Genomic DNA, 144,179 nt, shown 5'->3' with positions numbered 1-144,179 from the left:
GAGTCTTCTGCAGATCCATCAAAAGTAGTGTCTTGGAGCTGGATGGCAAAACTGGCCATGAGAGAGCAGATCTGTTATCACTGGCAGAGGCAGTGGTGACTCAATGCTCAACTGTAGGCAAGACAGACACTAGAGCCTCCTCAGCCAAAATGGTATAATTGCAATTATCAATACTGCAAGTTCCACTGACAGCCTAAAAATTCTACTCTTCCACTATTGTCTGGGCACAGTACAACTTTTGTTCCTTTTATTCTCGTGGCTGTAATGAATTACATAGATAGTTACATAGTAGGTGAGGTTGAAAAAAGACACAAGTCCATCAAGTCCAACCTATGTGTGTGATTATATGTCAGTATTACATTGTATATTCCTATATGTTGTGGTCGTTCAGGTGCTTATCTAATAGTTTCTTGAAACTATCAATGCCCCCCTCGCTGAGACCACCCCTTGTTGAAGGGAATTCCACATCCTTGCAGCTCTTACAGTAAAGAACCCTCTACGTAGTTTAAGGTTAAACCTCTTTTCTTCTAATTTTAATGAGTGGCCACAAGTCTTGTTAAACTCCCTTCTGCAAAAAAGTTTTATCCCTATTGTGGGGTCACCAGTATGGTATTTGTATATTGAAATCATATTCCCTCTCAAGCGTCTCTTCTCCAGAGAGAATAAATACAGTGCTCGCAACCTTTCCTCATAACTAATATCCTCCAGACCCTTTCTTAGCTTTGTTGCCCTTCTTTGTATTTGCTCCATTTCCAGTACATCCTTCCTGAGGACTGGTGCCCAGAACTGGACAGCATACTCTAGGTACGGCCAGACCAGAGTCTTGTAGAGTGGGAGAATTATTGTTTTATCTCTGGAGTTGATCCCCTTTTTAATGCATGCCATTGTTGAGCCTATCATCTACTAGGACCCCCAGGTCCTTTTCCATCCTAAATTCCCCCAGAGATTCTCCCCCCAGTGTATAGATTGCATTCATATTTTTGCCACCCAAATGCATTATTTTGCATTTTTCTACATCATTTGCCATGTAGATGCCCACTCCATTAATTTGTTCAGATCTTTTTGCAAGGTTTCCACATCCTGCGGAGAAGTTATTGCCCTGCTTAACTTAGTATCGTCCGAAAATACAGAGATTGAACTGTTTACCCCATCCTCCAGGTCGTTTATGAACAAATTAAATAGGATTGGTCCCAGCACAGAACCCTGGGGGACCCCACTACCCACCCCTGACCATTCCGAGTACTCCCCATTTATCACCACCCTCTGAACTCGCCCTTGTAGCCAGTTTTCAATCCATGTACTCACCCTGTGGTCCATGCCAACGGACCTTATTTTGTACAGTAAACGTTTATGGGGAACTGTGTCAAATGCTTTTGCAAAATCCAGATACACCATGTCTACGGGCCTTCCTTTATCTAGATGGCAACTCACCTCCTCATAGAAGGTTAATAGATTGGTTTGGCAAGAACGATTCTTCATGAATCCATGCTGATTACTGCTAATGATGCCGTTCTCATTACTAAAATCTTGTATATAGTCCCTTATCATCCCCTCCAAGAGTTTACATACTATTGATATTAGGCTAACTGGTCTGTAATTCCCAGGGATGTATTTTGGGCCCTTTTTACATTTTCCTCCAATCAGTTGGTACCATTCGAGTCAGTAGACTGTCAGTAAAAATTAGGAACAATGGTCTGCAATTACTTGACTTCGCCATCTCCCCATCCTTTGTAACCAGATGTCCTTCCTCATTCTTTTTGGAGCCAATATGGCCTGTCCTCCCTTTTTTACTGTTTACATACTTAAAGAATTTCTTGGGATGGTTTTTGCTCTCCTCCGCTATGTGTCTTTCATGTTCTATCTTAGCCGTCCTTATTGCACCCTTACATTTCTTGTTGCATTCTTTATAAAGTCTGAATGCTGATGATGATCCCTCAACCTTGTATTTTTTGACGGCCTTCTCCTTTGCTTTTATATGCATTTTTACATTGGAGTTAAGCCATCCAGGACTTTTGTTCAATCTATTAAATTTATTACCCAATGGGATGCATTGGCTAATGCCCTTATTTAATATGCTCTTAAAGCAAACCCATCTCTCCTCCGTGTTCTTTGTTCCTAAGATTTTATCCCAATCTATGCCTTCTAGCAAGGTTCGTAGTTTAGGGAAGTTGGCTCTTTTGAAATTCAGTGTCTTTGTATTCCCCTTATGTTTCCTATTTGTGTGATTTATACTGAAGCCAATTGACCTGTGATTGCTGTTACCTAAATTGCCCCGTATTTCCACATCCAGGATCAGGTCTGTATTGTTGGTAATCAGTAGTTCCAGTAACGCTTTATTTCTAGTTGGTGTGTCTACCATCTGACCCATAAAATTGTCCTGCAAGACATTTAGGAACTGGCGAGCCTTAGATGAATGCGTGGTTCCCTCCGCCCAGTTTATGTCTGAATAGTTAAAATCCCCCATCATGATAACACTTCCCATCCTTACTGCTAATCCAAATTGTGATAGGAGATCTGTCTCCCCTTCCTCCATCAGGTTAGGGGGCCTATAGCATACTCCCAGTATTATTTTCCCCTTAGCTTCATCCCTTTGGTGCTCTACCCATAAGGATTCCACCTCCTCCCTAGCTCCCTTAGTGATGTCATCTCTCACATTCACTTATATATTATTCTTGATATATAGGCATACCCCTCCCCCTTTTTTACCCTCTCTATCCTTGCAATAAAGGGTATACCCTTGAATGTTTGCCAGCCAATCATGAGAGCTGTTGAACCAGGTCTCTGAAGTTCCCACAAAATCCAAATCCTCCTCATACAACAGTATCTCTAGTTCACCCATCTTGTCCGCCAGGCTCCTGGCATTGGTGAACATGCCACGTAGATTAGACCGGTCGCATATTATCCTCTTATTGGGTGTTCTGAGATTTCATCTAGGACTTGCTTTTATACTTACCTTGGGTTTATGTGCTTTGGTCAACCTACCACTAATGCCCCCAATACTACCCTCTGGAATATGTTCCGCGCTGACTATCTCTACCTCTGAACCCTCCCCCTCATCGCCTAGTTTAAAAACCCCTCTAACTTTTTGGCCATCTTCATTCCCGGCTGATCTGCACCCTCCTCATTTAGGTGCAGTTCGTCCCTTCTATAGTACCGGTTATCGGCTGACAAGTCGGCCCAGTCCTCCAGGAACCCAAACCCCTCCTTACTACACCAGCTCTTCAGCCACTTGTTTACTTCCCTAATCTCCCTCTGCCTTTCTGGTGTGGCTTGATGTACCAGTAGTATTCCTGAGAATACTACCTTGGAGGTCCTTTTCCTCAATTTAGCTTCTAAGTCCCTAAAATAGTTCTTTTGTCGGATACTGGCTAATCTAGATAAAAATCATTGAAAAAAATGGCATGGGTCCCCCCCAGTCCATTACTAGGCCCTTTGGGTCTGGTATGGATAGTAAGGGGAACCCTGAGCCATTTTTTTTTAAATAGCGTAGGGGTCCCCCCAAAATCCATATCAGGCCTTTCAGGTCTAGTATGGATTTTAAGGGGAACCCTGCACCAAAATGTAAAAAAAATGGCGTAGGGGTCCCCCCTTAAAATTCATACCAGACCTTTATCTGAGCACTGGCAGGCCGCAGGAAAAGGGGAGGGCGAGAGAGAGTGCCCCCCCTCCTAAACCATACCAGGCCACATACCGTCAACATGGGGAGGATGCTTTGGGGTCCCCCCAAAGCACCTTGTCCCCATATTGATGGGGACAAGGGCCTCGTCCCCACAACCCTTGCCCAGTGGTTGTGGGGGTCTGCGGGCGGGGGGCTTATCGGAATCTGGAAGCCCCCTTTAACAAGGGAACCCCAAGATCCCGCCCCCCCATGTGAATGGTTATCGAGTACATTGTACCCCTACACATTCACCAAAAAAAGTGTCAAAATGGTAAAAATTACAGTAGACAATTTGGGACAAGTCCTTTATAGAAAAATAAAAAATAAAAACTGTCCCACGATGTCCATTCATCTTCAATCACAGTGTCCGACGACCCGAGAAAAAAAAAGCAACAACTCCGCCTCCATTGGAGGCTCCCGCTGGCTGAAGCCTCTTTGCGATTACAGCAGTTATATACCTGAGGGAGGGGCCACCCGTGATGTAAACGGGTGACCCCGCCCCCTCTGACGCCACATGATGTTAGAGCAAGGCGGGGCCACCTGGTGACATAAACGGATGACTCTGCCTTCCTCTCAGTCAGCGGGAGCCTCCCATGGCTTTTAAGGAGGCGGAATTGTTGCAGTTTTTTTTTCTCGGGTTGTCGGACGCTGTGATCGAAGATGAATGGACATCTTGGGACAGTTTTTATTTTTTAATAAAGCCCCAAATTGTCTACTGTCATTTCTACCATTTTGATACTTTTTTCAGTGAATGTGTAGGAGTACAATGTAGCTGATACCCATTCACATGGGGGGGGATCTGGGGGTCCCATTGTTAAAGGGGGCTTCCAGATACTGTCAAGCCTCCTGCCCGCAGACCCCCACAACCACCGGGCAAGGGTTGTGGGGATGAGGCCCTTGTTCCTATCAACATGGGGAGAAGGTGCTTTGGGGGGATCCCAAAGCATCCTCCCCATGTTGAGGGCATGTGGCCTGGTACTGTTCAGAAGGAGGGGTGCCCCCCTTTTCCTGCGACCTGCCAGGTTGCGGTGCTCGGATAAGGGTCTGGTATGGATTTTTGAGGGACCCCCTACGCCATTTTTTAAAATATTATGGCACAGGGTTCCCCTTAAAATCCATACCAGACCTGAAGGGCCTGGCATGGATTTTGGGGGGACCCCCACGTATTTTTTTTTTAAATTTTGGTGCGGGGTTCCCCTTAATATTCATACCAGACCCAAAGGGCCTGGTAATGGACTGGCGGGGTGGAACCCATGCCATTTTTTTCAATTATTTTTATCTATATTGGCCGGGATCCGACAATTCATTACAGCCGCAAGCAGTTTTGAATTACTTTTTTTTGGGCTGTTACTGATTAAAATTTTCGTGTTTGATTAATCGATTTTTTTAAAATCGATTAATCAACTGATTTAGATTAATTATAACACACATACAGATCCAACTACTTTTAGCTGATCTCCTTGCATTACAACTCTGCATTAGTCAGTGGTAAATGTGGTATACACTATATTCACTCACCCGACACTAGTTAGTTTCCACAATCCATGACTTAACTTCACAGTTCACACAAATACGTTTTAAAAAACTGTAGCACTGACGTAAGTCATTTTTTTTAATAAACTTTAAGAAAAACGTAGAAAGTTAGTTTAACTTTAATTGGGTAGAAAGAAAAGATGTAAGTGCTCACCGCTTAAGTAAAAGATTTAATTTTTGTGTTCAAACACAAACTACTCACATAAAGATGATAAAAACACAGCATGTAAAGCCGACAATCGTGTTAGTTCCCTAGGGCAGCAGCGGGTGACATCATGCGTAGCTCCTCCCCATACGCGTTACGTTCAATCAGAACTTCCTCAGAGCTTCCTCAGCAGGACGGGGCTATGGTGTCACCCTACAGTCTATTTAAATAGCACCGTTGTTATGGCAACGGCTGAAGCCAGACATAGCGGGGCATGGCTAGGACGTAACACGTCAGTCAAAAGGAAGCGCTGCCATCATGGCAACAGCAGAAGCTGAACCACACGGCAAAAATATCACAGCTTATCAGCCTCTAAGGATAACAATGTTAAAAACGGAGGTTATCAAATTTGCCTACACTTAGCTCACTGAATGATCCCAGTTAACCACATCCATATTTAACATCACTGTCCAGGCTGTCCGGTGACGTCAAGGACATCGACGTCACCTGACTCCTCCCCCCTTCCCTTTGTTAGCAGACGGAGGCACTTGGGGAAGGGGGGAGGAGTCCGGTGACGTCGATGTCCATGACGTCACCGGATCTCCGACGGAACTCCCTGAAGGCCTGGAAGTCGGCGGAGAGCTGAGTACCGATCAAAACAATTTTGATCAATCAAAAAAATTAACGATTAATCAAGGAATTAATCATTAATTTCCGCAACCCTACTTTTTTTTCCTTTAGAAATGTCATTTTTCTGTGGTATTGTTCTAAACATGGGAAAAATGAGCTACTTTACAGGCATACTAAGGACACCCCCCAGGCACGATATTTAAAGGAATATTTTATCTTTATTGTTTCACTTTAAGCATTATTAAAATCACTGCTCCTGAAAAAATGTCCGTTTTTAAAACTTTTTTTGCATTGATACATGTCCCCTGGGTATATGGAGAGTGATGGATGAAGGGCGCGTGATCAGTTGCTCACATCAAAACGTATAAAATGTATTCATATGAAAATAGAAGCAAATAAAAGCAAATAAAAACAATTAAATAATGCCAATACTACGTATCAATACAAACAGGTAACAAAATATAAAAAATATGGAAATTTGGAATTAAAAACCTGTTAAAAGTATCATGAGCCCATATTGAGGCGGGTGTTTAGAATTTTCTGACGCGTTTCGAGGATAACCTCTTCATCAGAGTCTTTTGAGAACCAGGGCGCAGTCTCTATGGGCCAGTAGGCCAAAATATGTACATCAACATAATGGCTAGTTGGAAAAGATGGCCTGAAATGGGAAATGCGATTTTCTGTGTTCCATACCAGTCCACGTACAAGCGTTCTATGTGATAGTTGATGGTGTGTGTGTTCTCCTTTAAATTTGTAGAGAAGGGATTGTAGGGTGGTGTGGACCTGTCACGGGCTGGATGAAAGAGAGATTTTTTTGGCCTGTCTGTGTCCTCCTGGGAGAGTGCTGTCCTGTATTGTAGAGGATGGAGGGGGGTGAAGATCTCTTGAGAGGTTACTGCAGCCAAGTATGTCCGCAGCTGTCTCTCTGCCTCAGATAGAGGAGGATAGGTCCACACCACCCTACAATCCCTTCTCTACAAATTTAAAGGAGAACACACAACCGATGTGTACAATACAACCATATCCATAGGTGTATGAAAACACCTTATTGGTAATATTGATTCACTGTATCCATGTCCAAAATTCTACATGTTTCGCCATATATCTTCTTCAGGAAAAAACATGGAGTTTCATCTACTAAAGCTATGGACATACACATCAATCAAACTTATCATGAAAGAAACAACAAAAATTAGCAATATATGTAAGAAGGCCAGTATGGTGGCCTGAATTTATGGGAGGAGCGCGGGGGGTATTTAACCAGGCCGTTCACCTGTGCTCTTCTTCGGTTTCCTGTGCGTGATACCACGTCACTAGGCCGACTCTTCGAAAACTCAGCGTCCGTGAGTTCCGGCGTTCAAAGTTTTTCGAGGCTCTCGTCTCCGTTCGCAGTCACGTACAACGCGTCTGGCTCGGCTGTCGCAGGTAGGGTTTTCGGTTGACTTTTCATTTCACGCATTGTTAGATATCTTGTCACTAAACCTCGATATCAAACTTACGAATCATTCATAAAACCCTACACATAGCCACAACGTCTGCCAATCACTCGCAACATTATCATACCAAACATTTCTCCATTTTTACGTACCTCACACCGACGCGAAGACACCGCTTCGTTTAGGCGTGTCTCACTGTTTTATGCTCCACAGACAAATCAATGTCACTCGTGAATTTTCTGTACACCGATCGATGCCATATCAAGGCTAAACTATTTCAAAACATTTCAAACCATTTCAAACCATTTCAATCATTTCAATCATTTCGCTCTCCTGTACCGCGCTCCGATTCGAATCCAGTCGCATCCACGATGCACTGATTAGTTCCGGGGTGCCCCAGTTGTTTATGGCCTCATTTCAGTACATGCTCCAGACTCACGTTCTTTGCCAGTTGCAGGTTGCGGCTCACCAATTTATGTCTCTGGCACATCATTTCACTGTCACGTATCACGTTCCGATACGAATCCGGTCGCATCCAAGATGCACCAATGCGTACCGGCGTGCCCCAGGTATTTTTCAGCCTCATTTCAGTACATTCTCCAGAGTCCGGTTCGTTGTCAGTCGCAACAGTGGCACTATTGATTCGTGCCTTTGTCATGGCAAACATTTTACTCATTTCACTGTCACGCATCACGTTTCGATAAGAATCCGATCGCATTCAAGATGCTTTGAAACCTAGGGGCATCCGACAGACATCCTTTCATCCCGGTAGCCTCATTTCATACCGTGCCTCACAGTTCGATTCAAAAGTTTGTTGCAGTCGCGGCACATCGATTCGTGCCTCCATCAAGGCATAAACATTTCACTCATTTTATTTCAAATTCATGCACCGGTCGCTTAAACACATTACAAATCACTTCACCAGGTAGTGGTGTGGGTATAGGACTGACAGATAGCGCCCTTATTTTGGTATACCGTCCATCAGACCAGGGCACACTTCAGGTCCATTTCATGTTGTAAGTCTTATGTTAAGTCTAAATGTTGTCCATATCCGTATCGGCCATAGGGCTTCAACCATAAGTAAGAAGGCCAGTATGGTGGCCTGAATTTGTGGGAGGAGCTCGGGGGGTATTTAACCAGGCCGTTCGCCTGTGCTCTTCGTCGGTTTTCTGTGCGCGATACCCACCCTCCCATCCCTTTTTCAGGGCATTTCTCAAATTAATTTCTCTTCACAACATCCATTTCTAAACCTTGGGTATGTCCCCTTATTTTGGTATACTGTCCATCAGACCAGGGCACACTTCAGGTCCATTTCTTGTTGTAAGTCTTATGTTAAGTTTAAATGTTGTTCATATCCGCAACGGCCATAGGGCTTCAACCATAAATATATTTATACAAAGGGATCATATATAAATTATAAGATATACACATATGGTTGCAATCAGACACATGGCGAGCATCCCCAAATGTTGGTTCCTACCTCACTGACTGAGCGTGGGAGCCATTTTGAAATAAAAAAATGAATAAGGAGTGGGCTCCAGTGATGTCATGCATCTGATCAGCCACAGACGCCCAAATATGGCGGGTCTCCCGTAGGGAGGGGTATGGGTGGATAAAGTCAAGTACAGCTAAGAGTATAACCTGTCAATTCTAACATAAGATATCCTTGTAAATTCTCTTTAACTCATCCCAATATGGATGGTAGAGACAAAGAAGAATAAAAAAAAATTATAAAATCATCGTCACAGATTAAATTTACTCAACCTGAGCTTTCCTTAGATTTAAATAAACTGGGAGCCTTAGAATCCATCAGACGACATCAGTGATCTAACTATATAGGAGACCACTTCGTAGTTCTAAAAATACAAACAAAAAGCCCTATCATTTGCCATTCATAGTAGAGCACAAACTGCCATTTTGCTGGAATTTCATACTAAATATACTTGCCTCCATTTTAAAATAGCACTCATCCATGGGTCAAAGTGACTCCAAAGAGAGTAAGGGAAAGATACCCTTTCAACCGTTTATAGGCTTAAAGGAAGCTATCTACAAGTGATAGAACAAAGATATACCACAATTGTATTTACTGTGAAGTCTATGTGGTTTCCAGAGTCACTGATGTAAGGAAATATACCTAATGCCCTGTCCTGATGGTTTGGGGCTCCCAGGGATCCCAACAACATGGCTGCCACCACGTGGGTCCTTATATGCCCCTCCCCGTTGCATCAGGTGCGATGTTAAACGTTGCGCCGTGATGATGCAATGCGGCCATAAAGGGGAGGGCCCGCGGGACGAGGGGGGCGTCCAAGATCCCAAGCTGTGCCATGGATCTGCGGCAAGCGCCATTGAGCAAAGTGGGAGTCAACAGCAGCCACACCCCTAGGGGCGGGATCCACAGAATAAAACCCCCAAAGAGCAAACTGCTACAGAACACAACACGGCAGGAAGCCGGAACCCCCAAGCCAAATGGGGCCCCTTAAGGCGAGCGTGCATGGGTGCCCCCCATGATTCAGGAGGGCCTGTGTAGCTATCCCCACAAAGTGGGGATGGCCCCATGGACGCCCTTGGGCGTCCTGGGCGTCCGTACGGGGACCCACAAAGTGAATGGGCAAAAGGGCCAAGCGGAGCAGGGCTCCACAGGTGTCACTCCAAATGAGAAGAAAAAAAGGTCACATCTTGAAAATCAGTTATGGTTTTGGGCACTGCACAGTAAAAAGCCAAAAATGTTTAAAAATAATTCAGATGACAGTTCATGGGTAAATATACTTTCATCTTAAAGCAATATTAAACCCAAAAGTAAACATTTATTATATTGCAGCTTACCAATTCTTTGGCTGCATTAGGTTTATATTTTAGGTTTTCTTTCTTCTATTTTCACCTGCTGATCTAGGCAGTAAGTTTGATGTTTTTCAACAGAACAAGCTTAAAATCTTTAGCTTTTATTTATGTAAAAACTTTATACCAAAAGCAACAGAACTGTTGCTGTAACTGCTTATAAAATGTTAGCTGGAGTTTGGCTTTACTTTGTTAGTGTATCTAAATCTGCTAGTACAAATAGAGTAAGTTTCCTTTATTTGAAGTATACAGTACTTACAGCAATGGATATTTGTCAAAACAACACTGTCTTTTTTTCTTCAAATAGTGCAACTGGTAGTGCACTGAGTTTGGAAACTGAATGGGAATTACAGGGAACTGAACTACAAGGTATTTTGCCAAAATAAGGGTGCATTCATCATCTGTCCCTAACTGCAGGTAATTGCTGGCTGTGTGAACAGTCATGGATAGCTGTCATTGCTTTGTATAGGATGAGCAGCAACAGTTCTTTGGTTATCTTTGGCTTGCCATGAGGAGAGGGGTCTGCCAGGTCTTTGGGCTTGATGGACCACAGATGAGCCTTACCCCTGTCAGGAGCCTTGAGCTTAGAGAGGTCAGGGAAGGGTCCTACCTCTTCAGAAGGTGAACTAGAGACAAACCCCTAAGTGCACTTTTTTGTGTGTTTCATATGCACTTTTCTTTTCATTTACAGGTGTTTTGTTTTTGCGCACCACCTCAAGTTCTGGCATTCCAGCTGTAGGAATGCACAGATTCTTGCCCCTGGAATTTGCAGGGTGTGTGTTAATTGCCCACTCTGTACTATCACTTGTACCTACAGGTAAGCCTATAATAAGGCTTACCTGTAGGTACTGTGAACCCAGAAGACGGGGGAACATGTCAGCCCTCTCAGCGGTGACTTTACAGTGCTGGAGGGCTTCGTTCCAAGGTGAGTATTTTTAATAATGCCATTGCCTTGCAGTTTTTTTTTTAAATCAGCGGTCTACAACCGCTTTAATTAAAGTTGTATTAAACCTAAAAGCAAACCTTTATTGAATTGCAGCTTATCAATTCTTAGATGTGGTGGCTGCATTAGTTTTATTTTTTGGCTTTCTTTCTTTTATTTTTATCAGGTGATCTGGTCAGTAAGCCCATTGTTTTTTTCAAAAGAACAAGCTCTCTTCCAGATCTATCAATTACAGAAATGAGACAAACCATTTAACACATGCCTGAATGCCTGCAATAATCAGCTTTTATTTATTTATTTTAAAACGTTATCCCAAAAGGAAAAAGACTTTGTTGTAACTGTTTATAAAGTATTAGCTGAAGTTTGGCATCAATTTGTTAGTGCATTTAAACTTGCTAGTACATCTAAAGCCGCGTACACACAAGCGGAATGTCCGACAGAAAAAGTCCGGAACTGAAGCTTTTCATTGTCTATTCCGATCGTGTGTATGCCCCATCTGACTTTTTTTTTTGAAAATACTGACGGACCTAGAAATGGAACATGTTCTAAATATTTCCGACGGAACCAATTCCTATCGGGAAAACCGCTTGTCTGTATGCTGTTCCGACGGACCAAAAACTATGCATGCTCTGAAGCAAGTATGAGACGGAAGCTATTGGCTACTGGCTATTAAACTTTCTTTTTCTAGTCCCGTCGTACGTGCTGTACGTCACCACGTTCTGGACGGTCGGACTTTGGTTGGACTTTGGGTTGACCGTGTGTAGGCAAGACCGCTGGAATGGAATTCCGTCGGAGAAACCTTCAGAGTTTATTCTGACGGCAAAACCGGTCGTGTGTATGCGGCATAACACTCCCCTCCACGCAGGCTGACAATGCTGCTGTCCAAAGGCGCCCTCTGTTCCCCTTCATCCAAAGTGGGGGCATTCTAATACAAAAGGTGTGTTACTGGCCAGATCACCAGTCGAAAAAAGGGGAAAAAGCCCCCCAAAAAAGAAAACTAATGCAGCCACCACATCTAATGATTAGTAAGCTGCAATATATTACATTTTTGGCTTTGCATTTAATATTTAGCACAGTGGTGTAGTGGTTAGCACTCTCACCTAGCAGTAAGAAGGGTCGCTGGTTCAAATCCCAACCACGGCACTACCTGCCTGGAGTATGCATGTTCTCCCTGTGCCTGCGTGGGTTTCCTCCGGGTACTCCGGTTTCCTCCCACACTCCAAAGACATGCTGGTAGGTTAATTGGATCCTGTTTAAATTGTCCCTAGTATGTATGAATGTGAGTTTAGGGACCTTAGATTGTAAGCTCCTTGAGGGTGTAGGGACTGATGTGAATGTACAATGTATATGTAAAGCGCTGCGTAAATTGACGGCGCTATATAAGTACCTGAAATAAATAGATAAATAAATAAATACTGCTTTAAACAATACTGGACAATTTTTATCACCTGCTTGTGGAAATAGATTTTTATTAGATAAACAATAGTATTGAAAATGCTTTCAGAAATATAATAATATTATATTATAATATTTCAATTGAATATGGATAATTATGCTAATGTGCCTGCAAGCTGTGATTTTTATATTTTATAAGGACAGGATCACTTTAACATTGGAGCTAAAACGAGTGTATTGAGTCAATTAAAATACACAAAGAAGAAATTATGGAGCTTGTGTTAGAATTTTAACCACTTGCCTACTGGACACTTATACCTCCTTGCTGCTTAGGCCAATTTTCAGCCTTTAGTGCTGTCGCACTTTGAATGACAATTGCACGGTCATGCAACACTGTACCAATATGATATTTTTATAATTTTTTTTTAGACAGATACATCTTTCTTTTGGTGTTATTTATTTTAATTGTTGGGTTTTTTATTTTTTGCTAAACAAACTAAAAAAGATGGAACATTTTGAAAAATAAAACTTGTTCTTAGTTTCTGTTATACAATTCTGCAACTGAGTAATTTTTCTCTATCACTGATTTGCATTGATGAGACTGCACTGATTGGCAGCACTTTTGTGCACTGATGAGTCTGCACTAATGAGTCTGCACTGATAGGCATCACTTATAGGCGACACTTGTGGACACTGATAGGCGGCACTAATGGGCCTCAATGGGCACTGATAGGCGGCACTGATAGGCAGCACTGGTGGGCGCTGATAGGTGGCACTGATAGGTGGCACTGATAGGCAGCACTGATGGGCACTGATAGGCACCACTGATAGGCGGCACTACTGGGCACTGATAGGCAGCACTAATGGGCACTGATAGGTGGGACTGATGGGCGCTGATAGGCACTGATAGGTGGCACAAATGGGCACTGATAGGTAGCACTGTCAGGGGGCACTGATGAGGAGGCACTGATGGGCAGCACTGATAGGCGGCACTGATGGACACTGATAGGTGGCACTAATAGGAACTACTATGCACTGATAGGTGGCACTAACGGGCACTGATAGGCAGCACTGATAGGCACCGATAGGCACTGATAGGTGGCACAGATGGGCGCTGATAGGTAGCACTGATAGGGGGCATTGATGAGGAGGCACTGATAGGCAGCACTGATGAGCACTGATGGGTAGCATTGATGGTTCTGATTGTCTCTGATGGGGTTGCCCTGATGTCCTGATTATCTGTGTGCATGTCCCCTGTCAGGACTGCGTGTTACCGGCTCTCCTCTCCTCTACATGAAAGTACTACCGATATCCGGCAACTCTGTTTACATTGTGATTTTTTGTACATTTGATGACTGGACAAATATTGTTCAAAAATGTAATGCACTTTCGATAATCAATTTTAGGATGAATGTAATTCCCAAACAAAAACCGCATACACTGTTTAAAATGTGTTAGTTTGAGAACAATTTTTCATCCTGCTCTTTCGGATTTTCTTGTCACTGTGGTCAAAAATGAACAACTATTTGACTCCACTAACAATTAAAAAATGTAACAAGTGTTCTTAAAACAAAATTTTTTGAATGAAAATCTATAGGTGAATGGTCAGCATTAGTTACTAAACATTATGCATTATTATTGATTGTGCCAGGACAACCAAAATGTACTCTCACATTATTTACTAAAAGCCTGTGATGTGCTTTAGTACGTGTGCACAGACAACAGCATAGATATGATGGATACGCTGGGAAGCCTGTTATGCTTTGTAGTGTATACTGCAGCCCATGAATATGTGCCACATATGTGGTGGCATGCCTAATAAACTTGTGTATTAGCTATTTAAAATTTGCAATTGGAGTCACACCACCTCTGTGTGCAAAACATACTGATCTCTTCTATAGAATGTGGTGTTCAGTACTCCAAGCAAGGGGGAGGGGGGGGGTACATATATAGCATTGGGGTATTGTTTTTTTACTCATTTTATGGGTTAGAGTTTTCATGTTTTGTGGTATTATTAGGTCCCCTACTGTGAATATATATATATATATATATATATATATATATATATATATATATATATATATATATATATATATATATATATACAGTGGGGACGGGCAGTATTCAGACCCCCTTAAATTTTTCACTCTGTTATATTGCATTTGCTAAAATCATTTAAGTTAATTTCTTTTCCTCATTAATGTACACACAGCACCCCATATTGACAGCAAAACAAAGAATTGTTGACATTTTTGCAGATTTATTAAAAAAGAAAAACTAAAATATCACATGGTCCTAAGTATTCAGACCCTTTGCTCAGTATTTAGTAGAAGCACCCTTTTGATCTAATACAGCCATGAGTCTTTTTGGGAAAGATGCAACAAGTTTTTCACACCTGGATTAGGGATCCTCTGCCATTCCTCCTTGCAGATCCTCTCCAGTTCTGTCAGGTTGGATGGTAAACATTGGTGGACAGACATTTTTAGGTCTCTCCAGAGATGCTTAATTGGGTTTAAGTCAGGGCTCTGGCTGGGCCATTCAAGAACAGTCACGGAGTTGTTGTGAAGCCACTCCTTTGTTATTTTAGCTGTGTGCTTAGGGTCATTGTCTTGTTGGAAGGTAAACCTTCGGCCCAGTCTGAGGTCCTGAGCACTCTGGAGAATGTTTTCGTCCAGAATATCCCTGTACTTGGCCGCATTCTTTCCCTCGATTGCAACCAGTCGTCCTGTCCCTGCAGCTGAAAAACACCCCGACAGCATGATGCTGCCACTACCATGCTTCACTGTTGGGACTATATTGGACAGGTGATGAGCAGTGCCTGGTTTTCTCCACACATACCGCTTAGAATTAAGGCCAAAAAGTTCTATCTTGGTCTCATCAGACCAGAGAATCTTATTTCTCACCATCTTGGAGTCCTTCAGGTGTTTTTTTAGCAAACTCCATGTGGGCTTTCATGTGTCTTGCACTGAGGAGAGGCTTCCGTCGGGCCACTCTGCCATAAAGCCCTGACTGGTGGAGGGCTGCAGTGATGGTTGACTTTCTACAACTTTCTCCCATCTCCCGACTGCATCTCTGAAGCTCAGCCACAGTGATCTTTGGGTTCTTCTTTACCTCTCTCACCAAGGCTCTTCTCCCACGATAGCTCAGTTTGTCCGAATGGCCAGCTCTAGGAAGGGTTCTGGTCATCCCAAACATCTTCCATTTAAGGATTATAGAGTGCTCTTAGGAACCTTGAGTGCAGCAGAAATTTTTTTGTAACTTTGGCCAAATCTGTGCCTTGCCACAGTTCTGTCTCTGAGCTCTTCGGGCAGTTCCATTGACCTCATGATTCTCATTTGCTCTGACATGCACCGTGAGCTGTAAGGTCTTATATAGACAGGTGTGTGGCTTTCCTAAGTCTAATCAGTATAATCAAAAACACAGCTGGACTCAAATGAAGGTGTAGAACCATCTCAAGGATGATCAGAAGAAATGGACAGCACCTGAGTTAAATATATGAGTGTCACAGCAAATGGTCTGAATACTTAGGACCATATGATATTTCAGTTTTTCTTTTTTAATAAATCTGCAAAAATGTCAACAATTCTGTGTTTTTCTGTCAATATGGGGGGCTGTGTGTACATTACGGAAGAAAAAAAATGAACTTAAATGATTTTAGCAAACGGCTGCAATATAACAAAGCGTGAAAAATTTAAGGGGGTCTGAATACTTTCCGTCCCCACTGTACACCCGTAATTAAATGGCAAACAAAAAATATCCAGTTCGGTTGCTATGGGCAGCGGCCAGCGGCTGACAGCAAAGGCAGATCTCAGTGGGAACCTCCAAAAGTAGCGGTACCCCCATGGAGGCTGCTGAGTTTGTTCATTACCTTTTGCCAGACTGCTCCGCTTCCGATCCCCCATGCAATTACATGACACCAAACAGTCAAGATTCCGGATTTATAATTCTTTATTTTAAGTATAAATCGATGGGATTATTCAGTAAGGTATATGAGATGCCCCATCCGATCCCATTTTTAGGTTGAAGGGTATTAATCTGTAGCCGTGGCTTTATTAATTAAGTCCCTTATAGCGATCCTTTCCTGGTTCCAGTTCTCTCTCTGACGTAGCACTCCCAATTTTGGACAGATAAGCATTACTCTGAATAACGCTGTGGGTGTTGAACTCAAAGTCACAGGCCGTGCTGCCTATTTCCTCCTCCTCCTCCCACGCTGCCCGGCACATCCCCGCATGGGACGTCCGGTATTCCTCCAGCGCTACATGTTGACTTCGTCTCCAGGGGCCAGACTTTTGGCCTCCCTGGAATCACCTCCAGCTACCCGGCTCCAGGATCTCTGAACTCCCGGCAGTGGCGTCACTAGGGTTGGTGTCACCCAGTGCGGTAAAACATGGTGTCACCCCCTCCACCAACTATAGTCGCCCCTCAGTACAGACCCCCCCTCCACTAAGTGCAGACCCCCCACTAAGTATAAACCCCTCTCTCAGTACAGACCTCCCATCAGTATAGACCCCCTCAGGACAAACCACCCCCCTCTATTAGTACAGACCCCCCAGAACAAACCACCCCCCCTCCATTAGTACAGACCCCCCATAACAAATCACCCCCCCTCTATTAGTACAGACCCCCCCAAACAAACCACCCCCCTCTATTAGTACAGACCCCCCCAGAACACTGCATTAGTACAGACCCCCCCAGAACAAACCACCCCGCCCTATTAGTAAGGATCCCCCGACAAACCACCCCCCTGCATTAGTACAGACCCCCCCAGCCAAACTACCTCCCCTACATTAGTACAGACCCCCCAGGACAAACCACCCCCCTACATTAGTATAGACCACCCCCAGAACAAACCACCCCTCCTTACATTAGTATAGACCCCCCCAGGACCAAACCACCCCCCTACATTAGTATAGACCACCCCCAGAACAAACCACCCCTCCTTACATTAGTATAGACCACCCTCAGAACAAACCACCCCTCCTTACATTAGTATAGACCCCCCAGGACGAAACCACCCCCCTACATTAGTATAGACCCCAGGACAAACCACCCCCCTACATTAGTATAGACCCCCCAAGACAAACCACCCCCCTACATTACTATAGACCCCCCAGGACAAACCCCTCCCCCTACATTAGTATAGACCCCCCCAGGACAAACCACCCCCCCTACATTAGTATAGACCCCCCCAGGACAAACCACCCCCCCTACATTAGTATAGACCCCCAGGACACACCACCCCCCTACATTAGTATAGACCCCCCCAGGACACACCACCCCCCCTACATTAGTATAGACCCCCCAGGACAAACCACCCCCCCTACATTACTATAGACCCCCCAGGACAAACCCCTCCCCCTACATTAGTATAGACCCCCCCAGGACAAACCACCCCCCTACATTACTATAGACCCCCCAGGACAAACCCCTCCCCCTACATTAGTATAGACCACCCCAGGACAAACCACCCCCCCTACATTACTATAGACCCCCCAGGACAAACCACCCCCCTACATTAGTATAGACCCCCCCAGGACAAACCGCCCCCCTACATTACTATAGACCCCCCCAGGACAAACCCCTCCCCCTACATTACTATAGACCCCCCAGGACAAACGCCTCCCCCTACATTACTATAGACCCCCAGGACAAACCACCCCCCCTACATTAGTATAGACCCCCCCAGGACAAACCACCCCCCTACATTACTATAGACCCCCCAGGACAAACCACCCCCCCTACATTACTATAGGCCCCCCAGGACAAACCCCTCCCCCTACATTAGTATAGACCCCCCCAGGACAAACCACCCCCCCTACATTACTATAGACCCCCCAGGACAACCCCCCCCCTACATTAGGTTAATTTAAAACACCCGGGCGGCAGCTGGAGAGGAGAGGACAGTATGCAGCCGCGCCGCCCGGGTGAAGTGTGTCAGGCTTGGGAAGCATGCGTCAGGGAGGTCGGAGGAGGAGAACTGTGGAAGTGGAACACGTTGGGCACGCCCCCCCCAGTGACGTCAGTCACGTCTTTGCGCGGCTGGTCTCTCACACAGAGACAGCCGCTCCGATCTAATTTCGCTCTCCTCCTCTGACAGGAGGAGGGAGGAGGGACGGGGGATGGGCTTCGACACTCGGCAGGTCGAGGCGGCGATCAGCAGAGAGCCGCCTACGGACAAGGAAGAGGAGAAGGGAGGGGAGCACTCTGGCGCTTCAGCGCCCCCACCTCTGTGGCGCCTGGGTGCACTGCACCCCGTCCAGGATCGTCCCAGCTCGGGATGGTGTCACCCCTCTAGTGGGTGGCACCCGGTGCGGACCGCACCCCCCGCCCCGTCTAGCAACGCCACTGACTCCCGGGTCTCTAGACTCCAAACACTCCGAACTCCCCACTCCAAACTCCCAGAGCATGTGACCCTCCCTTTTTATGAGGGACCTCCCCTTTGACCATATGAATTAACCATTGGTCAGTTCTCTCACATGGGGTTTCCTGCCACTCAGGTCTCAGCCCATCCTCTCTTTCCAGCACAATCCACTGTTAAGCAGAGAAGGTATCCCTGAGCTCAAGTGTAGGCGGCCACACCCCCTTCTACTCTGACACTCCCAACCCTGAATCCACATCCAGGCCTAGCAAAGGACATGGCCCTGGTTAAATTTGCCTGTCTCTATATTCTACACTATCAGAAAACACCACTAAGCACCTACCTAAAAGTAGAGGGCGCTATATATATATATATATATATATATATATATATATATATATATATATATATATATATATATATATATATATATATATATATATATAGTAACTGCCACCCCTATTCTTGCACAGCCAGGCAACACACTTTTTCCACTTGCATCTGGACACAAGAAATCAGTCTCTGGGCTTGTTTTTGTTGTTTTCATTAGGGGTAAAAACTTGGATGGGGTAGAGGGATTATGGGATGCCCAACTTGACTGAAACAACAGATGGGGACAACTTCCTTCCTATGTACAGAGAAAAGATTCTGGACTGTTCTCCATCCTGGACACAGTTAGTCTTTAAGGATCAGTGGCAAAAGATTTTTACGGACCAGAAGCTCTAATGCCACGTACACACGGTCGGACTTTTCGACCGGACTGGTCCGACGGACGCCGACGGACCAAATCCGGTGGACAATCCGATAGTGTGTGGGCTTCACCGGACCTTCAGCGGACTTTTCCAGTCGCAAATCTGACAGACTTTAGATTTGGAACATGCTTCAAATCTGTACGTCGTAACTCCGCCGGATCCAGAAATCCGCTCGTCTGTATGCTAGTCCGACGGACAAAAACCCATGCTAGGGCAGCTATTGGCTACTGGCTATCAACTTCCTCATTTTAGTCCGGTCGTACGTCATCACGTACGAATCCGTCAGACTTTTGTGTGATCATATGTACTTAAGTCCGTTCGTTATAAAGTCCGCCGCAAGTCCGCCAAAAGTCTGTCGAAAGTCTGTCGGACCTGCTGTCGGACTTTTATAGCCGAAAAGTCACACCGTGTGTATAATATGCAGATCAGGACCTCCTGGCCTCCTGGCCTCCACCCGCAAACTTACTCTGTCCTCCTTCTCAAACCAGATGCTGAAAGGATTCTTCCCAGCCAGTCTAAGCCCCTAGACATAGGGAACCCCTTCTAGGCCATCAACAGCCTCCTCCTCACTCCATCTTCTACCCGACTCCCCTGCTGGCTAGGCTCTGCCATATTTAAGGGCTGATCCATCCATCCTGCCGGGACATTTTGCCTGGGGATTGGTCAGACTCCCCTAAGAATGCAGATCAGGACCTACTGGCCTCCTGGCCTCCTGGCCTCCACCCACAATTTTTCAGAAGCTTATACAAGCTTCTAGATCCAAGGAAAGGTACCAGAGACCTGCATCTGTAGAGTTATCCAGCCTGACCTGTAGTAACCTGCAGCAACCTGACCTTATTACAGACTCACATACCTTACTATGAGCCATAAGCTTAAATATACCTACATTAAAACTAGTAGCACACTAGAGGGTGCTACATACAGTATATATATATACAGTATGGCGTGGCTACAGCGCCGACAACCACCCATGGTTTGCAACAATTTGTACTGCTATCACAGTTAAAAATGCAGATGGGGCTTGGTGATGTCGCGGTTGCCCTTGGAAACATGGACACAGGGGATGTCGCGGACGGGGACTACAGAGAAGTTGGTCCCTTACATTTGGGACATCACAAGGGGTCATTTTTTATGTGAAATCAGCGAATTGCTGCCAGTTAGCCTGCAATTCCACTGTGCCTGCCACCAGGTGTCGGTGTGGAGCACAGGGAAAATGTAGAGTTACAGTTCCTCGCACGCTGAGCCAACAAGTTGAGGGGTGGAGTCACGCCCCGGAGGAGAAGTTAACAACTTTCGTTGTGCAACGCCCCAAAACCACGAGGCGGAGGAAGATGGCTGATTGTATTCAGAGTGCATCAGTCATGCAGCAGCCCACTGAGATGCAAGATCGGGTGTTGGTGGATACTGGCATCCGCTTGGAGAGTACTGGAGGACTGGCTCTGAGAGTGATCGCTGGGGTGGAGAAGTTGTGCATGTTGTGTCCGGAATGTCACCGGCCCACTGTTGGAGTTCGTACCTCAGCCTGGTGCGGCCATTGTGGTAGTCCCCTGACTCGGCTGGCACCTGACCAACAACAGACACAGTATTACAATGTCCAACACACTACCGGACTGTGCATTCCACAGACACAGGTGACCTGGAAAAAGGGTCAAGTGTCGACCACCTCTGTGGTGAAGGATATGTCTTCTGGATCGTCCATTTCGCAGCTCTCAGAGTCAACGTCCCAAGGTAATGCTGGGGAAGCCTGCGGCCTGGCTGGAGACAGGGAGGGGGTCACTGTGTGTGGAAGAACCCTGGAAGATGTCCCGGAAAAGCCAGCTGACTCTAAGACCCTTGTTGTACCGGTCCAGAAGGAGCCACAATTATGGGAGAGGGATCTATCAGGTGAGTTGGATCGGGTGAGCAAGGGCCAGGCTGTGGACTGGGGGTCACCACAAGTGTTAGAGAACCATGGGTCCCTGGAGAACTTGTATGAGTGGTCATCCACTGAAGAGGCTGATGCTAGTGATGAGGAGGAATGGTTCATGGAGAGTTCTATTTCTGCTAGAATTTCCTCTGGAGCATCGGAGAAATCTTTAAATCAACCACAAACCCCAGTACCCTCCATTGGACTTTCCATATCTCCTTCCACTGGAGCATCAAGATTTAACAAAGGGGTGAACAGGTCACCAGACTCCTGTGTTCTGCCTGGGCAGGGAAGGCCCAAAGAACTAACGCAGCTCTCAAGATTTCAGTGTAATGTGCAGAAGAGAGTTGGGGACTGGACTACCCTTATGTTTCTGAAAGTGTCATGCTAGTGATAGAGGATTCCTGGGAGCAGTGGGAAGATGAACTGGTGTGGAATTACCTGCATGTTCCAAAACCACTACGGACACCGGAGAGTGAAGTTTGGGTCCAGTTCCAGGTTATCAAAAAATAGTGGAAACTCGGAAGAGCCATACATAAAGACAGGGTGCTTGTTGTGAAGGAAGGACAACACACCCGGTCTTAGTCTATCTCTGTTCGAAGAGAAGGGGACAGCAGAAGGAGATTGCCTGACCCAAGGTACTATTTGTAGTTGAATTTACCACAAGATGGGTTAGGGCGGGTTTTCCCCCTTCACATATCTGTTTAAGCAGGAAATTGCCACTCAGGGTGCCTGGTAAAGGACAATACCATGGATACTAGTGTGTGTCATTCCTGTCCAATTCCCTTTTGTCACTTTGAAAAAAAAAAAAAGGACTCCTGTTCAGGAGCCGAACAGAAATTATATTGGGCCCCGGGCATATGTGTGTTTCAATTGTTGGCGTGTCTGTTCAGGCTGCACTCTGCAGGAGGTCTTATAGACTCTTTTTTAGGGGGTGACAGCCTTGACAGGGAATTACATGCCATCTTTCATTTGTGATTCTGTCACCAGAGGGAGGATCATAACCCCCTACTTCTGGTGAAGTGTCAAATATAAGTTACTAGTTAGTTGTATATATTTTATGTCTTCTATTAGGTGGACCGGAGATGTGACGGCTGTCTATCTTACAGATGAAGGCCTGCAGTAAGCAGAGTATTCCTCTCAAGGGAGCAGTGCTCTGATTCTGCTTGTATGGAAGGTTAGTTGTAGGGACCTGCAGCTAGGTTGTGTTAAATGTACAGAATATATGTTTGTGTCATTTTTGTACTTTACTCGTTGATGTTATCCCTTTTCCCACTTTAAATCAGGTGATATGAGATGTTCTCCCTCTTTTAACGAAGAGGCATTTTTCAATTTGTTTTTTTCCACAACTGAGGACAGTTGTGATTTTTAGTGGGGGGTGGATGTAGCGCCCTCTACTTTTAGGTAGGTGCTTAGTGGTGTTTTCTGATATATAGAGACAGGCAAATTTAACCAGGGCTGTGTCCTTTGCTAGGCCTGGAAGTGGATTCAGGGTTGGGAGTGTCACAGTAGAAGGGGGTGTGGCCGCCTACACTTGGGCTCGGGGATACCTTCTCTGCTTAACAGTGGATTGTGCTGGAAAGAGAGGATGGGCTGAGACCTGAGTGGCAGGAAACCCCATGTGAGAGAACTGACCAATGGTTAATTCATATGGTCAAAGGGGAGGTCTCTCATAAAAAGGGGGGGGTCACATGCTCTGGGAGCTTGGAGTGGGGACTTTGGAGTGTTTGGAGGCTAGAGGCCCGGAAGTTCAGAGATCCCGGAGCCGGATAATCGGAGGTGATTCCAGGGAGGCCAAAAGTCCGGCCCCTGGAGACGAAGTCAACATGTAGCGCTGGAAGAATACCGGACGTCCCATGCGGGGATGTGCCGGGCAGCGTGGGAGGAGGAGGAGGAAATAGGCAGCATGTGACTTTGAGTTCAACACCCACAGCGTTATTCAGAGTAATGCTTATCTTTCCAAAATTGGGAGTGCTACGTCAGAGAGAGAACTGGAACCAGGAAAGGATCGCTATAAGGTTAACACATCAATAGATAATAACTATTCAAAATTTTAGTCAAAATATTATCTGTACTGAATAACAATGATTCCATAAAGAAGGAGTGTAGGAAAAGAGGTGATGTATCTCACTACCCATTGGGGTCACCACAGATGACAGCCGTGGTGTGGAGTAGTGGAATTCCAACGCGTTTCAACATACATATTTCACAAGTCTTCTTCAGGGAAATACATCACAGTCTAGGAAACCAAAAATCATAATGTTACAATCAATAATAATAAATGTGTATATCCTCCGCTAGAATGAGAATATGTGATATTCTCATTCTAGCGGAGGATATACACATTTATTATTATTGATTGTAACATTATGATTTTTGGTTTCCTAGACTGTGATGTATTTCCCTGAAGAAGACTTGTGAAATATGTATGTTGAAACGCGTTGGAATTCCACTACTCCACACCACGGCTGTCATCTGTGGTGACCCCAATGGGTAGTGAGATACATCACCTCTTTTCCTATATTCCTTCTTTATGGAATCATTGTTATTCAGTACAGATAATATTTTGACTAAAATTTTGAATTGTTATTATCTATCGATGTGTTACTATTGTAATGATTTTGTATCTTTTTAAATTCTGATTTGTATCAATAAATTGATTTTTTAATTTTCAATCTATATTTCATTGCCTTAAAAATCCCCTTAGAGGTTTCAAAAATTTCAAAAAATTCTTATATGGGATGACGGCAATGACACATCCATACCACCGAGGTCATATGTATATACATGATCGCTATAAGGGACTTAATTAATAAAGCCACAGCTACAGATTAATACCCTTCAACCTAAAAATGGGATCGGATGGGGTATCTCATATACCTTACTGAATAATCCCACCAATTTATACCTAAAGAATTATAAATCCGGAAGGTAATGAACAAACTCAGCAGCCCCCATGGGGGTACTGCTACATATATATATATCACTGCCCCCTTGTGGGTTGTTTAGAATTGCATGTTCATCTGCGCCACTTTGACCCTGTGAACTTTCCAGCCCTTCTGACACTCTGGGTTCAGACATGTTGTATGTACCTTTAAATAACACACAGACACAATGCACATTGATTAGCTCTCTCTGATTTTACTCATTCAAATAGGGAGTCAAGTAACAGGGTCTTAGTCAACTAAGTCCTGGGTAAACAGCCAAAACTCAGCTGAAAAGGTCCCACAAGATAATTAAATGAACAACTTGGAATCACAGATATAAAATAGCAATGCACATAGGAACAGATAATAAATGAATGAATAGCTAAAAAACATCACTAATTGCTGTATATACTATCACTGCAAAAAAAGGGAACCCCATGGTGGCCTATTTTACCTTTTATCTTAATGAGAGACTGGGTATTCTAGATCTTAGGGGTGTGTCCCTTTAAATGGCAACAGTATAACAATGTCTAGGATGCATGGCCTTGCAATGATTTTCACCGGCAAGTTGGAGCTCATAGAACAAGAATCCTGAATGTGGCACGGTGATATGTGGTCAAAGCAAAACAGCTGTGCCTGGCTAGTTGTAATCCTTAGACCAATACCAGGTGTAAGGTGTCAGTATACAGTGTTCTGTGACATAGGATAAGGCAATTCCAGGTGTGAGGTGTCTTTATACAGGGTTCTGTGAGATAGGGTAAGGCAAAGATTGTATTGATGGGCGGATGCCCTCTCACCAAACTGAAGAACAGCGTGGGAACCTCCTGATGAACGAGCAGAGATGCCCGACCGGCTGCTGGGACCGTGAGTCATCTGATCTATCAGGTTACAGTGACGCTGCGGTGATGTCCCCTTGTGTAGCAGGGGGACGGAGCTGGGATCGCGTGTCGCTGCGTGGTAGGCCGCAGCCCTCTCACACAGCATCGGAGGGGTGTTTACTTGATGGACCCCGGGAAGCAAGAGACTTGGGCCTAGTCTGCTGACCATTTTTAAGGCCTTTCCCAGAGTTCTTACTTTAGAGCAGATGGCATGCTGGGATGTGTAGTTCAGGGATAGTTCTGCAGAATCAGGATGTTTGTTCAGGAGACTACAGTCACCACACTGCTGGGCTCAGGAAGATGATGCAAGTAATTTCAAGCCCAGCACTAGTGGAATACAGGGACGGTCAAAGAAGGGAGAGAGTAAGTCTGCAGTGACAGATAACTGTAGTCCGCTGTCTGCTACATACATCTATATATCTTTATAATGAGAAAACATTTTGTTTTTATAATGAATCATTGTTTAATAAAATATATGTTGTTGTGCGGTTCAATAGATGTAAGAGAGAATTGGAGTCAATATATTGTATTTCAGATGCGCAGTTCATATAGAAACAGTACCACCAGAAGTCTGTACTGCTCTTAGAGGTGACTGTAAAAATAACTGTACAAGTAAAATAGCCATTGTGCACGCTGTCCAGTGGGTAACCTTGTTCTAAACCTGTTGTGACCATGCAGGTTTTCAGTGATAAATTACTATACATACACTGTCTTCTTTGCTCAAACAGCAGGTATTTTTGATCTTCTGCTTTGCTGGTCACATTTGCATGTAGTTGAGGTAGAATATTGACATACACATTCCTTAGTGCTCAACAGATTTAGAGATGTGTTTCCTATGCATGCAAACTTGTGCACTTGGCAATTCTGTAGTACAAGCCTATCATATTAATTTAGTTTTGTTCTTTTCCCTTTAGTAAATAAGGTTAGATAAATGTCATTGCTGACCACTACTTCTCAGAGTATCAGGTACTTGACTTTTATGCTGATCTAATGACTTTAATTTCTTCTGGATCACTGTCTTTATTGTCACCAAACCCTAGCAAAAAGCATAGTCTCTATAGTAAATGTGCATGACATTGTGTGTTTATTTTTTTTTAATACATTTATGTTTTTTTTTTACATTGAATATATTTGTAAAATGTCTTGATTGTTGTGCCCCTCCCCCAGCCTTACTGTCAATCCACAAACTTAAGCTGGCTATACATTATACAGTTTTCTTCTTCAATTGCCTTTAGGTTTAACTTTAACTATGTAGTGCAAGGGCCTGCCTGATTACATACAATTTGAAAGTGTTTAGGTTTGACCCCATATTATATGGCTTTAGTAAATCTAAAGGAAATTGTATAATGTATGGCCAGCCTTACTCTAGCTCCAAAGCACGCAACATATATTAGATCAAGGTCCAGCCTCACTCACCGGCCAAGGTTATACCTTTAAGCTGGGACAAGCAGTGTACTTTAGCAATATGCATAGGCATATTTCTACTCTTAGGGACTTAAGAACAGGGACCTAGAGGTAAAGACCAATCTAGCAGCACCTTGTCCTCAGTGCAAGCTTAGCTGTCCATGCATAGCTCAGTGTACATTTCCAGCATGCCTCTGTGTAGGGACGCATGAACTCCCCAGCACATGACTAAAGCACAGATGTCATCAGCCACTCACCATATGGACCGCTATACCCCCAAAACCCTTCTTGCTAACTTTATCTAAAATAATCAGACTGATGTCATTTTGGAGTGAAATTTTGGCCATAGTGGCCATTTATTAACAAAACAGACAAAAAAAATCCTTAAAACAAAAACATTAATGATAATAACAATAACGATAACTATAATGGTTGCCAGTTTTTGGAGGCACGAAAGAATTAACATTTGTTTTGTATCTGCGTAACCACTTAAAGGTCCCCAGCCACACCACACCAGCTCGGGGACAATCCCTACTCTCTGCAGATACCTCCATATACCAAATTCCCAGTTAACTCACAGTTACCTAGGATTCAACAGAAGACGCCACACCATAGATGGGTCCTTAATATGAGATAACACTGTAAATTTTAAATGCCTCCGAAAACACCAACCGCTTGTCCACTACGACCACTAATCCATAATGCAGGGCGGGAGGGTAGGAATTTTCTTCTTCATCGGCTGCTTTCCAACTGCTTGAAGATTTTTAAATCACTCCTTGACATCCCCTCAGCCTTTCCTCTACCCTCAGTCTAGCCAGTCTTGGTAGGTAACCTCATATCTCCTGATGTTTAGGGTTAACCCTATATTTTCTTGATTCCCTTGTTGTCCTAGTTATGCCTGTTGCGTTGATCTACTTGATTGAGTTGAATGATTAACAAATAGAGTGTTTCTCTGGAGGAGTAAATGGAGGATTAGGATTGACTAAGATTTGACTATAGGTTATCTGTAGTACCTTAACAGTGGGGTTGGTTTACTAAAACTGGAGAGTGCAAAATCTGGTGCAGCTCTGCATGATAGCCAATCACCTTCTAACTTCAGCTCGTTCATTTAAGATTCAACAAAAAAACTGGAAGCTGATTAATTTCTATGCAGAGCTGCATCAGATTTTGCACTCTCCACTTTTAGTAAACCAACCCCACTGTTAAGGTACTACAGATAACCTAAAGTAAAATCATTAAAGTCCATCCTAATCCTCCTTTTACTCCTCCAGAGAAATTTCTATTTTTTAATCATTCTAATAAATCAAAACCTGTGAATTTTGAAGTATGCCATCACAGGTTAGCCAGTCATGATGGTTGAGAATGTAGAACCCAGAAGAGTGGCAGAGAAAGATATGAGCACCAGGAAGGTAGTTCACAGACTTTGCATTGTTGGTGAGGTGAGTATTTGTGGAATTTAGCTTGGATGATGGAAATCAGCAGAGTTTTAGCTCAGTCATTAGGCTAAGCAAAATTTCCTTGCACAGTGAACAACCTATTTGCCTTCCTTCAGTAAATCAACCCTTTTAGGTTTAGACTTTTTTCTGAATCCACAAACTGTGTACTAGTTCTAGGCTAGTAATTGCAAAAGCATTGAAATCAGAGACAATCAGGTTCTAGGAACTGTACTGCTACTTTCTATGGTATCTTCTAAATTTTTGAGGATGACTTTGCTGTTATTTCACATTTTGTTGCACAGTATTTGTTTCCTGGTAGGCTAGTGGATGTTTTATATGGGTTCTTTAATAATTGAATCATTCGTTTTTAAAACTGTTTTGATATTGGCACTATATGTTGCACATTTCAATGTATGTTAAACTTTACATAAGGCAAACTTTCTTCTATCTCAGATTCTTAGTTGCTGTGCTTTTTAGATGTTAAAGTAGGAAGGCATTGGGGTGTGAAATGTAAACAGCCCAATGTTCAAGGTATACACTATCCAACACAGATTCCTCATATTATATATATAGCTCCTTGGTTGATTAAAGGCCACGGTATCCTTTTGTATTATTCTTCGTATGAGCAAAGAAAATATTATTGCAGCAACTTAGCCGAACACTGTTTATAAAATGATGTAACCAGGCCTTCAAAAGGAAGCTACAAATTAGCATTGCTCAAAAACATACATTGAAGTCCTTTATAATTCTGCAGGCTCAGTACGAGCAGCCAAAAATCTGCTTGTTTATGGCAAACTACTTTTGTCAGTTAACCCGCCATACATGGATTGAAATTTGGACGGTTCAGCAGGGACTGGCCTAATTTCCATTCATGTATGGGCAGGCTGGTTGTACCAAAGTCAATCTATTGATTAGCTTGCGTGCATCCAGCCTGTCAGTTTTTTCCTCAATGATTACTGTATTTTTCGGACCATAAGGCGAACTTAAAATCCTTTAATTTTCTCATAAATCGACAGTGCGCCTTAAAATGCGGTGGGTCTAATGTATGAATTAGTTCTGGTTGTGCTTTCTGACCTAGAACTGATTTTATGTGGTACACAGGAGCCTCGCTGAGTAATATGATCTGTGCTTCAACATTAAGGTGTGTGCAATCCCGCTGCCCCAAAATTGGCTCCTGTTAAGAGACATGCTTACGAAGCAGATTTCAAACTCAACGCTATCAGTCACGCAGGACAACATGGAAATAGAGCAGCTGCGAGAGAATTCAACATTAATGAATCAATGGTACGGAAGTGGAGGAAGCAAGAAGACGCCCTGCGCCAGGTAAAGAAGACCAAACTGAATTTCTGAGGGAACAAAGCGAGATGGCCACAGTTGGAGGACAAATTGAACAGTGGGTTATTGAACGGAGAACCGCAGGTAGAAGCGTCTCTACTGTCTCTATTCGACTCAAAGCAACAGTGATAGCACGCGACATAGAGATCAACGACTTTCAAGGAGGTCCTTCTTGGTGCTTCCGTTTTATGAAAAGGCGTAATCTCTCCATCCACACAAGAACTACCATCTCGCAGCAACTGCCAAAGGATTACGAAGAAAAGTTGGCCATTTTCCACGCCTACTGCACAAACAAGATCAATAAAAAGAAGATCCGGCCAGAACACATCACCAACATGGACGAGGTCCCCCTCACCTTTGATATCTCCGTAAACCGTACTGTCGAGAAAACAAGGACCAGTACGGTATCTATACGCACCACAGGAAACGAGAAGTCATCCTTCACTGTAGTTCTCGGTTGCCAGGCTAATGGCCAGAAACTACCACCCATGGTAATTTTCAAGAGGAAGACTTTGCCAAAAGAAAAGTTTCTAGTTGGTGTCATCATCAAGGCAAACCCAAAGGGCTGGATAGACAAGGAGAAGATGAGTGAGTGGCTGAGAGAGATTTACGTCAAGATACCAGATGGCTTTTTCCACAAATCTCCGTCCCTATTGATCTGTGACTCCATGCGCGCCCATCTGACCGATACTGGCAAAGCCCAAGTGAAGAAAATTAATTCGGAGCTTGCCATCATTCCGGGGGGATTAACCAAAGAACTCCAGCCGCTAGATATTGGTGTCAACAGGTCGTTTAAAGTTAAATTGCGAGCTGCGTGGGAGAATTGGATGACAGAAGGTGAACACACATTCACCAAGACAGGGAGGCAATGCCGGGCGAGTTACGCCACTATCTGCCAGTGGATCGTAGATGCCTGGGCGAAGGTATCAGTTTCCAGTGTCATCCGAGCTTTCAGGAAGGCCGGAATCATCACTGAACAGCTAAGTAACAGCAACGAGACTGACTCGGATAATGATGAGAGGGATCCGGGCATGCTTAATGCCGAAATCACCCAACTGTTAAACTCAGACACTGAAGATGAAGAATTTGATGGATTTGTGGTAGAGGAATAAACTGAAAAAGTGAGTGTATTGTTTTGTATTTTATGTGTTACAACTGAACAATGTTGAGAGTTATTGTGAAAGAGTTGAATAAAGTTTGACTTATTAGAGTTTTGTTTCATTTGTTTTATTTAATACGCCTTATAACCTGGTGCGCTTTATGTATGAAAATAAACCCGTTAGCAGTCGATCATTGATATTGCGCCTATTAACTCGGTGCACTTTATAGCCCGAAAATACGGTAATGTTACCGGCTATAATTATCAACATTGATCAGTATATTCTGATGGCGGAGAAGGCTCCCCGCTGTCAGAATACAATAGCTCAGTGGGGAGGATTCCCTCATCCACCTCAAATGTGTGAATGGGGGAATCTTTTTTTTTTCAATCTGCTGATTAAACAAAAAAGAATGAATCATGTATAGCCAGCTTTATAAACTTGAGAAGCATTCTCTGCATTTGTTACAACCTTAAAATATATCTAAAGCCAAATTTTTAGGTTTTTTTTGGATAGAGTGGGGGAAGGTTACAACCATAGTTAGATTTTTTGCCATCTGTGTCTCATTAGGAAGATGTCCCTTTACTTCCTGTCCTGTTGACCCAACAGGAAGTGAGAGGATAGCTTTTTAATATGAGGAAAATCTCCTCTTAGTTTTCTGCACACTGCTGTAACTAAACTGGGGATTTGGGCATTTTTTTGCTTAAGACCCTGACCACACCTCAATATAAGCCTATGGGGTTGATTTACTAAAACTGGAGAGTGCAAAATCTGGTGCAGCTGTGCATGGTAGCCAATCAGCTTCTAACTTCAGATTGTTTGATTAAGCTTTGAGAAAAAAAAAATGGAAGCTGATTGGTTTGGATTTTGCATTCTTTAAGTTTAGTAAATCAACCCCATAGTGTCTATGCACACATAGGGTTTTAGAGGCATTTAGGAGCAACAGTGCTCACAGGCAGTCAAAGCTCCCCTTCTGAAAGCAGAAGCATTGCATTCAGGAGAAGAGCTTTTGGACACAAAAAACTCCAAATGAGGCTAAACATGGCTAAACGTATCTAAATGCGCCTAAGCTTCCTTTCAATCAGCAGAATAGATTAAAATTCTGGCTAGTGAAATAAATAAACATCCAAATGCACATAAGAGCATCTAAACGCACCTAAAGGCATTTAAAATAACACGGCTTAGGTGAATTTTTAATGCTGATTTTCTCCAATCAGGAGAAACAGTGTTTACAATAAACCAGTATTTAAGGCCTTAGACAGTTGTCTCTTAAGCATTTTAGATTGTAAACTCCTTGAGGGCAGGGACTGATGTGAATGTGTAATATATATTATGTGCATATCATTTCATTCCGAATTATTAAAATTCGGCATATTCGTTCATTCGACAGCATCCGAATGAATGAAAGACTATTTGACAATTTTTTTCGAAATTTCGAAAAAAAATTTCTAAAGGAACCAAAATTCGAAAGAATGAAAATCCGAAAAATCAAAAATCACAAAGAACGAAAATCCGAAAATTCGAAAGAACGAAAAACATTTGGATAATTTCGTTTTTCAGATTTTCTACTGTAATTAAAATTTTAACCATTATTATAGTTTTTTTTTTATTATTTATTAATAGTAAATAATAATAATAAAAACTATAATAATAGTTATAAACTATTAAATTATAGGTATTGGAATTTCCTTTAAAATTTGTCTAACTGTTAGTGAACGTAACGAATACGAATTCATCCAAAGTTACGAATTATCCGAAATAATGAATGCCACATCTAATTGAATGGAGCGTAATGAATATGAATGCACCCAAAGTTACACATTTTTTGAAATAACGATATCTGCATCTATACGAATGGAACATAAAAAATTTGAATGCATCTGAAGTTACGAAATTATCGAAATAACGAAATGCCGATCATAACAAATGATTTGATAAATTAAAAACAAAAAATGAATGAAACGAAAACTAAAGAAGACAAATTTTTCGGCAGTGCACATGTCTAGTATATATGTAAACAGCTGTTTAAATTGAAAGCATTATATAAGTACCTGTAATAAATAAAATAAAAATTAAAATAAATAAATAAATAAATATCCCCATTGGAAAACGTCCACTCTATCTGTGTTCTGCTGGCAATTCAAAATTTTGGATTTACATTCACTTTTATTCCCTTTCACATTAGTGATTGGAACAATCAGAGAGAGTAAATCTTCCAAACATAGATAGACGGTAAAAAAATCCAGACGGTGATTCTAACCTCTTACCATTTCTATCCGAATCTACAAAAAAGTTTTGCCTTTAGTTATACTTTAGTCGCCATTCCAAAGTTTTTATAAGAGCGCAGTGTTAACTTTTTACATGTACTTTCCCAGTCAAAGCCGAGATGTCAGGCTGAGTGTAAGGTCATAAGGTTGACTTGCCTTTACTTGAGCTTAGGGCTGACAGTAGACACCCACAGACTGTCACGTAACAAATCTGCTGTCAGGAATACATGAAAGAAAACTGAAGAATTTACTAAATGACAGTTTTACCCTCTGCCAACAGTACAGAAATAACACCTATTAACAGCCCTACATTTAGGCAGCAAAAGGATAAGCCTCCATGACAACAACAACGGCCACTCTGATCAGTTTGAAACTAGCAAAAAGGGTGTAAGCTAGGGTTGCCACCTCATCGCTTTAAAAACTGAACACATATTAATTACACAGGTTCTGTCGCTAATTAAGGTGGTAATTAAACTCACTTGGTGCCTTATCTGCATTAAATTAGCCTCAGAACCTGTGTAATGATTATGTGTTCAGGTTTAAAGGGATGAGGTGACAACCCTAGTGTAAGCAGTTGCTTAATAGGGTGTTTTGTTGCCTGTGCTCATTAAAGTGCTTGTTAACCTAAAAAAATAGAGATCAATGTTCCCTTATAGCAGATTAAACAGCACAGTGCTTGTGCTGTGTAACCTGCCCCTCTCTAAACTGTAAAAAACCTGGCTGATCCTGCCACCTTGTGTGTCCCCCTCTCTGTGCTGACCACGATAATCAGGGCCACCACCGTAGTCAGCATACGTCCCTCCTTCATCCGCAGCTCTCCTCTCAGGTCTCCTCTCTCCCCCTCGCCCCCTCCTCCCTGCCTGCCAGCTCTGTGCCTGTGTTTCTGTCTCCGCCCCCCATTGCTATTTTTTGTATTAAAATTTTAGAAATGGTCACTGCCAGCCCCTCTTTTATAGTTAGGCATACCACATTGTATAGGTCGTTTATTAAAACGAGGCATGTAAATACTGTTTTAGAGCGATCTTCAGGCCAGTCACGTGACTCTCGGCCAGTCTCCAGGGCTACCGCAGGAGAGGCTCAGCGGCCATGTGACCTCCCTGGCTGACATCAGAGGGAGATCTCGGCCCCTCCTGCAGTAGTCATGTATCGGAGGTGTACAGCGGCCGTGAGTCACGTGACTGGCCTAAAGATCGCTCTAAAAAGGTTTTTATACAAATATTTTTATATTTCATATAAAAGGGAAACTGTATATAGGTAAAAGTTCTTTGCCCTCTGTAAGGGGAAGGGAAAAGTGCTGCTGAGGATATAATTGCCTTTTTGCCAATTTACCACACCCTGTGGGATCCCAGTCAGGGTTCGAAGGGATATAAACTTTGCTGCTAAATGGACTTTCTCCCCTGTTTAAGGTATGACTACCTCATGGGGCATAAAGAGGCAAGGGGGCACTAAGAGAACTTTGTACAGGAATGTGTATTGAAGATGTCTCTGAGATCTGTTTGTTTGTCACCTTTTAAAATAACTTTGTTGTTACTTAACCTCCCTGGTGGTAATCCCGAGTGTGGCTCGGGGTGAATTTTCATTACCAAAAACGGTAACCCTGAGCCACAGGGATTGCATTGCAGTATCCTGGGAAAGTTACTTACCTTGTCCCCAGGATCCTGCAATGTCTCCCGCTGTGTCCCCGTGCTGTGTACTCCACCCGATGTACTGTGTGCAGGGCTCCATTTCCTGCGAGCATGGCAACAGCAATAGTGAATAAGAATCAGTTGCAGAATCGAGCGACAGTGATTCGTGGGGAAATTTGTCATCAAACACTGAAAGTAACGACAGCAACAATTCTGCAACTGAGCAAATTTCAGTGTTTTTGATTTGATTAAATTATTGAATACATTTTATTATTATTTATAATATTATTTGTTATAATTATTTATACTTATATCATACCCGGGATGTCTACAGGCCCGTACACACGATCAGACTTTTTGACAACAAACATGCAAATGAGCTGTTTTGGAGCAACATCCGACCGTGTGTACGCTCCATCGGACAAACTTTTTCTGTTTCCATCGGACTTTTGTTGGCTGTGCGAACGGACAAACTTTCCGGCAACAAAAGTCCGATGGAGCAAAGTCCGATCGTGTGTACACAAAAGCATCAGACTTTTGTACAAACTACAGTACACAGCCACGAGAGAGCACAGAGACGACATCGGAGAGAGGGAGAAGAGGCCTGAGAGATCCCCGAAGTCGGAAGAAGGCCCCAAATGTCGGAAGAAGACCCCCGGAGCTGCCTAATAAATAACTTTTAAAACCTGTGTAGTGTGTTTTTTTTTATTGACACTTTTTTCCCTAGGTGAATGGGTAGGGGTACCATGTACCCCATACTCATTCACATTGGGTGGGGGGCTGGCATCTGGGGGCCCCCTTATTAAAGGGGGCTCCCGGATTCCAATAAGCCCCCCGCCCGCAGACCCCGACAACCAATGGCCAGGGTTGTCGGGAAGAGGCCCTTGTCCTCATCAACATGGGGACAAGGTGCTTTGGGGTGGGGGGCCGCAGGGTTCCCCCTCCCCCAAAGCACCCACCCCCCATGTTGAGGGCATGCGGCCTGGTACGGCTCAGGAGGGGGGGCGCTCGCTCGTCCCCACCCCCTTTCCTGACCGGCCAGGCTGCGTGCTTGGATAAGGGTCTGGTATGGATTTTGGGGGGACCCCCCACGCTTTTTTTTGGCGTAGGGGGTTCCCCTTAAAATCCATTCCAAATCTAAGGGCCTGGTATGCCCCTGGAGGGTAACCCATGCCGGTTTTTTATTTAAAATTTGGCATGGAGTTCCCCCTCAAGATTCATACCAAACACAGTGCCTGGCATTGGTCGGGGATCCAAGTCAGATCCCCGCACCAGTGTGAACCTGGCTTGCAAGGTGTCAATCTCGCCAATAAAAGTGGCGAGATTGACACAATATCAGACAACAATACAGATGTTGACCAAAGGGTGATGGTAAAGAGCTGAAAAACCATGCAATTTGATGAAAGTTGGCTGGAAAAGTCCTGTCGTCTGTATGCAAGACAAACTTCTGGCCAACGCCCTTTGTACAAAAATCCAAAGGAAAGTTTGTACAAAGTCCTATCGTGTGTATGGGGCTTACTAGGCTCTTGATTGGACAGATTTAAGTGAGTCATTCCTAATGCCCTGTACACACGAGTGGATTTCCGTCGGAAAAATCTTGGATGGTTTTTCCGACGGAATTCCGCTCAAGCTTGGCTTGCATACACACGGTCACACAAAACTTCTCTGAATTTTTGACCGTCAAGAACATGGTGACGTACAACACTACGACGAGCCGAGAAAATGAAGTTCAATGCTTCCGAACATGCGTCGAATTGTTTCCCAGCATGCGTGTTTTTTTGCGTGTCGGAATTGCATACAGACGAACGGAATTTCCGTCAAGAACTTTTTCCGTCGGGAAAATAGAGGACCAGCTCTCAATCTTTTGCTGGCGGAAATTCAGACAGAAAAAGTTAGATGGAGCATACACATGGTCGGAATATCCGACCAAAATCTCCCATCACACTTTTTTTGACAGAAATTCCGACCGTGTGTATGCAGCATAAGAATTACAGGTCTACAATATAAAACGGCAAATTTCCACGCGAAACAATGTAAAGATTTTAGACGCAAAAATCTGACATAATCATACCGCCAGGGAGGTTAAATTGCCTTGTCTGAAGTCACTAAAGGGGTGCATGCATGGTGTATCTGAAAAACACGACTTGACAAGGAAGAGAGATGAGTTAGTGAAGATACAGTACAGAGGTCTAACAAGCAGAGAAGCTATCCAGAGAAGGCTGTATTGCCATTTCTAAGGACTACCGTACTAGTGTCATTTGCATAAACAGCCAGCCAGTCATAAAGCAGGTGACATGGCAAGGGTGATATCTCTGGTAGGGAAAGAGCTTTGTGCTTAGGCTTCTCCCCTATCTTCTGCTTCCCCACATACTGGGACCAACCTCACGGCACATGGCACTCTAGTGACCCAGCCTGTAGTCACGGAGGAAGATGTAGTGAAGCCCCCGGGAGAAGAATACGCACAGTATATGTACAAGTGAGCTTCCTAGAATCCAAGTGAAACATACGGAACAATGTCACTGGGAAGTGGTGCATGGACCTGCCATTGTGAAGGTGTAGAAGAAAGTGACACAGGCTTTGCACGTATGTAGAGTGTGGGGCTCCAGAATATCAATCCTGAGCAGAGAAGGAACACTGTTATAGCCTGCATGTTTTCACATTCCCTGCACTTTTTGTATAGTAACTCTGGCTTTGTTCCTTATCTATGTGTGTTGATGCATTATATTTCCCACTGTTCGTACACCCCTGGCTTGTGCAACACTAATTACAGATTACAGGCTTTTTTCTTCTTTTTTCATTGGTGACCATTTAACCTGTACAAAATTATGGCAAAAATGCGTCAAAGTTGCAGCAAAAACGCGGTAAAACTCGCTGCAAATCGTGGTAAAAATATGCGACTTTCTGCCTGAAAACGAAATGCTCATGTGTGAATGCAGCCTAACAAGTTGACATGTTGTACCTTATCTAGGTCCCCTCTTCTCTGTGTTTTTTTCTCATTTTTCCTTCTCTCTCCCATTATGCTCACGGTCACCTCACCTGTTTTCATCTTAGGTTTTTACTTCTTTAAGTCTCTTGCTGTGTCCTGGACCTTTGTCTGCCCTCCTATCAGCGCGTGGAGAGAGTTTACCCCTTCTGGATTCTTTCCCATTCTGTGGTAATCTGTGACCTATTCACCTTGTTGGGACCTTTCTGTGCATTTGTTTTAAACACTTTTACTTATATGTAAGAATGTCCAGTTTGCAGGTGAATCATATACTAATTATGTAATTTTACTCAGCACACAGCCATTAATGTCTAAACCGCTGGCAACAAAAGTGAGTACACCCCTAAGTGAAAATGTCCAAATAGGGCCCAATTAGCCATTTTCCCTCCCCAGTGTCATGTGGCTCGTTAGTGTTACAAGGTCTCAGGTGTGAATGTGGAGCAGGTGTGTAAAATTTGGTGTTATCGCTCTCACTCTCTCATATTGGTCACTGGAAGTTCAACATGGCACCTCATGGCAAATAACTCTCTGAGGGTCTGAAAAAGAATTGTTGCTCTACATAAAGATGGCCTAGGCTATAAAAAGATTGCCAAGACCCTGAAACTGAGCTGCAGCACGGTGGCAAAGACCATACTGCGGTTTAACAGGAGAGGTTCCATTAAGAACAGGCCTCGCCTTTGTCGACCAAAGAAGATGTGTGCACATACTCAGCGTCATATCCAGAGGTTGTCTTTGGGAAATAGACATATGAGTGCTGCCAGAATTGCTGCAGAGGTTGAAGGGGTGGGGGGCAGCCTGTCAGTGCTCAGACCATACGCTGCCCACTGCATCAAATTGGTCTGCATGGCTGTCATCCCAGAAGGAAGCCTCTTCTAAATATGATGGACAAGAAAGCTCGCAAACAGTTTGCTGAAGACAAGCAGACTAAGGACATGGATTACTGGAACCATGTCCTGTGGTCTGATGAGACCAAGATAAACTTATTTGGTTCAGAGGGGGTCAAGCGTGTGTGCGGCATCCAGGTGAGGAGTACAAAGAAAAGTGTGTCTTGCCTACAGTCAAGCATGGTGGTGGAAGTGTCATGGTCTGGGGCTGCATGAGTGCTGCCGACACTGGGGAGCTACAGTTCATTGAGGGAACCATGAATGCCAACATGTACTGTGACATACTGAAGCAGAGCATGATCCTTACCCTTCAGAGACTGGGCCAAAGGGCAGTATTCCAACATGATAACGACCCCAGACACACCTCCAAGATGACCACTGCCTTGCTAAAGAAGCTGAGGGTAAAGGTGATGGACTGGCCAAGCATTTCTCCAGACCTAAACTCTATTGAGCATCTGTGGGGCATCCTCAAACAGAGGATGGAGTAGCGCAAGGTCTCTAACATCCACCAACTAAGTGATGTCGTCATGGAGGAGTGGAAGAGGACTCCAGTAGTAACCTGTGAAGCTCTGGGAACCATGAATGCCAACATGTACTATGACATACTGAAGCAGAGCATGATCCTTTTCCTTCGGAGACTGGGCCACAGGGCAGTATTCCAATATGATAACGACCCCAAACACACCTCCAAGATGACAACTGCCATGCTAAAGAAGCTGAGTGTAAAGGTGATGGAGTGGTCAAGCATTTATCCAGACCTAAACCCTATTGAGCATCTGTGGGGCATCCTCAAACAGAGGATGGAGTAGCGAAAGTTCTCTAACATCCACCAACTAAGTGATGTCGTCATGGAGGAGTGGAAGAGGACTCTAGTGGTAACCTGTGAATCTCTGGTGAACTCCATACCCAAGAGGGTTAAGGCAGTGCTGGAAAATGATGGTGGCCACAGAAAACATTGACACTTTGGGCCCAATTTGAACATTTTCACTTAGGGGTATACTCACTTTTGTTTCCAGCGGTTTAGACATTAATGACTGTGTGTTGAGTTATTTTGATGGGACAGCAAATTTACACTGTTATACAAGCTGTAAACTCACTACTTTACATTGTATCAATGTGTAATTTCTTCATTGTTGTCACATAAAAAGATATAATAAAAGATTTACAAAAATGTGAGGGGTGTACTTACTTTGTGAGATACTAATATATATATATATATATATATATATATATATATATATATATATATATATAGCTGCAGGATCGGCACACAGAGCAGCTGGTGGGATGGCCAGAGGGAGGGCTGGGGGGGAACGTCTGCCATGTCATCAGAACTGGCTCCCTGCACCCAGAAGAGGCAGCCAGCTGAAGAAGACCAAGATGGTGGTGCAGGACCCGCTGTATGGACCTGAACAGCAGATCCTAAGGGCACAAATCTGGGATCACTGTGCAGGTGAGTATGTGTTTTGAAGAGAATGAAGCACTACACTAAAGAACAAAACATGAGTGGGGTTGAAAGGAGCTGAGTACCATTTTAACCTCCCTGGCGGTATTCCCGAGTGTGGCTCGGGGTGAAATTTCAGTATCATTAGCGGTAACCCCGAGCCACACTCGGGATTGCATCGCAGGATCCTGGAAGAGGCTACTTTCCTTGCCCCCACGATTCCGCAATGTACTCCCGCTGTGTCCGGTGGCCGGATCTTCTGCCCACTGCTCTGTGTGTTCCGACTCCATTCCCTGCGAGCGCCGCGACGCAGGGGTGGAACTGGCGGCAAATTAAAAAAGTATAAAACATAACACACACACATAATACAATCTTATTGGATTACATTACTGTATCAAATCATTTGACCTTAGTTTGTCCCCAGTGCTTTGTCCAGTGCCCTGGATGCAGTTTTGCTGTTCTTTCGGCCTGGAAACTGGAGAACATTCATGGCATCCAAAAAACATGCCTCTACATCAAAAGCGGTTTATGACCTTCTTGAAAACAATAGCGATTCAGAATCACTTGCAGAATTGAGTGATAGTGATTAGTGGGGAAATTCATCATCAGACACAGAAAGTGATTTCAGTGACGATTCTGCGACTGAGTGATGTGCAGACTTGGTGCTCTTTTGACTGCGGTATGGATCATGCAGCGCCCCCAAGATTCCCATTTACTGGAGCACATTGTATGAAAGTGGATGTTGAAGATGACAACCCCTTGGCATACCTGCAACTATTTCCGACCGATGGGGTTAATGAAAAAATAGTTACCGAGACAAACCGGTACCAAGAGCAACAAGCTACTACACGTCGGAAGTTTTCAAGAAGTAGAAATTGAGAAAAAGTGAAATTTCTGGGCCTAATAATACTTCAGGGAGTGGTGGGGAAACCCCTGCAGAAGTGGTATTGGATAACTAACAAATTACTTGCCACTCCATTCCTTGGCACGATCATGTTAGAGTACAAATTTTCCCTGATAATGAAATATTTCCACTTTGAAAACAACAAAGAATTTGACAAAACTACTCATCTAGAACCAAAGAAAGTTTGGGAAGTATATCAAATGATTCTGAAGAGCTTCCAACAGAGCTATGTGCCAGATAGAGATATTAGCATAGATGAAAGTCTAATGGCCTACAAGAGAAGGCTCAGCTGGATACAATAAATGAGGAGAGCATGATTTGGCATAAAATCCTTCATGCTATGTGAATCGTCAACTGGCTAAATTTGGAATTCTGTCCTATACACTGGGAAAGAAACAAAATTCAACCCAAATACAGCAACTATGGAATGGCAACATCTTCCGTTCTTTCACTGATTGAGCTATTGCTAAATCAGGGCTATTGCGTAACTACCGACAACTTTTACACATCTCCTGAACTTTATGAGTTTCTTCTGCAGAACAAAACAGATGCCCATGGAACCATTAGGGCTAACCGGCGCGACATGCTGCCAATATTTGGCAGTAAGAAGCTGCAGACTGGAGAAATGGTTGCCTGGCAGAAAGGCAAAATGATGGCACTGCGATGGTGTGACAAAAAAGATGCGTGCCTAATGAGTACAGTCCATAATACCTCCACTGTTATGGTACACACAAAAGGTGGGAAAGAAATCATGAAGCCACAAGTAGTGATAAACTACAATAACACCATGGGAGGTGTGAACAGAGCCGACCAAGCAATGACATTCTATCCAGCAATGCGGAAACAAAAAAAGTACTACAAGAAGAACTTCAGGCATCTTCTTGAGCAATGCTTGTGGAATACCTACAATTCACTCAAAAAAAAAAAGAAGGAAGAAAGAGTGACAAGCCTATGATTCATTCTGACTTTATTTGGAAAGATGCCAAACTGATCATTCTGAACCACCAAACACCAATGGCTGTGAATAGAGCTGGATGTCATGCTGCTGGCATTGCTAACCCGGAATGTCTGACTGGTCGACACTTCATGGGCCACATCCCACCAACTGAGAAAAAGTCAGCACCTACAAGGATGTGCATGGTTTGTTGCTCAAAGCGAGATGACAGTGGAAAGAAAATCCAAAAGGAAACCAGGTCCCATTGTCCTGATTGTGATGTCAGACTTTGTGCAGTCCCATGTTTCCCAATTTTTCATACCGGGGATGTTTACTGAACAGTGCAGTGACTAGTAATATTGCACCCTTGTTTGGACAAATTTCAGTGTTTTTGATTTGATTATATTATTGAATAAAATGTATTATTATTATATTATTATTATTTGTTATTATTTATAGTTATTTATTATATTATAATTTATGATTTTGTGTTTCAAACTTTATCATACCCGGGGTGTCTACTAGACTCTTGTTTGGACAGATTTAAGTGAGTTATTCCTAAGAATTACAGGCCTACAATATAAAACGTTGAATTTCCATGCAAAACAACGTACAGCTTTCAGCATCAAAAATCAGATATAATCATACCGCCAGGGAGATTAAGGTGAATCTCCCCAGAGAAGACACTGGCAGCAATAAAAACATGACAGAGGTTGTAACTCTTCCACTTTCATTACTATGTAACAAAAGGCTTTGGTTTTACAAACGCTTTAAAGTAAAAACAAATACTGCACTCTTTATTTTTTCCCATTCTGCTAACTAAATAGGTTTGAATCAGAGAAAACCTTTGCTCCACAAAATGCAACAAGAGCTTTCCATAGTCTACTTGCTGAAAATAGTGCTGTCATCATTTAATGAATTGGGTTGTTAGACTTTGCTAGGTTTACATTACAAGGAGAATGCTAATTTATTAATATTTCATGTTTTACCTATACAATTTAAATTCCAAATGACCCTTTTTTGCTTCATTGTTACTCCTGTAAATGGTAAATAAATGCTTCACATTTCTAAATGTTCCTGGAATGGCTCAGACTTGTACCCTGAAGCACATACACAGCAGTACTGTCATATGATCTAGCCTCATTAAATACTTTAACGTATTTTCCCTCTGATTCTGCTAGCATTCATTGCTGTAACTATGTTCAATAAAAACTTACTTTACAACCAGGATATTTTTACCCAAGTTTATTATGGAAATGTTTTTTATGCATTCATTAGGCAAATGTGCACCTATAAGCTACATCATAAATGCTTACCATTTATTTTATTTTCCTTTTTGCAGTTATATATAAAATTATAAAATATTAAAAAGGAACGTTAAAGCGGGGTTCCACCCAAATTTTGAACAATATCTGTATGTATTCTCTTCCTTGCCTAGATGCTGACATGCCGTTTAAAAAAATTTTAATCGCCGTAATTACCTTTTATTTTTCTATTCTTCTTTGCACTTCCTGGTTCTCCTCCCGTGGGAGTAGGCGTGTTTCTAGCCTCTCCCAGACTCCTGGGAGCTAGTCTCAGGCTTCCCAGGATGCCACTGAGCATGTGCGGGAATGAGCAGTGAATGCTGGGAGCACAGCATTCACCACATCCAGGAAATAAATGCTTGTGGGCTTCAAATGCCCACAATGAAGATGGAAACCGCCTGCAGTGAATAATATAAGTTATTCTTTCTGACGAAATCTGACACAGGAGGACATATTACACACAATATGTGAGTATGTAATGCTGAGAAGAAAAGTTTGTGAATGAACTAAAAAAAAAAAACACGATAGATAGGTGGACCCCCGCTTTAAGTAAAATCATTTAAACATTTTCGAAGGCAGGACATTTAAGATTCTCTGTCAGGTTTTTATTACTCTCTGTGTCCCTGATCAAGTGTGGTCAATTTTATAATTTTCCTAAGACTCAAAATAAAGCAGAATGGAGAAAAGTTAGTAATGCTGGGGGGGGGGGGGGGATTCTCCTTCCTGTGGAGTCACTGACACAGGAGGTGGGTAGTATAAATCTCCTCAAAGGGGACATACATGGCAATAAAAAATAAATAAACATTCTAATCCTTCCTCACTGTAATTAAAAGTACAAAAAAAAGATTTTGCCTAAAGTTCCTCCTAAAAGAATGAAGTAAAAAAATGCATATTTTTTTTATTTCTGTTGCTTTATACCTATACGGTTTTACAGATTACTTGTTATCTTCGAATAGAGTAATTTAAAGGGGTTGTAAACCCTTGTGTTTTTTCACCTTAATGCATCGTATGCATTAAGGTGAAAAAACTTATGACACTGACCAGCCCCCCAGCCCCCCCCCCCCGTTTTACTCACCTGAGCCCATTCATTCCCATGGCGGAGACGCGCTCTACCTCTCTGCCTGTTGTCTCAGGTCTAGATTGGAAAGACTGATAGCAGCGCAGCCATTGGCTCCCACACTAGGGGGCGGGGCTGAGTCCTGCATTCTGTGTAAATGGACGCAAAAGCAGGACTCGGGAGCGCACCCGCGTGGGTGTCCATCTTAGCAGAGCCTTCTCCAATGTGGGCACTCGATGCAGGGAGGAGCTACCAGTGCCACCGGATGACCCCAGAAGAGGAGGACCAGGGCCACTCTGTGCAAAGCGAGCTGCACAGTGGAGGTAAGTATTACATGTTTGTTATTTTAAAAAAACAGGGTTTAAACTCCTTTAGGGGTAAGTTCACCTTTTGTACACCTTTTTTTCTAAATCCCAGCTCCCCTTTGCACCAATATAGCATTCATGTACTTTTTTTGCAAAAATATCAATGCTTTCCATTAAATCTACAGTCACTTACTTTACTTGTCTAAATCCACGTTTTCCAGACGTTTCCATTAGTAATGTCTTCTTCCTGATCAGACTTTAGGTCATGACACAGGAAGGAGTTGACCAGCTGATCTCATTAGCACACACCCTGCATTATCCACCCTCATATTCCCGGGTGCACGTTTTTTTAAATGAAATGCAATCAAACAGTGATCACCCTTCTCACTAAAGACACAATCAGATTGCATAGTGTATGGCCATCTTTATACAAGTACATAGGAAGGAGTGGACAGAAGCACTCAGCTGTCAAGCCCTGTTCACAACTCTGCATAGCGGGAGCTCGCATTCCTGGGGGGGGGGGCTTTTGACTCATCACACAGGGTAGTCCATCCACCTGAATGGGCTCCCTTCACACAGCAATTGCCCCAAAGAAGCTTCAGAACTTTTTTTTAGACTGGAGCTTGGTGCGTTTTTTATACTGCAATTTTTGGTGCAGTGCATTTCTGTGAAATGTGAATGGAGCCTTGTTGTTCTTGTGTTATCGCGCCAATTTCATTTTCATGCCCCCCTCACATCTAGCATAGAGGGGGCGCACATTTTGTGTCTCGCTTTTCCTGTGACACGCATAGGGCAGCCTGTTGATTTTGATTGGCTGCACTACAAGTGGTAATGGGATATTTTGGTGTTTTGTGGTTTGTGTGTTTTTTACTGTGCATTTTGCAGCATTTGGCCCTCGTTTTTTCACATGGCAAAATGTGTGTTTGCTTCTGTGTTTGGTGTCCCATTAACAATTAATGGCACTGAAAGCGTAACTAGTCATTTTAGGTGTATAAACATGGCCATACACTATACAATCTGATTGTATATTGTGTATTTAGTGAGAAGGGTGATCACTGATTGATTGCATTTCATTTAAAAAACGTACACCTGGGAATGGGTGGGAGGATGATGGTGTGTGCTAATGAGGTCAGCTGGTCAACTCCTTCCTGTGTCCTGACCTATAGTCTGATCAGGTAGAAAGACATTACTAATGGAAACGTGGATTTAGACAAGAAAAGTAAGTGACTATAGATTTAATGGAAAGCTTAGATATTTTTGCAAAAAAGTACATGAATGGTATATTGGTGCATAGGTGAGCTGGAATTTAGAAAAAAAAAAGTGTACAAAGGTGAACTTACCCTTTAAGTACCGTTGTTGGACTTTGTAAGGTTTATTTAACCTTACTGCAATGTGCTGTAACTGATTAGCAAGCAGCTCACATCATGTATTGCTCTGACCGAGCTTTATTTACTAAAGGTGAAATTGTATTAGTTTTTAGTTGCTGCTCCACTATTAGTATTGCTCTTTGCACTGCTTTATTATTAAAGCCTATCGTTGTTGTAATGCAACTATGTGCACATCAAAATTACCTTCCTATGTAGGGCACTAACAGCTTATAGTATACTTAATCAGCAGATTGTACTGCCAAAAAATAATTGTCCACAGCGAACGACAGGCAGGGCAGGTTGCAGCCAGTTAAAAAAAATAATTAAAAAAAAAAAGTCTGTTTCTGTAAAGGAGGGCAGGGCAAGAATGTTCTCAGAGCTTCCTGGGTGTGGATCAGATTGTGTAACCTTAGCTGCCTCATCTCTTCATCATATCTCCTTTGCTGTCATTCATCATCATCATTCATCAATAAGAATCTGGTTTCTTCACTGGAATAGGTCTGAGTCAGAGGTAGATTTTTATTACAGCACCTTTCTTGCTCAGTCTCAGATTTTAAAGTATCTCAGCAGAGTGACCAGCACTTAGAATTCTATAGTGTTAAGGAGAAATGGAAGATCAAGATACGAAAGCTACCAACGGCTCCCACATTGAAGAAAACGGCAGTCCTGTTAAACCGGATCCTGTAAACTCAAGTGTTAATGATGAGAACCAGCAGATACTTATCAATAGTCCTGGCCCAAAACAAGGAGGCGTGAATCCATCATTATTAAAAACCAGCCCTGCAATAGGGAGTGTTAAAATTAGCAGGGTGAGTCTTTTTAATTCACCAGATTCGCAGACACCCAGCAGTCCTGGTTCTGAGAATTCAGAAGCTCGGAGATCCATTCGTGGAAGTGTGGGATCTATGGATAACGATGATGTCCTCTGCGATTCATGCATCGACGACAAGAAAAAAGCTGTCAAGTCTTGCTTGGTCTGCCAGACATCTTTCTGTGAACCTCACCTGAAGCCCCATCTGGAGGGGGCTGCGTTTCGGGACCATAAGCTACTGGATCCCATCAGAGACTTTGAAGCTCGAAAATGCCAACTGCACAGCAAAACGATGGAGCTGTTTTGTCAAACAGACCAGACATGCATCTGTTATCTATGTATGTTCCAAGAACACAAGAATCATAACACAGTGACTGTTGAGGCTGAAAAATATGTCAAGGAGGTAAGGACTGTTTTCAAATTCTCATTTGGGGTATTATTTAGGCCCAATGACTAGGCAAAATCAAGTCATACTCAATCCTTATTAGTGCGGATGGCACAAAGTTCTTAATGCAGCTAAATAAAGTAAATGTTTGCATTATGTCAAGGGAAATTATTATATAAAATTATTTACACATAAACAGATGGATCATGTCCAGGGGGATAGAAGAATTGTAATATTTATTTATTTACACATATACTGTCAGTAACAGTCCAGACATAATATTGTATATGGCTTAGTTCTATTCTTTACAATAATTTTCTTACATTTGTATTGTTCAACTTTACCAGTAGGTCTCTGTTTCACTGAAGGCAAACCCATTAATCAGATAAAGGGGAGTAATGTAGAATCCCAGGCAACTTATCCACACATATTGCAGCTAAATTGGCACATCAGTGTTTGTTAATGTTTAAAGGCTATATACCGTATGACAACAATGGCAATAATTTTTGGACCCCTTTCATTCAGTTAATGATAAAGTACAAATTCATTTGAGCGTAGACAGTGTAGCATCTGTGATGCCCTGAATTCTTTCATGGTCCATAGTATGTGACAGGGGTCAGTTCTCGAATCGGAAGCAGGGTTGGGGTATTGTAAGAATGTCTCTCATTTATAACTGGTCCTAGAAGTGTACAATGTTTAAGTCTATGTGAAAGTTATAGAGCAGTGGTTGTCAACTTCTGAGCTAAAGGGGCCTCAAATGTGGCCCCTGACATCACCAAAGGCCCACACATAATGTTCAATGAATTTAATGCTTGAGAGGACTGTCAGAAACTGCAGACCTAATAGAAGAAATGAGGGTCAGAGGGCGTGGACATGCACATTTTTGGCTGGGGATATGCTGCAGAAGGCAATATGAAACCGGGAACATGTTACATGAGGCTAGTAGAGATCAATGCTATTACCCCAATCAATGTTCCCACTAGAAACTTCTGGGGTCCTAGGGTAGCAAATCATATACCAAAGGGCAGCATGCAGCCCTTGGGCTTCAGGTTAAGCAACCAGGGGTGATAGAGGAACCAGACCCACATCTCTGTAAAGGAGAGTGGGGGCCCATGCACAGCTTTACAGTCCTGTTAGGATGTTAGTTGTATTCTTTATAATGATGGTTTCTTAAAAAAACAAAAACAACAAAAAGGAAAAAAAAAACATGCGCGATAGGTTTTCATAGGATCAGCTTGTTTATGTGTCCTTTTATAAAAAAAAAGACCCCAGTAAAATTGAATGTGAGATATTGATCATGTTTCTGGGACAGGCTCAGCCTGTATATCCAGCTTTATTCATGAAGACTTGTCACACAGGTTAGCACTGTGCTTTGTTGTATTGAATAGAGCCACACAAAATGAAATCTAACTAGTTAAGCATGCTATACCCTTAGTTAATTGATTACAACCATTTTACTGTTTTTACTGTTTGCTTACATGCTTATTGATAGCCATGGCAATCCAAAGTACACGCACAATGTTGTTTTGTATTGTAAAGGTAGCTATGAAGACATTAGAGAACTATTAATCATGCATTCCAAATGTTACCACCTCAGAGGGGACATGAACGCTCAGGCCATCATGTGCAGATGAAGCTTGGTAGATCATGTCAATCTAATGTACAAATAAATTAGTAAATTAAAAATATTTTCTTATAAGCAAACCAAATTCCTAATGATATCTAGAATCCATTATCCAAGGAAAAACTATAAAAAAAAAAAAAAAATCTGAGTTAGCCAAGTTTTTCCAATGAATAAAACTTTCTGAACATGGCCATACATGTGGAAATTTGATTGGGGGATCAAAATTCTTATTCCAGTTTTTTTGTGGAGATCACAGAGCAATTAATCTAAGACATAAAATGGTGGTTTTGATTGACAGCAAGGACATGAAATTGAAATGAACTAGCTTGAACATGGTGGCAAACTTGAATCACTTTTGATGTCATTGCTGTGTTTTAGTTATTATTATTTTTTTGTAAAAAAAAAAAATAAAAAAAATACATTTGATAGAAAAAACATCTTGCTTCGATTTTATAATCGAGCACATACTGGTTTTTGATTGAACCTATGAGTGTAGTTTGTTTAATTTCTGATAATTACTTTCAACCATATTTGAAATTCTGGTTAGATCGAAAGTGGTTGAGATTGCTTGTAAATTGTCACGTGTATCGCGAGCTTAGGATCTTGTGCATTTAAATACAATAAAAAAATATATATACACTATAGTCATCCCTAATGCTGACTACACAATGGGCCCTATGTATCAAAGAGTTTAAAATAAAATCCAGCAATTGCCCTTGCAGCAATTACAATCAGATTCTACCTCTCCTGATCCAAAAACATGAAACAGGGAATCGAACTGGCTTCTTGTACAAGAAGTCTCCTCAATGATTGTAAATAATCACCTTGTAAAGCAACCCATTAAGTTTAAAATTAAAATGAAAGGCAAACTATTTGTGTATAGATATATATAAAAAACAAAAAAACATTATATATACTTTTTTCCCCTTTTTTTATAAATGATCACACTCCCTCTGTTCTCAGCTGAATAAGAGCTGGGGAGGATACGCAACCGCACACTGAGTTTCCCAGCGAAATGCTGTTCAGAAGGGGTGTGTCAGGACAAGTCTGATCATTGGAGGAGAGCAGGCTGAGGAGAGCACAGCTAGAGAACTGACCACACTGTCCTCTCATGCCTAGTGTGGTCAGCTTTTAATAGGAAAGCAGAGGGACTGTCAGGAACACACAAAGGAAGCAATACAAAGAGAACAGGATACATTTTCATACAAGTACATGGTACAGCAAATGACAGAGCCAATGCGTTTGGGGGTTCAAGACCCTCTTCATCAGGGCTTGGAAGCTGGCTGTAATAGAGTCCTATACTAGACACACAATTGTGAGGCAACATAAATTATAATGAACTTACTGTCACTTGGAGATTACACTGCTGTCCTTATGATGACTTTGTTGTCTTACAATTGTGAGTCCGTTATGGGCCTCTATTATAGCCATCTTCTAAGCCCTAATGGAGTGGGAGCCTACCCCCAAAACGTGTTGACTTTGTCCTCAGATTTTTTTACCATGATTGGTAAACTTTTACTGGACCTAAACTAATCTGTGGCCCTCATTCTTTTACACTTTGCTTCCACTTTGTACCCTGTATAACAGGGAGCTACCATTTGAATCCAGAACTCCTATCCCAACGTTTTCAATACCACTGCAAGAAAGGAAGGGAAGGGTTCCAATGAGGAAACTTGTTCAGGTGACAACTGTCCAAGTGGGGATTCCCTCACTTTGTAGAGATTTTCTCTGACTTCCTAATGTGTCTACAGGACAGGAAGTAAATGGCAATTACCCAATGGCGCACAGATGGAAAAAATAACCTTTGTCTTAAGATATACATTAAGGGGAAAACTGTTGATCGCAATGAGTTTTTGTTGATTGTTTTGAAAATGGTCAGCAGTTCTTAGCTTCTTGGTGGTATGACTATCTATCTATCTATCTATCTATCTATCTATCTATCTATCTATCTATCTATCTATTTCACTAACTTAACCTCAGAAACTCCAAAACTTAACTGGATTCAGAAGGTGAATGTGCTTTGCACTACTATGCTGTATAGTCCTTGCATAGCTACTTGATAGGCATTTTTAGGTAAGCTCAGGAAGAGCACAGTTTGGAAGCGGTTAAATGTATTGAGGCTTACATGCTCCTATGGTCCTGTCTCAACAGAACTCAGACTGAGGGCGTCTCCTTCATTACAACATTTCATAAATGCCTCTGTATAATAACTAAAATCTATGGCTGTGTAGCAGCCCCACCTTGGGTGTGCCTGAGCATTATGCAGACAAGGTACTTGCCTGCAGGCAAATTCTGCGTGTTACGCAGACTGACATCACTTCAACCCCACCTGAGAAATTGATAAGTGACAGCTTGCAGCCGTGGTCTATATTCAAAAGTAGTTTCTTAGGGCTCCAGGCTTTAAAACTGGATAAATCCAGATTTACTTGCTAAATCCTTAGGCAGCCAATCACAGATCACAGCAATTCTTTTGTTACCCAGCTCTCTTTTTGTTTGCCTTGGTCGGGATAGGAAGTAACAAATAAAATGTAAAATTGATTAATTTCTACTTTATGTGTTCTATGTTTTTCCTCATATTAAGTTATGCTATTGTAAGAAGCTGTTCGCTTATTTCAGTTATAGAAAGAAGCTGAACATTGACTCATGCTGAATACAGACATGCAACTGTTAAAGGAAAAAAACTGTTTCATATATCTATTTATATATTTTAGTGCAGACAATCATTTTTTGCTCTGTATATTTGTACTATTGGTTTCATAAAAGTTTCCTCCTGCCTGTCAGTGGTAATGTACACTGAGCTGCGCATGCACAGCTCAGAGTACAATATGGCACCCGTTCTGTGCCGTGGTGATGTGACTTCCGCGCATATGTACAGGAGTGATGTCAATGCGGCCTTGCCATTCAAGTGGCTGAACTGAGCGAAGCAGGAAAGAAGACTGACAGTGCAGAGATGGAAGGCTTCCTTTGACAAGTAAGTGTGTGATTATGTGCTAGTGTGTGGAGCATACTAGCACATTATGGCAAAAAAGCTGCAGAGGCCCAGATAAAAATAAAAATGGAGCTTACTACCACTTTTAACAGAAGGTATACCCAAAGCATGTTTCCATTTTGGGTGGCCTTTGGTAACTAGCATCCCCCTATGGATCCACCAAGAACTTAAATAAACGTGGACATACACCTATACGATAAACTGACATCTTCCTTCTCCATTTTAACTGCATGTGATTTGGAAATTCAGCATAGTCATTCCTGGTAGTTTGCATGCCAAATAGACATGGTATGTTAACAAGTTTTAAAAGCTTAACCAGCAACACTACTGTTACCATAGCAAAACAGGTTCTTCTACATTTGTCTAACTACAGTATGCATTATGGTGTCCTCTTTGTCCTGATATGGGTTTTCATCTGGGGATTAAACATAAATGAACTTTGTGAATAGATGCCAACATTTTAAAATCATTTTCAGGGACACATTGTTGTGAAGATGGTGTATATCAGCTTATCAAATACTATATAATCATACTACTACAAATAGTACAAATCCAATCATGACATGTTTGTTGCACAAGGGCTGATTTACTCAAGCTGGAGAGTGTTAACTCTGGTGCAACTCTGCATAGAAACCAGCTTTCAGGTGTTTTTTGTCAAATCTTAATTGAACAAGCTGAAGTTAGAAGCTGATTGGCTACCATGCACAGCTGCACTAGATTTTGCACTCTCCAGGTTTTATTAAATCAGTCCCACTGTACCTTAAATCATTGTTTTCAATAAATCAGAGGTGTAACTAGAACCTTCAGGGCCCTAGTGCCATGAAACCATAAAGGCCCCCCCTGACCTGAGCCAGGGGCCCTTCCCACTGATGCTGGTGCTCTTTATAGAATTTCCCCTAACATTAGAGTCCGCAGAGCTTCCCCTTACATCATAGTCCACAGAGTTACCCTTATATTATTGTCCCCCCTTACATCAGATTTCGCAGCGTTTCCAGAGCTCTCTTTACATCAGAGTTTCCCTTTACAGTACATCACATTTGCAGGGTTCCCCTTTACAGTTCAATGAGGAACACTGATGTAAAGGGGAACACTGTGAACCTTGATGTAAACGGGAATGCTGCGTGCTCTGGTGTAAAGGGAATGTCTCATATATGATGTTCTCTGGTCTACAGAGGCCCCTTACATCAGAGAACATGCTGGGAACACTGATGTGGGGGGGGGGGGGGTTGATACTCTGGCTACCAGGGACCCCCTTATATCAGATTTCCCCTTTAAACCAGAGTCTACAGGGTGAATACACTAAAGTAAAGGGGTTTACTGATGTAAGAGAGGAGTGAGGACCCTTATATCTGTGTTCTACCTTACCTAAGGGTCTCCATTCCCGCTTACATCAGTGACCCTCCACAGAGTGACTGACTTCCCCACAGACTCTGTGTGGCCTGGAGCTGTCACATACTGACCTCCTGTAAGTCTTTTTGTCCTCCTCTCCGCCCATGCCCCCCACTTGCTGTTGCTTTTAAATTCACCCAACCAGTGTTCTGAGCCCAATCCAGTCTAGCTGAGACTGGACCGATCTCGGCTTGGGTGGGGGAGGCGGTCCACTGATCAGGTGCGTGGTGACAGTATGTTGCTTGGTGCTTTTTGTGTAAATTTGAAAGCCACTGCAATGAGGAGGAGGGGGGAAGGAGGCCTCGCCCCCCCCCCCCCCAAGTGGCAGAACAACAGGGCCCAGTCACAGGTGCTCCTCTTGTGACCCTGGTAGTTCTTCCACTGCAATAAATGCATTTGTTTAGTTATTACTCTGTATCTTAAGACCCGTTTCACACTGGAGGCTCCTGTAAAGCGCCTGAAAAATGCCTCATCTGCAGTCCCAGTGTGAAAGCCAGAGTGCTTTCACACTGGGGCGCTGCTCTGGCAGGACGTTAAAAAAAGTCCTGCAAGCAGTATCTTTGGGGCGCTTTAGGAGCGGTGTATACACCGCTCCTAAAGCGCCCCTGCTCATTGAAATCGGTAGTGCCACCGAGATGCCTGCAAAGCGCCGCAGCTTTGCGGTGCTTCGCGCACGCTTTTAACCCTTTATTCGACTGCTAGCGGGGGTTAAAAGCGTCCTGCTAGTGGCCGAAAAGCGCCTCTGGAACTACGGTAAAGTAAAACTAGCGGCGCTTTACTGGTAACACGGCCGCACTGTCAGTGTGAAAGGGCTCTAAATCATACAAAGCTCAAATAAGAAATAAGAAAAAAGCTAAATTTTAATTGATTGATTATATAGTGCAGTTCCTGGGACAATAGTTCCCTTCTATCCATCCTTGAAACATGAGACTATTATAAAAATAAGTCCAGAAAAATATTCCCAATGCACATTTCTGGAAATGGCTGTAAAGTAAGTGGGTGCTGCAGCTACCACCGGCTGGTAGCACATGGTTGGGTAATCAAAGCGAACACATATTCACCTTATTTACTAAAATCCAGTTTGCAATTTGAACATTCACATTGGTTAAATAAGTAACTCCAACAGTAAAGAAGTAATCTTTAGGTCTTGTTCACATAGGGTGTACTACAGCGTACGCCCGTGTGATGGACATGTTTACCCAATGCTTCATGCATCCCTGTGTAGGCAGTCCCATTGATGTCAATTGGGATGCAGCAGCTACACGGACACAGCTGCTGCTCCCAATTAGATATCTGTGCGGGTGCATGGGTTCAGCGGTGTGCGTCCGGGGCCCTGCATCTGCACTAACATCAAATTGGGAGCAGTGGCTGTGTCTGTATAGATACTGCATCCCAATTGACATCAATGAGACTGCCTACATGGGAATGCATGGATTACCCATGCATCCTCATGCAGGTAAACACGGCCCTCACATGGGTGTACGCTGTGGTATGCCCCATGTGAATGAGACCTTACTCCTTAAGTAAATCTGCACTTAAAACAGAACTGCTAAACATTTTCTCCTCAGCTTCTTCTGGAAGCGGGGTCTTTGGCTGTCTTGATTGGTTGCATTCAATTATTGTGGCACCAAGAAGATTGTTAACAGACAGGAAAGTTTGTTTTCTTGCAGAAGAGGCATAGGGGTTGATTTACTAAAGGCAAAGAGACTGTGCACTTTGCAAAGTTCAGTTGCACTCTGCAAGAGCAATTGCTCAAGAGCTTAGTAAATGAGCAAAAGCTCTGCTAACTTCCATCATCCAATCATGTGCATGCAAAAATGTTGTTTTTTACATTTTCCTAGTAGATTACACTGCACTTTATTCCTGAATTAGATCAGTTGATATGGAAACACATATCAATGTCACAGCTGCAACAGGGAGAGGCACATACAGTAAAACCTTGATTTAAGAGTAACTTGGTTTGAGAGCATTTTGCAAGACAAGCAAATTTTTAAAATAAATTTTGACTTGATATACAAGCGATGTCTTGATATACAAGTAGCGTCTTGTCACAACTGAGTATAAAAGAGAAGAGAGGCGCCTCTAAGTGTAGCAATATGGTTACATTTAATGAAGGTACAACATTTAGCAACATATTGCTACATTTAGAGGCGCCTCTCTTCTCTTTTATACTCTGTAGCTCCTGCTGGATTTTGTTTCTAATCCCCTTGTGAAGGCTGCAATTTGTTAATGGACATTTTATGATTACACAACCTGGTCACATTGCTATAATCTTTTTATCTGGACTATAAACTGAAGTACTTATGAATAAATGGTTGTGGAACGAATTATTTGAGTTTCCATTATTTATTATGGGGAAATTCGCTTTGTATTCCCCAGGGGAATACAAGTGCTTTGGATTGCAAGCATGTTTCAGGAACAAATTATGCTCGCAATCCAAGGTTTTACTATATTTGCAATTTTGAACACTTTGCATGCACAGTTGGTGAGCGAGGAGGAGACACTCTTGTAATAGTATCAAAAGCCCCTCCCACCTCTGCAGAAGAAAATATGTATTACTTTTCAGTGTATAATCTACAATTGTGTTTATGGGGTTGATTTACTAAAGACAGAAACACTATGCACTTTGCAAAGTGCAGTCGCACTCTGCAAGCTTCGTAAATGAGGTAAGGCTTTACTTTGCAGAGAATAACCAACCACGTGCAAGGAAAATAGAAAAAACTGCATCTTTGCTTACATGCAATTGGATAATGAAAGTCAGCATAGCTTCTGCCCATTTACAAAGCTCTGGAGCAACTGCACTTGCATAGTGCAAATGCACTTTGCAAAGTACACAGGGGATTATTTACTAAAGGAAAATCTACTTTGCACTGAAAGTGCACTTGGAAGTAAAGTCGCTGTAGAGCTGAGGGGGACATGCAAGGAAAATAAAAAACAGTATTTTAGCTTGCACGTGATTGGATGATAACATCAGCAGAGCTTCCCCTCATTTCAGATCTACCCCTTAGATTTAGAGCGACTGCACTTTCAAGTGCACTTGCAGTGCAAAGTGGATTTGCCTTCCGTAAATAACCCCCACAGTCTATTTGCCTTTAGTAAATCAACCCCTATGAGTGTGTTAGGGCACACATTGATCGTTTCCCTATAACCTGCATCTATCACATGCATATTACTCCTTAGTATCTATACCAGCAGTAACATGGCCCCTGACGTGCATTTATACCTTAGCAGCCAGTCCCCAGTACATGTTTAAAAAAACCCTACATACAGAACATGTACATTACCTCCTCAACACCCTCTAGTTTATTTACAATAATCAGTCAGATATTTCTGTGCACTACACCAAAGTTCCATTTTAAATGACTCTGGTCTAGTAGGAATCTCAACTCCGTTGCCTTATTGCTGCTTCAATCGTTTGTTACCCCAACACTTCATATTCGTGATACAGTATGTACCTGCTGTACCATGTACTTGTAGGAGAAAGAATGATTCTGTTCTCTTTGTATTGCTTCCTTTATGTGAGATCCCTGGTGTTCCTGCTAGTCCTCTGCTTTCCTATTAAAAACTGACCACACTAAGCAGGAAAGCACACCATGATCAGTTCTCTAACTGTGCTGGGAACTCAGTGTACTCTCCTTCAATGATCAGACTTGTCCTGACACCGCCCCCCCCCCCACTGCACAGCATGTCACTGACAAGCTTAGTGTGCTGCTGCTTCTCCTCCCCAAGCTCTTATGCAGCTGAGAACTGAGGGTATGTGATCATATATAAAAAAAGGGTAAAAAAGTATTCAAAATGTTTTTTTTTTTACATCTATGCAAAAATGTTCTGCCTTTCACTTCTATTTTAAACCTTATGAGTTGTTTTACAAGGTGATTGTTTACAATCACTTTAAACAATCCTCAATAACAAAGTGCTGCTCCATATCCCATGTCCCCAGTACTGCTTCCATTATTCCTGGTTTCCCTTACACAGTCTCCTATAACAACTACATTTTGGTATTTCTTTTTCAACATTCATTGTACTTAATTCTACAGACACACACCCCTGTTTCAGTGTCCTCTCCATTTTCTGGACACTGATTTTGACCTCTATTCTTCCTCTGTAAAACCTAGAGGAGAGCTGAGATCTAATGCTGCTGCTCCATAGTTACCCAGTACTGCAATTGGGTACAACATGCATTGTGGGGCATACTTCTCCACCTTTGCTATTCACATTTGCAGTGATTGTTAACAATTATGGAAAGATCAGTAACCACACCATTTCGTCTACTACACATATTGCCCTCTGGCATAAATTCCATACTTCTCTTTTGGACATTCTTTCCTCTGACATACCCGTCACAGTCCTCACCCGCACATACTGCATTCTGACATACCTTCCACACTCCTCTCCTGCATATAATGTCCCTTGTCATAACCTCCACACTCCTCTTCTGCATATAATGTCCCTTGTTATACCCTCTGTACTCCTCTCCTGCACATACGTCCTCTGTCATACCCTCCACACTTCTCTCCTGCACATACTGCCCACTGTCATACCCTCCACACTCCTCTCCTGCACACATTGCCCGCTGTCATACCCTCCACACTCCTCTCCTGTACATAATGCCAGCTGTCATACCCTCCACACTCCTCCCTGCACATAATGTCCATTGTCATACCCTCTGTACTACTCTCCTGCACATACTGCCCACTGTCATACCCACCACACTCCTCTCCTGCACATACTGCCCGCTGTCATAACCTCCACACTCCTCTCCTGCACATTCTGCCCACTGTCATACCCTCCACATTCTTCTCCTGCACATACTGCCCTCTGTCATACCCTCCACACTCCTCTCTTGTACATAATGCCCTTGTCACACCCTCCACACTCCTCTCCTGCACATACTGCCCTCTGTCATACCCTCCACACTCCTCTCCTGCACATACTGCCCTTGTCATACTCTCCACACTTCTCTCCTGCACATACTGCCCTGTGTCATACCCTCCACACTCCTCTCCTGCACATACTGCCCTCTGTCATACCCTCTACACTCCTCTCCTGCACATACTGCCCTTGTCATACTCTCCACACTTCTCTCCTGCACATACTGCCCTGTGTCATACCCTCCACACTCCTCTCCTGCACATACTGCCCTCTGTCATATCTTCCACACTCCTCTCCTGCACATACTGCCCCTTGTCATACCCTCCACACACCTCTTCTGCATTTACTTCCCACTTTTTAGCATTCTGTGCTATATCACCCACCTTTCCCATTCTGGAATGGGCACACTATTGTTAGTTATTAATAAACATTAAAAAATGTATAAAGGGGGCTTGCTAGACGTATTGTAAGGGAAAAGTACAACACAGGTTTTTTCCAGAATATACCTGATTGTATAATGTGCTAGGAGTGATCTACAAATGTATTTTGAAAGATGACCTTATGAATGGAGATTTTATCGGCACTGAGGAATTATGAGTGGAATTACACATGCGAGCACATTTTTATAAATTTACTATTGGAATATTTTACAATGACATAAATATTAGTGAGAATGTAAGGAAAAGGGCTGCACATGTTGCATATAACTATAACTTTAAAACCCATGTGGATTATTTACCTTGTTAAGGTAAATTAAAATAAGGAAAGGACATTTAAAAATATAAATGTGGACGAATGCTTTCAACATTCGAGAGCTACAAAACATAAAGCAAGAAATGTAAATACTGTAGGAATGAGAGGGGCAGAAATTCAGAATGTAAGTAAGGTTGCTAAATAGAGTGAGATAGATCCCCAAAAAATGCTTTACCTATATCAATAGCAAAAACAATAGAATATCTGAGTATATAGGCCCCTAAAAAGCCACTGTTCATTATAAATGAGAAAGAGAAGACAGCTTTGGGTAAACAAAGCAAAATGGTGGTGCTGATATATAACATATATAATACTCGGACAGTATTTCACTGTTTTATATGTTTTACTTTGGCTTAACTTTGATACTGTTCAGAATTAATTAGACAAAATAAATATGAATAAAGCACCTGGCAAGACTACCCCCCCCCCCCACAAAGGGGCCTGCACAGCGGGTGGTGGTGCTAGTCTTGCCTAGGGCATGGGTGACTAAAACAGGGAATAGGATCAGAGCAGACTCACAAGGCAGAATAGTTTCACCTATGTCCAGAGACCTGATGGTGCCAGCCTCGTCCGGCTCCCTAGTGTCCCCTCCCCACTGTCTGCCTCCCCAGCTGTGCCCGCTTCGTCTGACTCCCCAGTGTCCCCTTCCTACTGTCCTCCTCCACCCCCCTAGCTGTGCCTGCCTTGTCCGGCTCCCCAGTATCCCCTCCCCACTGCCCTCTGCCTCCCTAGCTGTGCCTGCCAGACATTCTTCAGCCCCTTGTGTTCCCCAGCCATGCTAGAGGGGAAGTCAGCGGCCGTGGCTGCTCGCCCTAGGCGGCTGCCTAGTTCACCTAGCGAACCGGCCCTACCTGGGGCAAATGGCTTACGCCCATGAAACCTCAAAAAGATAAGCTCAGTTATTTCTAAGTCCTTGTTTCTAATCATTTTTAATATACAGTAATCTTTAATGGCTGACTAGGTACCAATGGTTACAGGGAATACAGCCTACCTGTTTAGTACTACAGTATTTAATCCTGATATTTCTGAACTGCAGTCCATCCCAATGTTTATTTATCAGTATGTGGTAATCTGGGAATTTCTGTATGTGTTAGAGACAATCTGTTACCCAACACACTCATGCTGTGTCCAGCATACAGAAAGCCTAATGTAAAAAATACCAGTGCAAAAATATTTCACACAGCAGCCGATCTGATTTAAGCCTGCCTATGATGTTTAATTGCGATAGATGATATATCAAGTAAAGACATGTAAAGTAACAAGCACTGATCTCAGGAAGTACACTCCCAGTGAACCTGTGAGATGATATTTGGATTGTACTGAAGCTGTAGTGGATAACAGGAAATTTAATGAATTCTGATATTAGCACAGATGCAGTCAAGCATTAAGACATTCACATCCTCCAGATGTGTTTAGTATTTTTCCAGCATTATGTAATACTTTCATATAAAACGTCCAATTTGCTTCAATATTTAACATAACCACCATGTACAGGGTTTTATATATACTGTTCCCGAAAACTAGACATCTTGCCAACATAATACAGATCTCCATTTGACTTTTTTGAATGACAGTACTGAGAAGCTTCCAACATATATTTTCATGCTTCTGTTCTAGTAATACCCTAACCGCTTACTTTGCCTTTCCTGTCCCAGTTATCCTTCAGCTTCTTTTGTCTGCAAAATCTATGAAAAATATCTCATACCTAGGGAAAGATCTGTAGGAGGAATAGAACTTGTTTACAATTTATTTTCTCCCGAAGTGAGATCTGCGTTGGATCACTCTTCAGAAGCAATTTGACAGGTGGTGGGAAGGCATTGTGAGGTTGATTTACTAAGGGCAAATAGACTGTGCACTTTGCAAGGGCAGTTGTTCCAGAGCTTAGTAAATGAGGGGGAACTCTGCTGACTTTTGTCATCCAATCATGTGCAAGCAAAAAGGCTGTTTTTTTTCATTTTCCTTGCACGTGATTGGGTACTTTTTGCAAAGTGAAGCTTTACCTCTTTTACTAAGCTCTGGAGCAACTGCAATTGCAGAGTGCACAGTCCATTTCCCTTTAGTAAATCAAGCCCTATATCGCCTTATCACCTGTTTTAACCTCTAAGATCTTGCACCAGCACACTGCAACCATGTGCATTGCTTGTGGTTGCGGGGCACTCCCATTCAGTTAAATTCAGCAGGCGGTACTGCCCACTGACAGAGGGGATAATTTTTTCTGCACTGCCATGCAAAGCATTGTGGTAGCAGCATGAATTCTCTCCCCTCTGCTGCCTTTGTAAATATAAACATGGCTCAACCAAGCATTTTTACCACCACCTACTGCAAGTGTAAAGTAGGCCTTAGTGTGAGTTATAAAATTTACAAAGGAAATTGGCAGGCTGATAAAAAGAAAACAAAAAGGAAAAAAAAAAAGTTTTGAGTGAACAATCTGGGCAGATCAAACACAAACTCAGTTCATATAGAGAAAAGTCAATCATATACAGTATGTAAACAACATTAACAAGCAGTAAAGGTATACAAGCCTTATGTTTTACCTTTTTATTGGTATACTGCTTGGCCTATTCATTTACAAATTGTCACAGATTTGTCATAGATTTCTACATTCTTTCTGAGTTTCATCATACCTTACTTTAAAAATGTCATCTTTATTATTTATTAATGTTTATAGAATAATATAGTGATACTTTATAAACTATGACATACAAGGAATGTGCTTTAGGATGGGCCACTAAATAAGTACGACTGAAAAGAAATCATTTTGAATTACTTATACTGTATACATGTTTTCAGTACTGTGTTATTTTGTGTATTTCTGGTATTTTGAAAAGTATGTCACTATATGAAGAAAGTGTTGGATTCTGTAATTAGCCCCATCAAACATGTCAAAGAACTTAACATTTGCGTTCTCTGTCAAACATGCTTACATGCTTTCAAAGAATGTGAATATTATTTGTGTGGAGCTACCAAATATATGTTTATATCGTATTCATTCAGCCTAACTGGCTACAAAGGATGACTCTTGGCCCTGGGTTTTGATTGGACAGGTCACCTGAAGCCTGATTCCTGTTTCACCAGCTGCCTTATCTCACGCTGTCTCCTGAACGTGAACTTTATCCGATCAGAAGGCTTGTAGATAAATTATCCACTTGACCTCCGGAAGATTTACCTCCCTTCATGACCAGGCCATTTTTTTGCGATACGGCACTGCGTTACTTTAACTGACATTTGCGTGATCATGCGACGCTGTACCCAAATAAAATTTACATTGTTTTTTCCTACAAATAGAGCTTACTTTTGGTGGTATTTGATCACCTCTGTGTTTTTTTTATAATTTTTGCGCTATAAACAAAAACAAACAAAAAAAAACCCCAATATTTTTTACTTTCTGCTTTAAAAAAATGAATAAATAATTTCTTCCTAAAGTTAGGTCTTTATGTACTCTACTCTGCTAAATATTTTTGGTAAAAAAATTCCCAAGAAGTGTATATTGATTGGTTTGCACAAAAGTTATCGCGCCTACAAACTATGGGTTATTTTTATTTATTTATTTTACTAGTAAAGGTGGTAAACGTGACTTTTAGCGGGACTGCGATATTGAGGTGGACTTTCTGACACTAAATTACACTTTTTGGGGACCAGTAACACTAATACAGTGATCAGTGCTGAAAAATATGCACTGTCACTGTACTAATGACACTGGTTGGGAAGGGGTTAACATCAGGGGCAATCAACGGGTTAACTGTGTGCCTAGCCTGTGTTTTACTAAACGGTGGGAGGTGCTTTTACTAGGGGAAGACATGGATCCTAGTCCCTGCTTTGCAGAGACACAGGATTCATGCCTTCGATCCTATCAGAACGATGATCTGCCTTGTTTACATAGGCAGACCACCATTCTGCCACTCCGCTCGTATATCGGCAGGTGCCCGTGGACATTGAGTCTGTGGTATCCACCGCTGGGCTTCCGCTGCATGTGATCACAGCAGAAGCAAGCTGCCGGTGGCACGCATGCGCGCCCCCTACCTGGAAGAGCCCGATAATCTATATATACTGTACGTGATCCAGTACACAGGTGCCACCCAGTAGTAGTAAAATAGGGCAGACCTGAACGGATCTGAAGTAGTTATACAGTATCTAAAACTCAAACTATTTTTTGTTGCTCATTTTGGCAAGAGTTGGGACCTTTTGCCAGCTGTGTCCCATTCAATAGATTTCCCTTCCTCTAGACAACAAGAAGGAAGAAGATATCTCTCCAAAGTAAGTTAAATCCCCCCCCAGGCTCACAGCTTGAGATTCTTCAAGGGTTTTGGGGAGTTTTTTTTTTATGCATGTTTGTACACACATTTTTTCGGCATTTCACCCATTTCACCCTAGATGTTTAACCCCTTCCCAGCCAGTGTCATTGTTACAGTGACAGTGCATATTTTTAGCACTGATCACTGTATTAGTGTCACTGGTTCCTGCAAAGTGTCAAAAGTGTCAGTTAGTGTTTGATAGTCCGCCACAATATTGCAGTCCCGCTATAAGTCGCTCATTGCCACCATTACTAGTATTAAAAAAAAAAAGAATTTCCGTAAGTATATCCCATAGTTTGTAAACATAGACACTATAACGTTTGCGTAAACCAATCAATATATGCTTATTGGGATTTATTTTACCAAAAACATGTAGCAAAATACATATTGGCCTACATTTATGAAGAAATTAGAATTTTTATTGAATATGTTTTATAGCAGAATGTAAAAAATGTTTTTGTTTTTTTCACAATTGTCAGCTTTTTTTGTTTATAGCACAAAAAAAAAAGAATAAAAAACCACAGAGGTGATCAAATAGGTTATCAAAAGAAAGCTCTATTTATGAGAAAAAATGTTTGGGTACAGTGCCGTACGACCGTGCAATTGTCAGTTAACCGCTTCCCGACCGGCGCACGCCGATATACGTCGGCAGAATGGCGCTGGTGGGCAAAAGGGCATACAGGTATGTCCCCTTTAAGAAGCGGCGCTGCGCCCACCGCGTTCTCCATGACCGTGACCGCAATGTCCACCGGGTGCCCGTGATCGTGTCGTGGAAAGGTAGAACGGGGAGATGCTTTTGTAAACAAAGCATTTCCCCGTTCTGCCTAGTGACAGGACAGAGATCACTGCTCTCTGTCATAGAGAGCAGTGATCGCTGTCATGTGAGTTGTAGCCCCTCCCCCCCAAGTGTGTCCTAGAGAGTGTCACTCACTAGGACACACGTAACCTCTTCATTGCCGTCTAGTGGTTAACCTCTTCCCTGCCAGTGTCGTTTACACAGTAATCAGTGCATTTTTATAGCACTGATCGCTGTATAAATGACAATGGTCCCAAAATAGTGTCAAAAATTTCAGATGTGTCCGCCATAATGTCGTAGTCCCGATAAAAATCGCAGATCGCCGTCATTACTAAAAAAAAAAAATAAAAAAATAAAAAATAAAAATGCCATAAAATGATCCCCTTTTTTGTAGACGCTATAACTTTTGCGCAAACCCATCAATATACGCTTATTGCTATTTTTTTTACCAAAAATATGTAGAAGAATACATATTGACCTAAACTGAGGAAAAAAAAATGTTTTTTTATATATTTTTGGGGGATATTTATTATAGCAAAAAGTAAAAAAAAAAAGTTTTTTTTTCAAAATTGATGCTCTCATTTTGTTTATAGCGAAAAAAATAAAAATCGCAGAGATGATCAAATACCACCAAAAGAAAGCTCTATTTGTGGGTTAAAAAAGGACATCAATTTTGTTTGTGTACAACATCGCACGACCGCGCAATTGTCAGTTAAAACGACGCAGTGCGGAATCGCAAAAAGTGCTGTGGTCAGGAAGGGGGTAAATCCTTCCGGGGCTGAAGTGGTTAAAGTAACGCAGTGCCGTAGAGCATAAAGTGGCCTTGTCACGAAAGGAAGGCAAAGCTTCCAGAGGGAAAGAGGTTTATCTGTCTGTACGTTCCCAGTTTTGGTGGACTGGTCCTTTAAATGTATTTGTTAAGATGAATGCTTTAATTATAACATTACATTGCCCAGATAACGCAAGGATACTTAGCTATATCACGGGAGGATGGTGTATAACCTTTTCCGCATCAGATTATGTTTTCAAAATCATCACATTTCACATATTCTTACCAATGGACTTAAACTCCATTAAAGATTTGCCGTCCAGAATATTTCAATTCTTGTTTAGTACATTGTATTACTTTGTGCCTCTATCAAGAAAAGTCTATTGTATCATTTGCTCACAAAGAAAAGTTTCCATTGATTTTTTTCCAAGGATGAATTCAATAAATGGCTTGTTTATGCAAAGCTAAGACACATAAGGAGAAGTGAGAATAAATCATTCTAGAATCTGGACCCTTTTGAAGCTTGTTCTCGACAGAAACAAAGAAAAAATTGCTACAATAGTTTGTGCTCCACTTACTGTCCTGACCTGTCCTTATAAATGGCTTGATATGCATTCTATTACCGTTTCAATCAGCATTGCTATTAAGAAGTAATAACTAACATTAAATAAATCCTTCACTGGATTTTGCACTTGGCAGGAGAAACGCTTATCCTTGTCATGTACTTCAGACCAATTAAACATGCAGATCGATACTTCAAGGCTAATATATGACAAAAATTAGGAGAGCTGGAATGCTTAGGACAGACTTGATGGACAGTAACTCATACTCTTTGCATAGTATGAAACGTGAAAAACCTTTGAAATATGTAGAATAAGAGTCAATGGTGGAGAAGGATCTGGGTGTTCTGGTAGATCATAGACTTAAGCTGGCCATACATTATACAATTTTCTCATTCAATTTCCTTTAGATTTAACTTCAACAATGTAGTGCAAGGGCCTGCCGGATTGCATACAAATTGAAAATGTTCAGGGTTGACCTCATATTATATGATTTTGGTAAATCTAAAGGAAAATTGTAGAAGAAAATTGTATAATGTATGGCTAGCCTTGTAAACAATCACCTTGTAAACCAACCCATTCAGTTTAAAATATAAATTTTGTATAGATATAAAAAGACATTATAAATACCTTTTTTCCCTGTTTTTATAAGTGATCACATTCCCTCTGTTCTCAGCTGCATAAGAGCTGGGGGAGGAGAAGCAGCAGTACACTGAGCTTCCCAGTAAATGGCTGTGCAGAGGACAAGTCTGATCATTGGAGGAGAGTACACTGACTTCCCAGCAGATCTAGAGAGCCGACCACAGTGCCCTCTCATACATAGTGTGGTCAGTTTTTAATAGGTAAGCACTGGTAGGAACACCCAGGATTTCTCACAAAGGAAGCAATACAAAGAGAACAGGATACATTCTCATACAAGTTCATGGTACAGCAGACACATATCAGGAATAAGGAGTTTTGGTGTAACAAACACTTTAAAGCATTTGTATTGTCCGCTTGGTCATTTTTACCTACAGGTAAACCTATAATAAGGCTTAAAAAAATGAATAAAAACCAAGCGCTGATGTAGATAGATATGTGTGATATAAATAAATTGTGCTTAAAAAAATATATATACCAATATAGTTAGTGCTATGAAAAAATCAGTAAATTAAAGCTGCTATCAATATAGGGTGATCAGATAACCAAACAAATAGTACTAAATATAAAATTGATGCGCTTTAAATAAATAGTGCACAATATGCTGCTGCGACTAAACTTAAATCCAGGAATAAAAAATGCATACATGTGAATAAAATAAATAAATAATTATGGTGCTAATACATGTGTTAAAATTGCCAAAATAAATCTTCAAATTGGTGATGTGACGGTGAATATAAATAAAATAATAATAATAACACTCTGAGTACAATGTCCAGGCAGAGATAAATAGTGGGGGAAAGTAAAAATAATTAAACAGTTCCTTCCCTTAATCCAGATTCATTGACTCACTGGGTTAGATCGTTTGTATCAGGATATTTAGTTTTTCTTGCATCCCACTTAAGCCATAATACTGCTGGTGATTCGGCTCTCAGGATAAAGATTTTATGCAAAGCAAGCAAAGAAAAAATAGATCATTGTGCAGTGAACTTATTAGATAGTACATAAGCAAAACAGGGACAAGAGATACACTCACAAACTCCCGGTCTACTAGAAGCATTCAAATGTGCAGATTGCAGTCAGCCGCTGTGGACGAGGTTTCCCATAGAGAAACAGCTGCTGTTAACCTTCAGGTGTATTGCAGCACTGAACATCCTAAGCTCCTCCCATGCATTACATCACTGAAACGTGACTTTTTCAAGGAACATCACCAATTTGAAGATTTATTTTGGCAATTTTAACACATGTATTAGCACTATAATAAGGCTTACCTGTAGGGAAAATGAATATCTCCTAAACCTGTACGGTTTAGGAGATATTCACCTTACATGCAGCCGCTAACATCAGCGGCACATGCGCAGTGAAGGTCCGGCGTATCGTGCCAGAACTTGCCAGAATGGAGGGCTCCCGCGTGCACGTGCAGGAGTGACCTCACAGCGCCGGAGCCGCAAACCCAGAAGAAACGCAGAGGAAACATGTCAGCTCCCTCAGCGGTGACCGGGCAGCCCTGTGGGAGCTTCGTTCTAAGGTAAGTATTTCATAATGAGCTAGTATGCAGTGCCTTACAGGTTTATTTTTTATTTTTTGGGCATAAAACCGCTTTAAAGAAATTGTCAATCGAGATTTTTGTATTCCTGATATGTGCCTGCTGTACCATGTACTTATATGAGGAAGTCTCCTGTTCTCTTTGCATTGCTTCCTTTGTGTGAAATACCTGGTGATCCTGCCAGCCCCTCTTCTTTTCTATTAAAACTGACCACACTAGGCAGGAGAGCACAGTGTGGTCCATTCCCTAGCTGTGCTAAGAACTCAGCCTGCTCTCCACCAATGATCAGACTTGTGCTGACATGCCTCTACTGTACAGCCATTCACTGGGAAGACCAGTGTGCTAATGCTTCTCCCCCAGCTCTCTAAGATCCTTATGCAGCTGAGAACAGAGGTTATGTGATCACTTATATAAAAGGGGAAGACTGTGTTTGTAATGTTTTTTCAATGTATACACAATGTTTTTTTCCTTGTATTCCTATTTTAAATTGAATGTGTTGTTTTAAGAAAGTGAGGGTTTACATATACTTTAATGATAGCATGCACGGCCAAGCTGCAGTTTATAAGGCTAACAAAATACTTTCTTGTATTGCAAGAGGTATAGACTCCAGGGATACAGATATCATTTTACCCCTTTACAAATCATTAGTAAGACATTATCTCATATGCAGTTCAGTTTTAGGCACTAGTTTAGAAAAAGGATATCGGGGGAACTGGAGAAAGTGCAGAGAAGAGCAACCAAACTGATAAGAGGCATGGAGGAGCTCAGCTATGAGGAAAGATTAGAGGAACTGAATTTATTCACTCTTGAGAAGAGATTAAGGGGGATATGATCAACATGTACAAATATATAAGGGGTCCATATAGTGAACTTAGTGTAGTGTTACTCACTTTCAGGTCATTACAGAGGATAAGGGGACATTTTTTATGTCTGGAGGAAAATAGATTTACCCTTCATATACGGAAAGGGTTTTTCATAGTAAGAGCTGTAAAAATGGGGAATAGATTTCCTCAACAACTACTTCTGGCCATCTCAGACCTAGGATAGTTGATCCAAGAAATATCCTATTGCCTCATGGGGGATCAGGAAGGATTTTTTTCCCCCATTGGAGTGAATTGGATCATATTTTATTGGGGTTATTTACCTTTCTCTGGATCAACTATGAGTATAGGATTGTGTATATGGAGGTTTTCTATTTGTGTGTTTTTTTATTGGCTGAACGAGATGGACTAATGTGTTTTTTCAACCTGGCTAACTATGTAACTATATATACTGGAAAGGTAAAGCTGAAATTGTCACTGCTGTAAGTATCACAGCAGAGCGGAGAGGTGGTCTAGATGACCGGGAGGCACAGCTGCTTTGAATGGAGGGTGGGTGCAGGAGCTGCCGGAGTTAACTTTTGAAGTTAACCAGCCAGTGATTTGTTGTTAGGATGCAGGGCGGTCCCAGCAACCAAATACCTGGTGGTTAACTTGAAAAGTTATGATTAAAAGTGTGGTGTTGCGCTAATCCTTAAAGCATATAAAAATATGTGGGAAATTCAATAAATAAATCGTGTAAGTGTATGACACTTATAATAATGGTTCTAGCGTATTAATAAACAAATCCGTGATTTACCAACATAGGCAACCTGGTGCAAAACTATTCAGAAATAAAATAAAAAAGGCAAATGCAATAAAATCAAATAACGATACCTGGCTGAAAAATGAATACTAATAGGTGTACACAGTGCGGCCAGGCATATTGCAAACAGAAAAAAATGAAAAGTGACTGGTGCTCATGAACACACTACAAGTGACAGTTTAACTGGAACCTTGTGATATTCAACAAATAAAGTCCACAAATCAACGTGCAAAAAAGGGTGATCCACTGAGGGTTAATAAAGTCCAAAAAGTGTGTATACACAGTGATCCACTTGGAATTAATTAAATACCCTGATGAAGTCACGTGGGTCGTGACGTCACACGTAGGGACGGGACAGGCACTCTATGGTGATTAGCGGTAAGAGCTCGCCGCTCGTCGGATCTTCGCGCATTGCTATTGTTTTTATGTGAGTACTTTGATAAGTTTTAATAAAACTTACTGTTTGCCAAACGATACTACACCATTGTGGGATTTTCTTTCTGATGTCTTTATCTTGGTGACCCCGGGATACTACTTGAGAGACAGATGTCCCCAGAGGAGATAAGCCAGGATAGGATCTAATTAGTATCGTTCCCACGACTGGTTGATGCTGTGGTCTTGCTAGCTAAGGGCCGCCATGCCCAATATTGGCTAAAGCGAGTACCCCATTACCTTCAGGTAAGGGGCCACTGCCCACCACTGCGTGCTGTGTTGCATGAAGAAAGGATACACATCATAATTGTTATCAGTCACTTTAATTAATTCCAAGTGGATCACTGTGTATATACACTTTTTGGACTTTATTAACCCCCAGTGGATCACCCTTTTTTGCACGTTGATTTGTGGACTTTATTTGTTGAATATCACAAGGTTCCAGTTAAAATGTCACTTGCAGTGTGTTCATGAGCACCAGTCACTTTTCATTTTTGTCTGTTTGCAATATGCCCAGCCGCACTGTGTACATCTATTAGTATTAATTTTTCAGCCAGGTATTGTTATTTGATTTTATTGCATTTGTCATTTTTTTTTATTTATGAATAGTTTTGCACCAGGTTGCCTATGTTGGTAAATCACGTATTTGTTTATTAATACGCTAGAACCATTATTATAAGTGTGATACACTTACACGATTTATTTATTGAATTTCCCACATATTTTTATATGCTTTAAGGATTAGCGCAACACCACACTTTTAATCATTTCTCTTATATATAGGGTCAGGTTGTAACCCACTTGGTGTAGGCGGCTTCTCCTAGTGTTTCATTCTCCCTCTCCTTTCCCCATATATAGTAGCGAAGGAATACTCTTTATTTGTATCTTGAAAAGTTAACTCCAGCAGCTGCTGATTATGCCCTCCGTCTAGAGCTGTCTTTGCTCTCGCTCTTTGCTCAATGCCCCACTAAGGTGGAGAGTGAAGGAACAGAGCTGCAGGGGCTGCATTGTGAATCAGGGGAGGGGACAGAGCTATAGGGGCTGTAATGTGAATGGTGGGGCCAAGCTACAGGGGTTGTAGGGAGGGACAGAGCTGCAGGGGCTGTAATGTGAATTGGGGGGACAGGGCTGCAGGGGCTGTAATGTGAATGGGGGGAGACAGAACTGCAGGGGCTCTAATGTGAATGGGGGGTGGGCAGAGCTGCAGGGGATGTAATGTGAATGGGGGGGCTGCAGGGGCTTTAATGTGAATGGGGGGGCAGCAATAAAGAGGCTGCAATGCAAATTGGGGAGCAGAGCTGTGGGGGCTTTAATGTGAATAGGGGGGCAGAGCTGCCGGAGCTGCAATGTAAATTGGGGGGACAGAGCTATGGGGGCGGTAATGTGAATGGAAGGCAGAGTTGCAGGGGCTGTAATGTAAATTATGAGGACAGAGCTGTGAGAGGACATTAATGGGGGTAGAGCTGCAGTGGGGTAACGTGAATGGGGGACAGAGCTGAAGGGGCTGCAATGTAAATTGGGGGGGCAGAGCTGTGGGGCTGTAATGTGAATGGGGGCAGAGCTTCAAGGGCTGCAATGTGAAGGGGGGCAGAACCACGGGGGGCTGTGCTGGAAAGGGGGACAGAGAACACTACTGTGGGAAGGGGATGCTATAAAGGAAGGCAGAGGACACCACTGTAGGGGGTGAAGTGAACGGGGCAGAGGATACTGACGTAAGAATGGAATTGTGATATAAAAAAGGGGGGCTGTGATGTGAAGGGACTGAGTCATTGCACAAACTTGCAATTAGGACCTCTGCTAGCAGAAAAATTTTCTGATCGGACCTCTATGAATTTTAATTCAATACCCCTGGTTTAGGAGATCTTGTTTACCATTTCAATGGCACCTGGGACTCAAGTTAAAGGGAATATAGTTTATTTAAAAGTTTGAAAATATACAGATTAATTGATATCTCTTGTGCCCACAAGTCCTCAGTATAATAAGCTGAGTTGTTGTTAAGCCATCGTTTCTAATTATTTTAACATAATCTTTGATAGTTGGCTAGGGGATAGTGAAAACCTAATTTAGTAGCTATATGTAAAAAAAAAAAAAAAAAAGGATCAAGTTCTTAACCAACAAACTATTGACCTGTAACTTTATCTTTATTGTAGGGATGTTATCTAAGGGACAAGTAACTATAGAATATAAAGTAAGGTGAGAGCCACACTGAGATTTATTGCAGACAGATGTAATAAAATAAAGGATGAGGACAATATTTCATTGTTTCATATGTTCTACATTAACTTGACTTTGATAGTGTTCAGAATTAATTAGACAAAATAAATGTGAATAAAGCACCTGGGGCAGTGGCTTACACCCATGAATTCTTAATTAGATAAGCTCAATTATTTCTAAGCCATTGTTTCTAATTAATTTTAACACACAGTAATCTTTAATGGTTGGATAGTTACCAATTGTTTGGTGTAAGAGCAATGTAAAATATTCAAAAAACATCAAGGTCTTCATCACCAACAAACATTTATCTTTATTTTGGTGCTTTAACTGGGGGTTGATAAGTAACTATCCAAACAAATATATGATAGAATAGAGAAGGAGATTTGATTTATGAAAGGAATATGTACTGAAATAAATCTAGAAAGTATGCAGACAGTGGAAAGTGGAGAGGGTGTGGTCAGAGCATATTTGTACTTTGTTAGTTAGCATTTATGTTTGTGTCAAACACTAGCAAAGTCCAGAAATATTACCTTTACTCTTCTGTCCAAGTTTCTGCATTCTTGGACTTGTTTGAAGACATCTCTATGTGTAAACTAGAGTCTGCCTTTAAAGAAAATTCAATGTGCAAATGGACTTAAACTGGCTTAAAATTTACATCCAAAAAGTGATCAATGATTCATACTCTGCATCATCTAAAGTTGCAATTGGCATTCTTCAAGTTTTAGTATTGAGACCTTTACTTGTTTTTAATAAACTCTATAGCATTTTTGATTAAAAATAATGTGTTCATGTTGCAGATGTTGCAAAACCTTGCAGTGGAATACATAACATTCTTATTTTGAGGGATTTTGTAAGGGCAGAAATGTGAAAAAGGTTCCATTTATGTCCCATGCATGCATGTGTATTTACATTATGTGCGTATCCCATATAAGCACATAACTATCTTTCAATATGTGTTTGTAACAGAGACATACCCTAAATCTATAGATGAGTATAGCACATAATAAGATCTCAGCTCCTCCCACACTACATATAATGCCAACTTCCTTTAAAGTAAAGCTTTACTGGTAGCGAAGTTGTATTTACATCTCCACCCATACTCCGGAGTAACAGTCACCTACCTAAATACCTTTGGCCCCACTCTCAAGATCTTTACAATGTGGCCCTGTCTTGTGCCTCAAAGGCATCGTAGAAAAAAGTCCCAGCCATATCCAATGGACATGAGCACCACTTGCCTCAAACATTTCTAATGCTGGATCTGTACTCCTCTGGATGGTTGGGGCTGCCCAGAGGAATGAGCAGAGCAAGTGGTGCACATGCTTAGTAGGTGGCAAGCAAGGCCACACAGTGAAGATTTTGGAAGTAGAGATGGAGGTTAATATTTAGGTAGGTGGCCTCCACTCAGGAAGGTGGAGTGGGGGACATTTAAAGGACAACTGCACTATAAGTGGAAATTTCCTTTAGGCAAGGCCATATTTACTATTTGAATATTAAGGGCAGCTGGGTAAAAGAAGGCAGCCAGGAAAAGTAGACATTTTTTTTCTCTTTTGGTTGACTCTGGAAATTTGTGAGCAAAACCAACATGAGAACAAAATTGTAGGGACAGCAGGGGCTGCTGGGGCACTTTCTTTGCTAATGAATCACCTAAATCAATTGCATTACCATAGCAATGCATACATAATAAATACGTCATAATGCTTACATAATATCCATAACTCATTTCTTTGTTTCACTGAATAATTGGCGGATGCCATGAAATAAATAGCAAATGACTTTGAGTGCAGAGACAAGTCACACACACAGTAGATTGGGTTTATGGTGATGAGTTAAAAAGTTAATATGTCTTTTGTTTTCTTTTTTAAAGACAGAACTTTCTGAGATACAGGAGCAGCTCCACCTCCAGTTGCTTGATGTGGATGATGAAGTGGAGAGATGGCAGAAGGAGAAAGATCGCATTAGGGTAAGAAACTTATATTCTTCATTATTATTAGGAAAAGCAAATCTTTGGGGTTGATTTAGTAGAGCATGTTCACTTTGCAAAGTGAATTTCAATCTGTAAGGGAATTTTTACTTAGCTTGGAAAGTGCTGGAAACTCACTTAAAAATACCCAACCAGATGCAAGGAAAAGTAAAATGAAAAAATGTTTTTGCTTACACGTGATTGGATGATGGAAGTCAGAAGTCATAGAAGTCACCTACTTCACTAAGCTAATGAAAAATTCCCTTGAAAACTGAAAAGCTTATTTACCTTTAATAAATTAACCCCTATGTCTCAGGGCATATATTTTGCAGGTTTACTTTAGTATTACTTTGGATTTTCTGTTACTGCTGAAGTAGACAGACAGTTTTTTTCTATGGATTGTCAAGTCAGCACTGTTTGTTTGGAGAATCAAATTACTATGTCACCATTAAAGCAATCATAAATTATGTTTTTAGCTAAAATGTGAATGGTTGCTATTAGTTACTGTGCCTTAGACATCACCTTTATACTTTATGCTGCTATAAAAAATAATCGTAGGTTCACACTAAGCAGGTTTCCCGACGGACGCGTTTTCATTTGAGTGGGCTGCTATACGTACAGAAAATGTAGGGTAAAGGTCCTTGCATCATTTCCAAAAAGATAGCCTCAGGAAAAAGGCATTGTGCAATGCAGTTCCCGGCCCAGGAAACCAGGCTGTGGTTTCCAGTGCTTGGGGGTTCCATGAAGAATTCATGGCACCCTCTGCCTCTGCTAACAGCAGCGCAGGTTAGTAGCTGGTGTGGGAAGGCGTGCAATTACACATAGACCCACACTGGCATATAGCGTGAACCTAGGATAAACCTGTGGGAATCAGAAAAAAAATCAGGACAAAAAAATAAAATAAATATTGTGATTTAACTGTTTAGCCCATGTAATAATGGATCCAGGATAACTGTAACATATTTTTTATTTAGAATTTCACAGCCAATCAAAAATCGGCTGTGGACCACAGCTTCAAGGATCTTATAAAAGAATTGCAGAAACAGCAAGAGGAGGTAAAAACCAATTTAGAGCTTAAAGAACGTGCAGCTGTTGACCTCATTGAGCAAGTTGTAAATGACTTAAAAGTGAAAAAAGAGCAACTTCAAGACAAGCAACACGATGGAGATAAACTGTTACATACTACTGATGCAGTGCTCTTCTTACAGGTAAGTTCATTGTTGCAATGTTACATACATAGTTAAAGTAAACCTTTCCCCGATAATGTAAACATAGTAGTCCCTTCATTGCCACTGCTGTTAGAGATATGCAAATTTTTACTTTTATTAAAGGTCAGCAGCCTAGCTATCAATCTTTCCCGTAAAAGAAAGCAGGGATATATGGCTATCACAGGAAGAGCAAAGGTAAATGTACTGACTGTGATACAGCCTAGCTTTCCTTTCTCTGTGCTGGACATAGGCAACATAGCTGCATTCAATAGAAGAATAAATAGGTCACTTGGGACAGACCCGTGCAAAGTTTTTTGGTGACTGATTATGTGTCAAAGAGTTATTTATAAGCTGAGTAGTTCATATTTGGCAGCGATTCCTGTAAACATTGGCAAAGAAAAGAATTGCTTTAATATAGTTCAAAAAGCACTTGTGTCTACCACAATCAACCTTGCACCACTCCTTTAGCTTTGTTCTAAAAGAAAGCAAAACAAAAGTCTATGGACGTATGTTGCCAAACAGAAGCAAAATGAATTTCTTTCTGGCACCCCCTCTCCCAAGGGCAGGTCAGATGAATTTCCTGGTTTAGCTTTTAGTGATTAAAACGTGTATGATATTTGTTTCAAGAAATTCAGTATTGCTTTTCTAGAAGAAGAATTCCTACTAAAACAGGTGGTAAAATTTTCTTTCCAGCGTTTGCAAATAATGCCCCCTGTCTTCATGATATGGTATCAAGTTTAAACATATCTAAACACAAAAATATGAAATGTTAACCGATCCCCCTTATTGTCTCGTAGGTGTCTTGCTTTTTCATTAAAGAAAGGGTTGCTGCTCTTTAACTTTGTCCCTGGTGATCCTGGAGCTTCCACTCATTCACTTACTCACTCACTCATTCTTGTATGAACAGTGAGTACAGTTAATGTAGGTATAGCACGCCTACAGATTCACCTTGTTCCAATTAGTGGGACCCACAGCTTCATTTACTCATTTGGATAAAAAGCATTCCATAGGATAAGCTGACATTTCACTGCTTAAAAACATGCAACTGCGTCACGAGTGGGGATGCACAAACCAGGAACAGGCACAGAGCTGTGCATGATGCACTGATCTACAAACTACTAAAGATTTAAATAACACTAAAAAAGGGAGGGGGTCAAGTATTACTTAGGCTGAATTTGCTAACAGTGAGGTTTTTTATAAAAGGTTTATTTTTTGCCAATTCTATACAAGGGTTGAACATATTAAAACATGTTGAATAAAGTGGTTGTATAGGCTTAAGGTTTTTTTTACCTTCTGTGTGCAGCAGCACCCCCAGCTCCCCCTAAAATGTACATGTGTCCAATGTCAATCCAACACTGTGCACAAGAGCCTCAGCTCTCCTGCTCTCTCCCTCCTCATTGGCTGAGAGAGCAACAGTAGTCATTGGCTCTCGCTACTGTCAATCACAGCCAGTGAGCCAATGAGGAGAGGGGGGAGAGCCTCGCTCCGTGTGTGAATGGCACACAGAGCAGGGGCTCATGAGCAAGCCTGCTTGGGTGCACTAGGCAGGAGGGAGGGGCCAAAAGCGCCAGCAGGGGACCCAAGAATATAAGGATCGGGGGTGCTCTGTGCAAAACCATTAAACAGAGCAGGTAAGTATAACATAAAAAACACAAACTTTTAATACCGCTTTAATTCACCCATAAGATTACTGTATTTCTTGTAAATAAGATTTTCTATTTCTTTAATCTTCTCTATTCTACGTGAAGCCTTAAAAATCAGTTATTGCTTATTGCAATCAGTTTGCATACACAGTATTAGCTATGCATCTTTTTTATTTGCTTAGTGCTGCAGCAAAGGGTAGGGACTCTGTGCTGGCAGCAGTAAGAAAGAGAGTCAAAGTAGCCGTGTTCTCCGACATGCCCCCTTGAACGCTCACCTTATTAACTGCTCTGCTCAGGGAGTGAGAATCATGCTAACCAGACCAGCACTTAGTAGAGACCACAAGAGAGCTTGTGTGTGAGTGCTGAGGTCCAACTCTGCTTTTTTGCTGATAGTACAGTTTTTTTTTCTAACCATTGCTGCAGCATTTGGCAGATAAAAAAAATGTAAAAAAAGAGGTATATTCAAGTTTGGACAGAAATACCACTTGGATGGGCAATAGAGTTTATATTGACTGAATCATAAGCAGAAATATTGTTATTAGAAATTAAATGGGAATGAGAGAAAGACTGCACAGAGATAAAAGATATAAAGTAGATGTACTATGCAAATATATTCAGCCTGCCTCAATACAGTAAAACATTAAGAGGGTTCATATGGACTGTAAAGCTGACAATGGTGACAGACTAAGAGGATGCAGACTCTGAAAGATGATAGATAGGTTCTCACAAGACTCCCCAGAAGATAAAACCTCCTAAAAAAACTTAGGAAGTTAGTTACATCTACAGGCACACAGATCCAAACCCAGTGTGCCTTGGGACCTGGTCTACATAGTATGCCACTCAAAACTGGGCATGCTAGAGAGCAGGCAGTGTTAGAAAACATGAGGCAGGTGTCTAGGGACACTTGGCTACAGGTAGCATCTGGGCATGTTTAGAGAGTAGGCAGGTTCTGGGCATGTCTCAACAGAGGTACCATTTGCCCACCTTTGGGCAGGAATGCCACTTGAATGGACTGTAGAGTTTACAGTAACTGAACAAAAACAAGAGAACTTTTTTTATACCATTCTTTCAGTATCACTGCAGGATTAACAGTTGAGAGAACAGCTAAAGACATCACAACAAACAGGGAATGAGAAGACACCTAGAGGACAGGGTAAAAGAAAATAGAAAGCTGTGATTCCAGTAGGCGATGAAAGCTGTGTTGCATTGGGGAACACCTGGTGGTGCCTGGTCTTCAGCAGAACCTCCAGTGGAGATGATGGAATTAAGTTGTCTCCCACTGCAAGAATGAAACCATTGGGTTAGATTTTTTTACAAAAATGAAACACCAGGCAGTGCACAAATTACAAAAGTGTCAAGTAGTGACCTTGTAAACTGACTGAACTAAACAGGCAGCATACTGAGTGGAAGTAGTAAAGCAATCAGACTCAATAGAACAAACACATTACAGAGACTAAGCTCAAGCGAAACAAGAGAACAAGGTGACCCAACACAGGATACAAGATACAAGACAAAAGGCTGAAAGCAAAATAATAGCAAGATGCAAGTGTAAGGTAGGAGGTACAAGGATATAAGCTAACCATAACAAGGTAAGTAGGGAGAAGAGACAAGGCAGAGCGGGTCAGAGAGGCAGGAGACATAAAAATAATTGGAACCCAAAGGAAGAGCGCACCTCAAGGGAAGAGAACTATAGCACGGTAATCTGTCATCAGGTGCTATTAATTAGATCTGTGCAGTATTATAGATACCACTTCCTAAAGATGTGTATTAACTTTTAAATTCTGTATGAATATTTTTGCAGGAATTCCAAATAGTAATAAGAAATGCTCCTCCAATACCACCACTGCCTACTTATACAGTGACACTGGAAGCAGAAAGGCTGACACAAGCTATGGGAGCATTAAGAGAAGAACTGTTGGGACTCTGCAAGAGGAATGTGGAGAAATACTGCAAGATGGAGGCTCAAAAAAATCTTGTTGAGAGGAATGGTAAGTCATTTTCTATGTAGCTAGTTTTACAATACTTATTTATTATTTATTACAGTTATTTATATAGCGTCAACAGGTTTACTCAGCACTTTATATATTGAACATTCACATCAGTCCCTGCCCTCAAGGAGCTTACAATTTAAGGTTCCTAACTCACATTTATACATGCACATACTAGGGCCAATTTAGGCAGGATCCAATTAATGTACCAGCATGTCTTTGGAATGTGAGAGGAAACTAGAGTAACTGGAGGAAACAAGCGCAGGCACAGGGAGAACATGCAAATTCCAGGGAGGTAGTGCCATGGTTGGGATTAAAACTGACAACCCTAGGGCTGCCAGCAGAAATGCTATCCACTTAGCCACTGTGTCATTCACCACTTCTAGTCAGTAGGTACTGCAATTGAATCACTTGATTCCCACCTATACTAAGCTATTTTTCTACTTTGTTGTGAATATGCTGTCTGAGAAAGAACACAGCCCCTCCCTCCCCAACTCATATAGTTCTACATGAAGTTAGAGTTATTCAGTTGGAGCAGGGGTCTCCAAACTTTCTAAAGAAAGGGCTGGTTTACTGTCCATATGACTTTAGGAGGGCCGGGCTGTGGCCAGTTGGAGTAGAAAATGCTCCAGCATCAGTGGGTGTAGACAATGTCACAGGCTTGGTGGTCAGTGGGAGTAAAAAAATTATATCGCACCTGGTCAGTAGGAGGAGGAACAGTGCCCCATCATTGATGTGAGGAGGAGGAATGGTGCCCCATCATTAAAGTCAGTGAGAGAAATGGTGTCCCGTTATTAGTGCCAGCCAGAAGATCATTAGTGTCGGTGGAAAGTTCAGTGCTCCATCATTGGTGTCAGTGGGGGGGGGGGGGGGTGGACTAGTGACCCATCATTGTGGTAGTTGATGGATAAAGGCCCCGTCGGTGTCAGTGGAAAGAAAAAATGCCCCATCATTGGTCTCAGTAGAAGGAAAAATTCCCCATCATTGATGTCAGTGGAAGGAATAGCTCCTCATATCAGTGTGGGTAACAATGTCCCAAACAAAAGGCAGGCAAACGGCCACATGCGGCCCATGGGCCACAGTTTAGAGACCACTGAGTTAGAGTGTCAGAAAGCAAGTTGCCAATTCTGGGCATTCTTACTAGATGGTTCACTGTTCTCTGAACTGTACAACCAGCCTGTATTCAATGTGAAATTAAATACAAATTTTATGCTTGATATAAATGATCAGTCTGTAAACTTGTTACAAAAATGTTTGCTTTTTGGCTGAGGTTACAAATAGCTTACAATTATTTTTGTCATCTTGGATACACAAGTATCCAAACAAGGACACCAGCCATAAATCTAAGTGGACTCCTATTGCTCACCTTAAAGCGGAGTTCCGCTTAAAAAAAAAATAAACTAAAAGTCAGCAGCTACAAATACTGCAGCTGCTGGCTTTTAATAATTAGACACTCACCTGTCCCAGGGTCCAGCGATGCGGGGGAACTAAGCCCCACTCGTCTACCCCTCCTCTCTGCAGCGCCGGCATTGTTACTGTGGGCGCCTGGCTGTGGCTTTACAGCCTGGCATGCACTATGCACGCGCTTGCCGCGCGGCAGGCCGTGACTGGCCGGGCAGTCATCTGGGACCCGTGACATGTCCCAGATGATTGCTGAGAGGGAGGGGGGAGAGGTAATCTCCCACCCGGTGCCACGGTGCGCCGGGAGGAAGTTGGAGCTGGCACCCTCTAAAAAGAGGGTATCCACTCCCCCCCAAAAAAATGACCCATCCCTTAAAGTGGAAGTTCCATTTTTGGGTGGAACTCCGCTTTAACGTAAAAATTCTAGTCTCTTGGATTTAATGCTGGTCCTCTGGATTCACTGCTTTGAGAGTTTTGTCTTTTCTTGCTGCATGTTTGTTCTAACTCAGTGACTAAAAGGAGACAGTCAGGCAACTGGCATATCCAGAATAATGTCAGTCCATGTATTATACTGATGACAGGTGTCTTCTGTATGCTAGATGAGAATAGCTGTTGGTTTGAGGAACTTCTATTTGAATAAAAAGTATTTTAGTTGTTTGATAGCTTTCTTGCTATGCCATAGAAAAAAACACACATTTGCATACAGCCACAGAATACTGGCCAGGTGCCAAGATAAAATATTCTCATATTTTAAAATCTGCCTTATTACCTATAAATAAATCCACTCTGCCGGTTCCAAAATATTCCATTATTCTGTGCTGTACGGATATTTCCTGCTAGGAGCCATCATATTAATTTGTCTTTCTTTTAGTTCTCAGGATATAGCGCAGACTAGGTGCTACACAGAGGAGCCTAATTGCTTTTCTAAATGTGTGTTGATTTCTGTGGTTTTGTGCAATACATTTTTTATTAACTGATCTACCTTCCAACCCCAGGCACAATATGAATAAAAGAACTTTACTGAAGTTCCTATAATCTTTAGAAAGCCATTGTCACTATATTTAAAATTTTAATGGAATGTGGATTTGGGATAAAATGAACTTTGTGCTATTGCAGCTCATTTGTACCATGTAAAGTGCTGTTCTTGGATATACCATATAGTATACAAAGGAGATTATACCATAAATCAGGCAAATGTGAGGGTAGGGACCGATGTGAATGTACAATGTATATGTAAAGCGCTGCGTAAATTGACGGCGCTATATAAGTACCTGAAATAAATAAAATAAATAAATAAATAAATATCCAAGTGAGTCACACAGGGGTTGATTTAGAAAAACTGGAGAGTGCAAAATCTGGTGCAGCTCTACATAGAAACCAATCAATCCAGGTTTTTTGTTGTCAAAGTTTATTTCAACAACTGAAGAGAAGCTGATTGGCTACCATCCAAAGATGCACCAGATTTTGCACTCTCCAGATTTAGTAAACCAACTTAACTGCAATGCCCCGTACACACGGTCGGATTTTCCGATGGAAAATGTCCGATCGGAGCGTGTTGTCGGAAATTCCGACCGTGTGTGGGCTCCATCGGACATTTTCCATCGGATTTTCCGACACACAAAGTTGGAGAGCAGGAGATAAAATTTTCCGACAACAAAATCCGTTGTCGGAAATTCCGATCGTGTGTACACAAATCCGACGGACAAAGTGCCACGCATGCTCAGAATAAATAAAGAGATGAAAGCTATTGGCCACTGCCCCGTTTATAGTCCCGACGTACATGTTTTACGTCACCGCGTTTAAAACGATTGGATTTTCCGACAACTTTGTGTGACCGTGTGTATGCAAGACAAGTTTGAGCCAACATCCGTCGGAAAAAATCCTAGGATTTTGTTGTCGGAATGTCCGAACAAAGTCCGACCGTGTGTACGGGGCATTAAGGTACTACAGATAACCTATAGTAAATTCTTTAAAGTCCATCCTAATCCTCCGCTTACTCCTTTAGAGAAACACTCTATTTTTTAATCATCTAACTCCTGTAGGAAACAATATTTTTTGTGAATTCCAAGTGACATGAAGTAAGGAGATGTCTGCAGAGCACTCTATATCATGTAGGCATACCCTGCAGAACTGTTGAAGGAAAGATACACAAGATCAATTGGCAGACAGCTTGTTTAAGATAAAGCCCTGTAGTAAAATTGAAGCACTTGTTTATTTTTTTTTTAAACATGTGCAGAGAACACTTTTAACCAAAACATGTTGTACTGTACAAATGTACACAGATAGTTACATTTATATTGTTATCCTATGTGGTTATATCCCTGTCTTTAAAGCTAACACTTTTTCCAGGGAGTAGAGCCCTAAGGCCCTGGCTTGGGTGTCTTTGATGTCCCCTACCCCTCTTCCCGACTCCCCTTCCTCCTTCTCCACCCTCCTCTGATACTGCCTCATTCCTACTCATTTTTCTCTTGTCTCTACTTTGAAGCAGATTCAACATCTTGGTCAGCATATTGCTAGTCACCTGAATCCTTCCATGGTAATCACGGTCCACCTCTGTATGTAGCTTGTAACCTGAAAATTAATAGATTTTTTTTCCAATTAAAACAGAGACTTATATTATTGGTGGCTACAGCACTGGCAACCAATAGTGCATTGCTTATACCCAGATTCTTCTTTATGTTACGAACTGTACTTTGAAATACTTTAATAAAAACCTATTGAAAGAGGAAAAAAAAGGTATTATCCTTTTCCTCAGCTCATGCAAGAGTAAGCAGAGGGGAACTGTGGGATGAATGAACAGCAGTAGACTCGTCAGGGTGAAACAGTTTATTAGTTACCCTTCGCTCGGGTTCTTCACCCTTCTTGCAGTGGGATCCAGGTATCCAAGGCTTGCATACCTTGACTTTCACAGCACTTGGAGTAATCAGGATGATATGAAAAAGACCTTTCCACTTTGGTGATAATTACGTTTTTGATATATTTGATTTGATATTCTTTACATACACCCAGTCTCCAGGTTTCAGTCCATGCGCTTGATCCTTGCCTTTCTGTAGGTTGAGCTGTTTTGACTCTGGAAAAAGTGCCAGCAAATATAGTTGCGAATTTGGTTACATAGTCTATAACAGAATCCTGTCCAGTCAGAGTTACATTGTCTCTCGGTATAGCAGCTTGTACTGGAAAGCAAGATTTCAAAGGGTGACACACCATGCTTTTCTTTTGGAGTAGCTCGCATAGCAGCAAGTGCTCTGGGCAACATGTCGACCCAAGTTCCCATTCCATTAGCTTAGTTTTGCAAGGTATCTTTTCAGGGTTTGGTTAGCACTTTCCATCATTGCACTTGCTTGGGGTCTGTACAGTGTATGCAACCATTGCTTTAACTCTAAAGCGTGTACTACTTGTGTCATTAGTTTTCAAAATGTGTGCTTCTATCTGAAGAAATCACCTGTCCTATTCCCAATCTAGGTATTAGTTCCCTAGTGAGACACTTCACTACAGTTCTAGCATCATCATTTTTCACCGTGGGGTATCCTTCTACCCAGGATGAAAAAAATGTCTACACACACCAAAAGATATTTAAATTTACCACACAATGGCATCTTGGCAACATCTATCTGTATTATTTAAAAAGGTGCATCTGGTGTTAAGAGGTGCTGGGGCCCTCCAGCATTGATTTACTGATCTACCCATCCCTCCTGTTGAGACATTGCATCATTGCAAAGCCCATGGCTCAAGAGAAAAAGGGAAGGAAATAAGGTGATGGGGGCAATGGCTTACCATTCATCAGCCAAATCCCCTCAGAGGAGTGCATGGCTCCCTTGGTGTGCCACACATGCAGCTGTGAGGATGAATTTCTTTAGGGCAATGAGGATTGTGTGGTCAATTACTTTAATCGCAGGGCGGATTCCTTCAGTGGCCTCTCCACTAAGAGGAATGAATGAATGAATGAATAATTTGTATAGCGCTGCAAATGCGAACTAAATTGCCTCAAGGCAATTCAAGGACATTCTTCGTACTGGCAGGGTTAAATCCCTAAGACTTTTTACTGCAGCAACTTTCATATAGCCTGGTGATAATTTCCAGTAATCCAAACTGCTGGATCAATAAGCCCCTTGTGGGTTTCTGTAATCCCTCCTTTTGGGGGTGAATCAAGTGCTGGCATAAATAGCAAATCTGAAGCCTCCATCTGTACTGATTCAAGTATGTTTACTTCCATCCCTTCAGGAGTTAAAGCTATATTTCCTCCTATTTTTGTAGGAGGGGAGTATGGCGATACAAAAAAAAAAAAATGAATGTTTATGACACTGGCCTCCAATTCTTACCTGTAGAGGCTCAGTGACTTTGGCAGTAATTATATAATTACTTATCCCAACCAAAGATACCTGCTGATTCGAAGTGGAAAAATTGGCATCACATATATTTAGCAAACTCTTTGAAGCGCCTTTATCTATTAAACACAGGATAGATAAACCATTAACTGACAAATCAATCATTGGTTCTGTATTTTGTCCCAAATTCAAGACAGCAAGCTCAGGGGAAGGAATTAAATTTTCATCAATCAGATCACCATACTCCACCTCATCCTAGCAGAAACGACACGCCATCCTACTGCACTTGAAGCAAAGTTTACTAGCACTAGGGCTTCTATTACTTCTCGGTGAGATCATCTGCTGAAACCAAGCTCCCACCCTTGGGGCATTTCTGACATACATTTTTAATTCTTTTCGGCTTAGCCTGCATTCCCCGTCTACCAGGGTTTCCATAGTTTGAAACATACCCTACCCCTGAAGGAGGGTATGCAGGTGTAGCCACAGGCATCCCTTGTGGAGAAACCTGAACAGTTGAGACCTGCACCTCAATACTCTCCCTATGCATTGCTGCTTTCTCAGGTACGGGAACTTGTTGTATATTCACTATTTTATTTTTATCCTTTTTCTCTATTTTTCCCTTTCTTTTTTTTTGTTGAAAAATCTCAAAGATAATTTGATCAATATCCTCTGGTTCTGGTTCTGGCTTCTTTCTCCATTCAGGAGTGCAAAGCTCAATCTCGTCTCTGACTTCTTATAACAATCCCCCTATGAAATGGTTAACCAGATCATGTCTGGACAAATCAGTTTCATCTACTGGGATCCACTCCTCATGCTTTCTAACCGCATCCTTGAACCTATTCCAGTATTCTAATAATACATCCACATACATCCTCATACATCCTCATCCTTTCTTTGGACCACCTTCATTAATCATTCATAAGAATATTTTATTATCCTCGCTATACCGTTTTCAGTAGCGCCATTCTTTCTTGCTTCCACATTCCATATATTAACATATCTCCACCAATCTTTGTACACATCATCTACGCTATTTCTTCTTTTTAGTTGTTCGATAAGTCTTTTAACAGAAGTGGGTGTCTGAACTTCCTCATTCTTTCCCCTCTGTCAGGGTCTAGAATTTCTATTGACGAGTCAGAAACTGCAGAAGCAGCTTTTGCCTGCTCTGTGGTGTCACTCACTGACACAGATCCTACTGACCATTCCCTTTCGGGAGCCGTAGAAGCAGCTGCAATTGCTAGCTGTCCCTGTGCACATAGATATGGAGAGATTTAACTATTAGCTAACTAATCACTTTTACCTGTGCAAATTCTATAAGGTGGTGGTTTAACACATTTGTTACGCTTATCAGCCATAACTTCCCATGCAGGCAGACATTCAATTTACTCACAATCACAATCATATTGTCTCATGTGTATGCTAACCAATGCATTGATTTTGTCATTATCAAACAAGCCTTTGGGTGGCCACTATTAATTTGGCTCTTCTTTACATCTATATATATATATATATATATTACACCATTCTTCATGATACTTAAGAGCATTTGGTTCTCCTCTTACCATCATTCTAACGATGGGGGAGCTTGGGTGTAATATGGAAATACTTAGCCCTGTGGCTTTTGCTATTTTTAATAGGCGTTTAGCATTTTCCCTAGTTAAACCATAGCTTGCCATTATGGGTGAGATGATTTTATTAACATTTTTTCCCATTTCCTTTTGTTTAATTTTTCATTACCTCTTTTAGATTTTTTTGTTACCTCTTTTAGAAATGACAACATTTCGAACTCTGGGACCAAAAGTTCCACTCTTTAAACCAAAGTGTACCAGCAGCCAAATATATCTCGAGATATCTCACTTGTTCTATTCACAGAGGGACGTCTCCTCTCTGAGTGGCAATAAGCTAGTCCCTGACTAGACTCCCTACTCCAAAGAACACACAGCAGGTCATATATTCACTGTAGCTATCTGCTGAGGACAACTCGTCCTAGGACCACAGATGCACAAAAAATCATACAAAAAATTCAACATTCAACAACTTCTATTCACTTTTAGAAATTGTGGTACCTGCTTAAGTACATCCCTTAATAAAAACATATATACTGTATATTGTCATTCCAAAGGGTAAAGAAAAAGTATTACTCTTGTTATCCTGACGCATGAAATTATTAAATTTATAATTTATCAGAATATTCTAGAAATAATATTCTCAGTAATCGTGCACAAGAAGAGTGCATTTTTAAAATAAAGGAAATGTGCTACCTTCTGTAGCTGCACTCCTCTCCCGGGACCTCACTCCCGTACAGCAAAGACAGTAATAATATGGGAGAAATTTCTCACCCTAGGCGCCGTTGTTGTCCCTCCTGTTGTGGGATGAGAGCCGGAGGTGGGGATGCAGTCAAGAAGACACGATTCGGGGTCACCAGTGTTAGGTTCGCCTTTGAAATGAAAGACATCCACGCAGATTGAATTGCATTCGTGCAGCTTTTACTGAGAATATAATTACGATGTACACCGGATCACATATAGGATGGATGTGATGACAATACAAGTATGAGTTCAGCTTTTATAAGAAATCTATTACATAGTTCTCTATGTAGGGCACGCCTCCAAGTCATGGGACCTTCTTTACTAATTACTTCAAGATCACATATGGTCAGTTTGACCTCTGGATTATGAGTAATTTTATTTGTCATAATATATCAAACATATGATTACTCAAGAGGGGGTCATCCAAAAGGGACTTTTTGTGACCAGAAATGGAGCAATGTACAGCCAATTAGTACACACATCATTCGGCAATACATTGCAACCCCTTCAACAACAACAGGATTGCGTAATACCTAAGAATTTGGAACAAACTATTAAACTATATTTTTTAGAGAAACACAGTTCTTTAAAAGGGGGAACTTTGTATGAGCCTTCCATGAGTTTTTCATGATTCCAGACTCCAGGTATTCTGTATCTTAACAAAATATAAATGCCATGTTACATTTCACAGAGAACTAAAGATTGAGTTTCTGTTACAAAAGCATGCAAAACATCTACTGCTAAGTTGATGGTTTTTAAGAGTGAAAGTAAGAGACTGCATTCCTGTTACAAAGGTATGTCCCCTACTAATGGCGAATCCCAATTGCTCATAGTCCACCTGAGACATATGCCTGCATTACTAATGGCACCCCCATACCTTCTCCATTCATGTAAACTTGCAGTTGGCGAAACTGACATTGAAAATGTATAAAGTGCTTTTCAGCTGTCCTTAAATGACAGCACTAAAGTGCAGATGGTGCTTCTTTGTCTGTCATCATTACACAGCCAGGAATTGTCACATCACTTACTGATATCAAACCTTGTATCAGCTCCCTTTCTATATGTTTCAGTTCTCTGACTGAACTGACAGGTTTCCTGTAATCCAACATTAATCTGGTATTATACTGTCTGCAATCAATGGCAATTATTTTATTTATTTATTACAGGTATTTATATAGCCCCAACAATTTATAAAATATATTGTACATGTTGGTACACCAACACTTGTAGAGTTCTCTAAAGGGAGTAGGCAACAAGAGGATGGATGGATCTTATCATAATTTTGCTATGGGCGCCAATGATTTTCAGTTATGCCTCTGATCTTGCAAGATAAAAAGTGTCATCATTAGAGCTTGCCTCTCATATAAAATAAGATGGCAAGATGTCTACAACTCTTGCAAAGAGAAATGACTAAGTAGAAATCCAGGTCAGAGGTCTGTCGCTAAAAAGCATCATCACAAGTGAGAAACTCTCTGAGACAGTCCTGAAGGACTGTTCACTGTTATGCTATTTGTTGTTAATAACAAGTCTAAATACAAAGGATTATTGTCATTTGTAAAATACGTGAAAACAAGTGCATTTCCTGCCTAAAGAAATATTAAGCTTGTAAGTTTTATCATTAGAAAGGAAGATGAGAAAATGGTGTTGAATCATAGACACCATAAGAGAAAACACAATAGAAAATCTATAATGAAAATTGATAGCTAAGGCCAAAACATAACTAATAATATATTATGTGATATGTTTTATATCCCTGTTGAAGGGGATGCATTTACCCAAAAACACATTGCCCTTTGTTTTAATGATTAGGGCTATGCATATAGGCCAGCTGTGCCCATGTACTGAGTCCATTCAGCATAACTGTATATGGTGGTATTATCGTAAACACAGCATACAGGCGCATACGCAAAAAAAAAAATTCTAGGCCATTTTGCTATATTTTTGTTTACAATAGCACCACCATATACATGGGAACAGCAATTGTCAATGATAGGCTGTATGCTGCACCTGGACAGGGTGGAGGAAATACAGCTGCAGTTATGCCGAATGGGCTCAGCCAGCCTGCGTGCAAGAGCTCTTAAAGTGGTTGTAAACCCCATTCATGAAATTTGAACTAAGCACATATATCTGTAGTGTTTACTTGTCTCTCTCCAAAGCTCTAAGTGTTGTTTCTCTCTGGTGCTTCGTTCTTCTGCTATCAGCATGAGTCACTTCTGACAGGTTCTCTGACACATGAGATAACACGAGCTAAAAATTTGTGTCGGGGTGCGTGCTTAGAGGAAAATAAGCACTGAGCTTGTCTATTATACAAGTAAAACTTATGTAGGAGGATTTGTTTCATGTTTGTGTGTCATCTGCGGATGTTCACTTCACTGGGAATATGTGAGGGTTTACATCCACTTTAAGCCCTAGTAAAGACACAGCAGGAGTCCGGTGCATCTTCCATTCAGATTTGGGCTGAAATCGGACCTGAAACTGACCAAAGGGCGTACAGGGCTCCTGTGCAAATCACTCCATAGAGAGCCAGTCACAATCTCCTGCTATGCGAATTGGATGCGGAGAAACCTGCATCCAATTCACAATAGTGTGAACACAGCCTGAAAGATTCACAAAACGTGTGTGTGGTTTTGTTAATACTCATATCTTGGTCCTTGAAAAAATCATTTACTCTCCCCTATAAAAAATTGTGAATTATAGCTAAAATAATCTATTTTTTTAAAATACGAAGTCCAGTGGCAAAAGTAGAATACACAATAGTTCACAATCCTTACATGCTGTTGCTTTGTCATCACATTAGTTATGTGCTTGATCATAATGTATAATTCATACAAGAGAAACATTTAGTAACATTATATAATTACATTTTACTAACCTTCCATTGGAAATGTTATGATATACATTATTTAGTAATCTAAAAATTAGTATTCACATAAAAAGACAGAACTGTTATTATGCAACCACTTTGTGTACTCTTTGTTTGGAGTACACTAACAGTAATAAATGTGTAACAGTTCAGGATAACAAAAACATGATTCGCTTACATTACTGGGAGGAATATTATTTTGCCATTGTTAATATATTTCCAGTCACAGTTCTGTCCTTTTGCATTTCTTCCAGTGACTTAATTCTTTAACAATTAATTAATCAGCATATTTGGACCAACTGGACCAACTGTATGGATTTCATACATGCCAGTGGACCCGTATTGTTAATCGGGAAAGCATAAAAACAAATATTTGATAATAAATGTGGCCATATTAGGTCAATGATGTCACAAGCATTAACACGGATTTTGACCAAACCCAATCTCATTCTTACTGGAGATGCAATGAGAAGGGTTAGGAAATCCCTCCAAAATGAAGGAAGGCAGTTGCATTGAAAAAGGTGTCCCCAATGAAAGATTTAGCCTCCTCCTTTGTTCTAGTGACAACTGTACAACAAAATTTGGAATTCCTATCGGAGATGTTTGAACACTAAAAAGTATGTTAACTAGTTTTGGATTATAACTGACTGACTAATTCAGACCGCATATTTAATAAATGAATGACTGGGTAGATTGCGAAGTTAAGGAACAACTAATTTGTTTTGCTTTCTGCAGTTATTTTGTCATTGTAAAGCTTATGTCCTGTGACATTGCTTAATGGCATTTCAGCAAAAAAAAAAAAAAAATGAAATGGCTGTACAGAAGGGCATTTTGAAAACTGCAAAACTGCAAGTTTTTAATGCAAATATATTCAAGCATTTAAATGAATCTATGTGCAATGGTTTGTGCCAAAGCTAAAAAACGTAGAATGCATGTTGATACAATAATGTGTGTTAGTCAGGTGTACTGTATTTTCATACCAATTATAATTCAGTCTTTGAAAACATCTGAAATATATAATTGAGTCACTGATAGAAAAGCTATTTTTTTTGTATTGGAAGAAAAAGAAAAAAAAATAATCGACACGCTCTACTGTGTGCTTCAACTGTATGTATGTATGTATGTAAATATGATATATGTAATGGACTGAACTGAGAAGTAGAATCTTGAATATAAAGATACCTTATATCTGGAAAGTAGATGAAAGCCTCAATTGGCATTTAGGGGTTGATTTACTAAAACTGGAGAGTGCAAAATCTGGTGCAAAACTTCATAGAAACCAAACAGCTTATATCAGAAAGTGCCAAAACTGGGATCTTCATGGAACGATCACTGGGTATTATTTTTATTACAGTTGCATATATAAGCAGGTTGAACATGACCTTTGAAATTACATTAACGTAATAAAATCTATAAAAGGTTTTAGAGATTGAGTCTACATATACTTTCAAGTTTGCGTTGTCTTAAAGGACATGCTATCAGTTTTTGGTAAGCATAGGTACATTAGTATCCACTTAAGGACTAGCCTCATTTTGAGATTTGGGTATTTACAAATTTAAAACAGTTTTTTTTTGCTAGAAAATTACTTAGAACTCCCAAACCTTATATATTGTTTTTTTCCAACACCCTAGAGAATAAAATGGCGGTCATTGCAATACTTTTTTTCGCACCTTATTTGCGCAGCGGTCTTACAAGCGCACTTTTTTGGGAAAAAATTCACTTTTTTGAATAAAAAAAAAAAGACAACAGTAAAGTTGGCCCAATTTTTTTTATATTGTGAAAGATGATGTTATGCCAAGTAAATTGATACCCAACATGTCACGCTTCAAAATTGCGCCCGTTCGTGGAATGGCGTCAAACTTTTACCCTTAAGAATCTCCATAGGCGACGTTTAAACAATTCTACAGGTTGCATGTTTTGAGTTACAGAGGAGGTCTAGGGCTAGAATTATTGCTCTCACTCTAACGATTGTGACAATACCTCACATGTGTGGTTTGACCACCGTTTTCATATGCGGGCGCTACTCACATATGCATTCGCTTCTGCGCGCGAGCTCGTCGTTTTTTCTTATTTATTTTACTTTATTTTATTAAGTTTTTCACTGTTTTTAAAAAAAAAAAAAATTGGATCACTTTTATACCTATTACAAGGAATGTAAACATCCCTTGTAACAGAAAAAAGCATAACAGGTCCTCTTAAATATGAGAACTGGGGTCAAAAAGTCCTCAGATCACAAATTTGGACTTAAATGCAAAAAAAAAAAAAAAAACTGTCATTTGAAAAAATGACAACAAAAAAATGGCCCTTTAAGACGTATGGGCGGAGCTGACTTTATGATGTCGCTTCCACCCTCCTATGGTATGGATACGGGTGGGGGCCATCTTCCCCTCACTCGTCTCCATACCACAGACATGACAGGTCCCGATCTCTTCCGCCGCTACTGATGGCTCCAGTAAGCGGCGGAGGGTGCGGGAGAGCGGCGGGAGGGGGGTGGCACCTCTCCCGCCGACGATAACAGTGATCTCACGGTGAATCCGCCGCAGAGACCAACATTATCGTAAACATGACTGGCTCTTGAAGATATGAATACCTCGATTGTAGCAGCAGCTGCTGCTGTTACCAAGATATCCATCTTTAAAGTGCCGACGTATATGTACAGGAGCCGGTCGGTAAGTGGGTATTTTCAAGACTTCTTTTTCATTTATTTCTCTGTATGTTTTTAATATCATTATAGATTTATAATAGCACAATACACATGCAATTTAAAATATAGTTTGACACAATCTGCAATGATCTGCAGCGACCGAATTTCAGGCAGATAGCAAACATCTAATCATGTATATTTTAAAACCAATAAATACAATTTTGATAAAACTAACATAAGTACCTGAATCTCAGTTACTCACCTCTGTAGCTTATTGTTCTTTGTCCAATCAAAGGCTGTGATATATTTTTTAAAGCTGAAGTTTAGTCTACCTTTATTCTGCCTTCCCCGGTCCCTTCCTCCATTTTTTATTATCATATTTTTTAGCATGTGAAATTTTAGTTAATCTTTAATCATTTATTAAGGCATAACAAGATACAAAGGTATATAAAGGTAATTGAACCAAGCATAGTCCTCAAAGAGCAATGGTACAAAAACAGATCAGTAAGACATCAATGTCTTGGGCATCAGTGTTAGATAGGAGATCACATATATATATATATATATATATATATATATATATATATATATATATATATATATATATTTATATATATATAAAGCATTATATTCTCTTAATTGTCATCAAAAACTAGCCAGACCTGGTCTTTCTTTCAGGATTAGTATGTGAAATTTTTATATATTTAAAAAAAAAGATAAGTAGACAATGATAATGATAATTTAAATAATGTCTACATAAGAAGACAATAGATCCAGCACTTACAGTATATAAAAATGGCAGTTGTAAATAGACGTGGAGTGTATACACACTTAGCTGTAACTATGAATTCCATACCACATTTCTAGTGTGTACCATTAATGATACTCTGCATGTGTACCATATCTTTAGATTTTGTGGAACAGGGATAAAACATAAGATGAGCAAATACAACATGTACCCTTGATATTTTCCGTTGCATACCCAGTTATGTAAAAATTTTCATGGTGGATTCTGCTACAGTAAATTTTGACCATGTGTTAAAGAATGGTCTTAAAAATGAGTTTAGAAGAGGAGCCTGTGAGAATATGCAGGTCTGAAGGTAAGACTGGAGTTTAGCTTTTCCTGCAGCGTAATCAGGGCTGGGTGCTTAGATTTGGGCTGAGACTTTTGGCATTTAAACATTTGCCATGGAGCTTAGCTTTAAAATGGACATTTCATAAAAATGCAAGGCCTGCTTGGCTACCCCCCCTCCCCAATATAATACACAAATTAAAAGCTAAAAAAGTCCCAAAATATAAGAAGAAAATAAGACCATGGACCCAGTTTTTGGCCACTTCCTCTAGGCACTGTTGATGTCTCACTGCTGTCTCCTGCTAATTCTAAATTCTCCAATCCCATGAGATTGTTTGCCAGCACTGTGAAGGAGTGTATTTTAGCTGGATGTGAAGTACTTTATTCTGGGAGCGGGGGCCTCACAGATAAGCAGGCCTGACATGTTTATTATAGAAGATCCACTTCAAAGTAAAAGGTACAAATTATCAATGAATAAATATTTAATTCTGATTAGCAATGTTTTATTTTGAAACTTTGGTGTATAATGATATGTTTTTCTAGCATTATGAAAGGATAATATATAATTGAACATGACCGCAGAACACATGACAAAAAAACAATAACATTTCAGATTCTGTTAGAATGTAATTAAATGGATAGCCTTTTTGTCATTACTGTGGTTCTTTCACTTGAACATGTTTATTCTTGTGTTTTAGTGGAGAACAGATACATGATGAAGGATCTTGCAACTAACTGGGCACAACCAAATGAATCATACGGAAGGTTCAGCTCTCTCTTTAATGCGAAAGGTAACAATTAGCATTGTTTAGCCTGCTTTGTTTTTTTCTTCTTCTCCTTAGTAGTACTATACTAAGTACATAGAAAGAGAACTGTCTTATACTTTAATACCTGATAGTTGTGGCAAAATTGTACAAATATATATCAATTTTTAAGAGAGCCAGTTAGAAAGACGAGAGAGATGAGGAGAGAAAACTGAACATAAATGCAAAGAAGTACTCAAAATGTATACTAAACATATACAATGATGAGTACATTCTAGTTTTTGCTTTCCTATTCCTATCCTTAAGCAAAATATTGAGACTTAATAACTCTGCAGTGGAGGAGGTGATCATTAGAATAGAATACATTTAAGATTACATATTAAAAAGCTAGTGGTAGCATATCTCATATGCGGACTATGCTGTGCACTCAGTGGCCACTTTATTCAGTATATATAATTCTTAAAAAAAATAATATAAAATGAATTCATGGGGTTAAAATCTTATACAAAAAGCATGAGGACAGGTTAAGGAGTTCACTTGTTCATACAAACATTAGAAAACTGAAGACATATGATCTAAGCTAATTTGACAAGTGGAATTCTTGTGGGGAACAGGTGTGATGGTTGGAGCATCTCAGAAACTGTCGATTCCCTTGGATTTTCATGTTCTATAGGCTCTAAAGTTACTTAAATAGCCATACATAGAAGTTCTGTGGACAAAAACACCAAATGAATGAAAAAGGTCAGAGAAGAATGACTATAAACCTAGTGCTCAATTGTAATAAGAATTCCTGGAAGGGAATAGGAGAATTTAAATAATATGCCTTTTAATTACATCAATTTCTCTATTTCTGAAGATATTTACTCTTAAAGGTAGTTCACATGTTTATGTGCTGTATAGTAAAGATTATTATTTTTATGATTATTATTTTTAATGCACATACTTACCTTGCTTTATACCCTGCAGCTGGGGGACGACAATCCTATCAGCCTTCTTCTGGGCACACATTAACTGACAGCCCTTCTGCAAGCATGAACAGTCTCTATGGGGCCAAAGGTATAAAACCCATGTATCACGTTTCTGGTGTAATTTTGTACTTTTAGCAAACATGACATAGAGCTAGATGCTACTTTCCTATATATGTTTATGACATCCACTAGTAAAGGTGCACTGCATATGGTTAGAGGTGCACATACCATATGTATTAAAACGATTCCCAGCAAGAGTCTATGAATAGACACAATGGGTGGGATTTACTAAACCTGGAGCACTCAAATGGGGGTGCAGCTCTGCATGGTAACCAATCAGCTTCTAACTTTAGCTTGTTCGATTAAGCTTTGACAAAACAACCTGGAAGCTGATTGGTTTCTATGCAGAGCTGCACCAGATTTTGCACATTCCAGTTTTAGTAAATCCCCCCAGTAAACCCTACACTTTATATTGAAATACCACAACTGAAAGTACCATATAATATAATTTTACTGTTATCACTGCTTTCAGCCTTTCTCAAATATCTATGCAGACATTTCACATTCAAATGATTTGGCTACATGAATATACATGTGGCCAATCATTTGGCTGGAAAAAAAGTATGATTTTGCACACTAAGTGACATAGAAATTTGGAAAAGTTAATACCCCAGGTATTAGGCTTTATTATCACTATTACCTTCACACCCTATAGTCTTTTTTTACTGACACACACTAGGCAGATTTTACAAGATGATACCTAAAAGCTACAGTACAGCCCTGATTATAGCTTCTCCAGATGCTTGCCAGAGCCACAACACATAACGGAAAGTGAAGTATTAACACTTCATGGAGTTCTCCAACTCACTGGAAGAGCTATTTGGAATTTCTCTCAGCCAAACCAAAGTTGTATCTTGTCCATAGAGGAGACAGTGGTTGGGATTAAAGTAGAATAGGTATAATCACAAAGTTTGCAAATTAAAGGTCCGAAAAATACATCAGTCACTATAAAAGTAGTGGACAAATTATTTTTTAAGAATAGGTATACAGTTACAATCGGCTGAAAAGGGTTTGAAATTAATTTTTTTTTTTATCCAAAGTATTGGCTATCTTCAAAGTTTTCATAAGCATGCCCTGAGTGCAGAAGAGAGAAAATATATAACTTTGCAAACTGCAAAATATATAGAACATTATTAGTCTAGTATAACTGTGTAAATGGTATAAACAAAATAATAAAGATTTCAGAAAAAATAAAATAAATATTCACAGTTGCATATCACTGTCAAGCATGTGCCTAACAACCTAACATTGCTGATAAGCAACGTATTACAGCTGTACATAGTTCCCTGTTTTGCACTTTAAATGTGTTAGGATTGCATGATTTCTGTTAATAGCTCCATGATAGGCCCAGGTGCTATGCTCGCTTTCTGTATGCTCTAACCCAGTACCTCTCATGCAATAAGTCTATGCATATATTAGATGCAGTTACAGTATCCCCCTGAATCTAAATGGATTTGCATCATGATCTCAGGTTAGCTTTGCATCAGAGTTAGTTACTAAAGTAAAAGGTGAGGTCAACTGATATTAACCCGTGTTTATGTCAAACATCCAATCATGTGAAAGTAAAATCATTGAAAGAGGAACTCCTGCTGCACATTATTGCATGTTTGAAGTGAACACTTTATGCGACCCTTTCCTTTACCCATGAAGGACAAAGTTAAAGGGCCACTTAATGCCCCTCCTTCCCCAGCTGTAAACACATACCTTACCTTGCTCTCCACCTCTCCATTTGGCTGTCTGGATTGGAGGAAAAGATCAATGTGTAAGCTCCAAACTGACTAATCAGAGCATGCAATAGGGTTGATTTACTAAAAGCAAATAGACTATGCGCTTTGCAAAGTGCAGTTGCACTCTGCAAGTGCAGCTTCTCCAGAGCTTAGTAAATGAGCAGAAGCTCTGCTGACTTCCATCATCCAATCACATGCAAGCAAAATGCTGTTTTTTAAAATTTTCCTTGCACGTGATTGGGTACTCTTTGTAAAGTGAAGCTTTACCTTATGTACTAAGCTTTGGTGCAACTGCACTTTGCAAAGTGCACAGTCTATTTGTCTTTAGTAAATCTACCCCATAGTGCCTCCCCAGACCCATGTTACTGTGTTGGGGGGGGGTTAAAGTGACTTTTACTTTGCCCTGTATTTATCTATTAACTTCACATACGGTAATACTTTGAGTAAACTTTTCCCATTGGCCAAGTTACATTTGCAGAGCAAATGCATTTTAATGTATATAGTCTCTGAAGTTTTTTTTTGTGAATGCAGATCAGACTGGAGTCAATCTACTAAATGAGTGGAAAGTTTAATTACCAGTCACATCAAATAATCAGACATGTACATGGGACTTAAAAATGAGAATTCCCCCTGCACATGATAGTTGAGGTGATCACAGAATCATTTGGCAAAGTGAGCACTGTACTCCTTTAGTAAAGTGTTTACTGCAATCTTAAATCAGAACTTGAGGTGAATATATACATTTTCTGTATATAGGGTCTGGATCCAAGGCAAGTCATGATTTCATAGATCTGCCTTTGTTTAATCTCCCTGACGGTATTCCTGAGTGTGGCTTGGGGTGGATTTTCAGTACCAAAAGTGGTAACCCCGAGCCACACTCGGGATCGCATCACATGATCCAGGTACAGTTACTTACTTTGTCCCCAGGATCCTGCGATGTCCTCCCGCTGTGTGCGGCAGCTGTGTCTCCGCTCGATGTATCACAGCGCTGGGCTCCGTTCCCTGCGAGCGCTCCGACGCACGGGGACGGAGCCTGGCGCCAAATTCAAAAAGTGAAAAACACACAATACATACAGTACACTGTAATCTTACAGATTACATTACTGTATCAATTTATTTCACATCCCTTTTGTCCCTAGTGGTTTGTCCAATGCCCTGCATGTAGTTTTATATTATAAAAACTGTTCTTTCTGCCTGGAAACTGTAGATTGTCCATAGCAACCAAAACCGTCCCTTTACATCAAAAGCGGTTTTAGACCAGCTAGAAAACAGCGATAATAAATTAGAATCACTCGCAGAATTGAGCGATAGTGATTTGTGGGGAAATCTGTCCTCAAACACTAAAAGTAAAGACAACTGAGCAAATTTCAGTGTTTTTGATTTGATTACATTATTGAATAATTTTTATTATTATTATATTATTATTTGTTATAATTATTTATAGTTATTTATTATATTATAATTTATGATTTTGTGTTTAAAACTTTACCATACCCAGGATGTCTACTAGACTCTTGTTTGGACAGATTTAAGTGAGTTATTCCTAAGAATTACAGGCCTACAATATAAAAAGCCAAATTTACATGCAAAAGAATTGTACCGCTTTGAGCATCAAAAATCTAAAATAATCATATCACCAGGGAGGTTAATGTATTAAGGATATTCCTCAAACCATAATAATCTGTAATACTGAATAGCATACAGTTCATGCTAATTATTTTCCACATCAGATATTTTTACCATTTAAATGAAGTTTATCTTTACAAATTATTACAATTACATCTTTGTAAACTAAGAATCCTCTATAGAAATGTAATAAATAAAGACTATGTTCTCCAGTGTAATACTTAAGAGATAGCACCTCTTGTTATAGGATCACACAGGATGTACGACACTTCTTCCTTTACGAGCCAAGAGGATAATCCCAGTTTCTCCCCTTCAAACTATTCTCAGAAAGGTATTACTACAGGTTCTGGTGCTAATTAGACTTTACAGGAGTCTATTTAAAAAGCAGTGAATGTGAATTACACCAAACATTCTCTAGTGAAGAATGTATCATTATCATTTAAACACATGGACCTGGAAGATTCACCTGCAGAGAATGTTTGCTGAATGTCAGGTCCTCTGCTTTATAAATATGCCTCTTAGTGTTATATTTACAGTAGAAATCAGAGTATGAATCGTGTAAAGGAAAATTCCATCTTTTGTTCATTGATCATGCTTTGTGTCTGGAATTAACTGGTTTTCTGACCTCTACTCAATGTCCTAATTGTAAATTTTGCTTCCTTTGCTATAGTCTAAAGAACTAACATATCCAAACAAGACATTTTTTTAAATTATTTTCATTTTTTATTTACAATTATATTTATAAAAATGCATTATTTCATTTGTGGAAAGAGAGAAATAAAATTAATTTGTTCTAAGTTGGGTACAAGGATAGCAGTGTAGGGTTTAAAAAGCTTTAGGAGACCTTATATTTTTGAATAAAGGAAACCTGAAATATATAGTAGTTAATGTGTTGAAAGGGGTTTGTGGCATATTTCTGTACAGAGGTTCATAACCCATTAAAAATGATCTGCTTAAACGCAATGCACATTAACTCACAAAATTATTTGCGTTAATGCATCTGTGGTAACACATGCTAGCTTCCAACAAAGATCTGAAGGAGGCTTCAGATTGTAATTTGACCATCCTTTACTAAATCTATTCCTCATATATTTAAAATTAGTAAAGGAAGGTGCTCCCAGAAATTATAAAGCAGGGTTACCAACCGCCAAAATATTTTTATTGGCAGGACTTGGAAAATGTACTGACATAGCCATATTTTACAGAAAAATCCAAATGTCACAGAAATGTATTTTCAAGTATAACATGCAAAATCCACTTGCACATTGTCCTCACCTGCTACTGTATGCAGTCATTATATAACCAGTTCTATTTTCACCCACATGAACTTGAAGTTTGGCTTAGGCCCAGAAAATCTAGCGCTGTCAGACTTGGTCAAATCTGTTAAAAATTGCTTCCTCTAAGTCCTATCTTACAGTGAATAAACAACTTTAGGCAGAAATACTCTTATTTTAACTCTGCTTGGTTCTAAGAATGGAAATGCACAGATCTGTTGGAAACTGACCAAGGTAGCAAATGTCATCACTACTACCTGGATGTGGCCAAAAGGAACATTTTAAATCTTGACTTAATACGATATTTAGCAATTTAAAGAGAATGTTTAAAAACAAAAAACAAAACAAAGAATGCAATGTTCTTTGATCTTTATTTTTTTTCAATTTAAATGTCATTGTTGTTTACTTTAGCAGCTGTGGATTGAGGGTGTGTATTAACAGAATTACCACAACACACTCTAATGAGCAAATATACAGTATTTGTGGTGTAGATTTCTGGCCTTTATTATGAATGAGTAAAGATAAAGCTATAATTAGGAGCAACAAAGGTCTATAAGAAAGTGGCAGGAAACCAGCTAGATTGCTTTACACATTAGTGCATTGCTATAAAAAAAGTGTAATAAGTGAGCAGAAGTGCAATTGAAGTCAATATAATGAATGCTTAAAGTACCGGGAGGCCCTGCCCCCTCTGATGCTACGGGGGAAGCCATAGGGATGTCCCCGTGCGTCAGAGGGGGGCGGGGTCGCCCGGCAACGGCACTGTGTGGCCCTGCCCACAGTTTTAAAAGAGCTGTCACCTGCGAGGACGCGTCATATGGCGTGGGCCTCCCATGTAGGCAGATCTTCTTTATTTTTTTTTTGGTCCGTCTGCGGAGGTGAATGGACTACGTGGGACAGTTTTATTTTTTTATTTTTTAATAAAGGACTTCTCCCACGATGTGTGTTGTTTTTTTTACCATCTTCACACTTTTTTTGTGAAGTGGTATGGGTTCAATGTACCCATTTACCATTTCAAACGGGGGGGACAGGATCTGAGGGCTTCCAGATTCCGATAAGCCCCCCACCCACAGACCCCCACAACCACCGGCAAGGGTTGTGGGGATGAGGCCCTTCTTCCCATCAACATGGGGACAAGGTGCTTTGGGGGGCTACCCCAAAGCACCCTCCCAATGTTGAGGGCATGTGGCCTGGTACGGTTCGGGGGGGTCGCTCTCTCATCCCCCCTCTTTTCCTGCGGCCTGCCAGGTTGCGTGCTCGGATAAGGGTCTGGTATGGATTTTGGGGGGGACCCCACGCCATTTTTTTAATTTTGGCGCGGGGTTCCCCTTAAAATCCATACCAGAACCTTCAGGTCTGGTATGAATTTTGAGGGGGACCCCCATGCCATTTTTTTTTTAATTTTGGTGCGGGATTCCCCTTAATATCCATACCAGACCTGAAGGGCCTGGTATGGAATTTGGGGGGACCCCCACGCATTTATTTTTAAATTTTGGTTCAGGGTTCCCCTGTGGGGGAATCCCATGCCGTTTTTATCAATGAACTCTTATGTGTATTGCCGGACCGACATTTCATTATAGCCATGAGTAGTTTCAAATGACTTTTTTTTCCTTTAGAAATGTCATTTTGCGGTCAGACTGTTCTAAACACGGGAAACATGTGCCACTTTACAGGCATACTATAGACATCCCTGGGTACGAAATTTAAAGGAATATTACACTTTTATTGTTTCACTTTAAGCATTATTAAAAATGAAAAAGCTCCTGAAAAAACAGCCGTTTTTAAAACTTTTTTTTTGCATTGATACATGTCCACTGGGGCAGGACCCAGGTCCCCAAACACTTTTTAAGACAATACCATGCATATAAGCCTTTAAAATTATCACTTTTGATTTTTCATGTTTGTGTCCCATAGACTTTAACGGTGTTCGCGTGTTCAAACACATTTTTTGCCTGTTCGCATGTTCTGGTGCGAACCGAACGGGGGGGGTGTTCGGCCCATCCCTATTATCCTGTTTACCATTCTCATTGAAAGTAAATGTAAAAGAAAATGACAAATTTTGGATTGAACCTAGAAAAGTAATAGTGGTGAAATCTTCCAATAGGGACACTAGTTCTGGTGGCCTGGGGGTCCCCAAGGGATTCCCTTAATTTGAAAAGATTTCCTCTCACTTTATGTTTGGCTACGGGACAGGAAGTGAAGGGAAATCTCCAAGATGGGACACAGATAGTGAAAAAAAAATCTGACAAGGGTTATAACCTTCTGTTGTTCTTTCTAAAATGAGAAAAAAGTTTTGCCTATAGTTCTATTTTAACTTCATGTTTAGGGCAGACCAAAATGACAAAAGGAAGGCAGATCAGTCTATAACACAGATATGTTTATTGCTTTGTAGAGGTGTAAATCCAATGTGTTTTGGAACAATTACAGTGTCGCCTTTATCAGGGCTCTTTATTTAGAACCTTTATTTTTGAAGCAAGTTTAAAGCATGTCTACACCCAAAAGCAAAAGTTTAACATATTTTACAAAGTCTTAAATGTGGTGAGAGCATTTGTTTTCTGTTTTCAATCATTTATTTCTGTATTTTCACTTGGTTATTTAGCCAAATACGCTTTTCCTGTCTTATGCCCTGTACACACGGTTAGACACTGATCGGACATTCCGACAACAAAATCCTTGTTTTTTTTCTGACGGATGTTGGCTCAAACTTGTCTTCCATACACACGGTCACACAAATTTGTCGGAAAATCCGATCATTCTGAACGCGGGTGACGTAAAACACGTACGTCAGGACTATAAACGGGGCAGTATCCAATAGCTTTCTGTCACGGAACGCCCCACACTCCGCTTGAGTGCTTCCGTCATATACCGCTTCCTAAGTTCTGGAACACGAGTCCAATGGATCTGGCCATAGGAACCCCAAGAACTAGACAACACCAGTCTTGGAGTACATCAGAACTACTTTTATTTTGAGATCTCACAGACCTTTATACAGCAGGGATGACTCAAAGCTAACCTAATTAACATGACCTAATTTACTACAAAATGTACCCAGACCAGATGACAGTCTTGTGGGCACCGAGCTTCACACATTAATACAATTAACAATACAAACAACAATCTCCCCCCTCCTCAGCCTAGACCATTCGTCTATTAGCCAGTGCTGGTGGCTAATGTGATCAGCTCTCTCAATTAACATAAACACATGTTGATAACACCAGCATCTCCTCACAGGATGTGTCCCAACAGAATGAATCAGTCTTATCAGCAGGGGGCTGCTGGAGGAATCCCCCCTCCCTCTTCAGGGACACAAATCTACAGTAAGGAGTCCCCATACAATATATACATGACTGAGTCCGATTAATACAGTTCAGACTGGATTTCTCATTCACCTCAAATGCTAGGGCCCATAATCGGTGGGCAACAGGCTTGCATACAGTCCTCTCCAACAGCCTCTGCTCCGGCCAGGTCCGTGACATTTCTCCCCTTTCGGCAGGAGACTAACACAGGAGGAGACCCCAGACGGGTTGACTCCGAAGTTAGTCCATAGTTCCAGTCCTCTACTGCCTGTACCCACACAGTACCCCAAACAAATTATTCCAAACAGTGTATTACTCACCCAGCCATCCTCTGACTCTCTCAGAGAACATATCTGCCGCTGGGGAGAGGCCCAGACTGGCCCTTCTCCCTGGAATCCTTTCTGCCGCTGGAGAGAAGACAGGGGGACTGGGCTCACTCCATCCTGCTGTTGGGGATCTGGGCCGACTGCCCAGCATCCCTGGGGTATACAGGTGGGGACTGAAGCCCCATCAACCGACACCAGATCAATCTGCAGTTGTGAGGTGATGACTGCATTCTCTCCTTGGATCCTGATCTGCAGCTCGCGATAGACTGCCACCTCCTCACCTTGGGCCTCCACAATTGCTGCAGGTGTGGGGCAGAGGTCTTGGACCCTCTGTCCGGTTGCCAGCACTTCTGCTGGGGGTTTGCCAGGTGGTTCCTCCTCTACAGAAACGTCTATTAAATCCCCAGTCTCTGGAATTGGTAAAAGTGTGGGACAGAGGTCTTGGACCCTCTGTTCAGTTACCAGATCTTCAGCTGGAGAAGTTTGTTTTAACTCCATAGATGCTGCTGGCAGAAAATCACATGTCCCTGTCAGTGTTGTGGGAGAAAGGCTGACTACCTCTTCTCTCAGGAAGGCTGAAGCCACTGTTGGTGCTGGGCAGAACACAGTGAACTTTGGCCCTGATAGCAGCTCTTCTGCTGAAGGCTCATCAGGTTGTTCTTCCTCAGCAGAAAAGTCTATTAAATCCTCTACCTCTATAACTGGTGTCTGTGGATAGAGGTTCACCATCTCCTGTCCGTGGAACTCAGAAGATGCCATCAGTGCTGAGCAGAGCGCAATGAAGTTTGGCCCTAATCCCAACTCTTCTGCTGGGGGCTCACCCGATGGTTCTTCCTCAGCAGAAAAGTCTATCAAATCCCCTGTCTCTGCAACTGGTGTCTGGGGATGGAGGTTCACCATCTCCTGTCCATGGAACCCAGAAGATGTTATCAGTGCTGGGCAGAGGTTAGCAGAGCTCTGCCCTGTTGTCAGCACTTCAGTTTTGGGGATGGCAATCTCCAGATTTTCCACTGCAGATTCTCTGGCATGCTGCTGGACAGGCACATTCCTCCATCCAAGATCATCCCATGCAGAAACAGGATCATCAAGGTCAGTCAGCACTTGCTGCATCCGCCATAAGACCTCCGCCTCCATAGCTGTGGGGGCAGGTTGGCAAAGCACACTATCCCTCTGCCACATTGCTGACTCTTCAGCCAGGATTTCAGGGTTGTCAGCTGGTATTTCCTGATAGTCCCAGGCAAAGGGAGCCCAGCCCTGGCACTGAGCAATGTCTAGCAGCCGTCTGTAGGCGATCTCTAGCTCCCATTCCTGAACGGCCAGAAACTCCAAATCTTCCTGTGCCCAGTGCACTTCCGAAATGTTCAGTAGCCCTTCTCTGAAATCCATGATTTCGTCCACCCGCCGCTCCAAATCACTCCCAAAGTTAGGGTCCCCTGTCAGCTTCACAAACAACAGTCCCAAGCCGCCGTAGCTTAAGCCTTCCGTTGGGCTGTCATCCGCTATCCAGGGACATGCTTGAGATACATGCCACCGGAGGGCTCTGTAGCTCTCATCCAGCTTCATCTCTGCCCAGACCAGCCTGCTTAATTCAGCTGTCTGCTTCTTGTGTGGTTTTTCTCCCAAAAACCGCACCCGCATTCCGTACTGCGACCAGTACCTTTCCTCGATGGAGGGGAGAACTTTTCCCTGGTGTCGCTGCTCACGGGCTAGCGCTTCCTTCCAGAGTTTGCAGCGAATAGAATCACACCATCCCAGCAGGACCTGCTCCGATACTGGTCCTCTGTGCTGTATCTGCATCTCTCGCAACCTCCTTCTGAATTCCTCATCCATGGCGGCTGGTATCTGTACCTCTCCTCTTCTGCTATCTGGACCTTGGATCCAGATGGAAGTTTGGATGTCCCAGACTTCAGGAAGCTTTCCCGCTGCTTGCCACCAATGTCACGAAACGCCCCACACTCCGCTTGAGTGCTTCCGTCATATACCACTTCCTAAGTTCTGGAACACGAGTCCAATGGATCTGGCCATAGGAACCCCAAGAACTAGACAACACCAGTCTTGGAGTACATCAGAACTACTTTTATTTTGAGATCTCACAGACCTTTATACAGCAGGGATGACTCAAAGCTAACCTAATTAACATGACCTAATTTACTACAAAATGTACCCAGACCAGATGACAGTCTTGTGGGCACCGAGCTTCACACATTAATACAATTAACAATACAAACAACAATCTCCCCCCTCCTCAGCCTAGACCATTCGTCTATTAGCCAGTGCTGGTGGCTAATGTGATCAGCTCTCTCAATTAACATAAACACATGTTGATAACACCAGCATCTCCTCACAGGATGTGTCCCAACAGAATGAATCAGTCTTATCAGCAGGGGGCTGCTGGAGGAATCCCCCCTCCCTCTTCAGGGACACAAATCTACAGTAAGGAGTCCCCATACAATATATACATGACTGAGTCCGATTAATACAGTTCAGACTGGATTTCTCATTCACCTCAAATGCTAGGACCCATAATCGGTGGGCAACAGGCTTGCATACAGTCCTCTCCAACAGCCTCTGCTCCGGCCAGGTCCGTGACATTTCTCCCCTTTCGGCAGGAGACTAACACAGGAGGAGACCCCAGACGGGTTGACTCCGAAGTTAGTTCATAGTTCCAGTCCTCTACTGCCTGTACCCACACAGTACCCCAAACAAATTATTCCAAACAGTGTATTACTCACCCAGCCATCCTCTGACTCTCTCAGAGAACATATCTGCCGCTGGGGAGAGGCCCAGACTGGCCCTTCTCCCTGGAATCCTTTCTGCCGCTGGAGAGAAGACAGGGGGACTGGGCTCACTCCATCCTGCTGTTGGGGATCTGGGCCGACTGCCCAGCATCCCTGGGGTATACAGGTGGGGACTGAAGCCCCATCAACCGACACCAGATCAATCTGCAGTTGTGAGGTGATGACTGCATTCTCTCCTTGGATCCTGATCTGCAGCTCGCGATAGACTGCCACCTCCTCACCTTGGGCCTCCACAATTGCTGCAGGTGTGGGGCAGAGGTCTTGGACCCTCTGTCCGGTTGCCAGCACTTCTGCTGGGGGTTTGCCAGGTGGTTCCTCCTCTACAGAAACGTCTATTAAATCCCCAGTCTCTGGAATTGGTAAAAGTGTGGGACAGAGGTCTTGGACCCTCTGTTCAGTTACCAGATCTTCAGCTGGAGAAGTTTGTTTTAACTCCATAGATGCTGCTGGCAGAAAATCACATGTCCCTGTCAGTGTTGTGGGAGAAAGGCTGACTACCTCTTCTCTCAGGAAGGCTGAAGCCACTGTTGGTGCTGGGCAGAACACAGTGAACTTTGGCCCTGATAGCAGCTCTTCTGCTGAAGGCTCATCAGGTTGTTCTTCCTCAGCAGAAAAGTCTATTAAATCCTCTACCTCTATAACTGGTGTCTGTGGATAGAGGTTCACCATCTCCTGTCCGTGGAACTCAGAAGATGCCATCAGTGCTGAGCAGAGCGCAATGAAGTTTGGCCCTAATCCCAACTCTTCTGCTGGGGGCTCACCCGATGGTTCTTCCTCAGCAGAAAAGTCTATCAAATCCCCTGTCTCTGCAACTGGTGTCTGGGGATGGAGGTTCACCATCTCCTGTCCATGGAACCCAGAAGATGTTATCAGTGCTGGGCAGAGGTTAGCAGAGCTCTGCCCTGTTGTCAGCACTTCAGTTTTGGGGATGGCAATCTCCAGATTTTCCACTGCAGATTCTCTGGCATGCTGCTGGACAGGCACATTCCTCCATCCAAGATCATCCCATGCAGAAACAGGATCATCAAGGTCAGTCAGCACTTGCTGCATCCGCCATAAGACCTCCGCCTCCATAGCTGTGGGGGCAGGTTGGCAAAGCACACTATCCCTCTGCCACATTGCTGACTCTTCAGCCAGGATTTCAGGGTTGTCAGCTGGTATTTCCTGATAGTCCCAGGCAAAGGGAGCCCAGCCCTGGCACTGAGCAATGTCTAGCAGCCGTCTGTAGGCGATCTCTAGCTCCCATTCCTGAATGGCCAGAAACTCCAAATCTTCCTGTGCCCAGTGCACTTCCGAAATGTTCAGTAGCCCTTCTCTGAAATCCATGATTTCGTCCACCCGCCGCTCCAAATCACTCCCAAAGTTAGGGTCCCCTGTCAGCTTCACAAACAACAGTCCCAAGCCGCCGTAGCTTAAGCCTTCCGTTGGGCTGTCATCCGCTATCCAGGGACATGCTTGAGATACATGCCACCGGAGGGCTCTGTAGCTCTCATCCAGCTTCATCTCTGCCCAGACCAGCCTGCTTAATTCAGCTGTCTGCTTCTTGTGTGGTTTTTCTCCCAAAAACCGCACCCGCATTCCGTACTGCGACCAGTACCTTTCCTCGATGGAGGGGAGAACTTTTCCCTGGTGTCGCTGCTCACGGGCTAGCGCTTCCTTCCAGAGTTTGCAGCGAATAGAATCACACCATCCCAGCAGGACCTGCTCCGATACTGGTCCTCTGTGCTGTATCTGCATCTCTCGCAACCTCCTTCTGAATTCCTCATCCATGGCGGCTGGTATCTGTACCTCTCCTCTTCTGCTATCTGGACCTTGGATCCAGATGGAAGTTTGGATGTCCCAGACTTCAGGAAGCTTTCCCGCTGCTTGCCACCAATGTCACGAAACGCCCCACACTCCGCTTGAGTGCTTCCGTCATATACCGCTTCCTAAGTTCTGGAACACGAATCCAATGGATCTGGCCATAGGAACCCCAAGAACTAGACAACACCAGTCTTGGAGTACATCAGAACTACTTTTATTTTGAGATCTCACAGACCTTTATACAGCAGGGATGACTCAAAGCTAACCTAATTAACATGACCTAATTTACTACAAAATGTACCCAGACCAGATGACAGTCTTGTGGGCACCGAGCTTCACACATTAATACAATTAACAATACAAACAACAATCTCCCCCCTCCTCAGCCTAGACCATTCGTCTATTAGCCAGTTCTGGTGGCTAATGTGATCAGCTCTCTCAATTAACATAAACACATGTTGATAACACCAGCATCTCCTCACAGGATGTGTCCCAACAGAATGAATCAGTCTTATCAGCAGGGGGCTGCTGGAGGAATCCCCCCTCCCTCTTCAGGGACACAAATCTACAGTAAGGAGTCCCCATACAATATATACATGACTGAGTATCTCTCTGCAACAACAACAAGCGGAGGAGGGAGGGAAAAGAGAGAGATACACACGCGAGACAGATCGCGTGTGTATCTCTCTCAACAACAACAGAAGCGGAGGAGGAGGGAAAAAGAGAGAGATACACACGCGAGACAGATCTGAGCATGCGTGGCACTTTGTGCGTCAGATTTGTGTACACACGATCGGAATTTCCGACAACGGATTTTGTTGTTGGAAAATTTTATAGCAAGCTCTCAATTTTTGTGTGTCGGAAATTCCTATGGAAAATGTGTGATGGAGCCTACACACGGTCGGAGTTTCCGACAACAAGGTCCTATCACACATTTTCCATCAGAAAATCCTATCGTGTGTACAGGGCATTAGGGTGGCTCTGCTCTATGGAGGAGCAACAAAGCCACCCTTGGATAGCATCATTGCCAACCTGTACAGAGGGTAATATTTGATATACTAGCAAATTTATGTGGACTTGACTAATGAATTAAGGCCACACTCCAGTAACACTTTTTAAGTAGTTACAGCCACAGGTGTTTTTCCTTTTGGGATAAAGATTTTATATAAATGAATAAAAGCTAACTATTGCAAGCATATCTGATGGTATCAAATAGTTTGTCTCAATCATCTAACTGCCACTCTTGTTGGACAGCTTGGTCTATTAAAGGAAGTTGAAAAATACCAGACATACTGGTTAGATAATTTAGTGAGAAAAAAGGAAAAAGAAAGCTAAAAAAAAGCTACAAAAAAACCTAAGGCATCCACCACATTTAAGAAATGGTAAGCTGGAATAAATTAAGATTTTTTCTTTGGGTTTCGATATGTTTTCATTTGAAACCCTATCTTTTGTAAAAGTTCGTTTTCCTCTGTACTAGATTACAAAATACAAAAGTCTGCCAAATTGATTGGCAAGATAAACTTATCCTTGGGAAAATGTCTTCTTTGGACTACTCTTATTTTAATATTTCTTATTAGACATAACATCCTATGCAATTGCTTTTCTCTGTAAGTTTTCTCTGGTAATACTTATGTGTCAGTTTTTGCATCCCTGCTATTGAAATATGGTCATAAAAACTGTATGTTAATTACACTGTATTTTTCTAGTCTCCAGCCAAGTTCCATCCTTCCAATATGCATCCACTGTGACAACCACAGAGTCTGCTAATCAGCAAGAAAACAGTCCCTATAACATGAATGGTAAATGCGTTACTTAAAGTACTTAGAATGTATATACTGTCATTAGGTCATATAAAATTCATTCAATATGTTTCACAATAAGTTTTTGCTTCATCACTTGTACAAGGGGTGGCCAGATTGTGCAGAAAGTGTTTAAAGCGGAACTCAACCCAAAAGGGTAAGTTCCGCTTTAGGCCTATCCCCCGCACCTCTTTAACATTTGGCATATTTCTTTTGTTGGGGGGGGAGTAGGTACCTGGTTTTGACAGGTACCCACTCTTACTTTTGCTTGGATTGCCTAGGCAATTTGAGGGGAAGTCCCCCCCGCAGTCCCCCTCCCCCCACAGTCTTCTTGGACACGTCTATGGTGCTTGATCCCTGGACAGGTAAGTGTCCTTTTATTAAAAGTCAGCAGCTGCAGTATTTGGAGCCGCTGACTTTTTTTTTTTGCCTGGGATTATTTTTTTTTCCAGACTGAACAACCGCCTTAACTTACTACTATGCTTTTGGTATATAGCAGATAAATGGACTATCCTGACCAATACCTAAAGATACAGGTATAACATACAAAGGCTGTTAGTATGTTGCTTTTGACAAGAACTGAACCCTGGACCTCAGCATTCCCAGGTCACTAAGTCACCGTTCTGCTCAATATAGTAAATTGCCAATATCTCTATTCTCTATAAGAAAAACACACAAAAGGGCAAATTTGCTTAAGATGTTACTTTTTTCCAAAAACTGTATTCTCTTCAAATAGGAAGTCCGGTTTAGGAGGGCATTTATTGTTGTCTTCTCTGTAAGTGATTGGGTATTTGAAGAGACTAAGTTAAAAATGATTATGGTCAACCTAACAGACTTATATAGAGCTGTACTCCAAGACTGGACATATATACATATAACACAACTTCGGATCAAATCTTGGCTGTTCGAGCATTTGGATAAACGCCCTAACATTTACTCCTTCAGCAGGAGCTGAAAGTCATGCATACAGTAATAGTGGTATTACTATTATACCTGACAACTTATTTTCTTCAATGGTTGTTAAGGATGATGGCAGGTGCAGGCACTGCTGAGTCTTTAAAGTGGAGCTTCACCTCCCCTCCTCTTTAGGAAACGGCACTCTTTTTTTTTGGGTGGAGCAGAGCAGGTACCTGGTTTTGACAGGTATCCACTCCCTTACCACTTGGATTGCCTAGGCACTCCAAGCCAAAGGTTTCCCCTCCCTCATCACAGTTTTCTAGGATACAGGCTACAGGTCCCAGAAGACTGCGGGACCATTCACAATGCACAGCATGGCATGAGCATGCGTAGTTGACAGCTGGCTGTGAAGCCACAAACTGTCACAGATGGGTGCCCGCAGTTGAGATCCTGGCGCTGGGGACAGAAGATCGATGGAGAGAACGGCTGAGCACATCGCTGGATCCTGGTGAGTGTCTGTTTATTAAAAATTCATCAGCTACAGTTTTTGTAGCTGCTGACTTTTAATAAACACAAATATGTCTGGAGCTCCTCTCTAACAAATATTGACATCACCCAGCCCCATTCACATAAGAGGTTGGAGTTTCCCTCTAATTCATACCAGATCCTTTGGGTCTGGTGTGAATTTTAAGAGGGAATCCCAGGCAAAAATTAAGAAAAAAGTGAGGTAAGGAATTTGGAGGAGACCACCACACTATTTTTTGGGGTTTGGGATCTCCCTTAAAATTCATAACAGACTTGAAGTTCCTGATATAAATTATGTCGGAACTCCCACATCTTTTTTGTGTGCAGGTATCCCCTTTAATATTAATAGCAGACTCTCATCTAGGAGCAGGGTCTGGTATAGATGAATGGGATCATCGAGAGAGAGAGAGAGAGTATAGCTTCCCTTTTAACTGAGCATACAATAGATGCTTTATCTCTCTCTCTATTTATGATCAAAGAACAAGTATGTTATTTTACATCTTCCCTCTGTTCCAACAGTGTATCCAATGATGACAAGGCACCAGCCAGCAAAAGCTTTGCCACAAACATGGAAATCCTCAAAGCAGAGTATGTTGGTGAGTTCCAAACTTCTCATTTATGTTCTGATCACCTTTTTCTGTGGGGTCATCCCCAACCTCTTTTAGCTACTACCAACTACTAATAATATTGTCAACCATTGTTACCCAGAAATGTTTTGTCCAGATTGGTCATTGTTAGATATATTATGATAAAAATATGCACATTTATTTCTGGAGACATATTGCTAAGTCTAGGACTCAGATATCAAGTCTATTTATCGAGTTAGCTGTACAAGTAAACACATTGGTGCTTTTGTTGGTTACCATAATTGCCCCGTTTTTTGCAAACAATGCTTTTGTAGCAATCAAATTGTGTAGGGTATAAAGCATATCTATAGTACAAGTTTTATGCTTTACATAATTTAGGGAAGGGTTACAATCCCTGTCATTTTTTTCTTGTCGCACTACTCTGCTTTTCTGTGCCATTGGAGAGATTTCCCCTTACTTCTTGTCTTAGAGAGACTACAAGAAGTGAAAAAAAGTCTCCTCAAAGTGCGGGGAATTTATCTCTTAAGCCAACTATACGCACATGTATTATTGTTGTCCAGCCTGCGGACTAAAAAAAAATAATAATCATACAGATTCCCCCATCTATGGTATACAGCACAGATGGAGGAACCTTCTACTGTAACTATTGTATTCTAATAAATTGTATAGTGTGTGCCCAGCTTTATACAGCTGCCCATGGGATATATATCCCCATTGGAAGATTTCCTCTCATTTCTTTTTTGGGTAACTGTCACGTTTTGGATTTTCCATCACTTTCTGTTCCAATAGACAAATTGTCATAGACAAAAGACAATAGTTTCTTAGACAAATTGAGAGAAGGAATCTCTCCAATGGGGATGCAGACAGCAAAAAAACTGAAAGAGGCTCTAAGCTTTACATTATTTCTCCACCCAAGACTATAGGACAGCTTTGGATTCCAAGAACAGTCATTTCCCTAGTTACAAACATCCGACTTACAAACAGCTCCTACTTACAAACGGAGGGAGACAGCAGGAAGTGAGAGGAAATCTACCCCTAGGAAGGGAAATTCACTCCTGTAGGAGTTATCATGGGAAAAAAGTGTCTCCACTGATGATTTATCACCAATCCTTGTTGGCACAACAACCCCAAATTTTCAAAATCCAATTGTCATTGGGATAGAAACTGAGGTGAAATCTTTTGAACAGGGGCACAGATAGCAAAACAAATGTTGCAGGGTTGTTAACCCCTCCCTATGCCATCTAAAAAGCTTAAAAATAGTTTTTTTGGCTGGAGCTACACTTAAAAAAATGTACCTGTTCCGACTTACAAACAGATTCAACTTAAAACCAAACCTACAGACCCCATCTTGTTTGTAATCCGGGGACCGCCTGTACTAACAGAGAAAACTCAGAGGTGGGGGAAATGTTTGTTACTGCTCAGATATGTCCAAACATGTTGGAAAATTGCTGTGAATGTTTTGTGACCTCTTACCTTTCTTACAAGTAAAAGGGACAAGCCTTCATAGAACATGTACCACAACAGAGTATCATCCAAACCTGGAAAAAAATTGGGTGCTAGCAATGTAGCAGTGCAAGCAAGCCTAGTCTGGGCTCTCACCCTCACTATTATCCTGTTTAAGATCTGCCTGTGTATTCTAAACCTTTGGCTCAACAGCATATACACACTCCATGCTATAACTAGACTGCTGTACTGAAATACTTTACCTATAGCCTGTCTACATAGTCATGTTTTATAAAGATCCCTTCAAGTTTAATTGAAATGCTTAATGTTACTTTATTTAAGAAACAATAAAAGTTACTAACATCTATGCTTGTTTCTCACAGACTCAGCAACGCCCTTTCTATGTGAACAAGGGAAATACCACTAACACCGAATCCCCATGAATCCCTGGGACCAAGCTCTAAGATTACGTACCAAAGCTATAGATATGTGGGCAGAAAGAGGGTGGGGATCTGTGCTTAATTCCTTCACTGCTGTTGTAGTGAATGTGTTGTGACTGGATTTGGCTGGGAGGAAGAAAACTGGTTTTAGTCTAGCCAAGGGCAACAACTGCTAACTGGAATTCCAGGGTGGGTCTAGCAAGAATGAACCTTTATCTATGTTTCTCAAGTTAACCCTTTATTGATGTAGAAAGTATTATGCGATTACTGATGAAAATGTTACTATTATAATAACTAAAGTCTAGAATACCAAGGAAAAGAGAACTCAAGGAATATGTTCATCAATAAATACATTTGAAAAGTTATTTTCATGTTTCTGCATTTTGCTTTTGAGTGCACTGTTTGTCAAAAGATTGCTGTTATATTCTTGTTATTGTATTAAAGCATTTCTTTAAGAGATTTATTTAGCAATGTTTAACCCAAGATTCACACAAGACTCACACATTTTTCAAATTGAATTGAAAAAAAAAATCCTGGGTAAAAACATTTAAAATAGGTTCCTAGATCTTTCGCTAACACCAGTTCTGATGTAAATTATTGGGCCAACGAAGCCACACAGACAGCATATTTTTTCATGCTATTTTTTATTTCAAGAAAGATTTTAGCCATTAACAGGAAATGGTGGCAAATATAATTTGAAGATATCTTGTATACAATATATGGATCATTGTCAAGATGTACAGTTTCAGTAGGCATAATACAAATATAAGAAACAAAAAAAAGTAGGAGGAAAGATTTGAAATCACAATTTCCCATATCTTCCATTCAACAGAGTTAACACATTTATTTTTTAAATTGGGGTGTAAGAAGAACTAGATTGTTCACTTAAATAAAATTGGTATTACAAAGAAAACTGGAGTTACTATAAATTGTACTTTAATCCACGGTCCTAAAGGTTTATTTCTTGCCAGTACCAGTATTAACCCATTAATGCCTCTTGTTCCAATATTGGAACAGTAGTGATGCTGGAGTTATTTAGATCCTACTGCTCTAGGCAACATATGAATTTTATGCACAAATTTTTAAAAATTGCAACTTTAGGCATAAATGGGTTAATGACTGATCCAACAAAGGCGCTTCTCTTCTCGAGTCATACCGCCTTCCCACTGGCTTATGTCATTGCTTACATTGCAGGATCAGTGGCTAGTGAGTTGTAAGTTATACTTCAAAGGGCTGCAGTCAGCATGGAGCTTATAGTTTCTTTTTGGTCATTTTAAGGATTTGTTGAATGTAATAATAATTATTTAGTTTCCACAATTTCTTTAGAGTTTGTCTTAAATTTGAATACATTTTGTCAATCGTCTTGTAGTTTTGAGCATGTATATAATATGTGGGTATAGAAGTCCTATATTTGATTACAGCTTCATAAAAAAAATTAAATTATAATCAATGAGCATTTTAGATATCACAATTCAACCCATGAACATTATTAAAGCAGAACCAAACCCATTAATTTAAATATTTCCTAAATCTGTTACATTTAAGTAATGCCATGAAATGTCAAACCATCAAATGGCTGTTGTCAAAGTTAATCACATGTGCAGCACCATGGCAATTGCAGATCAAACAGAGACTAAGATGGCAGCTTCCTTGGCTGTCACCCTACATTCAGGTCTATGCGTTTTTAGCGTGTTTTGCAGTTTGCAGAAGATCTATGCGTGTTTTTGCGGCCGACGCGTTTTTGGAAAGGGTTCATGGACTTTTTTCCTGCAATTTGCGGCTAATAGACTTCAATGGAGCTGCACCATCATCGCAAGTGGTGCATTTTTGGTGCGATTTTTCATGTGGTTCTTATTTTACCACTGTATATAGCTCAAAGAAAATATAAATAACACTGCGCTAACCCAATGTGAAAAGCAGCTACATAAAATATGACCAATATTGTAAACAGAAGTAAAAGTGAAATGCAGCGCCAAAAATGATAACCAATGGTAAAAGGCACATCAGACATGGTGACCATTACCAATATATACATAGCTGAAACACATGAAGCATAATACCAAAAAATTGAATATTAGACGGGATATAGTAAAGTCCCAATGTATGGCTATGAATCTGATACAAGAGAGTCCCAAACATAGGCTAAATACGAATGTTGGACTGATGTATAAATCTTCTCTTGTATATCATGAGTTGTACGATCATGGGAAGTGAATAGATGGAATACGCTTACCAGCAGGAGTGGGTTCGGATGCCGGTGACACCGAATCAAACAGGCTCTGAGATCCTTAATGGACGATGGTTGGACGATGGTTGGTCCTGGAAATCCCGCATCTCGAGGGGGATCTATCCTCTATGGTCCACGTCACGACTGTCCAATCAGAAGCCGAGGGGGAATACTCCGCCACAAACAAGTCTCCAGAGCATGGATGGTTCCCAAACAGATAGATAGGACGCCAATAGTGCAGATCAAATGACGTATTTTATTGGATATACCCAATAATCAACAAACGATATAAAAACGTGATCACGTGCAAAACAATAAAATCAAGTGTAGGAAAGAGTAAGGCTCACCCGACGCGTTTCGTCCACATGGACTTCAACAGGGCCATCAAACTCCTCTCCTACACTGTACAAATTTATATAAAAACTATGGGATATCAAAAAATTCTGCGCTGCCAAACAAAGGATAAAAATAAGCAGCTAACACAACCAATGAAATATGTGACCCACACTTCCGGGCTGTAGTGGATGGAATTACCTTCCCTGCCTACAGTCCGGACGAGTGGGAGATATAAGACTGTTCTATTGGCCACAGGAGAGCATGTGACTTCCTTTGTTGCCACATGACTCTCAGGCTTCTAGTGATTGAGACATGATTCGTCTCTCGAGATCATGTGACTATGTCAGCAGACATGTCACGTGATAATTTCCCTGTGGTTCTTCCTGTTTACTACACAGATCCAATAAGAAGGATCGTGCAGTATGCAATACGATTGGCCATGCTAGGAATGATGCGGTCATGTGACCCACAGGGGGCTTTCATTAATAACCTGCATAATGTTTCCCGGGATACCCACATTTACAATCTGGATTTAGGCATTATGTATATGCTTTTATGACAAATGTACTGATGCATTGTAGAACTCTATGAGTGGGCACAGATGATTACAGCGCTGCGGAAATCATGATCATTTGGGTTCTCTCCCTATCATCTTGATTGTTATTATTTTTATTCTTATTAATTCCCCATTGGTCAAGGGATACGTTCCTTCCCCATTAGTGGGTGGCGTCATTGGACAGTCCCAGGCAGTCAGCTGATTCCTCTTTGGCCTATCAGGAGTCGATTTGTCACATGACTCCATTGCTGACGTTTGATTGGCCTTATGATTGGCATAGTTTTTATATAAATTTGTACAGTGTAGGAGAGGAGTTTGATGCCCCTGTTGAAGTCCATGTGGATGAAACGCGTCGGGTGAGCCTTACTCTTTCCTACACTTGATTTTATTGTTTTGCACGTGATCACATTTTTATATCGTTTGTTGATTATTGGTTATATCCAATAAAATACGTCATTTGATCTGCACTATTGGCATCCTATCTATCTTTTTGGGAACCATCCATACTCTGGAGACTTGTTTGTGGCAGAGAATTCCCCCTCGGCTTCTGAACGGACAGTCGTGACGTGGACCATAGAGGATAGATCCCCCTCGAGATCCGGGATTTCCAGGACCAACCATCGTCCAACCATCGTCCATTAAGAATCTCAGAGCCTGTTTGATTCAGTGTCACCAGCATCCGAATCCACTCCTGCTGGTAAGCGTATTCCATCTATTCACTTCCCATGATCATACAACTCATGATATACAAAAGAAGATTTCTACATCAGTCCAACATTCGTATTTAGCCTATGTTTGGGACTCTCTTGTATCAGATTCATAGCCATACATTGGGACTTTACTATATCCCGTCTAATATTCAATTTTTTGGTATTATGCTTCATGTGTTTCAGCTATGTATATATTGGTAATGGTCACCATGTCTGATGTGCCTTTTACCATTGGTTATCATTTTTAGCACTGTATATAGCTGGTTGCTAAGTAGGGGGTACCCCCAAAATCCATACCAGACCCAGGGTCTGGTATGGACCTGGGGGGAACCGCACGCCATTTTTTTTGCAAATTTTTTTGCTGGTAAATTTTTTTTTTTACATTTAGCTTTCAGCAGGGAAACCTACTGAGAGCTGATGACTCATCGGTTGCTAAGGATGCGGCGGCCGGCTTACCGGCCCCCTCCTTAGCAATCAGCTATATACAGTGTGTTTTACAGTGTGTTTAAAGAGAAAAAAAAAGTAAACCGCAAAATGCATGAAAACTGCATGCAAAAACACATGAAAAATGCTGGTTTAAAAACGCAAAATGCACTGAAAAACATGCCTGAAAAACGCATCAAGTGCAGCCGCATAGATGTAAACCTAGATTTAAGGTCAGGAGGGTTTAGTTCTGCTTTAAAATGAATAGATGTTGTTTTCGCTATCCTTCAAAACAAGTGATGCTGGCATTTTTAGAAAAAAAATATATGCCTCAAGCCTCGTACACACGATCAGATTGTTGGCCAACAAAGCATCAGACTTTTGTCCGAAGGGCATGTGCCTGGATTTTGTTTTGCATACTAACGGCACACAATTGTCGGCCAACAAACACAAACGTAGTAACGTACTATGTGAAATTTCAGCTCTTGAGCGCCACCCTTTGGGCACCTTCTGCTAATGTCGTGCTTGGTGAGCATTGATTCTGAGCATGCGTGTTTGTACTTTGGACTTTTGTGTGATGGACTTGTGTACACACGATACGATTTACTAGCCTGCCATCTAACATTTGTTGATGGAAGTTGAACAACAATTGTCTGAAGTAGCGTAATAACGGTCATATTTTAGGCAAACAGTCTGTCATCACACAATTCCCTGCCAAAAATCCGATCGTGTGTACGAGGCTTTAGTATTCTGTAGGACTGCTGGTCTGATAGGATTTTTTTTTTTTTCAGTAACTTTGTAACAACGGCTGCTTTTTTGACACAGTAGTTATCTGGAACAGATTTCCTGCATGATACAGTTAAACAATTTCAGTAAAAACTTCTGTTTGTTTGAAAATTGCCCTGCTTGACCTAAAACATATTTAATTCGAAAATACAGCTTTACTTATTGCTTTTACAAAACAAACCCAGCTTCAAGCTTTTTCACAGCACCCTTTCAATACCTCTGGTGCAGACATTAAACTCCAGTGTTAACTCTGCAGGTAGCACAAGCAGCACTTTCACAGTTTTCTTCTAGTGTAATCTTCATGGCTAAGTGGATATTTCCTTTTGCTCTCCTGTCTCCAGGTGCTTTTTGAAATTCTAAAATCGGTTAAAGTTATTGCAAGACTTATCTTTTAGGTCTTTGAATGAAATCAGCTTTGTTTTGACTTTCTATATCTTCTGTTAGATTTGGCTAGTTTAGTGTAGCTCAAAAACAGCCTATTTTGGTCATCACAAGCTTCATAGTGTCTGAGTGCCACCTGTGGAATTACAATATACAATAACAACTACTTGTTTCCCCTGCTGGGAAGATTTACCCTCGATATTTGTCCTGGTGACCATTGTCACCAAGATAGAAAGTTAGGGAAATCCAACATTTTACAGTGGTCATCATAACAAATGGTGAGGTAAAGCTTCCTATGGGGACACCTGTTCAACTGTCTAGGAGAGAAATTCTTGAAGAAATTTACTCACACATCCTGTTGAGTCTCCAGGACAGGAAATAAAAAGGATTCTCCCCAATGACACAGAGACGGCAAAAAATAAACTGATATGGGTTTTAACATTTAACCATTCCCCCACTATATCCAAAATGAAAAAATATAGGGTACATATACACAGCAAACCTAAACTCCCCCTAAAAGCTGTGCCTCAAAAGAAAGAGCAAATACTCACTCATCCTTCTACACATGGCACTGAATAAAGATAACAATGCAACAAACAGACCCAAGGCACTCAACCATAGAATGGGCTAGCAGTTATATGTGGTAGTAACATGTATCCTATTGACTCAGTCCCGTGCTGCATGCAATCCACTGGAGGAATGGAGGTATCCAAGACAGAAACACAAAGGCTGTATGCTGCACACATGTAAAGGCAGGGTATCCATAAGAAAGAAGTAGATAAATTGGAGGATAATGAATTAACGAATATTACTTGCTTCCATATAAACAATGAAGTAACATTTATTATGTAGCCATAGATAAAGCACACAGTCTAGATAAAAACACAGTCATGTGTGAACAACACAGTCTAAAGCCCCCTACACATGAGCTGAATACAGGCCAACATCTGCCGGTTCAATACAGACTGGCTAACATTCGGCCCATGTGTATGGCACCTTGTCCAACAGAAGCCGGCTGTCAGATGAGCATGCTGAAAACCCAGCAGCCGATCCACTCCCAATCAGCCCTCTCAGCTAATGGCTGAGAGGGATGATCAGAGTGTTCTAGCAGGGGGCCATACCCCTGTCAGAACACAAGAGTTCAGCGGAGGAGATCGCTATACTAAGTCAGATTGTTAGTACAATGGCTCTGACCAGAGCTGACAGTTTTTTTTCCTTCAACCTGCTGGAGAAAAACGAATAGTGTGTACCAGGCTTAATTTAAAAGGTAAAGGGCCAAATCTCCTCCAGGCTCAAACACTAAATGGAGGGCCCAACACTTGTGATGGAAACAGGCTCAAAGTTAACATACCAGATGGAAAGCTTGTTGGACCAGCTGTTGGTGTCCTGCGGGGAAGGCACACCTCAAGGTAATGTGTAGTACAGCTGAAGCCCAGCAGAAATATGGCCTCTAGCAGGATGGAGACAATAAGGGAGACGACGTGGCCACTCCGATGGCCCGTGTCAGAGTTAGGGGAGAGACCAGGGGGGCTCTTTCTCCAATCAGATGAAATTACTTCATGGTTTATATGGAAGCAAGTTTTATTTGTTTATTCATCACATGTCACTGAATGCCATTTCATTATAAAGGAATTGCTGTCTCAAACTGATCCCCTATGTCTCCCACAACTCATATGTTTCTTCTAGCTGCCCTCTACATTAATACTATTAATACAAAACTACTATCACTGTGGTGACACTGTACTGCTTTGGATAGTGACACTGTACTTCTCTGGTGGCAGTATGTAAAAAAGTTACAAAAAGAAAAATTGTTAAAAAACAAAATATTTATATTTTTTACATACTGTCACCAGTCAGTGCCCCTGATCATCTCCACACCAGTTAATGTTGTACCGCTCTGGTGAAAAAATTGTAAAAAAAAAAACAAGTTTTATTTAATTTCTTAATTTTCCAAAAGATTGTGACAGAAAATTACAACTCTTACTAAATACCTTGAGGTGTCAACTTTCCAAAAAGGAGTCATTTAGGGGTATTTGTACTGTCCTGGCATTTTAAGGCCTCAAGAAATGATTAAGTTTGTACATCAGGATTGATCAGTTTTCAAACAAATATATACCATAGTTTGTAGACTCTATAACTTTCACATAGGCTAAATGATATACACTGATTTGGGTTATTTTTATCAAAGAAATGTAGCAGAATTTATCTTGGCCTAAAGTTGTGAAGAACTAATATTCCATTGCAAACATTTATAACAGAAACTAAGAATTTTATTTTTCAGAATTTTTGGTAAAAAACACAGTGGTGAATAAATACCACCAAAAGAAAGCTCTATCTCTCTCAAAAAATGCAAAGAATTTAATTTGTGTAGAGTGTTGTAAGACTGAATAATTGGTATTCAAAGTGTGACAGCGCTGAGAGCTGAAAATTGGCCTTGGCAGGAAGGGGGTGAAAGTGCCTGATATTGAAATGGTTAACATACTAGATGCAGCTATAGATATTTTATTTGTGTTAATGCTAGAAATATGGCTTCATTTAGGAATAGCAGAGTTCCAGTATTTTACAAGATTGCCTCGCTTTTCTACTCCCTGGGAGATATCAACTTTGAATTCCTAAGATATTTATACTAGTGTGTGATTTAGCACAAATTTGGGATGATGGATCCTTAAACATCAAGACCTTTATACAGCCATGGATGATGTTTTCTGACTATAACAAAAATATTACGACCCCAGTGACCTTCTTGCCCAGGAAAAACGTCAGAACATGGTGTCAGATTGTTAAACCAGTCGGCTTGGACAGAGTCATTCCTAGACGGTAAAGTGAGCAGAGATTAAAGAATTTACATTGTTAAAAGTCCCTAGTAATTAAATGACCCATCACAGCCCATTAGCAATTGTTTAGTGTACACCTGGAAGTTCTGGCCTGGGGCAGAGTCAGGAGGAATTCAGGTTTACTGGTCACATTAACTGCACTTAGAAAAAAATGTGAGTTTAAAACTGGATTCCAGGCAAGCAATTAAATACACATGTAAAAATACATACTGTATAAGGGAGCTGTTTCACCTTTCACCTTTGTAATTCTGTCCATATAGTTCTGAGATTTACATAGCTCTGCTCAACAGCACAGCCCTATCTAGCAGGGGAGGGGACCTGATCTTTCTCTTTGGAAAGGTAACTTTCACTTACACTTACAGGACTCCTCCCCAGGGCCGAAACGAGTGGGATGGGGAAGGAGGGCACATGCCCCGGGTGCCAACTTGAGGGGTGTGCCAAATTGTCTGTAGTGCTGATGCTAGCTGGGATTTGGGATGCTGGATCAGGCTGGACTGACCCGGCTGAGCCGCTGAGCTGCATTCACACCACCGGCTGCTCTGTGAGCCTGCACTGCCGCTGATCGCAGGGGAGCCAGGATCTTGACCTGGCTCCCCTGATCTTGACCTTGCTGCCTTGAAGTTAGACCTGGACAGGAGGGGCGGTGGGGCGGTGGCATTTCCTAGAACCAATCAGCTATATTTTCCTTCTGCACCCACTGAAAGCCAGATTCAGTGGCTGCACGAGGGAAATACAGCCGACGGATCTAGTAAAAGCCCCCTCATTCCCTCTCCTCCTCTCTTTCTGCTGCCTGGGTCCCCCCTGTCCTCCCCCCCCCACAGCGCTGCTGGCTGCCCCCACCTCACCTCTCCCACCAACTGCTGCTGTATGTGTCAGGATGGAGAGCGGGGGAAGGGGCTAGTAATTATGTAATTTACCAGCCCCTTCCTTTTCTGAATCTGTACTGATCACTCACTCTGTTAATTAATAACTGAAGCATAGTAAACTGTGTTGTTTACTATGGTTCAGTTTGTGATTAAACAGGAAGCTGCTCACAGCACAGAACACTTCCCATTCATTCAGCTGAGGCTGCAGAGAAAGGAATTAAAGAACCTGTGTCCTCAATTCCTTTCTCTATCTTAGAAGTGAGACATCTGGGGCCTGTTTAGACCCCTGATATTTCACCAAATCCCCCCAATGGGCTCCAAAAAAAATGTAAAAAAAAAGAAATATAAAAACAAATACTAAAAAATAATAAAAAATAAAATAAAAATGAAAAACGACTGACATCGTCCACTGCCCTACTGACAAAATCCACTGCTCCAGTGACTGACACAATTCACTGCCTTAGTAATGGCAACCTCTGCCCTACTGACACCATCCACTGCTTTACTGACACTGTCCACTGCCCTACTGCCACCAACCTCTCCCCTGACACCGTCCACTGCCCTACTGACACCTTCCACTGATTTACTGACACTGTCCACTGCCCTACTGCCACCAACCTCTTCCCTGACACCGTCCACTGCCCTACTGACACCTTCCACTGCTTTACTGACAATGTCCACTACCCTACTGCCACCAACCTCTCCCTTACTGACACCGTCCACTGCCCTACTGACACCTTCCACTGCTTTACTGACACTGTCCACTGCCCTACTGCCACCAACCTCTCCCTTACTGACACCGTCCACTGCCTTACTGACACCTTCCACTGCTTTACTGACACTGTCCACTGCCCTACTGCCACCAACCTCTTCCCTACGGACACCGTCCACTGCCCTACTGACACCAAACTCTCTTTTACTGATACTGTCCACTGCTCTATTGACACCACCCACTGCTCTATTGACACCACCCACTGATCTACTGACACTGCCCACTTATCTACTGACACCATCCATGCCCTACTGACACCGTCCTCTCCCCTACTGACCCTTTTCATTGTTCTACTAACACCATTCACTGTTATACTGATTCCATCCACTGCCCTACTAACACCAACATCTCCCTTACTGACACCAATCTCTGCCCTACTGCTGTATTGACACTGTCCACGCACCATCCACTACCCAGCTGACACTGTCCACTGCTTAGAGTGACGCTGTCCACAGATCTACTGAGTGACACTGTCAACTTATAAGGTAGGCCAAGTTCATATTTTTACAGTGACATTTGTTTTAGTAATCTTAGTATATTTTATGGGTACAAGAATGCTTTTGTTTTATATAACCATGCTTCTTAAACCACTTGACTACTGGGCACTTTTACCCTTTTCCTGACCAGGCCAATATTTTAGCTTTCAGTGGCACTTCAGTCGCACTTTGAATGACTATTGCGCAGTCATAGCATTTTTTCACGCAAATAGAGCTTTCTTTTGGTGGTATTTAATAACTACTAGGTTTGTTTGTTTTTTTCCGAAATAAACAAATTAAGACCGAAAGCTTAGAAAAAACAAAAACATTTTCATAGTTTGTTTTTGCAAACAGGTCATTTTTCTTCCTCACCAATGTGCGCTTATGAGGCTGCACTGATGAGCACTGATAGGCTGCACTAATGGGCACTGATGAGGGGGCACTAATGGGCACTGGTGGGCACTGATAAGGCGGTGCTGGTGGGCACTGATGAAGCTGCACTGATAGGTGGCACTGATGGGCACTGATAGGCGGCACTGATGGACACTGGTAGGTGGCACTGATGGGCACTGGTAGGCGGCACTGATAGGTGACACTGATGAGGAGGCACTGATTGTCAGCACTGGTGGGCACTGATTGTCAGCACTGGTGGGCACTGATTGTCAGCACTGGTGGGCACTGTAGGGACTGCAATGATAATCAGGACCCTGATTTTAATTTCAATTTCAATTTGGCCACACCCACTGTTCACTGTGGCGTGCTACACATGCCGCATTTTTACTCTCATTGGTGCACCCAAAAGTGTCCCAGGTCTTTTACAATCCTATAGTGTATACTACAAAAAAATAAAAATTGCCATGTGCCACTAAAGTAATTGGGATTGGCCTAAAGAAAAGGTGGCAACCCTAGCCACCACACCAGAAGATATCAGCAGAGATTTTAAGCCTCACCCCCACCCACAGCGGATTTGGAGGGGCACTGCCAGGAAGAAAGAAGAGTACACAGAAGCAGGCCTTAATGAAGACCAGCTTCTTGGCTGACTCCTTTCCTGGTGGCGCCTATACTAACTCACTACAGAAGTGAGGCTTGAAATCACTATTATCGAAACTTTTATTATTATTACCATCCTATGGCTTATCTACATATTTAGCCCGCTTCCCTCTCTGGGAAGGGGGCTGGAAGTGTATAGATGGAGAAGTTCTCTCTGGGGGGCGCCAAACTGAGTCTTTGCCCCAGATGAAAGAATGTATAGCTTTGCCACTGCTTCTTTTCCACCCCTCCCAGTAACTGGACAATGAAAGGGGACACAGCACACTGATGAGCTAATCTCTTACTCTGCTCTCTCCTCCCATGAACATATTCAATGCACTGCTGCACAATTTTGTTTTTCTTCCTTTGCTTCTTCTCTGTCCTCATTTCTGAGGGACTTCAAGAGGCTGATGCCAAGTCAAATCAGGTATTTACAATGCTTGCATTAAAAAATTGATTTAAAGTGTTACTAAACCCACAAAAGTAAAATCAGTCTGTATATGCAGTAAAGCATGCTTGTTATACCCACTGTGTAACCTTAGGGGTTAATCCTCTGAATTGTGTATAAAGGTTGTGTGATCCTGTCTTCTCAGATCACTGCCTTCTTTTACTGTCTCAAATCCATCTGCTGATAGAACAGAGCCTTGGAGGCACTGTGCACATGCTCAGTTTGGTGTATATTGCTAAAGAGTTTTTTTTTGGGAGGGTGCATGTGATCAGCACAGGGTCAGTCAGCACTGTCCAGACAGAAGTTCAGGGGTCCTGCAGCCTCATAGGACAGTCAGAAGAGAATGAAAACTCCCCCTACAAGCCAGTAATAGATTCCCTTAATTTGCATAGGTTTCCTCTCACTTCCTGTTTGGCTATGGGGCAGGGAGTGAAGGGAAATCTCTGCAATGGGACAGGGATGTGATAATCTGATAGGGGCTATAACCCTCCCTTACTCTATCCAAAATGAAAAAAAAAAAAATGTTGCCTATAGTTCTACTTTAAGCACAAATTTCTGATAATTTTATGGAGAGGACTAAGAAGATATAACCATGCCAATGGTGCAGCAGAAAACATAGCACAGAGAGTAAGGTTTGTGGTCCAGGATGATAGGACAGTAAAATTAGATGCGGCGACCCCCCCCACCATTGCAGAATGCCAGCCGCCCGCATACCAGAAGCAGTATGGAGGCGCTAAACTAATTTGCCTCTCAGCCCAGTCCACCTCATAAGACTGACGCTACACTAACAGTGTAGAGCAAGATGGCGGGGACTCTTTCCGTGCTGCCCCCCTGCAAAGTGCTGCCCTAGGCCTGGGCCTTGTTGGCCTAGGCCAGGATACAGCGTTGCCACAAGCTTTAACCAGTGCTCACCCAGACACTGATAGAAGTCACAAGACTGCTATATACTGTACTGCTGATGAGAAAAGGTATTTAGCAGTTTAAATTTACTAAAATAATTGCATTTCCAAATTCTGTGTACTGTGGGAGACCAGATATTGTGAATGCGGGGTCCTGGGTTTAGTAACACTTTAAGAATTTTGTGGGGGGTTAGCTCATATAGAGATCACCTTCCCAGGGTAAAAGATATTCCAGATTAAAATCTTACTTGTAATCAGTTTTATTTAAAAGGTTGCATGAAAATCATACGAAAAAAACAGAAAATAAATCCTTGTCATCCAGGCACTAACTAAACAGTTTTTGTTCCTAACTCACAAGTGAAGGGCTTCTTTCAGTTACCAACAAAACAAACATGATGCAAACCTTTTTCTTTCTCTCACAAAGCAATGTCCACAGTGATGGCTCTCTTGGGTTTGGCTTCCTGAGTCTCAGGACTAGGGATGAGCCGAACACCCCCCGGTTCGGTTCGCACCAGAACCTGCGAACGGACCGAAAATTCACACGAACGTTAGAACCCCATTGAAGTCTATGGGACTCGAACGTTCGAAATCAAAAGTGCTAATTTTAAAGGCTAATTTGCATGGTATTGACCTAAAAAGGGTTGGGGACGCGGGTCCTGCCCCAGGGGACATGTATCAATGCAAAAAAAAGTTTTTAAAACGGCCATTTATTCGGTTACATCAGCATCAGGTGCTTGGTAGCTGGTGATGATCCAAGAATGATTTATTTTTATGAGGGTTAGTCGATCGACCGAGTCGGTTGACAGGCGCACCCTGTGATCGGTTACAAAACCTCCAGCAGCACTGAATGTGCGTTCCGAAAGAACGCTGGATGCAGGACAGGCCAGTAGCTCAATTGTATACTGTGCAAGCTCTGGCCAGTGATCCATCCTCAAGACCCAGTAACCTAGAGGATTTTCGGTGATAAAGGTGTCCAAGTCAGATCTTGCCCCTAGGTATTCCTGCACCATGTAAAACAGACGCTGGCGATGGTTGCTGGATCCGATCACACCTTGGGGCTGCGGACTAAAAAATTGTCTGAATGCATTGGTCAGATGGCCACCTTCTCCACTGCTCCTTCTTTGACTGACCGAAGCCTCAGCAACACGTTGTCCAGGAACAGGAGTTTGTAACCTCCCAGTCTCTGGGAACGCATTGCACAGACCTTTTCTGCAAGGCCTTCCGAAGATGTTTCATCCTCTGCTCCCTCTGCAACGGCAAGATAAGGTCCGCAACCTTACCCTTGTAACGTGGATCAAGGAGGGCTGCCAGCTAGTATTGATCCCTCTCCTTGATACCACGAATACGAGGATCCTTCCGCAGGCTTTGCAGGATCAGGGAGGCCATGTAGCGTAGGTTTGCTGAGGCATTCGGTCCGGAGTCCCCTGGGTCACTAAGGACGACATGATACGCAGCCACCTCCTCCCAGCCACGTACAAGTCAATGGGTTTCTTGGGACTCTAAATGATCCCTTAAAGACTGCTGCTGATGCTGAGTGCCAGGCTCCACCTCCATGCTGACACAATCCTCCTCCACGTCCTCTTCCTGTGTGATCGGCGGGCACGCAGGAATACTGTCTGGATAAAGGGGGCCTTGAGAGCTAAGGAAGTCCTCCTCTTTCTGCCTTTGTTCTGCCTCAAGTGCCCTGTCCATTATTCCTTGCAGAGTGTGCTCAAACAGATGGACAAGGGGGGCAGTGTCACTGATGCATGCACTGTCACTGCTCACCATCCTCGTGGCCTCCTCAACTGGTGACAGCACAGTGCATGCATCCCTGATCATGGCCCACTGGCGTGGGGAAAAAAAACAAGCTCCCCTGACCCTGTCCTGGTGCCATAGTCGCACAGGTACTCATTGATGGCCCTCTGCTGCGTGTGCAGCTGCTACAGCATGGCCAACGTTGAGTTCCACCTGGTGGGCATGTCACAGATTAGGCGGTTCTTGGGCAGGTTAAATTCCTTTTGGAGGTCTGCCAGCCGAGCACTGGCATTATATGACCTGCGGAAATGCAAACAGACATTCCTGGCCTGCCTCAGGACATCCTGTAAGCCTGAGTTCCTGCCCAAGAACCGCTGCACCACCAAGTTAAGGACGTGAGGCAAACAGGGCACATGGGTCAGTTGTCCCTGTCGGAGGGCGGAGAGGAGGTTGGTGCCATTGTCACAAACCACCATACCTGTCTTAAGCTGGCGTGGCGTCAACCACCTCTGAACCTGCCCCTGCAGAGCTGGCAGAATTTCTGCCCCAATGTGGCTCCTGTCCCCCAAGCACACCAGCTCAAGCACCGCATGGCATCTTTTGGCCTGCATACTTGAGTAACCCTTTCAATGCCTATGGAGCACTGCTGGTTCCAAAGTCAAGTCAGCACAGGAAGAGGCCATGAAGGAAGAAGAACAGGAGGGGGTGGAGGAGAGAGGTGTGGCAGAATTACCACTAGTAGTATTTTGGAGGTGTGGTGGCAGAACAACCTCCAACACTACTGCACCCTGTCCTGTATCCTTCCCAGCTGCCAGAAGAGTCACCCAGTGCGTGGTGAAAGATAGGTAATGTCCCTGTCATGCCTGCTGGACCATGAGTCAGCAGTAATATGCATCTTACCGCTGACCGCCCTATCCAGCGAGGCCAAGACATTGCCTTCCACATGCCGGTCAATAGCCGGAATCACCTTCCGTGAGAAAAAGTGGCGTTTGGGAACCTGCCACTGAGGAATCGCACATTCCACAAACTCATGGAAGGGGGCAGAGTCTACCAAATGAAAAGGCAGCAGTTGAAGTGCTAGCAATTTAGCCAAGCTAGCATTCAGCTAGCCCAACCATGGGCATGTGGATGGTTGGGAGCGAACTTCTTTTGGCGGTGCAGCAGCTGGGTCAGGGAAATTTGCCTGGTACAATCTGACATTGGTGTACCGATAGCAGATTGCCCCCAAGTACTTGGCTGTGACACACCTAATTCTACACTTTCATTCCTCTCAGTGCAGGTCTCAGAGAGGACTGAAGGTATAGTGGGGTTGGAGATCCCAGCTGATGAGGAGCAAGGAGAGGTCCTCTTTGTTCTTTGGTGTGGGTCTTTTAGGTACGCTTGCCAACGAACTGCATGGCAGGTCAACATATGTCTGGTCAAGCATGTGGTGCCCAAGCGGGAGATGTTTTGGCCACGAGAGATACACTTGAGACATATGTTGCAAATAGCAGCGGTGGGATCTGATGCACTCGTCTCAAAAAGACCCACACCAAAGAAATTTTGGAATAACCCACAGAAACAGCAGCGCCCTGCACATGCGGAGCTCTGCAGTGTAATGCAGTTGGTGTGATGCCTTTAAGCTGGCCCCTGGAGGGCATCCTGCCTCGTTGGTGATGTGCCTCCTCCTCCTCTCTCCTATCTGGCACCCACGTGGAGTTAGTGACCTCATCATCCCCTCCCTCCTCATCACTGGAGCAAAGCTGGCAGTATGCTGCAACTGGGGGAACATGACTGCCAGATTGCTGACCTTCTTGGGCACCCCCTCTCTCTGGGCTCACATTACTGCCTTCCTCTAGCTGGGTACCATCATCGGAGCCTTCAAAACGCTGAACATCCTCCTGGAGCATGTACCCAACACTGTGGTCAAACAGTTCGGGGGACTCCTCAGGAGGACATGGTGGGGCTAGGGAAGGAGTGACTGATGCCATTGAGCCGAGGGAAGAGGCCACGTTGGCAGCTGCTTTGCCAGACAAAGTACCCTGAGCCTGGATGAGAGAGGATGAGGAGAATGAGTATGGCTTGGTCATCCACTCTACCAAGTCTTCCGCATGTTACGGCTCAACACGGCCAGCTCCTGAAAAAAAGGACAAGTGTGTCCCACGGCCACGTGCTGATGAGGATGCACCATCTCCACGACTAGCACTGTTGCCTCTAGACACAGAGCCTGCTTGCCCTCTTTTATTGGCTTGTGACTGTCTGCCTCTCCTTGTTGGCCTTCCAGACATACTAATGGCCTGCAGTGAGATGTAGCTGAACAAAGCTGGGATGTATATATATACTGATACTGCAGCTAGCAGAATCAACTGCCTGCCTGTTGTATTATTAGTATGAGAACACCAGAAATTGTCATCAGGTAGCTTTAGGTGCACACTGTGCAGAGGACGCACTACACTAACTGTAAATACTGTAGCTGCCTGCCTGTGGTATTAATAGGATCAGAAGAACACCACCAATTTAATTTAGGTAGCTTTAGGTGCACACTGTGCAGAGGACACAGTACACTAACTGTAAATACTGTAGCTGCCTGCCTGTGGTATTAATAGGATCAGATGAACTCCACCAATTTTATTCAGGTAGCTTTAGGTGCACACTGTACAGAGGACACAGTACACTAACTGTAAATACTGTAGCTGCCTGCCTGTGGTATTAATATAAGATCAGAAGAACACCACCAATTTTATTCAGGTAGCTTTAGGTGCACACTGTGCAGAGGACACAGTACACTAACTGTAAATACTGTAGCTGCCTGCTTGTGGTATTAATAGGAGCAGAACAACAGCAATTGTCTCCAGGTAGCTTTAGGTGCGCACTGTGCAGAGGACGCACTACACTAACTGTAAATACTATAGCTTCCTGCCTGTGGTAATAATGGGATCAGAAGAACACCACTAATTTTCTTCAGGATGCTTTAGGTGCACACTGTGCAGAGGACACAGTGCACTAACTGTAAATACTGTAGCTGCCTGCCTGTGGTATTAATAGGAGCAGAACAACAGCAATTGTCTCCAGGTAGCTTTAGGTGCACACTGTGCAGAGGACGCACTACACTAACTGTAAATGCTGTAGCTGTCTGCCTGTGGTATTAATAGGATCAGAAGAACACCACTAATTTTCTTCAGGTAGCTTTAGGTGCACACTGTGCAGAGGACACAGTACACTAACTGTAAATACTGTAGCTGCCTGCCTGTGGTATTAATAGGAGCAGAACAACAGCAATTGTCTCCAGGTAGCTTTAGGTGCGCACTGTGCAGAGGACACACTACACTAACTGTAAATACTGTAGCTTCCTGCCTGTGGTAATAATAGGATCAGAAGAACACCACTAATTTTCTTCAGGAAGCTTTAGGTGCACACTGTGCAGAGGACACAGTGCACTAACTGTAAATACTGTAGCTGCCTGCCTGTGGTATTAATAGGATCAGAAGAACACCACTAATTTTCTTCAGTTAGCTTTAGGTGCACACTGTGCAGAGAACGCACTACACTAACTTGTAAATACTACAGCTGCCTGTGATACTGTTCTAATAGGATCAGAAGAACACCACTAATTTTCTTCAGGTAGCTTTAGGTGCACACTGTACAGAGGATGCACTACACTAACTTGTAAATACTGCAGCTGCCTGCGGTACTGTACTAATAGGATCAGAAGAACACCACTAATTTTGTTTAGGTAGCTTTAGGTGCACACTGTGCAGAGGACGCACTACACTAACTTGTAAATACTGCAGCTGCCTGCGGTACTGTACTAATAGGATCAGAAGAACAGCAATAATTTTCTTCAGGTAGCTTTAGGTGCACACTGTGCAGAGGATGCATTACATTAACTTGTAAATACTACAGCTGCCTGTGGTACTGTACTAATAGGATCAGAAGAACACCACTAATTTTCTTCAGGTAGCTTTAGGTGCACACTATGCAGAGGACGCACTACACTAACTGTAAATACTGTAGCTAATAGGACTAATAGGATCAGAAGAACACCAGCAATTTTCTTCAGGTAGCTGTAAATACTGTAAAATCACCTGCCTGCCTGTCAGTAGTAGGGAGAGAATAACAGGAACGGATCTAGCTAAACTGAATACTGTGTATATATATATATATATATATATATATATATGTATATATATATATATATATATATATATATATACAATACACTGTACACTGTAAGTGCAGCTAACTGACTCGCCTGCCTACTCTATCTAACTTAAATCAAATGACACTGTCTCTCTGTCTATCTATCTCTCTCTACACTACACAGGGCCGCCGTGCAGGTGGCCTTATATAGTATGGGGCATGTACTAAACCCCCTGAGCCATAATTGGCCAAAGCCACCCCGCAAAATCTCGTCCGAAACCAACCCTGCCAAGGTGGCCTGGAAAACCTGGACCGAATTCCACCTTAGTTTACTGCATATACATGCATGAGAGGTGATACATAGCGCCCATCAATAACCTCGCCTTTCATAATGTCACAATTTATAAACAAATACAGAACTGCATAATTTTTTTCTGCCCAGAGTGCAAGTTAAATGATTAAAAAAAAAGGTTTCTTGCTGCTATTGCTATGTCGGAACACTTATAAGAATACTCTATTCAAAGCTAAAAAGTTTTGGCTGGACATAGACCTTACCTTCTGATCTGATACATTATAAATTAGTGATAACTGAAGCAGGCAGCAGAGGAATTTCTCCTGATCTGTGGGATCCATTTGGCTTCATTGGGACAGAGCTGCCTCTATAAATAACCTGCTTCATATATAGTATTTCATTATTTTTCAGGGTGGGACAAAGGACAGTCAAGCACTGTGTAAGTGTACTAAATGTAAATTGAACAATAATATATGTGTTAATAAATAAATAAGTGAAGCACATATAGTGTAGCAGAATGTAACAAGTGCTGTGCAGCCATTTTTAGTTGCACCACTAGCTGTGTGCCCTGCTCCTCGCTCATCCATTTGCTGTTAGTGTAATCATAGAGGATACAGTGATAGTTCTATGTTCTATCTATAAACATGTTCTCACCTTCCCTAAAGGTCACATAGAAGTAATGTATTGTGGATAAGCAGATGTAATGGTGAAGTTGTAGAGTAGAATCTGATGTCATAAGCAGTACTATCCTTTCCCTGTTCTCTTATGTTGTCGTATCAAAAATGGTTTCAGTGCACAGCAAGTGCAGCACCGCCTTGTGTACATAGTTGGTAGTGTAGGTAAATTTAGTTGGGCTTCGCTATAGCCTGTGAAGCCAGGTTATTCAGGGTCATGTCGGTTTTTTTTTTTTTTGCAGTCTCTGAGGGCTGGCTCTCAGTCACTGACCCCTGGCTTCTGAAAACTTCTAGGGTGGGACATTATTACGAATATTCATGGAAACTCTACCATTCCCTGAGGGAAGAAGCGCCCAGTAGGTGGAGAGTGGCCCATAAGTTTTCACGTGGGCCACATGGGAGCAGATGGCCAGCTGGGATGGTTGGAGAGAAAGAGAGAGCTAGAGAGAGAGCGAGAGGGAGAGAAAGAGAGGAAGGAGTCACAGAGGGACCCTCACTCCCTTGCAGTCTCAGCCAGAAGACACCCAGATTAGCAAGTGGGATCTGACCAGCAGCAGGCTGGCCAGAAGTCATCAGCTATGCTTCAGGACAAAAGGACTGAGTGAGTAAATCTGTACATTGTCCACATCCCTCATAGCCTACAAGGGAGTTTGCTGCCAAGGGAAATCTTCAGCCAGCCTAATAAGGGACTGAGAACTGTTATCCTTAACTCTTGCTTGGGGATTCTTCAGTAGTGAGGTGTGCTGGCATTTTTCATGAGGGAAAGTCAAAGTACCTGCATCTAGTTTGGGACTTTTGACTAGCCAGAGTGTGCAAGAACTCCGAAGGGAGTACAGTCTGGGACAGTACTAAAGTGTGTGAGTGTTCAAGTTGCCCTTGAGCTCTTCAGCAATCATGTTCTGGGCATCACATAACTTCCTATACCCATCCATGTTTTAACCCCTAAAATAAAAAAAGCAAAAACAAGCTCAAGGACTGGTTTATTGACTGTGGAATACCTGGGGAAATGCGTGTTAATAATACAAATAAAGTATCCAACAATGCAGGACAAAACAGTGGCAGCATCTCACAAAAAGTAAAATACCTTACAGTAAGAAGACGTACAGAGTATGTACGGTACATAAAATACAAAGTGCAAAAGTACAAAATTAATGTCATATAGCAAATGCCAGTAAGATCATTATCTGCAAATGTGAAGAGATCTATCTAATGAAAATAAAAAAGCTTAACCCAATGTTTTGTTGCACAACCTTTGCAGGCAATCACTGCAAACAAGGGATTTTTGTAGCCCCTAGTGAGACTTCTGCACCCGCCAACAGGGCGTCCTGCCCTGTTTTTTAGCAAACTGTGGAAGGGTACCTTCTCCAGGCTGCTTGTTTCAGTTTCAATTGAAGTCTAGTAGGATTCAGCTCAGGACTCATGGAATGTGACTTCAGAATAGTCCTATGTTTTGTTCTTAGCCATGCTTGGGTGTTTTTAGGTGTGTGTTTTGGGTAATTATCCTGTTGGAGGACGCATGACCAGTGACTGAGCTTTGTGACACAGAGCAGTTTGTTTTGCACCACAATTACTAAGGCAGATTGCTGTTCTGTCAGGGGAGGACACAGAGATCTTCTGTTCCTGCTAAGCAGGATCTCTTTGTTCCCCCAGTCAGTCTATCCCCCACATAGTTAGAAAGTAGAGATGAGCCAAACACACCCTGGTTTGGTTCGCACTAGAACATGCGAACATGCGAACATGCGAACATGCGAACACCGTTAAAGTCTATGGGACACAAATGTAAAAAATCAAAAGTGTTCATTTTAAAGGCTTATATGTAGGTTATTGCCATAAAATGTGTTTGTGGACCCGGGGAACTGAGGGGCCCCTTAGTCTACTTGTAAAGTGGTGCATCTTTCTGATGTGTTTTACTGTGCCACAGCAAAATTACATTTTTAAAGGAAAAAATTTCATATAAAATTGCCCGCGGCTGTAATGTACTGCCGGATCCTGGCAATATAGATAAAAATCAATGAAAAAATTGGTGTGGGTCCCACCCCAGTCCATACCAAGCCCTTCGGGTCTGGTATGGATATTAAGGGGAACTCCATGCCAAAATGTAAAAAAAAAAAATGGCGTGGGGCTCCCCCCAAAATCCATACCAGACCCTTATCTGGGCAAGCAGCATGGCAGGCCAGAAAAGGGTGGGGGGGGCGAGCAAACACCCCTTCCTCATGAACCATACCAGGTCTCTTGCCCTCAACATGGGGAGGGTGCTTTGGGGTCCCCCCAAAGCACCTTGTCTCCATGTTAATGGGGATAAGGGCCTTGTCCCCACAACCCTGGCCATTGGTTGTGGGGGTCTGCAGGCATATCAGAATCTGGAAGCCCCCTTTAACAAAGGGGCCCCTATATCCCAGCCCCCTATGTGAATGGGTAGGGGTACATTGTACCCCTACCCATTCACCAAAAAAAGTGTCAAAAAGTAAAAATCACAAAAAACAGATTTTGACAAATCCTTTATTAAAAAAAAAATAAATAAATAAATGTCCCACGATCCATCCATCCATTCATCATCAGTCATGGCGCCGACGAACCCAAAAAATAGAAAAAACAAAACAATAATACCCCGACTCCTTGGGAGGCGTCCCGCCGACTGCTGTTTTTTCGCTGTGAAAGCTCTTATATTGGCAAGGGTGGGGCCATCTGCTGACATAACCATAAGGGTGGGGCCATAAGGGTGGGGCCATCTGCTGACATAAGGGTGGGGCCATCTGCTGACAGCACATGACGTCAGAAGGGGCGGAGTCACTTGTTTACATCACCGGGTGGCCCCACCCTTGCCTATACAACAGCTGTCACAGCCAAGAGACAGCAGGCAGCGGGACGCCTCCCATTGAGGCAAAGGTTCTTTGCTTTTTTTCTATTTTTTTGATCCGTCAGCGCCGTAATTGAAGATGGATGTACATCGCCGGACACTTTTATTTATATTTTTGACATTTTTTTGGTTGTCAGGGTTGTCAGGACGAAGCCCTTGTCCTCATCAACAAGAAGACAAAGTGCTTTGGGGGAGACCCCAAAGCACCCCCCCATGTTAAGGGTAGGTGGCCTGGTATGATTCAGGAGGGGGGGCACTTGATTGTCCCCCCTATCCTGGCCTGCCAGGCTGCTTGCTCGGATAAAGATCTGGTACGGATTTTGGGGGGCCCCACTGCAATTTGTTAAACGGGGCAGAAAGATTGGGCCTTTGGTTTTGGTGGTGCCAGAACGCTTTAACCCCTCATAGTTACTCTTGTTGGGTGCTGGAAAGGGGCCCTGCTGTTTGTTAAATATTATTTCAAAAATTGTAATTACATGCCCCAGTCAAACAGGTGCAGAAAAATTGGGCCTTTGGTTTTGGTGGTGCCAGAACACTGTAACCCCTTACAGTTACTCTTGTTGGGCGCTAGAATGGGCCCTGCTGTTAAATATTATTTCAAAAATTTTAATTACATGCCCCTGTTAAATAGAGGCAAAAAAATTGGGCCTTTGGGTTTGGTGGTGCCCTAAACCAAAAATATTATTGGAAGCTAACATCATCAAGATTCAGGAGGAATAGGATAGGCAGCATAGGCAGTCTTCAAGGGATGCCAGATCCATAGCAAATTCAATCAGTTACATCAGCATCAGGGGCTTGATAGCTGCTGATCCAGGACTGATTAATTTTTATAAATGTGAGCCTATCAATGGAGTCTGTGGACAGGTGCACTCTTTGTTCCATTACAAACCCTCCAGCAGCACTGAATGTGCGCTTAGGCCAGGGGGCATGACCGAATGCTGAGGTGGGAGGTCACAGCAGGGCACGGACCTCACACCAGTTCCCATGCAGGATGCCGTAGTGCAAAGTGTGGGGGAAGCTAGGATGTGCTGAAGGACGGAGCGGCAGGAGAAGGATGCCTTCCCCTGTCATGGACACTGGTCACATGCTCTCCCAGGGTGGTCTCCAGCTGTGCACCTCTCGGTGAGAGGAGAGGAGGTGACGCGTACCCGGGATAGAGCCGCAGGAAGAGTCAGAGAGGTACCGAGGGACGGTAAAGCAGGTTCGCCAGGAGAAGGACGCCCCCCGCTGTGCACATTGGTGGAGTGCTCTCCCAGAGTGGCTTCTTACAGCGCACCCCTCAGTGAGAGGAGGGGAGGAGACATACACTCGGGATAGAGCCGCATGAGGCGTCTGAGAACCCGGCCATTTCCACTATGACCCGGAAGCACGGAATGGAGGAGGCAGCCGCACAGGACGGAGCTGGCACTCAAACACAGCGAGGGGTCAAGGAAAAAACAAGCCAGGCTGCTGCTGCAAAATTGGAGCGATTCGCCCATACACCAGGCCAGAAACCCAAGAAGGGTGGGCAGGTAGGGGGAGTACAACATCTATGTCCCCAGACTGGCCCCCCCCCAGTGGGGAGGAAGAGTCATGGCCCAGCAGTAGAGATATTAGCAGCACAGGAGAAAGACCAAACTTTAAGTAAGGAAACAGAGAGGGGAATCCTGGAGCCGACTACAGGAGTAGAGAAAGAGTCAACCCTGAAAGAAATTCTTTTGGCAGTCAACAACTGTAAGTTATCATTATCTGAATTATTTGATCAATTGAATTGCATTAAAGAAGAACTGTTATTTTTGAGGCATGACGTACAAGAGGTATGTGAACGGACATCTGTGCTTGAGGGGAGACTCAGCCAGGTAGAAGATGATGTGAACCCAATGAAACAAGAAATAAAATTAATGAGGGAGCAATTGAACATGTGCATTTACAAAATGAATGACATGGAAAACAGATTGCGCAGGAAAAATGTAAGGGTTCTAAGTCTCTGAGAAAATTGAAGGTAACAATTCCACAGAATATATGGAAGGTTGGCTCATAGGAATGTTCAGTAAAGACTCCTTGACAAAATTTTTTGCTATTGAACGTGCGCATTGAGTCCCTTTAAAGGCACTACCTCCGGGAGGTCAACCCAGGGCCTTTCTTGTTAAACTTTTAGACTAGAAGGACAAAGGTATTATTCTTTAAAAAGCAAGAGAAATGAAAAACATACAGCATAACAAGGATTTCAATATATCCAGACTTTTCTCCTGAGTTACAAAAACAAAGGGCCAGGTTTATAGAATGCAAACGCAGGTTGCAACAGCTTATAATCAATTTTGCCATGCTTTATCCAGCGCATTTGTGAATAACAGCTTTCGGGGAAACTAAGCTTTTCAACACTCCTGAAGAAGTGACATTGTGGTTGTATATGAATGAAGGGAGGGTATAGTGGGGGGAGGGAGTATAACAGAAGGAAAATCTGATTGATTTATATAATTGTTACTAAGTTCTTCTTTTCTTCTCTCCCTTGCCTTTTGCTTTCCATGCTTCTTGGGGGGGGGGGGGGGATCCCCATCTATAAAATATTTTCCTCCTTTTTTTGACACTTATATAAAACATGGGAGTGGGGGTGGGGGGGTTGCTAAGAGAGTGAAGGGGTTAACAAGACTGTTTTGTTTTTCTGGGGGAGAGCTAATCACTTGTGGGGAAGGAATATTTTTTGTTATATTTGGTTCTTTCTCCCCAGTGTTGGGAAGTAACACACAAATAAAATGGTTAACAAAAAAATTGGTATGTATCACCTTGGAGAAAAAACACAGTCACTTTAGAAGCCCTCAGTGTGGGCCCAAAGAGGGACAGAAAGAGGGGGGTTGGGAAAGGGGGGAGAATGGAGTGTGTGATTGGATAAAGGAGAGTATGAAGGGGAACTATATATCTTTAGAATTTACACACACAGGAATGCTCCATTGGTTTACTCTTACTATTTCTCTTGCGTCTAACGACCTTATGTTTAGCCTCCCCTGTTCTCTATTTTTTGTTATTCTTACTATTAGCATATATATGCTTTTGATTATCTTATCATGAGAGCAATCCATTTTGTATGCAACAATTTTAAGAATGCTGACACTGGTGTTGCGGTGTGGTTGCCATGGTATCTGGCTACCCTTCCTCCTCTGGGGCCGTGACGCGCACTGTGGGCCTCTGCCCATCCCCACGTCTTTTTGCCTGGGGGGGCAGATGTACCATCACTGCGCGTCAATGTCATGTGTCCCTCGCAGTGCGTGCGATGTCTCCAGAGCCGTCATGCACCTGCGATGGGTTTACACACTCGTGGGCTACGGGGGAGCTTTTAGGTGCAGTTCGGCCGGATGGCACTCTTCCGACTAGCTGCGCCCCTCCCCCAAATTTACACCACAGGGCGTGACGATGGTGAGCGGAGCCGTGATGACACATATACGGGTGTCTTTCTGGGCGGCTTTGGCACTCGAGGTTTCCTGTACACTTCACCTCACACAGCTTGCAACTTCCTGTTCCTCAGTGGGTCTTTTGTTTACACAGGTATTTTCGTCATTTTGCACTTTCTTCTCTATGGCTTCTGGTCTTCACTTCCACCATCTGCCTAACTCTGGTTTCTCATCACTCAATTACCTGGCAGCCCTTTACTGCCAGCCTTCATTTCACTTTTATCCCCCTCACCAGCACGGGTTTTTCTTTCCCCCCCTCCCATACCATCACCTCCAGCCACCCTCGACACTCTTTAACCTTGCTCAATTTCCACTTTATCAGCAGTGATCCCCGTGGTCCCATGTCCGCCCTGTTGGCTGCCCGTCTGTGTCGTCCCCGCTGGGCTGCCTGCCACGGCCCTGGTTGGAGGCAGTCCCGGGTGCTTTTGGCTACTCACTGCTGCATCATTAGCCAGTGAACCTTAACTAGTAAGTTTGCACCTTGGTGCCATTGGGGGTGTTACTCTACCCCTGCCTATATTTAGAACCATTATTGATCATCTTATATATTTTTATCTTAGATTATCACGTGCATGCTCCTGATGAGTGGCGTATCAGCCACGAAACGCGTAGAGCTGTTTGATGCCGTGTCTCTACCCATCTATACCCATTTTTAAGCTACTATAAAATACCTACCTCTAAAGGTCCAGTGAGGCCCTAGGTCCTGCAGGCATTGCCTCGCAATGATGTTTTTATCCAACTTTGTCTGGGTTGAACTATGGAATTTTATTTTGTTCCCTATTGAGATTTTACTGTCATCAAATTGTTTATTGTTTTTTATTTATGTCTACTTTTCTACAATCTACTTCAGCGGTAACATTTTGAGACACCGTGTTATCATTGTTGCCATTGTGTTATTATTTACTTGATATTAACAATCTATGTATGTTTATATTATTATATCAATAAATTTCCTCTTGTTCAACCAAGTTATCCTTTTGCTACCATATGCTTCATACAAAGTCCCACTTTCCTTGCTCCCCTCCTCTTGACTGAATAGGGATGGAAATACATGACCCTACCGGGTCATGTTTTCACTTAAAGTCCCATAGGGATGGAAATACGCAACCTTACCAAGTCCCTAACAAACCCCACCCCTCTCTTTATATTCAACATAATTTGGGATGGAAGCACATGGTTATGCTCCATTGGTTTACTCTTACTATATCTCTTGCATCTAAGGACCTTATGTTTAGCCTCCCCTGTTCTCTATTTTTTGGTATTCTTACTATAAGCATATATATGTTTTTGTTTATCTTATCGTGATAGCAATCCATATTGTGTGCAACAATTTTAAGAATGCTGACACTGGTGTTGCGGTGTGGTTGCCATGGTATCTGGCTACCCTTCCTCCTCCGGGGGCTGTGACGTGCACTGCGGCCTCCTCCCATCCCCCCGTCTTTTTGCCTGGGGGGGCGGATGCACCATCACTGTGCGTCAACGTCACATGTCCCTCGCAGTGCGTGCGATGCCTCCGGTGCCGTTGCGCACCTGCAATGGGTTTACACACTCGTGGGCTACGGGGGAGCTTCTAGGTGCAGTTCTGCCGGAGGGCACTCTTCCGACTAGCTGCGCCCCTCCCCCGAATTTACGCCACACGGCATGATGATGGGCGGCACTGCAATGACACGTATACTGGCGTCTTTGCAGGCGGCTTTGGCACTCGAGGTTTCCTGTACACTTCGCCTCACACAGCTTGCAACTTCCTGTTCCTCAGTTGGTCTTTTGTTTACACAGGTATTTTCGTCATTTTGCACTTTCTTCTCTATGGCTTCTGGTCTTCACTTCAACCATCTGCCTAACTCTGGTTTCTCATCACTCAATTACCTGGCAGCCCTTTACTGCCAGCCTTCATTTCACTTTTATACCCCTCACCAGCATGAGTTTTTTTCTTTCCCCCCCTCCTCCCCTCCCATACCCTCACCTCCAGCCACCCTCGGCACTCTTTAACCTTGCTCAATTTCCACTTTATCAGCAGTGATCCCCATGATCCCATGTCCGCCCTGTTGGCTGCCTGTCTGTGTTGTCCCCTCTGGGCTGCCACAGCCCTCGGTTGGAGGCAGTCCCGGGTGCTTTTGGCGTCTCACCACCCCATCATTAGCCAGTGAACCTTAACTAGTAAGTTTGCACCTTGATATCATTAGGGGTGTTACTTTACCTCTGCCTATATTTACAACTATTATTGATCATCTTATATATTTTTACCTTAGATTATCACGTGCATGCTCCTGATGAGTGGCGTATCAGCCATGAAATGCATAGAGCTGTTTGATGCCGTGTCTCTACCCATCTATACCCATTTTTAAGCTACTATAAAATACCTACCTCTACAGGTCCAGTGAGGCCCTAGGTCCTGCAGGCATTGCCTCGCAATGATGTTTTTATCCAACTTTGTCTGGGTTGAACTATGGAATTTTATTTTGTTCCCTATTGAGATTTTACTGTCATCAAATTGTTTATTGTTTTTTATTTATGTCTACTTTTCTACAATCTACTTCAGCGGTAACATTTTGAGACACCGTGTTATCATTGTTGCCATTGTGTTATTATTTACTTGATATTAACAATCTATGTATGTTTATATTATTATATCAATAAATTTCCTCTTGTTCAACCAAGTTATCCTTTTGCTACCATATGCTTCATACAAAGTCCCACTTTCCTCGCTCCCCTCCTCTTGACACACAGGAAGGGGAAGAATAACCAAGTTATAATTTTCTTTTAGGAATTAGGGGAATACACTTTAGATTTATAGATAGGAGGAAGGGAAGATGGCAGCTATGAGAGAAGGGAGAGGAAAACCCCCAGAACAAGCTAGAAGTGTCAAGGTATGCTCCTGGAATGTTTGGGGGGTAAAAGACTTGGTTAAAAGACAAGCAATCTTCTCAATGGCTGACATGGGTAAAATTAGCCACTTCAACCCCGGACCATTTGGCTGCCTAAAGACCAGAGGGCTTTTTACAATTTGGCACTGCGCTAATTTAACTGGTAATTGCGTGGTCATGCAATGTTGTACCCAAACAAAATTTGCATCCTTTTTTCCCACAAATAGAGTTTTCTTTTGATGGTATTTGATTGCCTCTGTGATTTTTATTTTTTGCGATACATTTTGAAAAAAAATTATATTTTCTACTTTTTCTTATAAGAATAATCCAATAAACTCAATTTTAGTCATACATTTAGGCCAAAATGTATTCAGCCACATGTCTTTGTTAAAAAATGTCAATAAGCGTATATTTATTGGTTTCCGCAAAAGTTATAGCATCTACAAACTAGGGTACATTATCTGGAATTTACACAGCTTTTAGTTTATGACTGCCTATCTCATTTCTTGAGCTGCTAAAATGGCAGGGCAGTACAACCCCCCCCCCCCCCATGACCCCATTTTGGAAAGTAGACACCCCAAGGAAATTGCTGAGAGGCATCTTGAGCTCATTGAATATTTTTTTTTTTTGTCCCAAGTGATTGAATAATGACAAAAAAAAACATTTTTACAAAAAGTTGTCACTAAATGATATATTGCTCACACATGCCATGGTTATGTGTGGAATTGCACCCCAAAATACATTTTGCTGCTTCTCCTGAGTACGGGGATACCACATGTGTGGGAGTTTTTGGGAGCCTAGCCGCATACGGGGCCCCAAAAACCAATCACTGCCTTCAGGATTTCTAAGGGCGTAAAATTTTGATTTCACTCCTCACTACCTATCACAGTTTTGAAGGCCATAAAATGCCAAAATGGCACAAATCTACTTTCCAAAATGGGGTAATTTGGGGGGGGGGGGGGCTTGAACTGTCCTGCCATTTTATGCACAACATTTGGAAGCTTATGTCACACATCACCCACTCTTCTAACCACTTGAAGACAAAGCCCTTTCTGACACTTTTTGTTTACATGAAAAAATTATTTTTGCAAGAAAATTACTTTGAACCCCCAAACATTATATATATTTTTAAAGCAAAGGCCCTACAGATTAAAATGTAAGAGATAAACAGAAGAAAGGCACCTCCGGATCAGAATCAGTAAAAGACTTTATTTAGCAAAAATGAATATGTCCACTTACATGAGGTAAAGGTAAGTAGGGCACAATATATCCTCAATTAGTGAAGTCCCGGTGTGAGTGACTTGTGCAGAAAATCTTTCCATGGGAGAGGAGAAAAAGCAGTCCCGTCCAGCAGGAAGTCTGTACTCTATCCCTGGGATGAAACTGAGGCTTGGCTCGGACGAGCTGTGGAGTGCAGGTCTCAGGCGAGGTGACGTCACTGGCAGTGCGACGACGTTTCGGCGCATGCCCACTGTATGTTACAGGCGCGCGCCTTCCTCAAGCATAGAGGATGGAGGCTTCTAGAGTCCTTATATGTACTTACAATGGGAGCCATCTAGTGGAGGTTGTGTACAACAACACAATATAAATAGAGGAACTCCAGCAATGGATAAATACATTTAGCTGCTGCAGAGGGACTATAAAAATAAAAATAAATTGAATAAAAAAAGGAGGATCAACTAAGAAAGATATAGTTAGATATATATGAAACCATTAGATAAAAATAATGATAAAAATAACTGTATATATATAGTGATTTAAAAATATTTTGTGATTTAAAAATGTGAAAGATGAATATGATGATAAAATGGGGAATATGCACATAAAATGTACCTGGTTTTAGGAAGAAATAAGATTCAGGGCAGAAGGGAACTGAATGGATATAAAACTATAATGAACTCAATGTCTAAAATATATACGTGTAAATATAAATATATTAAGTGCACTCTACAGTTAATAGATATGAGATTGTCAAGGTATATCTAATACTAGAAAAGGTACAATTTCTGGGGAAATTGTGAAAGTGTTCTTGCCTCTACAACTGGAGTGGGCGGAGTAACTGGGTGGGGTGGAGTGGCTTGAGTAACTGTGAAAAGTGTTAAAAAGCTTAATATTTTAAAAAGTATAAATAGTAGTAAAAAAGTTCCATCATTCGCTGAAAGAGCTGAACATTTTTTTCAAAAGTAATTTTTTTTTTCAAAAATGAATTTTTTTTAATCAAAAATGATTTTTTTTTCTTCAAAAATGATTTTTTTTTTCAAAAGTAATTTTTTTTTTCAAAGGTAATTT

The 144,179-nt window shown here is 42.0% G+C and overlaps 1 protein-coding gene across 3 annotated transcripts; it reads left to right on the top strand.

The window, feature by feature from the left end:
• Positions 1-46,137: 46,137 nt before the first annotated feature.
• On the top strand, positions 46,138-113,544 carry TRIM29 (tripartite motif containing 29). Of its 3 annotated transcripts, XM_073602558.1 has the most exons (10): positions 46,140-46,956; positions 73,301-73,396; positions 74,371-74,604; positions 78,049-78,235; positions 93,548-93,640; positions 94,580-94,669; positions 98,242-98,325; positions 109,195-109,287; positions 111,229-111,305; positions 113,123-113,544. In XM_073602558.1, the coding sequence occupies exons 1-10, from the start codon at positions 46,351-46,353 to the stop codon at positions 113,180-113,182; spliced, it is 1,620 nt and encodes a 539-aa protein (XP_073458659.1). In that variant the 5' UTR covers positions 46,140-46,350; the 3' UTR covers positions 113,183-113,544. The 3 variants fall into 3 exon arrangements, with proteins under 3 accessions (XP_073458658.1, XP_073458660.1, XP_073458659.1); XM_073602557.1 differs by lacking the exon at positions 113,123-113,544 and having other exon boundaries at positions 46,138-46,956; positions 111,229-111,389; XM_073602559.1 differs by lacking the exon at positions 98,242-98,325 and having other exon boundaries at positions 46,139-46,956.
• The last annotated feature ends 30,635 nt before the right edge of the window (positions 113,545-144,179 follow it).

This window comes from Aquarana catesbeiana, linkage group LG10 (assembly GCF_042186555.1).
Source record: "Aquarana catesbeiana isolate 2022-GZ linkage group LG10, ASM4218655v1, whole genome shotgun sequence".
Taxonomy (NCBI): domain Eukaryota; kingdom Metazoa; phylum Chordata; class Amphibia; order Anura; family Ranidae; genus Aquarana; species Aquarana catesbeiana.
This window is presented reverse-complemented; position numbering and strand designations above follow the sequence as displayed.

Bases quoted from the DNA above. Each gene is read 5' to 3' on its own strand.
- TRIM29 (XM_073602557.1), top strand. From the start codon at position 46,351: ATGGAAGATCAAGATACGAAAGCTACCAACGGCTCCCACATTGAAGAA. The intron at 73,397-74,370 runs GTAAGAAACTTA...TTTTTTATTTAG, and splicing joins AGGAGAAAGATCGCATTAGG to AATTTCACAGCCAATCAAAA. The intron at 74,605-78,048 runs GTAAGTTCATTG...ATATTTTTGCAG, and splicing joins ATGCAGTGCTCTTCTTACAG to GAATTCCAAATAGTAATAAG.